This window comes from Athene noctua, chromosome 16, assembly GCF_965140245.1.
Source record: "Athene noctua chromosome 16, bAthNoc1.hap1.1, whole genome shotgun sequence".
NCBI classification, from domain to species: Eukaryota; Metazoa; Chordata; class Aves; order Strigiformes; family Strigidae; genus Athene; species Athene noctua.
This window is the reverse complement of record NC_134052.1, coordinates 9,279,920-9,424,098: the sequence shown is the minus strand read 5'-3', so window position 1 is coordinate 9,424,098 and position 144,179 is coordinate 9,279,920.

Genomic DNA, 144,179 nt, shown 5'->3' with positions numbered 1-144,179 from the left:
TAGCAGCAGAAGGCAGGATACAGAACATGCTGACAGATATCGGTCAAGAGTCAGAACCCAAGGCTAGGACTTGAATAGACTCAGGAGAAGCAGGCAGGAGGCCAGGCAATGAATAAAAATTAGCATGCCCCATACTGCTCTCCATATTGTTGCTTGCCTGACTACTCCCCCTTCCACCCCCTCTCCTGTATTTTCTTTAACGTACCAGTGGTCAAAGCAAATAATGATATTATGTTTGTAAGGGAGGCCCTTGAAAGCTATTCTGAGACTAGAGTCCAGAAAAACGTAATCTCTGTTTGATTCTTTGTTTAGTGGGGATTCAAATCCCAACTTAATTTAATCTTTTGATTTATCCTGCAGGTACTGCCTGATTATATTCCAGTGCCACCAGTAATAGAAATGCAGGGATTTTCTTATTTTTATTTATTTATTTTTGCTTTTAGCACTTTGAGAACAAAAAAAGGCTTAGCAAAAGTCATTACTACTATTATCCTCTACAATGCATCATGAGTGAATAACTGCATCTCTGAGCTTGTACCCCATCGCTTCATATTAATAACATCAGGGTTGCACAAATTTTTTGTTCTGCACTTCGGCTGAAGCAGCACAGCATGAGTAGCTGAACAGGACTGAAAACTTGCTCCGGTTGCTGTGAATGGTCAAACTGCCATCATTGCTGCAAGATGGCCAGGATTTCACTGGGAAGGATCGGGGCTGGCCAGGTGCAAGGAGGAGGGTGGCATGGTGCATAGGGCTTAGACCAGCTCCTTCACAGGGTCCTGGGAGATCATGGACAAATTACTTAAGGCTGCATTTGTGAGGCTTTTTTAAGTGCACTTAAAATGACTCTCAGTATCATTAAAATGCATGAGGACACCAAGGAAAAACAACCATCAGAAGGTACAGATTGGAAAGGCAAACCAGCAGCAAATGTGCTGTGATTTCTATGGTCCCCTTCAGTGAAATATCTGGGCATCTCATATGCATTCATGTGTTGAAATGAATGGGAATTCACTTACACACCTTTAATAGCCTGGCAGCCAGTTTCTCTATGCTTAAGCTTCCTACATATAAGATAGGGAGACAGCATTTCTCTAACCTCGACTCCTTGCAGAATGAGTACAGTAAAATCAGAATATAATCAGACACCAGTTATTGTTGCTGTAAAAGTAACTAGTGGCATACCAAATACCGTGTGTGTTGCCTTGCCTTTTCTGTTCCAAGGCTGCTAGTTTCCATGTGCATTTTCTAATTTGCCTCATGTTCCCTATCTGGACTTTTAAAGTACTAAACACTTTTATTTAATTTTTCCGTTTACTTTCTGAAACAAGATACAGTTCATTCATATCCTTCAAAAAGTAGCTAAAATTAAATTTTAAAAAATCATATTAGATCTTTAATATCCTCCTATGGATGATAATATGCCCAAGCAGACAAGGACAGCATGCAAATCTAGTGGCATGCCTGACAAACATAATGCATTTATATTAAATCTATTGTACAAGTAAGAGTTTCAAGACAGCAGTGATCAGAGGGAACCATGCAATTGGATTAACAGATAATTTAGGCTGTAATCCAACAAAGCAGTTAAGCATATGCTTAATTTTAAGTGTGTATACTATTACTTGATGTCAGTTGAGGCAAAACAAGCTTAAAACTAGGCACAGGCTTAAATGTGTTTAGCTGGCTTGCTGATTTAGTCAATGATCTGAACAAATAAGGTTTTTACAGCTAGAAATACATGAAGAAGCAAAGAGTGTCCATTTTTCCTGTAATCATTAAAACAGTGATCCAGCTTGAGTTTCAAAGCATAACATTTTTATAGGGGGTTAAAAAATAGTGCTCACCAACTGCAGAGGTAAACAGCTTACAAATTATTTATTTTACCTGCATTCCTGGTTAAAATGAGTTCAAAATAATTAGATAACCCTGTAAAATCTGTGACTGGTGCCGTTAATTCCACATAAAGATTTTCTCATGCAATACCTAATAAACGGAGTTATCTTTTAACAAAGGCTTTAAGGGGATTAATATGCTGTACAGAAGATGCATTCTGTAACTCGGTTAAGATGTTTGCTCCAGATCTGAGTTAGATCTAAAAGAAGAAAGAAAACTTAACTTCCTGAATGACCTTAGATTGTCACCCAGACTTCTATGTACCAGCTCTACCAGTTAACTTGCTTCTGACGCTTTACAGTATTTGTGGCCTTAATTGAGGGACATAACCAAACAAATTTATCATTGCAGCCCATAAAAACGACAGATTTCATATGGTAGCATTCTTCATTCTCTCCAATTTGTTTCTCTGAAATCCCTGCAGCAATTTATTTGCTGAATATGCGAGTTTTCCTCCTTATGAAAATTACAAATTGTTGTCAAGGTTAACGAGTTAATATTCTCATTCAATATTTATTTTATATGGGGAGAGGGGGGAAGGAAGAAGCGCGACTGTTCTTACACTTTCTTCCACAGCGAAGTCTGGTTTCTTAATCAATATGACAAGGACACTGTCCTTTGGATAATACCCTGAATCATCGGGACTAAAAAATGAGCTTTATTAATCAACAGCCCCTGATTAATTATTATAAAGTGATGCTCATACATTTCTGTACATTTTAATAATTCCTGCAGAAGGCTAACAATGTCCCCAGTGATTTGAAGGCTTTGGGGTTTGAATTTTTCTAAGCAATGTCACAATAAATAGTCCAAGGGTACTACTGCTCGCTCACTAATCCAGTCTGTTTCAATCCAGCAAATGAGTAAAACCTTCTTTTTCCTATTTCCCATCTATAATTTATCATTTGCATACAAAGTAAGAAGCAAGAATCGGCAGTCTCATCAGTTTTCAAAATATCAAGGGACAACCAGGGTGATTTATAGCAGGCTACATTATCTAGATCATATAACCAGAATATTTCTGTAAAAACAGACCTATGTACTTTCTCGGTAAGAGTGTCTGTCTAGCAGATAAATGTGATGAAGGTCATTGGTCTTGGAGAACTTAGTGTAGACCTGAGTAGCCATTAGGTCTTTCTTTGCAAAGAAATAGCCCATCTCAAAACATCTAACAAGCATCATCTTCAAAAAGTAATTTCAAGTACTAAAGATACCTATATTTAAGGTTCTTTTAGCCATCAAAGACTATAGCCTGCATGTTTGCTTGCTACCAGTGAGGTGAAAAATATGCCACCTGTTTCTTATGCTTTCAATGCACTTTTGAAAACATAACCTTGCTGAAAGGACCAGATGCATTCTCTTGGTTATGAAATGATCCAGCCCCAAAAGATACGTAAGAGGGTAACCACAGCTGGTAAGTGTTTGTATTTTAGTTCTAAAGGGCAATGTGTTTCTGAACTGTGGTGCAAGTGCTCAGATGGATGTATTGCAGATTTGAAGACAGATCAGTGTTAATTTATTGAAATAATAGAAGTATTAGAGGGGACAGGCATAAAGTGTTATTCACCGCCAGTTCTGATCTGTTCATTCTCTGTACCAGGTATCTTACAGTCTGTCTTTCTCTTCCTGTAAAATATTTGCCCTGCTCGCAGACAGCTCACAAGGATGCTCTTAAAGCAGCATGGCTGTGATAAATGATACCAGACTTCCAAAGGCACTAGCCTCTTGTGTTCTAAAATAATGTGTTTGCATTGGAAAAACTCAGTGGCCTTTTCACAACCTTCCTGCAATGAATGTTTTAATTACTCATCCGAGTGCTCATCTATCCGAAGTTGAGTCCCATGAATTTTTCACAGTGAGATGTTACAATCTGCAGGTAACCTATGAGTTATTTGGTTTTAGCTTCTTGATTTCTGTTTTAATTCCAGCATGTCAATAATGAGTTCTCTCTTCATTTTATTAATGTGAACCACTGAAAAAAATGTCATTGCTTTAGGATGCTCTGTGACAAGCAGTACTCCTGCATTTTGCCCTCTAGAAATATGGGTTCTGATCACAGATAACTAAAATGAGATTAGGATGTTAGCTTTCTCAAGAGATAACAGCAGTCTAGGTCATAAAACTACCATATGGCAGATTTGGCAGTCTTTACAGAGGTCCATGGTTTAATTATCACAAAGACAGATTCAGTTCCCCACTTGCAAATGCCTGGGTCCTCCTGTGGCAAGGACTGGCAATGCAATTAAGGGGAAAGCTGTATTGTACTTGGCTGAAATGAGAAATGACCTTACTGTGGCCAGCGCTGTCACTTCCTAACATTTCACTCATGATTAAGTTTATCATTTCAAACAAACAACATAAAATGTCAGGTCTCTGGTCTGTTTAACATGTGGGAGGATGGGTAGGGAGCGTAGAGAAGTGTAAACCATGACTCTGTATTGTACCAAGCCAAACTGGGAAGCTTTTCTTTTGAAAAGGATTTTAGAAAAAGTTGACAACTGCGTGGGAAAAGAGCAGTATCTCTACAGACAGAATTTGCCTTTCTGGTCAACTCTTTCAGTTGCTTGCATCAAGTAGTCTGGTGTTCCCTGTGTTTCCAGTCCCTTGACCTGTCTTCATTCCCAGAATAATGTATTCTCACATCACCACCAACACCCCCCTCAGTTTCATAGGCAGCCCCTGTTGTGTTCTGTTGTCCTGCTGGAGTAACCACATTGTCACTTGTGCTTCCCTGGGAGCACTACCTATTACACAGTAGCCATGCAGAGCAATACCCAGTTCTAAGAAAACCAGCGTTTCATCTTATTTATATGGCTTTGGGTTGATAGAGATTGTTTTGTTTCATACAGTGTTCTGGTCAGCACAGACGAGCAGTGTAAGGTTGATGCAGATGGCTTCCATCGAGAACAAGAACAGATCCAGGCTTCAACGCGCAATTGAACTGTTGGTTTAAAGTGCCATTTCCTAAAGAAGTCCTTTGCTTTGCCTAGAAAGTGCAGTGTTATAGTAGTGAGAGATATGACAATTGTTCTCATCAAATAGAGAACAATTTTTTTTAAAGTGTGTCCTCGTATGTATCAATGCTTTACTAAAAGTTAATTAGTTCATGTTCCTTGTGTTAACCACACTGGCTAGTATTGCAAGACTAAAACCACAAGTTAATTTAACTCACACTAGCAGCTAACAAAATAATTGTAGTAGTTCTTTTGTGTGCGACTGTAACAGTAAGAATGCCTTTTTGAAACATAATCATATTGTAGGCTGAGATCTTTAAGATTTTTGAAAGGCTGATATCACTGGGGTGAATGATGCACATATATCTAAATAGTAAGTGTGCTTCTAGTCGGTAGGATAAAAGTATTTCTGAATCCAACCAATATTTAATAAGATAGAAAGTGATAAATGTTAAATACTTAACTTGTGGGAGTAGGGAAAGAATCTTTGAAAATTGAGTTAAAATGTCATTTTACCAAACCTGCTGTTTGCTGTGTTATGTGATGTTGCATGAGTGTCTTTATGGCTATTGTTATTTTTAACTACTTATAATATCTGATAGTTTCGAGTTGTAGTGACAACTTCATAGTTTCGAGTTGTAGTGACAACTTCATTTTCCCCATGTCTTGGCTAATTTTATGAAAATCCTTGGAGACTAAGTTCAGTTCATAGGCGTGTTCATGTCCAATTAAAAAGTAATAGATCTGAAGTGTATATAACAAATAATCAAAATAATGCAATACTGTCAAAACCCAAAATTAAAAAACCAACCATACAGGCCACCAAGCTTCATGAGACTGTAGAAAATTATTGTTACTATATATCTAATTTCTGTATCTTTAAAATAAACAAAGCATAGTTAAATCCACCCTTGTTCTAGCCAAGGCTATATAAAAATATCAGTTTTCATTATTAGATTTTCAAATATTCAAGGGCTTCTTAAAGCTGGGATTTAAACAAATACAGAAAATTGTATGAGACACATGATTAGATTGAGAGCTAGCATCAAACAATATGATATGCCAGTAAATTGTTTCGCACCTATCCTCTCAATTGGTACTAAGGAGATAGTTTTAGGTACTAGAGAAGTGAGCTCCTGATTGTTCTTGGCTGTTCATTTTCAGGGATAAAATATATAACATCAGATGGCCAGAAACTCTGTGGAATTTTAATTATGAACTCTGCTCTTGGTTATTTTTATTTTTAGTGTACAAAGTTTTAAGAGATGTATTAAGTTTAAGATGTATTAGGTGAGATGTGATGATAAAATAGAAAGATGGTACCTATCAAAACCAAGTGCCTTCTATTTCTCATTTTTGCTTTTTCTTTCATCAAAACACCTGTATGACCAAACTACCAATGCAGATGCAGCTTCTACAGCTGGAAATCTTCTCTTACCCTTATTTATAATAGCCCCAATTCCCTATTTACTTATGAAGTCAACAGAGGCCAAAAAAATAATAAAAAATTTAGTGCATAGAGAGATAGCATTACTGCTTTTAAGTAAAATCTATGAAAAATACGAGCATGATATCAGCATAAAAATAAATCAAGCTAAATGTAAATCTGTGGATACTAAACACTAAAACTATTGGAAAGTAAATATATGGTTTATTGTAGACATGACACGGAGAACTGCATGGAGATATATGTAAACAGCATGCACCCAGCTTCCGAAAGAGCTAAGTGTAGAGGCAGTAGGGAAAAAATGTCCCGTGTCAGGGACGGAATAGAGAACCCACTGAATTCTTCTGTTGATATTTTCTGGGAAACACAAGGGTGTCCTTTTTTTCCATCTCATAACTCATAGATTGTTGAGTGTGGCTCCTAAGTTTATTTCAGTGGTGAGACATGCAAAGCCTTATTGCATAAATAAGATCAAGGAAATAATGAAAACTGTTCTTTCTGGGTAACAACTGTATGAGGGTTGCCAGGTGTGGTCACTATAAAGTACTTGGTTTTTTAAATTCACTCACAGAATTTTCACTGAATGTAAATGTTTGATTACTTGCCCATTAAAATACATGCTTAAATAAACTGTAGCCCTAGTCCCAGCAACTTGATTTGACTCTGAAAGCCTGAAAAGTTCACATTTTAGTCATGCTGCCCTCTGTGCATTCTTGATCGGACACTTTTTCCCCTCATTAGAGTTGCTAATTGGCTACAGTCTCTGTCTCTCACCTTTTAACAATCCAGTTGTTTCAGATGTTGGTGTACGTGGTACTGTACTACTAGCAGATTGGTCAAAAGAATGCAAACTTCCTAGAAGAGCTATTAATTGGGTTGGGGGGGGGTGGGGGAAGAATCACACTTGGCTTGGAAAGGTTTTCAATTCTTATGTGTCAGAATATCCTAATTCAAATCCAAATGGGAATCCACCATTCTAGGGGATTCACACAGCTCCAGGTAAACAACTAATGAGCAGCCTGCCAGTTTCATTTTTATCAAGAGCCCTTAGAGATTCAACTGTGCCATTTCATAAAATATGCAGATGATAGTGGAGGGAGAATAGCAAAGGCTTTGAAAATGATTCACACAACCTAAAAATGATGTTGAAAAGGGAGGAATTAAATATTCACAAAGTGAGAGAAATTAAGGCATATTAACTGTTAGAATGTGGAAATGAAGTGACTAACATGCATAGAGCTGATGAGAACTAGATGATTACAGATCTGTCAAAAGTTTCTAATTCTGACACAGTGTGATGTCGAGGTGCTAGTTGGCTGGTAAGGGCAAAAAATTAGGTATGGGACAAGTAATGCAAACCTGACAGATCAGAGTCAAAGGCGGTAAGACACTGCAGTGATTAACATTAGGCTCAGTCCTGTATCAAGGGTGAACTTTAAGCTTGTAAGATGAATACTAATTATGGTTACAAACAGAACACAAGGGGCTCAATTCATCAGCTCTAGAAGGGATGGTGTAATGAGTTAGTTGGGGGAAAGAAGTCACCTAGGGCCAAATTTGTCTCGCTACTGAGTTCTGGGTTACACCAGGGATAAATTTGACCCTTGGGATATGAGAGTTGGAAGCTTCACTGTTCTGTAATTAATCAGGGGTGTATCTTGTGTTGAAATTTTGATAGAGTAGAGGAAAGGTTGCTGGCAGATGCATTCATGCAGAGCTGGTGAAAAAGAATAAAGAATAATAATTTAAAAAAAAAAAATAAACTGAGTGTCCACACTGAATGAAGCTATTCATGTGGTTCTAGCATGGCAGACACAGTTCAACCTTTCTCAAGGGCAAAGCCAGATACCCACGTCTATAAGCAGTACCAGAGCAATAGGCTCCCAGTAAGTGCACAGAACTGTGGATTGCTTCTGAAAATCCCGCACTGGAAGCACCATTTGTGACCCAAGGGCAGAGCTCTAATGCTGGAAGTCAGCATCCATTCAGCACAGTGCCAGCTGTACCATCTCACATCAACAGCGTGTGGAAAGGGTTTGGACCCGTTTTTGGCTTACTGAGTAATGCTGGCTTGTCATGTCCATGTGGAAACTGATTGGCACCAAGTAAGGAATTGTGCATTGATGGCCTTTGCTAAGGTTGCCTAACAGAGAAGCAACCTGGTATCTCGTTCATTCGGTGCTGTATAGTTTTTATTCCCTCCCTGGGCCTTGCATGCATGAGTGCTCTGTAATGGTGAATAGTGAAACCTATGTTCAGACCTGCACAGTGATCACTTATGGCTAATTAATATTTTTCCTTTTGTCATTGGAAAAAATCCATGCAAATTCTGTCAGTCTAAGCTGTGGACAAAAATGTACATAGAGTTCGTATGTGTATAGTTGCTTGCACACACAATGTTTAAGCAGCTCTTTCAAACTAAGGGATCTGAAAATTCAGTGGAAGTTACACCCTGTAGTCCCCTGTGAATAACCCCATTTTATACTGTAAACTCAGCTTGATACAGAGTGTGAATTAGTGTCATGTACAGCACTGAGTATACTGAGAATACTTAACAAATAAATATTATTTTGATTACAACAGTATCAATAGCATGCTCGATATCTTCCAAAGACAAAAAGAACTTGAGATATTAAAAAAAAAAGTGGTAGTTGTGCATGCCAAATAGATGTGGTACTGTGTCTGTGATTTGCATACCTAATTTCTTGGAGAGCCTGTCCTATGTTCATAATCAAGAGACAAGCATAAACTCAAAGGTCACAAAAAGACTGAGCTTGGTAAGGTGGATGTTCTGAATATATTAGGTATGTAAAGCAATATTGTGGCCCATCCAAACTAGAATTAGTGGTAATTATTATATAATATGTAATGATGGGATTTAAATGGCTAACACATTTTCTCTGCTGAGATCATTTAGACATGATTCATATAAATGATTAAATTAATAGATCTTCCTCTTTTAAGACTGCTAGGCAGCTTAAACTAAATTTCTCAACAGAGACTGATCCCAGTGAAATAATATTAATAGAAAATGGAAGAGAAATTTCTGAGAAGTGGGTAAATACATGCTGAAGTTTGAGGAAATTTCTATAGACATCTTTGCCGACAAAAATACTTTACGGATTTAAATATTCTCTAGAAATAACCCATCAAGGACTTTGGAAGGTGAAAGAATAACAAAACTAACTTTTCCTGAAAGAATAGAATGGTGAAATGTACTGGAAGACAGGGACTTAAGGGATCACTGTCTACTTAGTTTAGGCTTAAACATTAGGCTTTTCATAACACTAAATGGTTTTACAAAACCTAATGTGAATAGAAATGTTTTTCTTTTTCCGTCTTTTGAATCAAATTTCAATAAGATAACTCCCCTCACCCCCCACCCACATATTCAGGAGAATCCTCTGCAGTGTTGTAAAGTCACACACAGGAGCATCGTGCTAATTAGTGAGAACAAGGACAGGAAAATTACTACGGATGGGATTTTTGAAAAAGCCTGAGGGATTTAGTTGCCCAAAACCTAGTAAATTCAATGGGAGTTAAGCACTCAAATCTGATAGACGACTGAAAATTTTAGCTTGAAAGTACAAGTGAAACCATCCAATGTGAAAGCCGGTCCCACGCGTTTGTAAGGAGTTTTGCCGCCTTAGTTGCCTCTTCATTCCCTTCCAGCTCGGGTCTGATTTGCAGCGCTGTCCTTAAGGATGTGAGGCAGCACCTTTGCTCCCCAGTTGTTTTATGGCATTTTTCAAGCTTCAGCTCAGACTCTGGTCTCACCAGAGGTCCCAGTATAGAGGGGATACACAGGAATTACAATTACATGGAGATGGGTTGGTTTACTTTCTGCATAGTGCATCAACATAAATAAGACTGTGGTGAGGACCACCTCTAGCCATCAGATCACCCTCTTGCAGGTAGTCACTGTCCTACCCAGTATATGTACTATAAGGAAGGTAAGATGAGACCTCCCAGTTTCAAAGCTAGCCCCAGGCATTCTCAGCATCTGCTTACTTTATATTAGTCACAACTAATAATCAGGGACAGAGCTGTAGCTGTTTGCTGTATATCAACCATTCTGCTGGGAAAGGCCTGTCATCTTTTAGCTCTCTTTTTGCTCAGATTGAGAAATTGATAGGTCACCAGTGCCTTAGAGTACCACAAGGAAGGTATCATATTTATTTTAGCTACAGCTTTGCATCAGTGCTATTGCACAGTAAAGAATTTCATAAAGCATATTTTATCATCTTTTTATTTTTTATATTGCTTGGAAAAGAACATATGGTAATCTGTACAGTTCTGTCCCAGAGGGTTACCCAAGTGCTGTATACCAAGTGGTCTTTCTATTTTTATTGTTAAATTCATGTTCGTTTCTTATCCTAAATATTCCCTTTTTCTGCTTAGGAGGTTAAAAATACCTGGAGCTGCAAGTCTGGCCTATTTACTACAGAATTCATGAGTCATGCACTATACTGAAGTCTTGAAATATCACAGAGGTATTATTCACAGAGAGCTCAGCAAAAGAATGGTAAAATCTGCCCTTTAAGACATCAGATTCAAAAGCCAAATGCTTTGGGGTAACTGGTCATCAGGCTTACTCTTTCAGAAAAGATGCATAAGGAAATTGCCATAAGCCTCTGATTAGTAAAACAACCTTTATGTTGCTCACAATTGGAGAGCGAGTCCTTCCTACGGAAATGGTATGCGTATGTTAGTATCAGAAAGTCCAGCTTGCTTTCCAATTTTGGTGCTATATTTATATGAAGAAGTGATTGTTTCTCCAGATCCCAGTTTCTCTTGCTTCATTTCTCCAGCCTTGGGTGACATAAAATACTGACGGAATGTCTCAAATATCCTTAATGTCTCTAGTCCTTCAGATGAAATCTCAATGAGGAAAGCAGCAATGGGATATGCAGACTTTGACTTAATGACATAGCTGTTGTTGATGGTTCAGCCCATGAATCTGCACTGGAATATGATCAAATGCAGTTTGCCGTTGCAAGAATAACACAAAGTTCTCTGTAAAGTGGCCTCTCAACTGTGTGTTTGCAGATGAATCAATTTAGAGTCACTTTATCCCGTGGCTGGGACTCTCAGTATGATAGATTAAGCTGCGTCCCGTATTGCATTATCCTTTATTTATCTTTGTAGCTAAAACAACCTATTGAGGTTTTTGAAAATCATTGGTTGTCATTGCATGTCACTATAAAGCAGAGCATGGAGAAACTTTGTGAAGTATTGTAACTGAACCTCAAGTAGTCCGGAAGTACTCCAATATATTCTGTGAAGAACAATGAATAAGTGCTAACTCTTGAAACTGGGTAGTTCAGCAGCTCCTATAAACACCATCCAGACATGCGGATGCTCTGAGATTTAACAACTCCATTGACTCTGACCCCATGTTTCAGAAGACTTTCTAGCCTTTGTCCCTACTTGCTCACCTCCTATTGTCTTTGCCATGGGAGAAAATCAGTTAAAACTGAGAGTATTTGCTTTCAGGTAGGTAAAATCAGGTTTATTTGAATAGTGGTGTACGGTGTGGCTAGTTGAACTGCCTGAAAAATAATTATATGCACCATGTAGTAAAACATAACTTTTTCTGTAGGGGAAAAACTGTGAAACACAATTTTTTTCATAGTATTAGCTGGATAAAATGTTTCTTCATTTCTTAAAAAAGAACAAACTTTGGAATTTCGTACAGCTCTTTTTACTAAGGTTTAGTTTAAGATTGGAGTTCTATGGATGAGATGCTTGCACCTCTATATGTGAAAGGGGTAGCTCTCAGTTTTGTAGAGGATTTTCCATAGCTGTTTGTTAAATGGCCTGGAATTCACAGTTCCTGCTGGATGGGGGATGCAGCAGACGGAGTAAGCAAACTGGTTTCTGTTCCTGGTTTTGCCACCTACTTGCTGACCTGAGGTGATTCATATAAGTTCCCTGTGCCCTTTTATCCTCATCTGTAAAATGAGGATATTGACATTTGCATTTCTTTATAAAGTGCTTTTAGATCTATGGATGAAAAGTGCTAAGTAAACCAAAACTCTCAATTAAATTAATTGGAGAGAAGGAGCTAGGTCAGTGTTATAGCAAGGTTCATTTACACACCTCTTAATTTCTTTCGTCTCGTGTCTCGAACCCTATTTATAGTTGGAATTGCTACTATATCCTTTTACCTGTAAAAGTAGTCTCTCTGGGACAGATACGAAGCATACTTATATGCTAGAAAGGAAAAAGCTGACACTGTTTCCTACACAGATACGGGAGCTGGACTAAGGGCACCCCAGTCCTATGTGTTCATGATACAAAGCTCTCATCCAAGTACGTCACCCTTAAAAATTTTTAAAATCCACAGAAATACCTCTGGCATTTTGTAGCGGGTTGCACACTCAGAAAATAAATTATAAAGCTCATATATTGCTAAGTGAATGTTTGAGCTTTGCTGGTGGGGAAGGAAATTGTGAATTTTAGTCTCTTTGTGATCTTTCAAGGTCATAATTGAATTGGTATGTGCAATCCACTCATACCTCAGTTCAACTGCAGAATGAACAGTGTTGCATCTGCAGAAAAGTCTGTATTTTAAGCTTGTCCCTGATCTGTATGGTTTCTCTTGTAATTCTCAACTGAAAAGGCCACCATTTGGGTGCATGTATTTTTGCAGGGAAATATATATTGAAAAAAAAATCTTGTGATTTTTCATCTTGTGGTTATTTTAATCACCTGAAGGTTGTTGTGTTTTTCTAGGGGATTTTTTTTTTAATGATTCTTGAATGTCTTGCTACATAATAGTAAGAAAATAGATTATGTATAGGAGCTGGTTTTGTTTTGAAAATTTTGGGAACAGATGCAATCCGGGAGCTGTGATCCCTGCACAGCTCAGAGATCAGAAGTAATAAGAAGCCTCTGAATTATCTCTCTTCTGTTCACAAAGCTTGAACTTAATCTGCCAGACTGCCTATAGCTGGAACTCAGTAGAATACAACACCAAATATCAGATATGTGCTTGGCTCACACTGTGTGCAAAGGGGAGTTAGCATTCAGAGAACAAAGAAAGTAGGGCAGACACTCTTAAACCATAGTTGGGCAGGTGTTCTTGAAAGTTTCTCGATACAGTAAAACTTGGGCTATAAATTTCACTGTGTAGAAAGTAGAGAAAAAAGGTCTTTGGAGTTTGGCCAGTATTCTCCTTGTCCTCTACAGTTTTCTATGTGGGTGTGGTAAGTGTAGAGATGTACACCTATCTTAGATGTTTGGCATTTTGGTTAAGAAATGTCCGAATGTAGGGTAATGACCTGGAAAAAATTAACAGTGCTAGACTGACTATTTTTGACTGCTTCGAGTCATCCAGAAATTTTAAAATAAATAGGAAGCAGCCTGAAATATAGCTATTTTACTTGTGCGTAAGTTTTGATTGACAAGAAGTAATTATATTTAATGTTCACACAATTTAAAATAATGTGTTTATATATAATCTCAGGTGTTTTAGCAACACTGACTTCCAGCTGTGCTGGCAGGGGTGGAAGTGGGATGTCAGATAAACAGTGATCAAATATAGGGGCATGAGTGTAAAGCATGGGTCAAAGACTATAGACCTAGTGAGACAACAGTCTTTGTCTTTCTAAAGAGAGTTATACTTGGAGGAAGAAAAAGTGAAGAAAAAGAAGGTTTATAGAAATTAACTTAGAATTACAATGAATTATTTTAATAAGTAATTGAAAATTGACCTGTTGGTCACACAAGTCACTATATGCTTTCCTCTAAATGTCCTCTGTATTGTCTGTCTGCTTTACAAGTGGGTCAGCTGGACAATAGGAAAGCTAAATTAGGGAAGGCTGTCCCAAGAGAAGACTATTTAAGGTTAATAAACTAAGATGGACCAGTAAAAAATGAGGAAAAGGAAATCAGGAAAATTAATATGAAAAACACAACTCCCACATGGCATGTCAGAAACTCTTATGTTACAGTATTGTATTTATAACTCCCTCACCTGGATTCTGAGTTACAGTATAAGTCACTGGCAGCATAAATCTAGTGTAATTCCTCTCACTGCATAGGAGCCAATCTGAATTTAGGCTGAGGGAAGCTGGCTTCATATTATTTGCACAATTTCAGATGTTCCAGCATAGTGGGGATACCTCTAGAAAGGCCCTCAGAAGGTTATTCTCCAAGCAGGGGAAGTCCTACTTATAGGTGACAATGCTGCTCGAGAGGTGAGACAAGCTGAATAAAAGCCAAAACAATTAAACATCTGTCCAGTTTTCCATAAAGCATCATTCAACAACTCCATCTGCTGAATCAAGCTCTAGACAATCCCCTTTCAACTTATGGAAAATGTTTTTCTCTTGGAGAAAAAAACCTTTGTCCTTCTTGAACTTTCCTCCATGACTGCACCACTGCTGCAGCATCTCCTGCTTCAGGGGGGACTCGCTGCAGGTATCTCTTGCCTTCGGAACCACTTGCAAACCTCACCATGTGTCATCTCAGTTGATGTCCAGTTATGCAGACTCTTCTAGCAACTTTGATGCAAGTCGGTTTGAACAAGTAAGTGCTAGAGAGCTGCTTTCAGTCATGTAGCTTAAACTAGTGGTGGAACCAAGCAGTGATTGCATGTTAAACCGGTGAAAGGAAGCAAAGTTGGCTTCCCCAATGAGACAAGAATATGGCATTTACTTTCTCTTTGCACGTCAAGGGGGCTAAGGACAGACATTGGGGGTGTGTGTTTAAAGTAAAAAAACCCAAACAAAACCTTTGTCATGTCCATGTATGCTGTACTGCCAAACACTGCTGTAATTAATATTTTTTTCATCATAGAAATGTTTTGCAGTAAGGCTTTATTTTGCTGCATAAAATTTTCCCAAACTATTCTGAAGAGGGTTTCTTCTAAAGTGTTTTTTTCCTGAGTTGGGTTGCTGTGCTACTAGCCTATCAAATGTGGTCTCTTTCTGTTTCTTAGATATATGAATAACAAACTTAAATGCTAAGGAACTGGGGGACAATGCTAGATTAATAAATGGCTTTTCAAATCTTAAAAGGTCAGTGCCTTTCCCCTTCCATTAAAAAAAAAAATCCCAATTTATTGTTTCTATAAAAGATCCTAGTTTTAATCCATTTTTCACCTGAATTTTCAGAATTGCTGATTTTTTTTGAACCATTTTGCAGAGAGTTAGTTTGAAATACTCTGTCCTACATCTTATAATATTGTGTGGATTAGAAGTTAATTTTAAGGAGAGGAAAGTATCTAGGGGAATTGGGATGAAGAACTGATTTACAGCTGAGGAAATAAACACGGACTTGGATTGTAAGAACAGCTTTTGGGTAGAGAGAAGAAAGAGAAGGTGGCACACACTGGGGTAGCAAGAGCAAGCCATTCACAAAAGCTGTAGTTGCTTAAAACATTGGAAGAACAACTTCTGTGCTGGTGCCTGGAAGCCTGGTCAGATGTAGAGTGAGGCAATGAGAAATGGAAAGGCTTAACTATTGCCAAATAGTAACACATCCCTCATCTCCGCAGGGATGCTGCTATAACACAGCAGTTCAGGTCTTGTGCTGTAGCCAGCTTTTAAAAAATGTTGAACTTTTCTTGACAACCAGTCTGGCATTCAGAAGCCAACTGCTCTTGCTCCAGTTCAGATTTAGTGATCGCAGCTGAATTATTACTGAGTTTTGGTAGCTTTTTCAGGCACCCTGTTCTATTGTAACCAGCTGCGCAGCTCTAGCTTGACCAGTTGAAGGTAAAAAACATCATATAGAATATCACCTAGAGATGCTGCTCTAGAGTCAGAAATCAGATGCACTGGCAGAGGGTGAGTCAGTGCCCACTGTCTGGGGTGCACTGTGCTGTAATCAGTGTTGTGGATCCTTCACTCTCTTATGTACAAAATTCATGCATCTTATTTGGTGGCCGTGATTCTTGCTGGTGTTGGTTGACTCTTGTTTTAATAGAGGCTTCCCAGCTCCAAGCTTGTACTTTCCAGTATGTCAGGTCAGAAACTTCCTCCGCTCCTTTTGCTGTACAAATCACTCTAGAACTGTTGGTACTATCATCACTGAGGATTTATTGTATCCATCTTAACTGGCAGACATAATCCATCTCAAATAAAAAAAATGTTTAATTTTGTCTAGAAAAATTCTCATGTTGTTCTGTCAGTGTAACATATGCTGAGATTTTCTTTTTAAAGAACCACGCTACTCAGATTTTCATTACATTTCTGTAGTAAAACACGTACCAGAATTTCCTTTAAAATTGAGCTGTTACAAGGATTTCTGCTTGGAAAATAGAATATTAATTACCTCTCGACTCTCAGAAGGGGCATGAATCTTTTAAGTACCCTCTACAGAAATTCACACACCTCCTAATGCCCTCAGTAGGATTCTTACCTAATCTGGTTTCCAGCACCATCAAGAGAATAGTTTTGCCTTTCAGCCTGGTGTGCTGAGCTTTAACTGGGTGTCAGAGTCCTCTCATATGTTCATTGGAGTAGATGCAACAATTTGTAACCCAGAGTATTAGCAATAGTGGTAACTAATAATGCAGAAGTATTTCACAGCTGATATAAGCTGTGAGGATAGTAATAAGTGAAGCGATAGGAGATGTGGGGGCTGAGCAAGGAAGACGGAGAAGTGCAGGAAACGTTCCTCACCAGAGTTAGACTCCTAAGGGCCTTCAACCTATTTAAAAAGGATCATCATTCATCAGCACCATCATCATTATCTGCTCGATCGGGAGGAGGAGGGGAGGGATAATCAGCAAGAGATGATCAGCGTCTTATCACTGAGCTCCTTCATTTCGGTGCTTAAACTGCAGGATTCTTTCTGGAGAGATAATTCATATTTTATCATTAAAACTGCTGATCATAACCTCGTTAATATATGGATATTGCTAACACATACAAAAAAGCTAACATGATAAAATGTAATGCTTCTATTAAATTACTTAAACTAGTTTACCTCGCCTCGACATTATTCCCCTCCCCGCCGCTCCTCTGCCATCACAGACACTGCTTGTACATGGCACACAAAATCTATAAACTCTTTCCAGGAATACAAAAGCATTCTCTATGATGTTGATAAGAAACAGGACAGTCACTCTCCCCTGACATATTTGTTCTTTAAAAACAAATCAATGGTGCAGGGATTTGGCACCTGAATGCAGAACAACGGCTTGATGAGGCAAAGATTGTCTTCATTAAGGACATTAATATTCATAGAGAGTAGAAAATCTGACACAAGAGAGGACTCACTAACCTTTTCTCATATTAGATTTTTACTTCTTAACACAATTACAGTCCGGCAATGACTTAATTAATGCTGCTTTTTGTCAGACTGCTTTAAAGAGCTGTCAATTTGGTCCTGTAGAGGCTGTCAGTGAAAGAGAAAGACAGTCATCTAGGCTAAAAAGACACAGGAAGAAATTCAAACACTTAATAACATTCAAAGTGCTATGCAAAGTCACATATCAACCTGTATTAAGGAGAAATTTTGTCTTTCCTCTCTTCCTACTTATGCTAATATTTTTCAGGTAAAATTGGGGCTGCCGCCACCTCTAATTCTGAAGTACACGGTAGAAAATGAAGAAGGGGGTCATCAAATCTAGTGTATTTTAGTCTCAGAATATTAGGGGTATCTCCAACCCTCTATGGAGAACAGAGGAACTAAGAAACACTCCAGCAATCCTTGTTAAATGCCTGCCAGTAAAGGTCAGTCTCTGGTGCAAAAACGCTTGCACGGTTGCATCTCCTGTTTTTCCTTCAGTCTCTAGAAGCCAGGAAAGTATTTAATATTTCTCATTTAAATAAAACACCATGGAAATCATCCTGTAAGGCTCAAGGTTTCTTGAAAGACTAGTGGTTTCTTATGGTTATGAAGTTGGTTCCAGCCACCTTCCCAACTCTGGTGAGCAGCAGCTAGTTTCTGTGGCTCAGCAGGTGAGTGGTAACTCAGTAAGCTACAGTAACTCACCTGCTTGCAATCATTTAGCCTTATTTCATTCACATAGCTGCTATAGAGAAATATTTAATACAGTTTTTTTGACCTGTGTAGGAAATTACCTCGTGGTACCAGAACCAGCACTCTATCCAACCAGGTAATGGTAAGCTCTGCTTAGCCCAGCAGCAGTTCGTGATCTGCTTTTTGCAACTGTTAAAAACATTTAAAAAATAGCATTTGTTTGCTTATGTTGCACACCTGGGTTGCATTATGATGCCCAAATACTATGCTAAATCCAGGTTTACATCATGTGTGCCATTTAATTCTGTGGGTTTTGTTGACTTCTTTGTTTATTTTAGTAAGTGCTTTAAGTGCACAATGTAAATAGAATAAGAATGTTCTTTATGCGAGCACAAACAAAGAAACAAAAAAAAAAAGCAAAGCACATAACAACTTCGTATGTTTTGTATTCTAGAAGAATAATTATATATTTCTAGTAGAAACACCTGATTTAATCAGCACAGTTTGATCTCTATCTGGAGAATTCTAATACTGAGGACCATAGAAGTGACATATTAAAAGACAAAGCAGAAAGTTTGGAGATTTTAAATTAATTTTAAATGCTGAATGATACTTTCTGTGGTGGGTAGTGCTTTTTAAAATATCCTGGATGAGCACTGTTATCTAAACCGCCTTAGTGATGGGCATATTCTCTAGATTGTTTCCAGCATTCCCTTCAGAGGTGAAAATGAAAGTAGTCAACTAAATTTCTACTAAAATTCTTAATCCTTATTATCTTATTTAAAAGACATGTCTATTGTTCTTGATACACATGTTGTAAATTGCATTATAGTTCGAGTGGGAACTGAAACACCTCTCCAAATTAATGCTATATTTAAGGGGCTTGTTGGGTTATGGACTTTCTGCAGGACTTGCCATGCCATAGGCCTCTAAAAATACAGCTAATAATTTCTTCAAGCTCATAGTCTGCCATTAGCATTCAAACAGAAGCAGAGTTCTGAAACTTTTTAAATGTTCATTTTTAAATCTGAATTTCTTTTGTGCAAAACTTTTCTGATTAGTTCAGCTGTTAATTTAATAATGTAATGTAGGAAGTGAGGGACAAGCTTTTGCAAAGACATAAATATAATTAAACTTTTAAACTAAATATAATTAAACTTTTAAACTCTTTACCTCATAAGTCACAATAAAGCACAGACTTTTCTCTGAAAACTGAGTATAAAAAAGTCTGGTATTGTCTTGGAGAACACAGATAATTGCCCTAAAATTATGCTATTTTTAATATCTTTGCGTATGGAGGGGACTAGGTTTTATGTAAATGGAGCCACACCTACAAGAAATCTGTCTTATTTAAAAAAAAAAAAAAATCAAGAAAACATTGAGATAACCTGAGAATTAGATATCATGAGTACACATTTTTCCCCCTGGGGAAATGTTATTTGCTTTGCAGAATGGATTCCTAGAAGATTTGGACTGAACTGAGTTATGCAGTCTTAATATGATTGAAGAATTATCTTGTTGACAAGTGCAGAATTATAGATTTGAATCCATTAGCTAAAAGGGTCCACAAACATTTGAATAATGGCCTTAACATTTTTTCCATTGGTCTATCAAACAAAGAATCCTAAAAAACCCCCCCAATTTCTTAAAATCCTGTAGTTACAGTGTAAAGAGACAATTAAGTTTCTTTGCATAAAAGGTAAGTAAGCTTTATTTATTTCATATTAGAAACAGGAGTTTTGGTCTGTGCTTCTACACTTATGGAGCTGTATATTTTTAGCAGCTGGAAAATTGCAAGTATTTCATAATAAACATAAATGTCTTCTACTTAAATCCAAAAGGAAAGCCATCAAATTAATTTGGTATCAAAGTAAGGGTTTAAATCAACAGGCCTCTTAGTGAACATTACTGATGGGGTGGCAATATGTTGCAAAAGTGGAATAGTTCCGATATAAAGAGCCAGGTACTCATCTGATGTAATTCAGCGTAATGGCACTGCGGCATCTGAATTCATATTCAGACTTGCAATGTTTTACCTACTTGCATCATGCATTTACCATGTTCCAAAGCCAGCTATTCCAAACATATCCTGAATGTGATAAATTTGGTAAGGATGTTTTCGTTGTGATTAGTCTCACACTAACTGGGACCCAGCATACATTAGCGTGGGGAAGAGAGGCTTCAGATACAAATTTCAAGAGAGAGTTAATGAGTATATATCTACAAACTATGCCTTGAAGTAGGGGACTTACTGCTTCACGGACAGATTATGATCTCCTCCTGCAGATGCAATATCAGTATTCCAAAAATTAAAAAAAAAGTTTGAGGATTTTAGGTTAGTTTTAGAAAATTAAAATCCATATGGCTTCACGTAGTATAGATTGCTGTTACAGTGAGACATAGCTGAAGGTGGGGGGGAGGAAATCTTGTTGATTTTTTTTGATTCTCTTTCCTACTCGTTCTTCTCCCCATCTTGCAGATCTTTTGTGGGTGAGCCAAATGTAATCAGGTTTGGCTCACTTGGAGGAATTAGGATGACTGAAAAGTATGCCAGATTTCAAAACAATTTCTAACAGTTTCTGTGATACTGTGTAAGCAACTGAAAATTGACATGTTGTGTTGTGCCCAAGTCAGCCAACTGCTGTCACTGAATAATTAGATTCTCTAGAAAAAGGGAAAGGTTTTTTTTTCTGAACAAAATTATTAGAAAATAATGTAGTAGCTATTTTATTTAGGGGTAGGCTCAAATTCTTCTGCTCTTACAAGCAAATTTTTAAAAATAGATTGAATCTGGGCCCCAAAAGTATCTTTCATGTATTTTTATATATAAAAGTATAAATAAGTTGTTTGGGCATTTTTATGCCAATATGTATGTCACTTGCACATGGAGAAGTCATTGTTGCAGATGGTTAATATTGCTTTTCTAATATGAATTAATTATCCTCTTTAATTATTTTTATTTCATATGGCACATCAATTCTATGAATTGAATTCTAATATCAGACATAGGTCATGATCTAATTATAGCTTGATCTGTCACAGAGTTACGACATTTGTGAGGATAGATAATAGTGCCTGATTCCCCAGGAACTTCTATCTCTGCAAACTGGCTATGAACCAGGGGGAGAACCGTTCTGCTTTGTTAACCTTTATGTCCCTTTCCACTCTTTTAGTAGAAGTATAAGTGATAGCACATTCAATGGTGAAAAATCATGCCTAGGGAAATAATGAGGTAGTGCCATAGTCAAAAGAGACAGGTGAGGATTCTGATCTGGTAGAACCATACGCAGCCAATGTGCTTGCTCCGTGCTGTTGTGAATAATGTGGAAATGCTAATCTTGTCTGGAGGGGAAGATCTGGAAGACTGCATGGGCGAGATCCTCAGGGGATGGTTGCAGCTTGCATCAGCTGAAGATTTGAATGGTGACTAGAGAGACTTAGCTAAATTATGATATCACAACAACTGGAATGAAATTGGAATAATTGAAAAGGGTTCTTTTTTTTCCTTTGCTCATATTTTCTAAGCTGTCTTGTTCCTCGTTTTGGTAATTATATCAAAAAGCAGCCCAACTTAAAAACTACTATTTTTGTCTTATAGCACCTTCTCATGCATCCTAACTGAACGCACTCCTTCCAATTTGTTGTTTGAGTCATCCTTTCATAAGGATGCAGAGTAATTCTTAAATCTGTAGAAGCTCTAGTTGCACCAGTATTCCTAACTGAAAAGTCCAGTGCAAAAACATATGACAGCAATTAATGAAAAATATTACAGCTATTAATAAAAGATAATTTTATTTTGAAAGTGGTTTTTCTGTTGGCCAAACTCTTGCCAGGTACTCTTTAGACTGTAAATATTTCACAAAGGTGGTATTATGGATGTGTTTTTAAAACTTCTTTTTCTCCCGTTAAATTCAGCTGCAAAATTCATTTAATGGTACTAGATGGGGGGGGAGGTAGGACTCTTCTTTCTCCCTTTAAAGTCCCACCCCTTCGTTTTTTTAGAACCAGCTGTAAAATTCCTCATACTTTTCTGGCACTATTACAAATGAGAGATAAATAATAAACAGTTTCTCCCAAGGCATCCAAAGCTACATATATAAATCTATATTAAATCTAGGGTTAATGATTGCTTTTCTGTTTTATTGACTGTGGGGAGCACTTTCTAAAGGAAATCCTGTCTAAGTGGTAAAGTAGCTTTCTTTGGAGCTTCTTAAGCATAATGAAACATTAAGTTTTGACCATTCTATTCTGCAATGAGCGACTAATGCATTGTAAAAGAGAATAAATCTTATCTTCTTATATTTGTCAATTGGAGAAAAAGAATCTTTTTTATTTCTCCCAAATTATTTTATATCTATGATGTCCCTAATTTGACTTGGTCTTGCAGAGAAAAGTGCTATACTTCTCATTAGTTCTTTGCAGTTATCCCTTCCCTGGCTGAGGTGGAAGAAGCTTTAAATCATGTGGGAGAGTGGGGAAGGGAAAAAAGAGAAAACAAGCTTTTTGAACCCTGTAATGTAAATTTGCAGACAATTATTCATTATTAACTGCCTGAAGCATCACACCTCTCTCACCTTTGCTGGAATGTCTGAACATTAGGGTAAACAACACACTGCTGTCTTATCATAATGCGGTCTGCTTCACTGCAGCAAGAACTTGTCAGAAACAGATTGTGATGTTGACTTCTCAATAGGGGAAAAAAAGGGCCTAAATTAGACTTCTATAAAAAGAATATTGCATATTTATTTCCACAATAACACCAAGGAAAAACGTTAGTCAAGAAGCAAGCAATTGGGTGAATAAATAAGCTTGTCTTTGTTCTCATCAATTAAGTTATTACATCAGTTGGAAAACCAGTGAATTATAATACAGATGTTTAATGAAACACTGCTGTGCCTATAAGTCAAACTCCTATTTTGTGGTGTGATTTTGGCTGCATAGTTTTGTGTGTGTTAAACCGTATTTATTAGCTGATACCCATTATTATTTTGAGCAAGGTATAATTCAGTTGTCAGGCTCCAGCTCTGGGAAGGAGATTTAATCAGTGAGAGCCCGCTTTGCTGCTGAGCATAAAACAATGCGGGTTTCATGAAGCAATCACACCAGTGTGAAAAAATGGGATTAATTAGTATTGTACAAGAACAGGCAGCATGCTCATTAAAACCTTGTGAGCTGCCTCTTGATAAACTGCCACTTGATAGGGCCGCATTAATGTGACAAGGCAAAGACTTTATTTCCAAATCCTTTCTGATTATATCTCACTTTTAAGTTACCTGAATTGACTCTCTAAGGCTTTTGGAATACAAAGATCAAAATTGCAGCAAGAGATCCCCAAGACACCTGGACAAAGGAGCCATGCTCAGATAGTAAGGCTTCAAAAGACAACTTTTTTTTTGAACTCCCGTTCAAACATAAATCAATAGCTGTACAATGAGGCAGCTCCAAAGGTGGTAAATTTGCATTTACACTCAGCAGGTTGGGCTGGAACTTACTTGACGATTAGCAGCTATCTAATGAATCCCATATAATTCTGTGTCTATCTGCTTACCAAGTGCTTCGTATGTTTGTCACTATATAAAGTCTTATGAATATTCTTACAGCTTCAAGTATGCTCTGAGGAAAGAGGAGAAAAAGGTAGGCACTCCCAGCTGCACATCTGTTTCTTATAGTTTGGAATGGCCACTGAAGAACTTACGGTCATATTTCTTTTTTATCCTTCCTTTTAGAAACATTCACAAACTAAAAATGTAGATTCCCACTAGTGGATTTGTTTCTACATGACAAAACATAGTAGGAGACATGCCTGAATAACAACAGTAAATGTTGGATAGGATGTATTTTTGATCTCATGTGTTATTTTCCTTTAGGCATAATGTTTTATTCCTTCCTGATTTGTAGTGGTTCTGATGATTTACTTGCACATAATGTTGGCTTTTTTTTTCCCTTTCCTTTTTGTGAATTAATGGCTATCATGAAATTATAGCTGAACTTCTAATAGTTAACCAAATCTATCAGCTGTTTCATGATGCATAGGTGCTCCAAGATGCTGACTTTCCATGTAGCTTTAGCTGACATTGTATGTAAGGCAATTGTAATGCAATATAGTTACCTGTCAGCATATATTTGTAGGTGTGGAAAATGCCACTCAGAGAACAGAGATCTCATATTCCCTGAAGCTTTTCCCAACTATTTTATTTTTAAGCAAAAACATCTTGTTAAATCTCAACACCCTATTAAAGTAATGCTATCCACCATGATGTCTGTGTATTCGGTTACCAATTATAGATTGTTTGCAGCTGTACAGGTGTAATCCCACCCATAGCTACCAGTGAAAGGCATCAGACTGGAGGCAAGGTACCTGAGCTGGCTAGATATGGATGAGTACAACGCTTTACAAAATGATGTGTTGCAATATTATTAATTTAAACCCTTAGATTTCATTGTTGTGATCTGGGCTACATGATGCAATGCAAGATGACAGCCATTGAATTAATAGAAAATGGGATTCATCTCTTGAAATTTCACACAAAATAGAAGCAGGAGACAGACAAAATAAAGGGAGATGGATAGACAGACTGATAATACCACTAATACTTTGAAATTTAAACTGAATGGGTGAGATAATTTTAAAACACTAATGGTATTTATCAACATAGTGATAGCAAGAGGAAAAAAAAAATCACATTCCCTCTCTCTCCCTCTTCTTCTTTCTTCCTTTCGTTGATTGCTTTGTTGAGCAAGTCAGTGAATATTTTACACTTTGTTTCTTTTATTTTAGCAAATGAACTGCCTCGAGCTAATGTAGTGTAAGTGGAAATTTCAAGCACCAATGTCTACTGCGTGATCCAATAATAGGAACTTTCTTTCCCTCCTAGCTCTGTAACGTAGTGCAGCAGCAAGCTCCCCAATGCCTCCAGGTAGTCACATGCCTGATTTATGATTATAAACTATAGCTCTGGAAGAGGTTAGCTAGGTAGTTTAAATCATTGCTTTTTCTCTAATGAACTGGGGTCAGAGAGAAAGTACTATATGCAACAGCCTTGTCTAGTTGTTACTTATGCCCTACATACTACTCCTCCATGTTTTTCGTTGTGATAGTGTTTTTACATCCTTTTAATTGTTAATGCCGTTTTAGTAAATCACATTACTGAAAATTATGTGAAATGAGTTTTCCTGCTGTTATTTATCATTCACCTTGGTGCAAATTAGAGTTGGGTACTTATTTCAAATGCGGTGTGGACAGCATCAAAACAAAAAAAGACAAGGTAAAGATAGGTAGCAACCACAGATAGTATAAGGGGTGGATTCTTTTCCCGGTAACAGTATGCTTTAATGTTGAACTCTGTTCTTGTCTGATACCTGTATCAGACTATTGTGCCAGTATCTAAATAGAATGAGATAGATATGTTAAAGATGCCTGAGATATGCAAATATAGTAACATTCAAGATACTGTCCCAGAAGAGTGTGGAAAGTGATTTCAGACTTACGTTATTCATCTGTCTAAAAATTCATGGAAGGATGGGATTATTGTGTAAACTCAAGGTACCCCTTATGCATATCAGTCTTGCACAAATAGGACTTACTCAGCAGATTGCCATAAGTCTTACTGACCTTGACAACAGTGCTATGGGCATATTTTTGTATAAATAAACTCTTTTCAGGCAATTTTCCCCTGTGGATTAAGTATAGATGGACTCCTTTCTGGCACCCGTTAACCAGTTTTTACTTTGAAGTCCATTATTTATAACCATCTAAAAGACACTACTATTTGACTTCTTTTTCTGTGCCACTCACTAGCTTAATGGAGTATCAGGTACTTAATGCATGCTCACGCAACTCTTGTCATTCAAGTGCATCAGAGCAACTGATCATGTCACCTTCTTCCTAAAGTAACCCATATTTTGGAATTAGTGAGGTAAAATTCTTCCTGTCAGCAACTCTTTGTATCAGCAATTTAAAACCAAGACTTTGGTAGCAGAGGTATCTCTCCAGTAGCCTTGCACCTCTTGCAGAAACATTAAGCTTTGGATGTCTGCATCTAGAAGGATTTTTTAAGCAGAATATGAAAGGTTATTTTAATAACCTAGTAGTATTTGCATGTGATTTTCTTCTTCTAGCTAAAGCTTCAGGCAACGGAAGTACATGGGTCTGGTTCTTGCCTGTTCTTTCACATCTGAGGTCCAACTTTGATAGAAGCTATACATGATCCACCGTAGTCCCTGAATTCTTTTATACAGAATTGTTACTTTGCTAGTTATTCCCTGATCGTGTGCTGTTGAAAGTTGCTGCCTACATGAAATTTGATGCACCTATCCCTTTTGAACAGCATCCTATTTTTCAGACTAGTACTCCGATTTGTCATGATCATTTTGAATTCTAATCCTGTCTTCCAGCATACTCACAATTTGATGCTGTCTGCAGATGTAATAAGCATAATCTATTCCGTCAATGAGGTCACTAATGAAAATATTGAATAGTACCAACCCCAGTCCCCTGTGGAACCTCAGTTCATACAGCCTCCCGTTCTGGCCATGAACCTTTGATAAATTCTCTGAGTACAGTTTTGAAACTGATTTTATATCCACCCTAGAATTGTTTTATCAGAACCACGTTTCCTTAGCTTTTAAGTACAAGGTAACTTACAGCAATCAGAAATTTCTCTAAAAGTTAATAACATCTATTGTTTTCTGTCCACAAAACCTCCTTCCTTGTGGAAGAAAATTGGATTGGTTCAACAGCCAGTCATCAAGAACAAAATGTCAAACTCTCCTGCTTGTTATCTTTGCAGAATATAGATAATTTCTTTCAGAGTTTTCCCAGAAATTTAAAAGAAGAAACTCCTTTATCTAGTTAGTTCTTTTTCCCATTCCCTTGACTTCTGTGTTTTGTCACTTAACATGTTCTTCAATATTTCTCAAGAATAACTATTAATACTTCTTAGCTTTAATCCTTTAAATAATGGACAATGAGGTAGAATGGACTACAAAGCAGGCAAATGATTCAAAAATATCTAAATTGTCCCAATATTTTTTAACCTTTCTTATTGAAGACTACAGCCTTGTGATGAAGACTACAGCCTGTCTTCGTACTGCAACCCACCCCCAGAAAAGTACATAGGCCATCCTGAGGACATCTGCCGATGGTTTCCTCCACCTTTTTGACTTGAAGCAAGTTGAAAAGTTAGGGCAATCCACTTGGACTCCTTTCACTAAATTAGTTAGGAGGTGGTTTCTGATTATGGCTTATGTCATTTGTATATCAGTTTGTACCTTGTTTTTTCTTATGCCTTGCACCTTGCCTAGAGAATTAAAATCTCTCATTAACTTTGGAGTGTAAGTCTTCCATTTTATCACAAAAAGTTTTGTGCACCTGAACTTTCTGTTTGGGTATTTTAGGGAGGCTCATTCCACCAGTGGCACTGATCCATCTATAACTACTGCCTTTAGAAGACCCCAGATCCCTTGCTTCTGGAGGCTGAGTATCCTCATTCACTATCTGCCATTTCTTCCATTTCCCCTGAGTATCTGGTATAAATGTTGGAGACAGGTACTGGGGTTGGATGGACCCGAATTTGATCCAGTAACACTTGTGTCAATCTGCAGGTAAAGGACGAATTCTGAAGAATTGCTCCTTCCCCACTTTAACTCTTGTCAGGTGGTGGGCTGACACATTGCACTCCTTTAGAATTACAGCTGTTCCATCAAAGATTCAATCGGGCACTCTGTGTCGCAGTAAGAAATATTTCTCTACTGTAAATCACTTGGTACAGAGAGAATCCTCAAGTTGTTTTCATGCACAATCATACAGAGACCTAATTTCCTGTGATGGCTGCTTCAGTTATTGCATCACAAGAATTTCTCACTATGGAGCAGCAGGTTGCATTCATTCCATCACCACCTATTATAAATAAGGGTTGTGACTGGAACAGGTCATGAGAGTTACTCCTGGGAAGACCACATATTGTATTATCTGTGAAGAAAATGTGTTTTAAATTGCATTCTTCTAACTACATCTTGGTTGCTGCATAGTTCATTTCTGAGTATACTAAGTGGTATTCTTAACACCAGTGATACAGCACAGAAAATGATGATTCGAAATGCTTGTAGAATTGTAGAATAATTTAGGTTGGAAGGGACTTCTGGAGGTCATCTAGTTCGCTTGGGGAAGGCATCAGTTTACACTTGAGAATTGTAACATGCCACAGAGATTAGATTAGTGGGAATCTTTGAGAGTCTGCTTAAGTGCTAGAACTCTTTTGGTACGGCGTAGCAATCAATAAGTTATGTAGTTTACAGTAAGAAACTTATAGATATTTCAGTTCACTCTATTCTATGTCCCATGAGGAAAAAAAAGGTCTATTTAGATAGACATTCTAGACAGAAATTCCCAAACCCCAATTTATTCATTATTTTTCACGGCCTTGGAAATATGTTTGCTTGTATGCACTAACAAACTATCATGGAAATTTTTCAACTTAGGCTTGATATCAGCTGACTGTCTTTTATCATAATGACTGTGAAGGCAGGCAGTGGGAGATTACTGGCTACAGTGTGTGTGGACAAAGCAAAAGAAAACATTAACTATGTGTGCTTTCTGTCTCTGATTTGTCTTGTGGGTTTGGAGCTTTTACTTTTGAGACTTTACTTCTGAAGCTGCCCAATTATCTCATCTAACTTGGGCATTGCAGTCCACCTGATCACGGAAAAGTGTGATTAATGCTTGGAGGGACCTTTTCCCAACTTTTCTGCACAAGGCAATTCTGTGTGAGCGCAGGACTGGCAGGGACATTATCTTGTATTTGAGCTCTGAGCAGCATGATCCCTTGTTACCACAGGTTCTCCATGCAAGCCAAGCAGAGAAGAGCCAACACTTTAGGGAACTTGGAAAAGGGGAAGAGCACCTCTGTATTCATCCATGGTGCCACAGAAACCACTTTTGTCTGCATGTGCGGCTGGTGATTTTCTAACCCAGCCCTCAGGTAGGACATCTTCTCATGATATGTTCAGGAAATAAGAATTATTAGGAAAAATGTAAAAGGTATACAAAAAGCTAAAATGCAAGTGTGCACGTTTGTGTGTGTTTCCTTGCTACTTGCAGCAGTGCCTTGTCATCGTTCTTTTAATATGTTTGTATGCACAAACTTGTATGATATGCTTGTTACCCTTGACTTCCAGATGCACTACAATTCTGGTTACTATTATTTTAAATTATGTGTCTCTACATAATGGTCTTCCCAGAAGAAAAAAACCCCACATTATCTTATATTAAGCAATCAACATTCACAGAACTTCAGCATCTTAGTTATCCTTTATAGTTATCCTTATGCTTATAATATAAAATACAAATCAGCATTCTCAAGTTACGTCTTTGAGGGCCTGGTTTTTTCTTTTCTGCTAGTCTGAAAAAAATTTCAGCGGTTGTCATGAAATAATCTTGTGTGTTAATCTATTTATTTCTATCTTGAAAAGTGCAGAATTATTCCCTTAAGAAGAAATCCTTATGATACCCATTTGGAAGGAGCTAAAGGAGACCATCAAGAATTTTAACCACTTCTGAGTTTATAAGGTAGAAAATAGAATTGGGTCTCATTGTCATATTTTCCAGCTGATGCTACACCATTAAGTTTAAGTAAATTTAAAAATCGAAGCTGTAATCTGTATCTTAATATTGATAGTCCCTGCCATTTTGACTTTGCCAATCAGCCAGAGTATTTCAGCAGCTATCAGAAGGATAATTCTCACATGGTTTGGTTACAGAATGAAGCATGTTAGAGGGCTATTCACTCATTTCTGGAATATCAGGAATTGGACATGTCAGTAAAGTATGTTGTCTTAAACCAGAACGACTCATCTGATAAAGTATAGTTGATGCTTCTAGATTCTATGGAAAATACGGGGTTTTTTAAAATAATTTTAAAAAATGTCATTCCACAGTTTAGTGTTACCTAGCTAAAGGTTGCTGAGGGAACTCCAAGTTTCAGATACAAGCACTCAAATGTCAGGCTAAGCCTGGGATGATGTTTGTACTAAAGTCAAAATAATCACCAGGTGATTAAGGTCTTCTCTAACAACAAAATTACACCACAGATCTCCTGGACTCTGAAGGGTATTTACTCTGCCGGTGTTTTGAATAATAAGGGGGCTGGTGATGTAATATATATTCTGGAACACTTTGTCCACATGTTATCGGAATGCCCGCAATGCAGGAGTTATGGGAAATATATCATCATCGCTAGGCTGGAGTTTATACAGAATATTACTCTGCCATAGAATCCCTTTATCTGCATTCTAGATGGCCTGACAATGACTCCCCAAATGCCTGAAGCCAATTTAAAAAGGATACTAAGAGCATTCTAATAGCTGAAGTTATTACTACTAAAGTGTAAATCAATGCTGTGTACGTTCCAAGGAGGAAGAGCGGGTCCGAATGAGCTTTGTCTTAATGGAAAGAGTATTTTAGACAAATTTTGCATATGTGGAGGCAGATGCTACATGTATGGCGCCATATTCTGCATTCAGGTCTAATGACCTCCCCTTTTCTGTAGTGAAAGGTGAATTTACTTAGCCTAGAACAAACCTGCGCCGCTGCTCTTCTTTCTTAATGATTGCATTAACCTTGTTAGTTTTGTTAGATAAGCACTGAATGTGATCCTAAACTGGGCTGTATATACAAGGCAAATACATGAGGAGCAAGAGGAGGGACAGAAGGACCTAGTGCTGGACCCCTCGTCTCACCCATCCTCTGGGTGCGGCACCCAGGCTGGTGTAGCACAGGGGTACCCAGCCCCTACCAGTCCTCCCCTTCCTCCCTCTTGCTATCCCTTACCTCCTACCCCTTGGGCTCTGGTGCAGTATTATGCCATTTCTACTAGCAAATATTTCTTCACAATTTTAGCAGTGATGAATAGGTCTGTCAGGCACTTTTGGTGGATTATATGCTAACATGCACCAAAAATATGAGTTGAGGTCATGGGCTGTGCCTAGTTCTGGGGCATAGGTTTTCTCACCCCTGATTTATATACAGCAATCTTATGACAGCCACTTTAGTCAAAGGGGGATGTAAATCTTTTAATTTCTGCTCATCTTGAGAAGATTCTGAATACTGAATACCATGGATTTTTAGGGATTACTAGTGGAGGCCCAGTTCTGGATGTGATCCTCTATCTTCACCCGTCTCCAGTTATCCAGAGATAATCAGATATTAGAGAAGGTTGGAAATTGGTCTCCTATTAATAATTAAAAAAAAAAAAAAGTGATAAAAGACTCTGATCTTGCCAGTGTCATAAGTAATGTCACTTAGTAAAGTGACTGGCACTAGCTGTAGGCTCAGATATGCCAATTATAATTAAAGCCATTATTTTCAAATACAGTTCAGTTTATTCCTGGTGAAAAGTAAAGAGAATTTTAGAGTGACAAATCTCTCTGGAAAATGCAAACTTGACAAAAAGGCTGTGTTTCTAGACTACCTGCAATAATTTGGTTTCAGGACTGAAATTAATACTGTGTTAAAACATACTCTTTCAAATGAGTGTTGACCAGCTTAACATACTGTACAACATTAGAATATGTATGTGCCTGTCAGAATCATCTTGAGAAAGCAAAAGATGGCATACAAGGCAGAAGTGACATTTAGTTCTTAGATCAACAGCCTTCAGACATCTGTGGTATGGTTTTCAGAAAGGTACTGTCCATTGCAAATCTGATGCCCATTCACAGTTTTCTAGAAAGATAACCAAATTGCTACCTATTTTTGAGAATTCCAAAGATAGTGCTCCAAAAAAATAGGCAGTGAAACTATTCTTTTTCAGGCAATTGTGGTCTGCTAACAGAGAATTGTTGATAAAACTCAGGGTTTGGCTATTTACTTACAGCAATGTACAGGTAATGTATAACACCCTGAGACCTGTCATCCTTGGTGGGTTTCTTCCCTGAAGTGAATGGGATTCTTGGGGATGACCATAGGAGAATATAAAACACAGCCACAAAGTAGCTTCCCCAGGCAGCACCTGATTCCTGTGAAAGCAGCTTTAAGCTTGGGACAAAGCCACATGAAGTGGAAGGTGTGCACTACATCAGGCAATCTCCCAAATGCTCTGAACCCTCTACCCAGGGGTATGATCTGGAGGAACAAGGGGTTTGGGACTGCAGCTGCTCTGAAGATGCAGCTCCTATCATTGGCAACCTAGAACTGAAGGTTAACTGGCAGATGATGAAACAGAAATTTTGTCACTGACCTTTGCCTGTTAATGAGTACGCCAGTCCTGCTCAAATCCAGTGGTAGTTAGCGTTTCCCTTATTCTGGCCTTCTTTTAGATCCATTTGCACAAGGTGATGGTGCATTTGTGCTCTCAGGCATTTGTTCAACTGCCTGCCCTACTGCTGGCCACCAGAGATTGCCCTGAAAACCGACTACGGTGCAGTGATCTCAGGTCTGATGTTAACACAAGGTATAGATAAAATTCCTGCTTGCACTGCAGGTGACTGGGATCTAGGCAAGAAAAGTTGCTGTAGCTGAATTTTTTTCATTCTCGTCTACTGCATTGGGCAGCTATTTTGTCATTATTGGCAGTCTTAAAATCTTGGCTTTGTTTTCTGCCCTGTAATCTTGTGTTGATGTCCTTTATGTTCTCAAACCCTCTGTTTAAAAGTGTTTCCATTTGATATGATTAATAGCTCTTGTGAGTGATCTCTATTAAAGACTCAAAGCTCAATTTCAAATATTTTTGTGATGCTTCTGGTGGGCCTTGCTGGGATAAATTAAGCCTATTTTTCCCCTGATTGCTTCGTTGGATTTCTTTGTAACTTCACCTTGTATTCCTTTCTGTTCAATACTTCTCAAAGTACTGAGAGTTTAAAGAGGTACAATAAATCCCAGATCAGTTTTTAATGACCATGGTAAGCCTGCTTGTAATATGTCAGTAAGCTGAGCCTAAAAGCCAATGGGGAATAGGCCATTTCTGCCTTAGTAATTGCCTCCACAGAAAGATTTATAATGTCATTATCTGAATCTACAAGAAATAACTCATAGAGCTGAAATACCCTAAAAAAAATATTACAATTCTCTTAAAATCTAGTCATTCATAAATGCTAAATCATAAAACTTTTTTCAAGATGTTTTATGTTAAAAATAAAACACAGTCAAAATATAAATGTACTTTTCTTAATCAGATTCTTCGTTCTTTATGTATCTGTTTTCCATGCTGTAGTTTGGGCAGAAGAATGGTGCAGTGCTCAGCCCAGATCTAGCACTGCGCTGCTGAAAACACAAATGAGTACTGAAAAACCACAAAGAGGAAGAGCGTTCCCAGTCATTTTTCTTTATTTTTTGTGTGATTCCAGGGGGGAAGAGAATTAGTTAGCACTGCAATAAAATTAATTTTAGCAATAAAAATCACTCCCCCCTTGTCTTTCCACCATTTTCCCATGAAAAGTCACACTAAATGTCCTGATAAATGTACTGCAGTACTGTTTTAAGCTTCTTTTCAGCCAGCTTCCTTTGCCCTTAGCATTCCCCAATCAGAAGATATCATTCATTTCTTTCAAAAAGCAGGAAATGTACTCTTCAATTTGTCTGGTGTTTAATAAAGTGCTAGAATTACCATAGCTACCCTCATCTTCTGATGCTTTAATACACTGCGAGATTTATACTAATTTCAACCAGACTATATTCTTCAGTGTAGAAAGCTTGTACACTTAAAAGGGCGCTGTCAGTGTGTTTTTTCTTTTTTTTTTTAATCATGAGCTCCTATAAGCGAGAACCTGATTTCTATTTCCCTGAAGATTTTGAATTGCTTTACTTTTTTTTTCATAATGTTGTTTGTCCTGTGTCCATGTGAGCTTGATTGTTGCTTCTGAGTGGTTTTGCCATGGCTTCTTTATTGTTATTATTTTCCATTCATTGTTTAAATAAATATTATTTACTGACATCTCTGGACACGTGTTGTAATGCAGTTGCTTCAACTCATTCGAGCGATTCCCAAAATCGTTGAAAGATTTCTAGTCTGATACAGTCTGATTCTTCTCTGAAGTTCAAATTAAACTTTTCCAGCGTCCAATATCTGCTCTTAGACTGTAAATTATAGAGGCTAACACCCTTTTAAAGTGTGGCAGTTCTGTTATTAACTTGAATGGGTCCAGGATTTCATCCCATGTCCCATACACTTCAGAGCACAGACATATCTATAAGTAATAAATTATTACTCATTTCTAGTGAGCATTATAAACTTTCAGGTTCTTTGCTTCAAAGAAATGAGCTTCCTGAAATAGAAATTATTTCCCAGTCAGAGTACTCTGGTGTTCATAATGTCACCTGAATCTAAGAGGTCTGTGAAAACAATACTGACACATTTATTTCCTGAGTTTAAAAATCATTTATAAGCAAACAAATGTGTGCTTCTGCCTCTGGATGTGGATATCCAATTCTTATCAATATTAGTGGCAATATTCTTTTGTACAGAGATCAAAATACATTGTAATACACCTATCATCTCTGAACCTCTACTGTATGCCTTGTAGCTTTACTTTTAAATCTTTCCGTGATTTCTGAGTCAACAGGATGTGTGCTTTTCAGCACGGAGCTCTGTGAAGAAGTCAATGACAACTAAATGAAACTGGAATTTTGGAGTGGTCTGTCTTAAGCTGATGTGTTTGAGAGAGAAAAATTCAGGTCTTCTATGAAAGCTATTTTCCTTAAGAGCTGCTGCACACTGAGTATAGTCAGATTTATAAATTGAAGTAAACTTGGTTCATTGTTGATCATTAGCTTTTAAACCTAATCTGGATTGGGATCAGAGTATAGCAACTAAAATAAAAATCCTCGCACTGAATCTAAAAGCCTGTGAAGAAATTTAAGTTGATGCAAGGTGACAGCCTGGACTGAGCTGTCTTGGGCCACATCCTTAAACTGGAGGAGTACAAGTTTGCTTTCATCATGATTGTTGATAATAGGATTGTAGCAGAGAGAACCTAACCACAATGAAGGATGAAAGAATATCAAAATATCCTTTTGCTCCTTCTCTTCAAAACTCATCCTGTAAGATCCAGGGTGAAATAATGAATTGAGGTTGGTTAGGATTAGTCTCTGGTTATTCACTTGGTGCCATGCTTCTTCACTATTGTACGTAGCAAATGTTTCCTGACAGGCTAACTAGGAATAATAAAAGGATAAAGGACTCCGGTGACATACTGAATGTTACAATTGTTATTCCTGTCCTCTAAATGTGGTTTACCTTTGGCAGTGTCAGAGGTGACTGTTCTCGGAGCCCAGGGAAATAGAGAGATGAGCCTCTCAGGGTAAGTCTGCTCGCAGCTGCTGCACTCGGTGCTCCTGGCCTGCAGTGTGCCCGTGTGAAGTCCCATTAAAGTCTATAAGACTGTGTAAAGTGATGGGGTTGGTCCTTTTGCAGGAGTTATTCTGGTAGGGGGCAGGGGGGTAGGGAAGAGAAGGAATAGTTTTGAATAGTTTTTATGCTTATTCTTTCTCCTGTCATGAAAATCATTAGTTAGCTGTTTCATCCTTACTTTATAGAAGGCACATTTTTCCATGAGATCTTTCAAAAATTATTAGCCCCTGTCAAAGTGATGATGTTTGCAGCTGTATATATGAACTTTCCTGGGATCTGATCCGTTTGCAAGTCTGGCTCCAAAACATCTCCTGAAGTTGGACTGCTGACTCAATACGGAGTGGCAAGTGTGTAGGCATGAATGCTCATTTCTCTCTTGAGATAGATGTGCGTATTGGCTTATGTGCAAGCTTGTTTCTTCTGCAGCCAGTGTGAGAATTTGGACATATGCCTGATGCAGTTGTTAACTTAAATCAAAACTTTTTCTTCTCATAAGATGTACTGTGTAATTTCTGATCAGCAATCAGAGGATAGCGTCTGCCTTGTATTCCAGAGTATAGTGCTACTGATATTTCTCTTCACTGCCATCCTTTCTCCTCCAAGGAAATGAGAATTGCAAGCACAAGTCCCAGATCAGAAGTTTCTGATGTAAAGACTGTATCTTGCTTTAGCAGCGTCTTCACCAAGCATTCTTCACCAAGTAAGAAAAATGCTGTGGCTCCTCTAGGAAGTGCCTTGTTGTTAATCCACATTGCTTCAAAGAGAATGACGAGTTCACAGGGCCTCAGCACTCATGATGCCTGTGCAAGAAGACAGTGATTAATGCTTTTATAGCATTTAAGTGAACACTTTTATTTTTTCCGAAAACAAAAGGTGTTGGATTTAGTAAATTGCATCAGTGTTAGAGTTGCCTTGGTCTGTACAACTGGAATAATTAATTACAAGTGAGAAACCTCACCGTGATACATCCTTGAAAAATGACCCAAATAACTAATAAACATACAATCAATTAATTTCAGGTTCACCTGAAGAGGATAGTTCTAGGAGGGAGGCAACTAAGCAAAATTAAGTTGCTTGTTGGAAGCATTTAAACTAGGAAGGAAAGCTAGAGACACAGACAAACCATTACAGGGAACGTCAAACAATGTTCACAAACTTAAATTCCTTTGCAGTTATGGGTCCTACACAGTTAACAAATAGTATGCTGTTCTGCTTTCTTTTTCACTGTATCATACAAATATAAACATGTGCAAAAATTTTAGGTGAATAGTTTAAGATTAAATAACCTTTGAATTATTTAGAAACCACAACTGTGTTTTGGGTAGTTCAAGGACCTTCTTTCTGTCTGGCTTTTAATTTTGCATGCAACTTTCCGCTCTCAAAAGCTACTGCACCAGCAAAACTTGAGTTTGGATAAATTACTCTGATACTGGCCCATGTGTAATGTATACTAATGAAATATAAGTGTACAGGTCAAAAGAGAAATATTTAATGGGGGTGTTTACCAGTTGGTGATGGGAATGGAGAGCTCAGAATGTACCAAGACAGAGTAGTTAGTGAATCTGTCATACACATAAATCAGTCACACTCCCTCTGCATTTCTAATTGTCTCCCTAAAAAGGTTTTAGTCAACCCCTTAAAATGATGATCACACAAATGCATTTTTATATCGCCTGTTTGCTTTTAGTTATGCAAATTTGTTCAAGAGAAACGATGTACTCAAAATGCTCTAAAATTTTTAAAACCTACAGATGTCTGTGGTGTGAGAGAATGTTAAAAAAAAAAAAAAAAGTGAATGCTTTTCAGCTAGATATGGCCATGTGCTGATCCGGGGTTCAAAGCTGGTTCCAGATATAAGTAAAATAGTGCACTGGTCAGGACAGTAACAGGGGTTGGGGAGAGTGACAGTATTATGGTCTGTCTTCACAGTATTCTTCAGACATCCCATTTCAACAGTAGCTTACTACAGAAGTGAACTATGTTAGACTGACTGAAAGCTGCTTTCATCTCTGCAGTGTTTTTCTATTATCATTCCATTAATTTCTTAAAAATAGTAATTAACTTTCTGGTGTGCCTAGGTCACTACTGAAAAGGTAAATTAACCCTCTAAATAACTTGGGTATAGCAAGGGTCATCAGAGCAGTGATTAAACAGCTTTAGAAAAGGCAGCTCTTCCTTCTGTGAGGAAGCATTGTCTCTCACTGCTTGGGTATTCAGCAATCAGCCACCACCCTGGGGTGGTGATCCTAGTTTTGGCCTCAGACACAATATGAACAATGCTATACTTGAAAAAGAAAAGACTGTTGTGTGGTCTGTCACTGTTTAGGACATATATCTTAGAAGGAAATCTTGTTAGGCTTGGAGACTTTAAGATTAGGTATAAAGCTTTCAGTCAGAATCTTGTGTATTTGACCTTCACACTTGTCTTTCACAGTTGTCACTAGATTCACAAGAATTAAAGGGAGCACAGCTCCCGCTGTATCTGGAGATGCAGGTAGGGCAGACTCCAGGAGACGTCTCTGCCGGCTTTCTCAGGCAGCACGTTCATGTCCACCAATCCAAGAGCGTAGGGAGATGCATCAGTCTGAGCTTGCCTGTGTAGACATACCTCTTGTACTTGAGCGTGATGTTTAGCACTGAAAGCCAAATTTAGCAGCGTTATCTGGAGGCTTACATTACTTTCACTGTGCTGAGCCTGTGCTTTGGCTTGAAAAGGGCCTCAGTATAGCTGGCATCTTCCACAAGCACTAAATTAACACACAAATACTGAAGAAGGATGTAAAAATCAAAACTCTGAATATGATACAGTGATTTTATAGAGTTCTGCATTGCCTTAAATCCACTACAGATCTCCTGATCAGCTCTGATGTCAGTGGGCACTATATGGCCCATCATTTGTCAGACCATTTAAATTCAGTGGCTTAGTACTTAGTCTTTTGGAAAACATCCTGCGTGGTTTGATTTACAGCACTGTAGAGCTGATTAAAAAGTCACTCGTTAAAAAGGTATCTTTTATTATAATTGCTAAATATTTTTTGGTGCGGTTAGTAGGTTTCACCTTTAAAAATGATGTATGTGTGCTGGCTCTTCTCCCAATCTGTCGAGTCAGAGCCACTGGCTCTCAGATTTGTACTGAAGTGGCAGAGGCTTTGCAATGCTTTGCATTTTCACTTGCTTTATTTTCTCAAGTAGAAGAATATCAGCATATTCTTCTGAATAGGGTAGAATTTGTAAACCTGGCTTTCACTCCTGGGTACCAGTTTCCCTTCTGAACTGGGAGAAGCTATTTAACTCCTCCCCTTCTCTTTCACAATAGTTGGAATTGGACCTATCTGTCATAAAATATTTTAGGAGTCCTGTATAAAAAGCATTACACAACTTCCAGCCAGTTGATGATCATAGGATTTAATTTACCAAACACTGTGAAGCTGGTCTTCGAAATAACGAAAGAGAAATGTTGGTGTACTGGCATACACACTCCTTATTTCTGTGCCTTCTGCAGTGATCTTGGAAACTTTTTTCATCCTCCTTGTCTTTATGCCCCAAAACAATGGTGGGTCTATGCTGTATTCTGTTTATGGCTAGATTCATGGAAGGATGGTAACATTTATTCCAGGTTTTCTTCTTGGCTTTACATATGTCCCATGACTTACCAAAGCTCTTAGGATCCAAAATCTTTGTGCAGAGGATCTGCTTAGATGTAAACGATGTCCTGCTCAGCAAGATACTGCAACACTCTCTTTTAGGCCACTGTATCCCAAATATCAAAATCAGCACTTTCTGGTTTTCATTGTCATCAAGTGTGTTCTGTAGCAGGGCAGTAAGCTGCATTATGGAACAGGTTGAACTGAAAAACCCTGACGAGGCGGGGGTGGTTACCAGAGTGTCATCACTGCAGTGACCTGCTGCTTGTGCTGCATGGATGGAGAAGGGAGAGGATAGGCAGGGAGGATGACAAGATGACTAAGCTCACTTGAAACAACAGATCCAGCCAGGACTATGACTGCCTGGAAAACATGGAGAGCAAATGCCTGATCTGTTACAGATGTACTAGAGGGAGCCATATGTTGATGTGCTTTGCAAAGCGTGGATGAGGTCTGAGGGCAATCATGAGGAGGAGGAAACAAGTCTCTTCAACAGGACTGAATCTGGGGGGTTTCTAAGGGGGTTTCATGTCAGGACACATCCCTGAAGAAACAATTTCATAGCTGAGCTGGCATTTTAAACTCATCTCAACTCTTGACTTGAAGACTGCAGTCAGCCCTACAATATCATCTTCAGAGTAAGATACTGCTTTTCTAGCAGAACAAAAGAACCATTAATGACACCAATTAACCAGTGTAATTCTCATTTACACCTCTTTATTACCTTCCACACACAGTATGTGATACATTATACATCCCATTAATTGTTAACATACACGCAAGTCAAGATCTTTTATTATACTGGGTCATCTATCATTGATACAGAGATATAGATATTTTATAGCTGAGCCAACTAACACTACTGTAGAGCAGAATCTATAACCATTTTCACATCAAATCTGATTGTGTTATTAAGCCCTTTAGAAGTGCTTAGTATGTAATTTGGCCTCCTCCCAGAAGGTATTTTAAACAGGGGAACAAAAAAGTGGAATTTGGGGTAAACTGTATTCATTTTGTGGGGTGCTTGGGGTTTTTTTTAATTGAAATTATTTTTACAATTTTAAAGCTGGAGGTGGAGCATTTTTCTGTTGCTCTGTAAATTCCACTTATCTAATAAGTATAATGGTTTTCTTTTAATTAACTGAAAACATAGATTAATTAGTGAAGGAACAGCATTTAAGGGGAATCTAGGTGGGAATTCTTTTTTAAAGTACCAATGATTTTGCATTTTCAAAGGATAGAAAAATCAAAACTATAATGCAATAGCTATAATATGCTTTGCTTATTCCCAGCAGAACTCCAGCTTAATTCCCAGTTATCACTGGGTTACATATTGCCTACAACTATTGACATTATTTATAATTTTGAAGCTTGGTTTAGATACCCAGGTCATATGGCTATTCCTTCATACTCTGATCTTCAATTCCAAATGTATTTTTCTCTCCTCTTGCTTTGTAAGAGACCTGCACAACCAATAGAAAATTTGTTAGAGGAAACATGAAACTACATGCACAGGCTATGTTTCTATTTTTTAGTTCTGACCTAGGATTTGATTCCTGGTTTCTCTTAGCCTGTGTAGTTAACTTGCAAGCCTTGCATGCAGCACTCCTTCTCTTGGATTTTGAAGCCTTCGTGGCCACTGCAGCAACCTGCTATGCAGGGTGGGCTGAGGGGCTTGTCCGTGCTGAGAAGGGGCTCTGCGTGCTGCTCTGTGCCACCTCCACTGCTGGCCATCATCTCCCCACTAAGCCTAGAGTTCAGCTGCCCAAAATGCTCATCCTCCGCGCTATGATTCGGGAGCATTAAACGCACTGTCTCCCAGCCAGGACCAGCACACTGCTGCCAGTCTCCCAGGGAGCTGCAGCAAAGGGGCACCTATGCAGAATGATTTTTGGAAGCAGCTGCTAACAGTATCACTCCTCAGCTGAGCCTGGAGACTAAGTGGGCGAGTGCTTTTCTTCTGCTTTGTTCCTGAGAAGCATCAGTTCACATCACCCTTCCCAGACAGAAGTGGGACCTGCTTCTTAGAAACCAAGCAGAAACAAATTTTTGTATTTGAGCTTGTATCTGCAATGAAAAGCAGTGTTTCCAGTTACCTACTCATGACTAAAAAATTACGAGTGCTGTTCCACCAGTGCTTGCAATAAAAAGTTTAAACGTGATGGAGTTTAGCAAAGCAATGGTGCAGGCAGTAATTAATCTGGCAGGTAACAGGAGCCAGAGCAACTGTCTCTTAGTTGAGATGGGTGCCTGTGCACATGCTTTTCTGGTGGTTAAAAGAATTCAAGGCATCTTTTAAGCCCCAGAGTAAGGAGAAGTTGTTTGGGCAAGTGGGTGTGTGTCCTGACTGAAAATTTCCTTTTGGGTAACTGTCAATGGTTGCTGTCTCTGCCAGCTGGTCTGAATGCAATAGCAGTGGGTTGGTGGCCTGAACCTCCAGACTGAACCTGGAGAAGACAGCCGCAGTTTTGGCAGATACAGTAATTAAACAGAGGAGGAAGGGGAAACTATCACAGGGTTTCAAGACAGGCCTGCCCAGCTGTGCCTGGCAGCACCCATAGGGGAGTGTATTTCTGTAAATAAATGCTTGCTTTAGGCTAGTGGATTCTGTCAGTAATTTGGCACTTACATTTAGCCTTTCCTAAAGAGAATCTCTCCAAGTGGTTTTGAAATTTAATTTTAGTGGTGTCTGTGTGATGGTTCCTCTGTGCCTTGCATCTGAGTAAACAGGTGAACAAAGATACTGAAGTCCATCCATGGCCATGGACTGATGCAGGGACCAACAGGAAAACAGATGTCCATCTCCTCTCTGTGCAGCTCCAGCCACTGAGCAAAGCTCCTTTGCACCCAGTCAGCTACCCAATAGAGTCATAAAAGCTCTCTGCCTGGTACATGTATTTCTTGTTCACTCATATACAAGTTTACTGCATAATAATATATAAAGAAAAGCATCTGTGCATCTGCTATGCTGACTTGTACTTCTAGTACTGTATTTCTGCTTTAGGCATAATTCACAGAATCTGGTGCTTGGGAAGTGTAGGACCTGAGAAATACTGCAGTCCACGTCTGCTGTTGGAAATCTCTCTAATTCCTGGCATAGCGCTTTGTCCCTGGGTCCCGTCCGGCTGAGCAGGGCACTGGCAGCCTCATGCCCACCTTCTGCAGGCAGCACCCACATCTTTGGGTGGATCTGGCACGACCCGAGCATGTCAGGCCCCAGAAAACTGCTTCACACTATTCTAAATCCAGCTTCCATTATCTATATTCCTTAATTAGAGCAAATGAATACTAATTATTCATGGCTAGTATTTTATCAAAATGAATGGCAGCAGCAGTTGGAGACTTTGCCCATTAGACTTATATCTGTTATATACAAAATGTTGATATATTCAGTTCATGTGTGCTATTCTGGTGTACATTTAGAATGGAAGTGATCTGAGGCTAATGCGGTGTCAGTAAACAATTAAATACCATTGACTGAACAGTTGATGACCCTAAATAGGGAGCACAATGTTAGAGGGAGAAGGAGGCTTGCATTAGCATAGCCCCTCCAGTAAATATGCTAAACTATATTTAAGTTCACAGAACCTTAGTATTTGAATATCTCACCAAAACATGGCTAGTTTCCATTGGTTTAATTTCTTATGACTGCATTTCATTGTTAATCAACACTTAAACTTTAATAAATTGACACCATCACCTGACAAAAACAGGTGTGATCCCTGACTCTGCTGGAAATAGGAATTAAAAAATGCTGGTATCGTACACAGAATATAAGAAAATAAGACAAATACACTTATTTGTCCCTAGTTGTCATATCAGTATGTACTGCTCCATTTCACCTTTGTTTATTAATGTTTTCATTTTTAATCTATTATAAAAATATATTCTTGGGTAAAAGTTCTACATCAAATAATTTTTTGTAATGATATGAGCTGTAAGAGATTTTTTCCTCAAATTATTATGTGTTTTCTAATCATATCTTGTACTTTTTAGGTGACTCTTCAGACCAGTATTTGTAAATTCTTTATAATTTTGTAATCTCCAGTTAAAGAAAGAGGGAATTAAGCTGTAGATAAGTTTCTTGAGTTATTCTGTTCTGTACTAAGATATACGAGAGCCTCAAAATGGCTTGTGTGAGCTAATACTGAAGAGCAGAGTTCTGTTGAAATCACAGTTTAATATTCTGTAAGCACAAGGCAGCCTGCCCTGCTTAAAAAACCCTAAAAATCCCTTTAAGATTCTTGTAAGTGTTTAGCATTTTAAGAAAATCTCATTTCCTTTGCTGTGGTGTTGGTTGTGCAGTGTCATTTTTAGAAGGGATATTAAGGTTCTAAGACAAAAGCATATTCATAGGGAGACCTTTATAAATGCCTAAAATGGTAAAATTATTAACCATCAGATTTTTAGCAGGCTATTGATTTTTAAAAACAAACAAACAAACACAAACCAAACCAAAACCAACTAAACAAAAAAGGAACCTCAAAATCTGGTTGCCCATAAGTTTTGATCTTATCGAGTTTGTTCAAGGCTTGTTCAGACTCCCATAGAGTGATTTTCATATGCTAGTCTGTAGAGTCTAACAGTTGCAATATGAAATTCATATAGGGATATGAGGCAAACTATAGAATATTAAAATGGAGAAGGAATATAATTGATAGATGTGTGTGTTCTGTAAGTGTAAATACCTTTCCCCTTAAAAATAGCATGTATAAAGAAAATCTTGGATTTCATTGAAAACAATAATTATGTCAGTTATGCTGAAAGCAGGAATACAATACTAAAAGACTGAGTACTGCATATGAAGAACACGTATTTGATGGTGTTAAGAGTAATATGCATAGCAGAATAAGAAAGGGTTTAGGGGTTTATTTTAGTTTGCCTTTATTTCCCTTTTCCTTTCTTATCGCAAGGACTAAATTTCTCCAGGCTAGACACACTGTTTCTTTAGTGAGGAAGTGGTAAAGATCATCTTAATTTGTGATGTTATTTTTGGGGGCTAGTAGAGTTCACAGCAACACTAATTCCTAGTATTAATCCTGAAGTTTCCATTGTTCCCAGTTATTTCTTTTAAACTGCTCACAATTTTTCCTTTTCTTTTCTTTACATCTTTCTGTAGCAAATACTTGTAAGAGATATCTTACCCTTCCTCTCTTACCTGTCTCTTGACATGCGCTCAAAAATCGTTCTATGTACGTTTGTTTTGTCCTTCTCACCTGTGAAACGTTGGTTGTGCAAATTCTCTCTGCTGGGTCAGCATCCGGCTGGTGCTGAGGTCCTTAAAGCTACGCTGCCCTGTATGGCACAGCTGAGCTGGCAGCGTCTGGTCTTTGTTTATGTAACCCATCTTGGTGTCTTCTGTCCTCTTTACTGAATTATACTGTAAACCTTCATCTAACTTGCTTAACTTTAGCTCCCTTTATTGTTAACCATGTCCTATCTTTTAATTATTTTATATCTTATTTTACTCTCTTTTACTAATTTAAAATTCAGAGCATTTATTGAAATGAATTAAGACACGATACTAAACCATGACTTGCTGATAAATGTAGCATAAATAAAAAAGCTTAAACTTTAGGATTAAATTATTCACTCTGGTTTCTTGCTTGGCTCTAGCCCCTAGAAAGCACAGGCATACCGACAGCTCAGAGATGCTGTTCCCAGAAGGACTGACTGCAGAAGTAACACAGTTCCCAGAAGAACTGGGCACTGAAGTAGCATCCTTTTATTCCCACTTACTTGCTTTTAATCATTTCTGTATTTTAGGAATGGGTGTTATAAAGATCAAGTAGTAGATCCTTGCTGAGCTGAAAATACCAGGACTTGCAGTCTGCATGTCATCTGTTCTTGCCAAACAGCACTTGCTGCAGTTCTGGGAGGAACCGGGATTGACCAGTTGTTCGTCTTCGCATCGTCTCCATCCCCCATGTAGTGGAGATTTCTGACTGCCATAGTGGAAGCTGTGAGAGAGATTGAGTTTCTGGTGTTTGCTAATAGTTCTCTAATAATGCGTTTTAATAACAGAATGTGGGATGGGGAAAGGTGCTGCAGGCTCTGAAGCTCCCCTGAGCCAGGGAGGGTCTGCAGGCAAGCTGGTGGCTGGGTTCACTGAAACAAGACAGGCCAGGCAGCTCAGAAACTCCAAAAACCTGGTGTACTCAAGCTTTTTGAATAAGATCCATTATACTTGCTTTTCCTTTTTTTTTTTTTTCTCTGAGCAATCTTCTACGGATTTCTAATTGGTCATTAAGAGGTGCACCCCTTTAAAGCAAGCAATAAAGCTTGTGTTACTATTACATTAGTATATATTGAGTGTATTAGCAGCCTTTTTTTATTCCCATATACCTGTAATATCAGCCTAAGCCGCATTCAGTAGCATTTTTTTGAAACTTCCTATGCCCAATGATAGTTATATGGGAATCAGGATGAGCTCCTTTTAAAACATGTAATAGCTTTGCAAAGAGGGGAATAGGTTGGGAATGTGTCATTTGAGATTTTGATAAAAACCTAATGGGAAATTGGTCCGTGAGCCAACTTGAACGAGCTGGAAACATAATATGAACAAAGATCAGCAAAGCTCCTCAGGTTGCCCAGAAGTATTAAGTGTTTCATTTGTGAAATCCCCAAAGTCTGCCAATACTTGAAAGCTTGGCATGATGCAGAAGGTGCACTTGCTAAGACAGGGTTAGCACAGATGGGAGCCAAAGAACTGAGAACGTTTTTTGTCCCCATCTGATGAATCTTAAGGCTCCATTTTTGCAGGTGGATTCCAAAATAAGATAGCAGGTGGCATATTTAAGGATTTCAAAGCAAACCTGAAGTTTTACTGAAGAAAGGTGATAAAATTCCAGAAGGGGCCTGCGTTTGCAGCAAGATCTTTAAGCCATGTTTTATATCCTGTTCACCCTACAGAAGATCATTTAGCCAGGGATAGAGAGATACAGACACAGAGACCTCTGGTCCCTGTGGATTTTGTGATTCAAAGTACGTACTCAGTGTAAAGAAACTTTTGTTGTGTGCCTTCTTGAAATATCTCCAGCCCACTGCAAACTATGCATTAGATGAAAACAAAGCAACTGTGAGGAGCCCAGACTGAACTGGTTCTGGATTGGTTAAACCAGAAATATCAGGAAAAAATGTAGGCTGAAAATGAGCATGCAGATTTTTAAAAAAGTAATGTGATGATTATTTGGCGAAGAAAGAAAATACATGGATTCAAAATAAGCATTACTACTGTATGGGAAAGAAATATTTTTTTCTTTTTTCTAATCAACAGATTGTGGTATTTGATAGCTGGAACCCTAGCTTTTCAGACTATTCTGTGTAGGTGATTTTTTTATATGAGAGAACCCCTGAAGTCTAATAGAAACCTTTTAAGTAAATCTTACAAAGCTCTAATAATCTCTCAAAAGTTCCCATGTTCTTCTTCTCTGTTCTTATTTAATTTTTAATAAGAACAATTCCATGCAGCTCTAAAGCATGGCTCAATTAAGAGATATTCCTACCAGGCATCTTTGAAATCTTGGGAGATTTTTCCTTTTTTTTTTCTTTTTTTTTTTCTTTTTTTTCTGTTTTTGTTTTGGTTTTGTTTTGGTTTGTTTTTTGGTTTACTCCTGCAAATCTCAATTTTGTTTGGCTGGAGTTCAGAGAAGGGGTTTCTCTTTAACTGCAAGCTTCACTTTACACTGTTATTTACAAGTAGACCAAATAACTTTCAAAGTCATATGTTTTATGCTTGAAGGAGACCATAGAACACGTTAGTGCTGTATTCAGAAGTTACAAAAAGAATCTTTGATCTAATTCCCTAGAGATTATCTGTCCAAAAAGTATCTCTAGGTCATGAGAAGTAATTAAAAAAAAAAAAAGTCTGAATCAAAATTTCAAGCCCAGGTATTTTATAGTAATCAAACCTTAACTGCTTTATGATTCACTTTTATTTTTATAGTGCGTGGCACTCTTCTTGCTGCTCTGGTTAAGCTTGTATCAGCATTTCCATTATAAAATGCTGCTTTCAGGGGTTTATAACTTAGCTGCAAAAATTTACTCTGAGTTTAAGATGGCATTATGACCTGACTGGAAAATCATGTTTGTATAAAACACGTGTCTGCCAATATGCGTAAAATTTTTGGAATCTTATTTTGAGCTTTTAGAGCAGATTGCAATGGTAGTGTCTCATCAGAATATGCGTTGTTAATGATGAAAGAATAAACTGTGCCTGAAGCTATCTCACACAATGGTTGTGGCAGGCTTCATTTTCTGGTCCGGCGTTTACTGAAGTCACCCTGACTTCTCACAGCTGGAATGGAAAGAGGTCTAAGACAGAGACACTCATCTATTTGTGGACTTCCTTACTTTTTTTCACCAATGTCCACGCAGAATGGACAATATGATAATAGATCTCATTTTGGTTGGTTATTGCCTCCGTGTTCTTTACAACATTTATAGTTGTTTCATTGTAACTGGATTGGCAGAATTCAATACAAATAATTGTGTTCTACCTATTAAAAGGGCTGGTGAACTTTCAATGTGATGCAGAGTCTGTCTTCACTTCCTACGTTTGGATAGAGTTGAGATGGGTTGTTGCTTTCTGTGCAGCTGACGGTTTCGATGGTTACGTGTCAGTGCTGACCTGATGTCTATAAAATGCCTTGATGTGTTATCCAGAGCATGAAAAATATAAAAGAACATATGTATTTACCTGTTGCAGAGCAGTTCTGCTCTATAAAAAGGAAGCAATTTACTTTTTACAGTTTTCTAGAAATATTTTCTTTAAAAAGAAGTGGTTAACAGGCCTTTTTTAGAGGAGGGGAAGTCTGGATAGTGTTTGCTAACCCAAACTCCACAGAATTCAGAGATTAATGACTTGTCAATCTCTGGGTTTTGGTGTGGGGGTGTCTTTTCTGCCTTGATTGTAGAAGAAGGGCTGTGGGCACTGCTCCATGCCCTGAAATGTTTGGCTTCTGTTACTGCCACACTATTTCACTCAGTCTTTTGGTTGTTTCTTCTCTTTATCATTTTCTCATGTTTTTTTTTTTTAAAAAAAACCCAAACTCTAAGGTAAATGGCAAAATGCCACAAACCATGGAGATTTAATTTTCTGCATTCCATTTTATTGCGCACTTGTATCTTAATGAGCAGATAACATGAGTTATCTTCCCAGCCCCCTGAGTTCTTAAATACAGACTTCACGAAGCTTTACTTCAGGGATCAGGTCATTCCATTTGTACAGAAGTTTTGAAGACAATGTCCAGCTGCTATCAGGTGTGGCTCTCTTTTATTCGTTACAAATAACATAAATTCAATGTCTGTCAGATTTAGGCATCTTCAAGGAAAAATGACAAAAGCTAACAAGGCACATAAATATGGGATGCCTTATAGTGCTCTGAGTGGGAGGAATTCATGAGTCACTGATGCTGATAAACTGGGTACCCCATCATCACCCATCAGTATGCCTCAGAAACAACTCGTAGGTTGAAAAAGAAGCTCTGGGGAGCAAAGAGATGGAGGGGGGTAGAACGCCAAAAAGGGAAGAATTAGGAGCACTATCAAGTCAGTGCAAAAAGTTGTGATTCAAAGCAACAAACTGTTAAATTCATAGATACCTACATCCTCTTGTTCCAGTAAGATTTATAACAGAGGAACACTTTTTGCAGGTGGAAGGTTTGCAGTGATTCTTGCTTTTGTGCTGTCCTGCTTTCCCACCCCTTTGGCTACGCACCTGCAGCAAACAGTGCTGTCCCGGGCTTGGGGACCTCTCGGAGGCACCCATCATTTTGTGAATCAACCCACTGGAAAGATCTGATCCCTGGTGACACTGATGGATTTGAAACTGCTCTGCAATAACTATATGATGGCTTGGTTCTTTTTATGGGGGTTTGGATTTTTTTCATCTTTTGTTTTTTACAATCAAATTGATTTAACACAACAGAGGACTGACTGTCTGGGGATACAGAAAAATCTCATGCAGGAGAGGTCTGTGACAGGCCATCTCACTGCAAACCATTTAGTTGTTAAGGACCAATGCCAAAGCATTAGCCTAGCTGAGAATGAGGAAAAACCATCAAACTGACAAAACTACTTTTAACTAGGACAGGAAAAAGAACACAGAAAATGAGATCTACTCTATCAAGTTTGAAAAAGGCCAAGCCCCTCACAAAGGGGAGAGAAACCAGAGGATGACACTTCTCCTGTAAAGTCTAAAGAAAGCAAGCAGACTGTTTTTTCTTCCTCTCCAGGGGATTTAGGTACTATAGGTGTATGTACAGCTTACTGAGTTAAAATGGTTTTTCTCCTAAATCCTCAGTTTCTGCTGTCTAACCAATGTTATTATTCTAAGAATGGCGCCTCAGAATCACACTCCACTTGCCAAAATCTCCTGAAAAGAAGAAACTTAAGTTAGATTTGCCAAGAACAGTTGATTCATAGTATGTTGTATCCCAAGACCAGTCCAGTCATTGAGCAGTTGTGAAATCTCATCCTAGCTGAAGCACCAGTACCCTAAATACTGTACTTGCAGTCTGTGGTGATGATTTCTGTCATCAGAAATTATATACCCCATCTCCTTAGCCTGAATTTGCCAAACTTGTGCCAGGCATCAAACACTAATAGATCCCCCTTTATGATTAAGCTCAAGCTGAATTTTCAGCAGTGATCTTGTAGTTGTATTTGATTTACTATTGGTTTTAAATCTTTGATAAAATTTAACTCTTACCACACCAGTAGTAATAAGTGTCATAAGGACTGAACAGTTCAGGCTAATTTGCAATTAAAAAAAAAAAAAAAACCCAACCCCCGAAACTTCCAGTTCCACAGTACCACAGTACTACCCCTCCAGTTTGCTTTCTCTAAAGAGATATTTATTACACCAGGAAAAGGAGCCAGAAGCCTTTCTGTCATTAGTGAATAATGCCATATGACTCCCTTGTGGTACAAATGCCAGATTATGCAACACAGGATAGTTATTGTCCCTAAATATAGCATTGTTTGGTATAGAAGTGTCTTTGGAATAACAAATTTTCTCTTATGGACGTTAATATTATACTTTAATAAGGCCAAAATAACTGCAACAAATCTCAGATTTAGCTAAAGGGCATGCATTGTAAATTCAAGTTTGTTACTCTCACTTTCATAACTCACTGAAACAGTCCACTTGGTGACCCTGATTTACTTATCCTTGTCTTATTAGAAGTAGTACAAATACATTGTAGTATTTTCCTCTGAAGTGGCAAACCCCCATACTTAACACTGTGTAAAACCTTCCCATTGTTTAATACTTTCTGTCAGACTACCACATTCCTTCTGCATAATGGAAACAGCACCCACAGCTAGTGGGCTGCAAATTACAGAACAGTTCATCACTCAAGACTCTCCAGCATATGATAGTATTGCAAATATTTATATTAGCAGCTTTTGTGCTTGACTCTAAAGATTAGAGATCTTACAGGGAGTATTGAAGGAATTAGAGCTCCGAGGTGTAGGGGGGACACAGAGGATGGATCTTGTAAAAATTCAAGCTTTCTTTTTTTCAAGGAAAGAAAAAGCATCTTCTAAAAGTCTTTCCAGTTATGAAAGTCTCCATGCCTTATTGTGAAAATAGTGAGTGTTGCTCTGCAATTCACAATTGGGTTGGAGTGTGACGGCGTTTGCTTGTCAGTTGAAGTGGTGAAAGGTGTCCTTGATTTGAACTGAGGGAATTTTAGTGAGGAAGTAAAGGTATCTTTCTTTTGTTCTTGGTGTTCTGTGGGGGATTTTTTTTTTATACAGGCAACACAGTACTAACATCATCCACTATTGTCAGCACAAATATGCACTCTTATTTTCATCGGGAGGTAACCTACTTTTAAAAGAGCACCTTGAATGCTGAATTTTATATTACCTAGAGAAAATCAAGGGGGAAGAGAAGCTCATCTGCTATTTCAGTGATATGGAGAGTGGATGTATTTGATACAGAGAAGAAAGGGGACTATGGCCAACTCTGGAGAGGGGACATCCTGTATTTCTGTGACAAAAGGAACTGCGTGTATTTATGACAGTCCTCTTATGGGCTATACGAAATGTATGGATTCCTGCTTCCTTGATAACTGTCCATGTTCTAAGACCCTCCTATCTTGGGCTAAAAGTGCTGTAGTGGGGTCAGTTCAGTAAAGCTGAACATAAAGGTGAGCAGCTGGCTGAACAGAGGAATGTCTTGATGCAGAAGTCATGGCTACTTGGCCACTGACACGCTCCTCAGCAGCGACTGCAACACCAAGGTTCAGGGGAAATTTTGAAAATTTCCTTGTTTGTTTTTCTGCTAAACACAACAGCCACAGAATTATAAAGGCAATATGAACCCTCTTTTAGGAAGAAATTACGCAAATGGCATCTTTGTTACAATAATAAAGGGTGTTACCAAATGAAAACTTGTGTCCCCTTCAAGCAGCCTATCTCTTAAATGATACTGGGAAGCCTGGCAGGTGTGTGCGTATTCAGAGTCACTTACCAGGTTTGCTGGTGTCCACGTGAGACTATCGTGTGGTTGAACAGGACAGTGCTGGGAAAAAAAATGAAGATTTGAAAACAACATCCTTTTCCTTCAGATACTCAAACTTTAATCTTATGAGATCGAGCAGTAATTTGCAAATGTGAAATTTTATGTCTGCAGAATTAATGCTAGATGGAAACTTGGTTCAAATGGCACATTATGACCATTATCTTGTGCTCTGTGAAACTGTGTCTGAAAGGGAAGAATACAGGCAGCTGGCAGAGTCTCTGTAATTATTGGTCTGTACCATCTCCCTGGCTTTATTGTGAAGCAGACTGCATTTGGCCCTTTACTGGGGTCCTCTGAGCTCAGTGGCTGTGTGAGACATGAGAAGTCTTTGTTGCCTGCAGATCTGAAGCTCCCTTTGAATTCTGAATTTTTTACTTTCTGCTCTGGCTTACTTCTGATAGCCATTGGTGAGTCATTCGTTAGTGCATATAACAGTTATCAGATGCCACAGGAGCATGAAAAATTTCCACTCTAATAAACACTATCGTAACTGTCGCCTCTTTATGATGTGCAGAAGGATATGTGCACAGGATTGCCAGCTTTTTGTCTGCACAAAGTCTGACACCCTTCTCCAGGGATCTCAGTATTTCATAAAACTGTCCTCCCCATGAGTTAGCTCAGTAAAGTCAAGAAAGATACAGTGTCCCACAAGAACCTGATGGTCTGCTGATCACTACAGAGGAAAGCCATAGGATCGAGGTTAACATGCTGTTTTTGAGTCCTGCTCTTTAAACTTATCGAACAAAATGATCTGTTAATAGCGTAGGATTTTTGATGTTAGCATTGTTTTTTTCTAATGTTGAAATAGAGAATATACCATCCTTGAGACCAGATGCACCCAAAGTTCACGAAAAATGCAAAGCACTTACGGAATGGGTTTTGAAGTGAGGTTTTTAAGAGCTGGTTCATCAGATGAGAAAAGTTTCCTAAAATTAGGGACTGACCATTATAAAGGAATTCCAGAGGAAATGTGAAAAATGTGGATGCAGCTACACGTGGAAATGCAGCTGTAGTGCAGGCACAAATCTATGGTTAAAGGAGAGAAGTTTGGCCATAGTGACAGGACTGGAAAATCATCTTAAAATATCTTACAACATCTTTACCTCCTGTTAAACCTTTCCTGCTAGAGAAGTGCAAAATAACTATAGTAAACAAGAGTAGCCAAAACAAAGATTTTTTGATTCCGATGTGATTATATGGTCCATAGATTAAATGTAGCTCATGTTCTCCTTTATGTAAAAATATAAAAAAAATCTCTGGAAAAAACTGTCTTCAGCTTTATCAGCACAAAATGCTGCTTAGACATTGCTGGACTCCTATTTAGCTATGAGAGCAAATAACAGGATCTGTAGTCACCTTCATGTAAATTGTAGAACTGGATGTAAACTTGTTAATGTGTATGCATAATTTAATGTAATAGCAGAATTTAGCAGACAACATATGCAAGTATGCAGGTGCACGTGTGCACTCGTGTTAAGGCTGAGTTGAAAAGAACACTGGAATCTAATTTCAATTGATTTTAATTTGTGTGAGACTTGACAACTGATAGATCCTGCTTTTTATATTGTTTTGTTGCATCTGGAAGACATAAAATGGCAGGTGAAAATACTAATGCTCACTGACAACATCTCAAAACTTTGAGCAATTGTCTTTCAAAATAAAACTGTAGCCATTCCCTGTGGATCGTGTCCATACTCATATGCCCATTTCTTCAGCATAGGATTTTGGGGGAGAACTTCACAGGACATCCCAGTAAACAGAGTGATCCAGCTGAAAATACTAGTTAGTTGAAAAAACTCACTTCAAAAATACTTATCAATGGCTTACTGTAGAACTGGAAAGATAGAGCAAGTGGGTTTCTGTAGGTCTAGTGATATTTCATTAAAGATCTGTGTGATGGACCAGAGAGAGTGCTTATTACCATTCCAAATGACACAAACTGAGAAGGGTTGTAATTATGTTGGAAGATGGGATTAGAATTCAAAATGATATGAGTAGGGGAAATAACCTGAAGAAAAGGATGCAGCTTAAGACAGACAAATTCAAGGTCCTGTGTCTCAGCAAGATTAATCAACCGAGCAAAAAGAAGATAGGGAAACAACTGCTTAGAAGCAGGTTCTGCAAGTCAATGGGTTGAGCATAAGGTGAGCATGAGTCACCAATGCTGTTCCGTGGTAAGCAACTGGAATGTATGAAGGTGACCACGACCTTCAGGACATGGGGAACAATCCCTCTGTTCTGTCCAGTGCTGCTCAACTACATCGGTTTTGGGGTATTTCATTTTGTGCAATGTGTAAAGCAGCTTAGAGGTTCCAAAAAAGAGCTTGGGGGAGAAACTGAAGAAATCTATAGGATGGGGAAAGATTAAATTTCCCCAATACTGGACACTTTTAAGACTCAGTGTGGACAGCGTGCTGGGCCATCTTGTCTAGACCATGCTTTTGCCAAGAAAGGTTGGACCAGATGATTCTTGAGATCCCTTCCAACCTGGTATTCTATGATCCTATAAAATAAATTAGGGTGGCTTTGCCAGAGATTCAGCATCTGAATGGTCCTGTTTCACAATGCCTGTTTGCTGCTCCTCTATCCCCCTTTGCCCCCCCCCCCCCCTTTCTTCTCTCTTCCCTTTTCCACAGATAAAGTTGACAGTTTGATGCAGGGGAGGCTGGAGACTGTTCCCAGTGAATAAAAAGTTCACAAAATGAAAGAAGGGAAATGGTAGCCACTCCCAGGAGTGCATTTTTTTGAAATGTAAGACAAACAATTGCTTCTGGCTTGTGTGTATTGTATAGCTTGTTTCCGTTGGCTTCAATGCTTTCCAAGTCCTCTTACCAGCTAAATTTTGGCTCTAGAACTGGATTTTAATATAATAGCTGATAATTTTATGACCTACAATAACATTTGTAATTGCACGCATTAAAAGGAAGGCAACTTCATCTCATGCTTCTAGGTTGTAGAAGGGCATTAGAGAGCAATAATCTTTCTGTTAAAGCCATTACGCTCTCATGTAGAGGTTCACACCCGAGGTCTGGGCAGCGCCCTGTCTGCAGGGCCAGTGGCTGAGCATCACTACAGCAATAGCACCCTAAACACCCTCTGGCCGCAGCTCAGGCTTCTGCAGCTGAACCTGGCATGATGGATTTTCCTTCTGTGAACTTGCTCAGTTGCTTTTGAACCCTTCCAGAGCATTTTGTGCCTATATCTGCTAAACACAACAGATGTCTTCTTGCCAGAATGAGCTCGAAGGACTGATGGTACGGTAAAATAAGTTGTAAGGGTCTGGATGTATAGACGAGCATGCATCGTATTAGATAACAGTATTTCATGACCTGTACACTGGAAAATCAGGGACAGCTACAAGTTATTTTAAGTTCTAATTTAGTGTTTCAAGTGAATATGGAACTATTTTGAAATACCAGTACATTTTTTAATTTAAACAAATCTAATTATGCTAAATTAAACATTTATTTAGCTAACTTGGTAACATTAAATGCTTAAATATTTTAGATGTCCATGATAAACATAATAAAATTGCTCTATTTAATCTACAAATTAATCCAAAAAAATAAATTGCATTTTAATTACATTGATAATGATCAAGCCCAAGTATGATTGGCATATTCCTTACCCAAGACAGCCAAAAGGCAGAGAGAAGCAAACACTGTGGGCCAGATTCAGTTTATTCCTTACACCAGTGGAGGTTTTGAATAATTTGGCTAAATTTTGTACATGCATTTCTGCATTTCTAATTTATACTAATCTAGCTGAGCAGAATATGGCCTTGTACCTGAAACCGGTCCAGCACATTCCTACGCTGGGGATGACTCCAATAATGAAAATCTGTCTTGCAAATGACTCATTGTAAGAAGACTGTGCTGAAGATGTTAAAAATCAGGATGATGCATGTGAAAATGAAATTAATCAATATGAAGATGAGGATCAGCAGTCTATCACAGCAGAGCTGTTTGATAATAATGAAACTGAGGAAACAGGCACTGCTAGGGAAACATATGAAATTGCAAGAAATGTCAGTGATAATAACGAATTAGTAGCTATTTCCAGAAACAGAAGAGACTTGAGTTTGCAGACAAAGAAAGGTGTGCTAGGAAGATTCTTGTAACAGTCCCAAATGTTGGGAAAACTTGATGATGTGAATATGTGCACTAAACTAAGCACAGTTATTTCCTCTCTGTAGTTACTCCAACTGTGGATTCAAGTAATTGTCAGGTTGGGTAATTTCTTATGCAAATGAGTATTTGAGAAAGTTCAGCAGATAAATCAACCCTGGGTACAGTAGTGGAATGCTGCATGTGCAAATTGGCTTGGCCTGTTGTGCCTCGCTTCTTGTCTCAGAACTTTACAAGAAAAATATGTTTTAACAAAGGTAGGTGGTGAATTTGGTGTTATGAAAGGGTAGGAGAGCGTTCACCCTTGCTATTGGGTTAAAGCAACATTAGTGAACATTATCATCAGGCCTGTCCAATGGGTTTTTATATCTTTACAAGGAGATGCAGTGGTTCCTATTTACTACCTGTTACTATCCTTTCTGAACCCACAGCTGCTTTCATAGGCTCTTCTTTCCTCTGTATTTCTCACAGCAGATATCTTTTGTGGCATTTCTCGGAAGTTATATCACATTGGGACTGGTTGATAGCTCTGTCTGGACCCTGGCTTGCAAATTAAACAGCAGTTTTGACCTTATCACCATTTGATAGGTGCATATTTAAGTTGCTACTTCTTTTGGTGAAGTATAACTGACATACTGGTGTCATTGGTAGTCCTCTGCAATGGGACACCCGGCTTTGGAGTTCACACCCTTGCATTTTGATATGTAAAACTTCCAGTTTCCTGATTACTGGGACACTTTAAAATTTAACAACCCGATAACGTTTTTATAAACCACTGTTTCTTTGCTTAATTTGCAAATCCATTACGGATTATAATCTATGAGGTTTGGGGACTACAACTTGAAAATCACTTAGGGGAATGGAGGAGAGAATAGAGACTGGCGCATCCAAGACTGACATCTGTTGTTTTAATACCTCTTTACCAGTTTAGAGAACTTACGCATGTGTTATGTTGTACTGGTGTCATTGCATACTGACTGATACATGGCAAAGGCTCCTTGGAGACCTGGGATAGATGCTTTTTTAATGCATTGTATAAATCTAAATAAATATATATCACAGTGACTGTAGATAAGTGATTGGTGGCAGATCTCAGGTAGCACTGAATTAAATTTGGTTTCAAGTGAAATTAATTTGTAAACCTGAAAGAAGAGGGGAAAAAAGCTCAGAAGAGATTTTGGAGATATAAATTCCAGAAGGGAGTAACCTAAGGCCACCACTCAATGTGCCAGTTCTCCTCCACAACACACACATCATTTACTGTCTTGTCTTTTCTGTCTTTCTGAAATGAAGTAGACAAAATGAGTTTAATTCATGAAAAATCTGAGGTAACAGACATAAAAGAGCAGCTCAGAGCTGATTTAAAGACAGATGCAGCAGGAAACAGGCATTTGCTGGATGGCAAAGAAGGGGGCAACAAAAGTCTCTGTGGTCTGTTCTGTGTCCTAAGCTGCAACTTCAATGACTCCATTACTGCAGCACTCAAACCCCTCCCTGTGCTTAGTATGTGCTTTTGCATTTGATTTCCAAGGGCTGGAAAGCCTTGATGTTTCCATTTTAGAACTGTGGAACAGAGAAGAGCGAAGAAACCAAGGGCTGGATTTTTTGATCATATAAGCATCTGATCTGATCATATAAGCATCTGATGTCACAGATTGCATAGGTAGAAAGAAATCTACATATTGTACCAAAATTTTCAACGTTTTGTGGTGTCCAGATCCCCCTTCTGATAAGTAGTTCCCTTGTATCTGGGAAAATTAAATGCATTAGACTGGAATCCAAAATAGCCTTATGCAGTGGGAAACTAGCAAAAATCTGAGCAGAAGGTAGCTGATAGGAGAAGGCGTTGAGAAGTCCCTCATTTCAAATCTCCTTAAGAATGAAGGAGAGGTCTCCTTCCTCTTGAAAACACAGCCTGCAGGAATTTCCCGAATGTGCCCGTGTCATGCAAGGTGCAATCCTTCACTGTACAGAATCACAGTTATAAGAGATTTTGCTGAGGACAGAAGAGGCTAAAAATCTCTGTTTTCCACAGTACCTGAAAAAAATAACCCACGCAATTTCAGTTGCCTAGAGTGACTTAAAACTACCTTATGTAGCAATGTTCTGCATGTAGAATTTGGGGGTTACTAGGTGAGACTGAGGGCATTGGCTCAGCTTTATTGAAGTTCATGCAGCAGGCTTTCTACAGAATGTGGAGTCAGGTTTTGCTACCACGTAGGGCTAATCCTTAAATCTAACTGGAGGTGAGACCCACAAAAATCCAAAGAAATAGACTAAAATGTCTCAAGGATGTCTGACATAAGATAGTCAGATGCTCACTGAAAGTTTTTACTTACTCCTGTGCATATGGAATATTCAGGTGTCCATGAACCCATACAGTGCTATCCATAGACAGTTACTACCCTGAGAAATGCAGCATTCTTGGGGAACAGCAACAGATGCATCAGTACATAACCGTAAGAATAATTATAATTTACCCATCAACACAGAGATGTTTTTATCAGATACTTACTGGACACACATATGTAAGTATACTACTCCCTGTTCATACTTAGAGTCACCTGATGTGTTCCTCAGGCTGGTGTCTTGGTTTCTGCTGCCTTTTAGAGGGCTTTGAAAGATTTCTGTCATGGTTTCAAAAAGCCCCAAAGTGACTTTGAAGCTCAAGTTTCATTGCCTTTCATTGATGGTTTTGGGAAACTTTTTAGCTGTTACTGAACGTAATTTATGCTCACTTTAAGGTGCATTTGCACCGCCAAAGGCATATAAAGATAGTCATAGCTCAAATGAGACTCATCCCCTAAATTCTGTCAACTTCTACTTAGACTTAATGGTGCCTGTAAAACTGCTGACCATCTCGAGTCCCCTTTCAAAATGCCATGTTAGGAAACCATATATGATGATTATTCTTGCATGTAAGAGCTTCTGTAAGTTTCTGTAGATGGGTTGTGTAATAACTGGCTTGGGCTTGTCTCATCTTTGAATCTCTACATTTGAGAGAGTTCTTAAAATGGAAAATCAAAAGATACTCATGCCTATGTAATTTTAAGAGAGTAAATATCTCTCTGTATTTTGATTTCTTAAATTCCTTTTAAGTGGACTGCAAAGAAACAAAACTGGTTGTTTATCAAATCAGGTCTTGGAAAATGCTTCCCTCCTTGAGGTTAAAAAAAAAAAAAAAAATCTGTTATTGTAAGTTATTTTGACTTTATACTTCTTTAAATCTTCTCCAACTTTTTCTTCCTTTGTTCTTTATCCAATACCACAAAAACGTAATAACAGCAAAAGTAGACAATACAGATTAGACAACCTGGACAATATTTAAGCACGTGCTCAAGGATTTTCTTAGTGGGCTTAAGTACTATGCTGTAGTGTATATGGCATTTTCAGCTTGTTTTCTGAAATTGTAAAGACAGTAGAGACCTTACAGCAAAATAGAATTTTTCACTATGCGACTTTTTGTTCTCCTAGTTAATAAAGCATCTTCTTAAATTGTTTAAAGTAAATAACAGAAAGCAGTAATAGCTACTGTATGCTTGTATTTCTAGGAAAACACCATATGTTTCTTTAAGGAAAAATTAGCCATTTCACTTATGATTTAGTAAAGAAATATTGCTTGACACCATTGTGATGAAAGTATTTTTATACCGTTTTCAGTGGGAAAATACTGAGTCAGTAAAACCCAAATGTTCAATCAAGTGTGTGACCACTTGATCCTATTTATGGGGGACAAAGAACAAAAGCTGTTTCTAAAAGAGCTCTGTTTTCCTGTGTTCTTTTTAAACATAGTTGTCATTTTGAAATTGTCACCGTTTAAAAATTCTTTTTTTTTTTAAATGTTATTTTAAAATTATAACATTTACACATGCACACACAGACCCCCTTCCTCTTTACCTTTTTTTGGGGTTTTTTTGGGGGGGTTTTTTGTACGTGTGAGTATTCTCTTTAAAAAGACTGGAATTTTTTGCTAAACAAGATGCAGAGCGAGAGGGTGAACCTTTCAGAATTTTCCAAATTGTCCAGAAAGTGAAAAATCTGTCTCTGCTCAGCTCTTTTTGAGATCTCTCTTGATCAATTTTCCAAACCTTATTTGTATAAAAATCTATATTTTCAACCACTGTGTAACAGTCTAGCTAGTTCTAATTACTGTATTTTTGTGCAAACTCATATTTGTGTTCCCATAGTGATTACTACTATCAGGATTTGGACATCAAAACCATAAAACCAAAATGTGATATAGGGTACATTAGCCTGGGATAAACTAGGATGAACTGCTACTTGTTTTATTTTAGGATTGTGTAGAAGGCTTGGTTTGAACTATATACCAGGTTTAAAGACGGTTCAAAGAAAAAACCTTCATTGGCAGAACAGTATAAGTCGCTATAATTTTTAATTTTATTGAGCCCTTTCACACCTAAGATGACCATAAAGGAAAAACAGAAAAAAGTATTGTCCATTGTAATAAATAATTTGACTCAAGTTTCAAGCCCATTATTAAATGAAACTTGAGGTAATCTTCTAAGCAGAGCTTCAGGGCACCTGTGACTTTTAAATGGAACTATTCTGTTTCTAGGGAAATACATACCTTTAAAAATTAAGCTTGAGGCTAAAAGCCTCAAACAATAAATCTCCCTCCAGCTCTCTTCTCTGGGGACATATATACTATGCAGCCTTCAAGCAGGGCACTTAGCCTATCTTTGGGTGTCTTTTCTCTGGTGTTAAAGTTCTTTTATATGGAACATCTGGGTATGTCTAGACCTTTATGAGTTTTCAGAATCCAAAATATCTTCTTTAGATATAAACCTGACTGTCAGCTGTTTGAATGCTTTCTAAAGAGCCACCATCACTATTAGGAACTCAAAATGTCAGACCGCTTGTGATATTATGAAAATAACTGTTTAGCCCCAAATGTGTATGCAGTTTTCTCACAAACATATATTTTTAGCAAAGATGTGTAGCCACTATAGAGCATTAGACATCCGTTCAATGTGGCTTGAAACTTGAAATTTCCATTTCTTTTCTTGGGAGGTATTCAGACACCCAGCATAAAGGAGTCACAGAAGATCCTTCCTGAAACAAATGGGTTTCTCTTCTGAGAAATGTTTAAGTACTGGTAATGGTGCTAAACTATTGAACCATGTAGTAGCTGCTGATTAATTTAGCACTGTCCATTCTGAACACTTAATACAGGAATCTTGAGTAAAAATAATAGCTGTGTAATTAATGCATAAGTACAAGGGAATGAAAATAAGGTCTCACAGGTATATGTCTTGGAATACATGATGTAAATTTATATTGTGAGGATAATCTCATCATCCTCTTTGTTATATTGTGTTTCTTACTGTTATATAGCAGACGAGTGGAGTTGCTCTTTCTGCTGCTGAATCATAAATGTTGCAACAGCTGGCTATGCTATAGTCTGCTCCTCAGCCACATCCCCAGGCAAGTGAGTAACATGCTGCCTTCAACTCGCTCTCTATCTATATGTTTATACTATTGACTCTCGTAGAGATAGTCCTATCTAGCTGCTCTAAGTTTACTTTTCAATTTATTATTAATTTGGTATTTTAGTCAATATACTGATCACTTGTATGACAGTCCTGCCTAAACTCTGTAATAAAAAGTGAAGAACAGAAAGGTATGTAGAAAACCAAAATAACTCATTATTGCCAGTTACATGCTCATCAAAATCCTAAGGGGGCTGTGACCTGATTGTAACTTTCCCCTAGAGCCATACAATAATTTTAGCTGTGAAAGGAAATTTTATGGCATGTAAGATTAGCCCACACTAATGCAAGGTCAAAAATAATAGAATCAATAAGCAAACTCAATACTGTTAACATTTTGAGAAAATTACTACTAGAAAACAATGTCAACAACAGATTGAAATGGGTCTCCAAAGTTGTCCTATTGATTTCCTTTCAGATTCATGACAATCTAACTCTTTTTTCTTTGCAATATGGTATCCATTTTTCTTTCTTTTTTTGTTCTTTGCATTTTACAGCCCGTTTTTATTATTTTAGCTATGGACATTCATTAGTTTATTATTTAAAAATATGGCAAAATTAGTATCTTTGAGTTTATATTCTGAAATAGACAAAAACCTCTGATACCATTCAAAAGTGGTTAGAAAGCCTAAGGCTATTTTCAAGTTTTAATTCTGTTAGTAATGCACCAGCACAAAATGTGGGGAGGAGGAGGGAGAAAATTGAAAGCAAGTTTGACATTTGTTTAGAACTGTCAAAATTAAGCATACAAAGAAAGGGAGAGAAGTCAAATGCTTCAGTATTTTTAAATATTGCGTTTTGTATCAGTAATAGTTGGCACTAGCAATGTGATCACAAATTGATTGTGTTATGCCTTTGAAGTGATCAGATTATAATTTAGCTTTAAAATCGAGTGCAGTCTAGCTTCTTTAGCAGGGATGTGGCAATCAGGTGCCTCAGGTCTGTCTTTGATAGGAACACGCTATGACCACGGGCAAGTTGCATAATTTTCCAATGCCATAGCTGAACCTTGTGCAATATATACACTTATATATATGATCAATAATATTTCCACTCTTGTGTGTTTTTTGAAAAACTATTTAATACTGAAACACTTTGATATTTGAGGACAAATGCTCCACATACAGTGAAAAGCAGGATAACAGCAAAGAGAGAGAGATACACCACCCTTGTGTCAAGGAAAGGGCTGATCCGTCTTTTCCCTCATCCTGCCAAATCAGGAGGTCTGGGGCTGTGGCTGGAGAGGATAAAATATTACTCCAATCCACACGAGATTACTAGCAAGGTATAAGAAGGTAAAACAAAATCTCACTATTAGTGTATACTCTTGTGTATACTCTCTTCAAGGAATCCTTTCTTTTCAGAAAAGCACTTTAGCTCCTGCTTTTCTCTACACATACAAGTGTAAATGCTTTCCACAATGAAGGCTTATGTTTGTAAAGCAAAATTATGTATTGTGTTATTTGATGATCTCATGGTCAAAGCAAAGGTGTCTATGCAAACTGCTCTTCCTTCATCATTTTGAAGTCTGGCTTTTACAGGCTCTGGGTACAAAAGAGAGATATCTGCAAGTTTCAGAGCTGGTGTTCTCATCCTTTGAAGTCCTAACATCAAAACTATGAGGACCTGAGATTTTAATTTATCTATATCTTGAAGCAAAAGTTTATTTGTAGTGAATCTAGTTCACCTACTGTTACAGCCAATTTTAAAACAGCAGTTTTGACTATGCTCTGAAAAATACTATTTTTAAAGCTTTCTGTCCTCTAAAAACACTGTGTGAGGCTTGAGAGGGAGGCTTTGGCCATCTTTGACATTTCTGTACCATTTTATTTCATATGGATACACATGAACAGGATTTTGCCATTGTAAGTCAACATGAGCTGCTTGAGAAAAGTGAAATGAACGATAACTTTTTCATGGGTTTTTTTTCATATCTACTGGGGTTTTTACTGAATTATTATATTTTGATGAAAATTATTTTTAAGAAAAATGTCTAATTACAATGTTCCCTGTCCAGAATGGAGATCTGAATAGGGATTTTGTTTTGAACAAATACGGACTCTTGTACTTAAAAATAAAAACAAAATCCCTTTTGATTTCTTTCTAATAGAGGCCTTTGCTGTGATCTGTGTTTAGATTTCTAATCCATCTGCATATTATGTTCAACACGTTGTTTACTTTTTACCACTGCCATTTTGTGTTAGTTCTTTTTTAATTTTCCCATTTTTTCTACTATGTGATTCCTTCTTACTGCCTTATGCTAATCAGCACCCTGATTCAGACCAAACTGGCGATTTTTTGGTAATGGTAATTGTGTGCAAAGGACAGAGCTTGTCACAGGGGATTAATAATCTGACCATGCAGTTATAGCTGTACACCTTGCTCCAAACCGAACTGATTTCTAAGTCAAAGAATGAGGAGATATGTAAATAAAGCCTAAGGACCTTATGATCCCACATCAGCCTGGATTTCTCAGAGTATTTATAAAAAGTTCAGACCGTACTTAGCTCAGGTCAAAGCAGCAGCTGAGATGGTCTATGCCTTATACACTTTGCTGTGCTGTGTATAGTCCTGTGATTAGGGAGACCTTTCAAGAAAGTGCACAATCTAATTATAGGTCCTTCTTCTTCTTGTGCTCTGCAGACCAGAAGAGTGCACAAACTACCAAGTCATAGTCAAAGTTGGGTGACATCTCATGATTGCACATCACTGCTGAAACTGTTGTTACTCTCTGCACGTGTGGCCATAGGAACTTGATGTATTGGCCCAGATGAAGACACCATATTGCAAGATGGCTTGTCTCAAATTCTGGTCCTTTCTTCAAGAATAGCTTATGCTTGCTTTTTTTTTTTTTTTTTTTTTTTTTTTTGCTAAAGAGTTACTACGTAAATCATGTGAATGACACTGGGATCAAGTTTTAAAAATCAGACTCACCTCTCTGAAAAGTGTAGATCTGAACCCCCTTGACTAACTGGACTAGAAACAATTTCTCCCACTTTTAGGATGAATGCTCCACTACACGCTTATGCTAAATACTATAATCTCTTCTCCCTTTGGAAAGTACTTGGCTTTCTGAATTAACATTGTGAAATCCACTTTGCCGTTTTGAATCAGTACACGTACTGATATTATATACTTGATATAATCACTCTGCCAGTATTTCCTTTAGTAAATTTAGGTGGTTTCCTTCTGGGATTGTGCCAAATGACTCTACAAAGATTAGCTGATTTTTGTTTACAAACACACTGAAGCTGTCATCAGATGTACCTGTCTGTCTCCATTGACTATGGAGGAAGTCTAGCTTATGAACTCTGTGGGGGTTAGTTTTGTAGATATTGTTGTGCCTCAATTAGTTATCTTAAATGACTGAATCCAAGGCTGTGTGGTGTTGTATGTAATGGACTTTGACTTTGTGCTTCTCTCAAGTTCAACAGTTTTGCTTATTTCTCTGGTATCTCAGAGTTTCTCTTCTTCCTCAAACATAATCTTTTCTGGCTTTCATTTTTAATAACTATACTAATTATTTTCAGGGGCAGATGTATTGTGCAGTCCTGATGTAGCCATTGCTGTAGGAACGTCTGTGTTTGCAACAAAAGCAAGTGCTGCATTCCTTACAAATACGGCTTAGCTTGTCATAAGGGCAGGCTATCAAAGGTTCATTTGAACAAGATGATTTTCTGCTAGCTTTATGCTACTGGCTGTTTGGACAAAGGATTGGCAACAGCTCTGTAGACTGGTCTTAGCCAACAAATGATGGTGGAGTTTGTGAATCTGATCAAACTTTGACAACAACCCAGAACTTATTTGAAATGCATTTCTTGTCATTGCTGGAAAGAAAGAAAAAAAAAAAAAAAAAAAAAAAGAAAGAAAAAAACAGCACTGAAGGGAGTTGTCACACAAAAGTGTGTGGTATGAACTCGGGGACCTAAAAAATCAATCATGGCAATTATTTTACTAAATTATTTTAAACTGTAGTGTGTCCAGAAGTCTTTCTGTTAAATGTCTGCTGTCACAGCAACAAGCTGTGCTGTTTCCATCTCTGACCTTTTTCATGTTAAAATGCGTGTCAGTATGTAAAACAGAAGCACTCCACACAGAAGATGACTGTAGCAGTGCTTTGCTTTGCTGCACTGAAGGTCCTGGAGATACATATTTTGCAGGAAATGAGTATAATGGGACAATTCGCCATTTAGTTAGAGGGAAAAAAAACCACCAACAACAAGCAAAGGTTGCTTTTTTCAACATTTGTTTTGTCATGTTCATTTTTGCTATGATATATTTGAGAGAACAGAATGGAAGACTTAAGTGGCACATGCAGAGAATGGATGACTTGATGATGAAGTGTGAAATGACCATTAAAGCACTGACCGTTTATCCCTAATACTCTATTTGGAGTTGAGATCTAAGTGAAATGAGTTTAGTGGTTGCAGCTGAGTACCTAGTGGACAGGAGTCCATATGTCATAGAAATCTAAATCAGCTGGCGCAGTTTAACATCAATAACAGCACTGATTCTGAAGAGGCGTGGGTCAGACTAATGGATAATAACATTAAGGATGTGAAGAGCCTGAAGGAAGATTTGGAGAAACAATTGGGATGTTTTAAAAGTAGGTCCTAGTATTTTGTTTTCAAAACCTGCTCACACATAAATGTGAAGTGCCCTAGCAGGTACCCTTGGATTCTTTGGATTTGTGTTCTCTGCTTTCAGATGGCGATGAAAAAACGTTTGAATGCAGTTCCCTGAATGGAGAAACCATGAATATCAGGTCTTCACTCTTGCAATTTCCCTTTGTATTGCAGAAACTCCAGGGTGGGACTTGCTGTATAGGCTAGACTAAAAGTTGTAGGGCTACATCTTAGTCTGGAGAAGAGGAGGCTGAGGGGAGACCTTATCACCCTCTACAACTACCTCAAAGGAAGCTGCAGAGAGCTGGGGATGAGCCTCTTTAACCTAGTAGTGAGTGACAGGACAAGAGGGAATGGCCTCAAGTTGCACCAGGGAAAGTTTAGTCTACGTGTCAGGAAGTATTTCTTTCCAGAAGGGGTTGTTGGGTGTTGGAATGGGCTGCTCAGGGAGGTGGTGGAGTCCCCATCCCTGGAGGTGTTTAAGAGTAGGGTCGACTTAGCGCTGAGGGATATGGTGTAGTTTGGGAACTGTCATTGCTAGGTGAATGGTTTGACTAGATCATCTTCAAGGTCCTTTCCAAGCTAGGTGATTCTGTGATACATCCTTAGCTTGTTCAAGTCAATGCAGATGTGTTGTTTGCAGTTTACATCAGACGCCAATTTGTACAATTTGTTTTGTGTTTCACTGTTTTGGTGTGAATCTTGCTGTACACACAGTCAAAAGTTTTTTAAGGCTACTACACTGATGAATGTTTTTAAGAAACTTTACAGTGCCTGAGTTAAGATGCTATCTGATTGGGAATTTTTTTTCATTATTATTATTATATGTGCTCTGAGAAACCTACAGACCTTCATCAGTACAGGCGCTTAGTCAGCCTACACTCTGTAAAGAGTAAAGAATAATCCTTTCTGAAAGGCTTATGACCTCTGTTATAAAAGAGCCTTGTCTATTGTTCATCCCAAAGGTACTGAGAATGAATTTGGAAAGTTACACATTGCAGGTGGGGAAGAGAAAATCCTGCCTATCTGGTACCCAAGAACAGTCATTTGCTGTGAGACCCCAGTCTGAGAAGAGATTTCCACTCCTAAGGTCATCTTTCCAAGGTCCTTGTGACTGGTGAAAGAAGACTTTTTGAATTGGACCAGGCTGCCCTGCCAGGGCTGTCGAACTATCACCACTGAAAAGGTTAAACTTAATAGCAACTGCATTGAATATTAGAGGGACCTTTGTCACAGAAACCTTTACAACTAAGAGCTAACATCTACCCCAGGAGAGAATTTCTGGCCAGGAGCAGTCAGGATACTCAAATGAAGAATGTAGGCATTGTCACAAAGTGAGACAGACATGCTCAAACTATCAGCGCTCAACCTTAAGGACCAGGTCTGAGAGTTGGCAAATGCCAACAACTTAATGGTATGATGGCAATTACAGGCTCCTATTTGAAGTGGGACTGTTGAATTCCTACAAGACGAAGGCGGAGGGGTCTAGGTGTGTGGGGTTCTAGCCGCACGTGCGGGTGGTCTAGGTACGTGTAGGGGGGTTTAGGGGTGTGGGAGATTCTGGTTGTCTGGGGGTTCAAGGTGTGTGGGACCATGTTGATGTGACCTCCTCAGCCTTGACCCAAAATAGTTTTGAGATAATATAAATCACACAGAAATGTTGTAGTAGGGAACTATATCGTGAAGATAGAAATTACATTGAAATTGAAAAGCATGAAATCAAAACCTGAGGGATTCTGTTTCAGAGCTGTTTTCAGAACCCATATCCGATGGCCCCACACAGTAGGAACGACATGTATAGAACAAATTACATTAAATAGTACAGAAATCATAAGAGAGCTCTATTTGCAGGTTCATTCCATTCCTCCTCCCCCACCTTTTAAATCAGGCTGATTATAACTGCGGGAGAGTCCCAGACCAGATGTGAACTGTTAGCTCTTCATGCACAGTACACAGTTCCTTATATCTGACCAGCCAAAATAAAGTTGTTTCAACATAAATCTGCTTCGTGGTTTGAAATCAGAAAATTATATCCTTTGAGAGAGACTTTAATTCAAGGAAGTGAGGGTCGGTGTTATAGTTTATTTCTTTTGAGATTTAGATTGATGATTAATGAAGAACAGTATATAGTAGTAAGTCACAGGGAAATTATATCCATTCTGGGAAAGAATGGATGGAGATATATATATCCCCTTTCTCAGGAGTTTAGACTAGAAATTTCCAGAAAAAACAGCCAAATAATATGTAATTATGCAGTTTCATACAGATGATGGCACGCACAGTAGTAAATGCTTGCCATCCACTTTCAGGTACTAATCAGAGAGTGGGGAAATTTCAGTGTTCCATGTTTGTACAGTATGTGATGTACAATGTCAGCTGTAGGTTGAACTTAAGGGAAGTAGGTGCAGAGGTGATACCCATTTGGGATGTAAACTCACTGTAGCACATTTCATGTTCTCTGAGAAAGGAGCGGAGGAAGGAGGGCAAGTAGCTTTGGTGGAATCAGTGGGAAGAAGAAAATATTTTGTGCCTGTCCTTTAGTCATGCAGAAGTAGTCATTTAGGCTGATTAATGTTTTTGAAGTAAAAACAAAAAGGTCTGTACAGACTTGTGGAGTGGTTTATGTATGCAAACACATATTAGCTGTCAGTGTGGCCATGCCAGCACAAATGTGTCTGAGCAGGTATGAAGTAAACTGATTCAGATTTACAGTTTGTTTTTTTTCTTGTTTAGCATTATATTGGTTTTACACTATCATAACTTGTGTATGAAACTGCAGCCAGAAAACCTGGTGTCTGATCAGGTTGTGATCATTTTTCTAGCTAGAAATACTATCCCTGTGGGGAAAAAAGTGTGAGATCAGTAGCTGCGTAAGATCATGGAAGGAGATGCTTTTAGGATTTGGCTGGAGGAGATGGAAGTGTTACTACCCAGGGTAGCTTGTCAGCCCTTTCCCCCGGAATCCCACCATCGGAGGGAGCCCCATCAGTGGTGCCTGACATGCTGCAGAGCGAAGTCAGCCGGATCTGCCCAAACTCTCCTCCCAAACCGTTGAAGCCTGGGTGGATAATTCTGCACTAAAATAGATAAAGAGTTCTTATATGATCCATCCTGTCAGTGCTGCTATGGGGGCTGCACCTGCAGCAGTGGGGGCTGTAACACTGGTGACTGGCAAATTGAATGCTTGTTCAGGTCCTAAATAGAGAGAGGTGTGTGTGTGTGAGATAGTGTAGGGGGGTGTGTAATATCATAATGAATATATTGCCATGTGTGCCGTAAAATTTAAACTTAGCAATACATAATGCAAGAGCATGCTTTCTCACTTTATTTCGGTATCTGGAAAGTTTCAGCACTGGCATCATATCAATATTTATTAATGCATTGTGAACTAGAACCTGTGATTATTACTCATGCTATCTCATACTTTACAAGCTTCAACTCTGAAGAATAAAATCACATCTGCTTTTGCTCTTCCCATATTTTATTCCATGTTTTAACAGCTTTGCCGTAAATATCTCATCCATTACAATTCAGTTGTGACTGTATCAACTTCACATCTCCCGTTTTATTGCTGTCATTATAGTTAAACAACGCACTGTTAATTCTGTTAACTAACAAGTTCATTGTTCTCAGTAGTCAGCAATCTCTGTTTGTTGAGTCCACAGTGTTACTGGTTGTAAATCAAACCCAGGGACTGAGTGAAGCATTTTCCTTAATTATGAAAATGAAGGTATGTTCTTTATTAAGGCTGATTAATAAAAGGTTAATTGCCATCCCAGGTATAAAGCTTGCAGGGTAATTCTGACTTACTGAGAACAAAACCAGTGATAGCTGTTCTCTTCAACTTCTGTTACAGCCCCCAGATAACAGCAATTTTCTTAGACACTAAGCTGAGTTTTAAAAGCTGTAAACTTAATGCGGGGGGGGGGGGGGAATTACTGAAATTATGACTAGAAAGACTGTTAAAGAATAATGGCAAGTGGAATAACCAACATGTTCATGAGTGGAATTGGGTAAGAACCTAGTGTTGCTGGGGAACAAGAAATAGTTAAAGGAAATGTCATTAGATATAAAGAAGAAGCAGAGATAGTGGATTTATGAGACCTGGATTTGTGGTTTAGGGAAGAACAAAATAAAGAGGGGTAGAAAAGTAGGTGGAGCTGCTGATGGGAGCAGTAGAAAGTGAAGTCGGCCAGCAAGGGAAGAAAACTATGAAATTTTGAAAGAGGAGAACCACAAGGGAGATGGCATGGAGGAGCAGAGATAATTAAAAAGTAATGTGTTGAACAAAGGTAAATGGACAAAAAATATTATTTTAAAAATCTGAAGGGTTCTATGTTTTAAGAACCATTTACAGCCTTGGCAGCAAGTGCTGCAGCTGGTGTGCAGGAGCAGGCTTAGGTCCTCCTCTTCCTTATTCCTTCCCACTATTTGTGTAAAGATGATGGGCAGCAGCTCTGTGGGGTCTGCACCATCCTTGCAAGGAACGTAACAGGATGGCACACTGGTATGAGGGAGAAAATGAAGGAGAGAGCATGTTAAATATTTCAGAGGGTGGGTCTGAGGCATGCCAATAAAATACATGCCTCTAGTCCTGCTAGGCTTAAAGCTACTGAAATTTGTTGAACTGCTGTAGTTTGGCCTATTTGAGACTGAATTTCTGCAAAGAACAGTACCTGCCCTTTTAAGGATATGTGAGTCAATTGATTTCACAACATGAGTAAGCCTGTCTTCTTTTGAGAAATATGTAGTCATTAGATCTAATTTTTTTTATGTACAATTCCTAAAGGAAAATATACCTCACTTGCGGTTTGAAAGCTGTCTCTTGAGAAATCTTGCATGCCTGGTGATCATTTGAATTCCTTGCAGTCCTTAACTTGCTGCCTGTGTGTTAGAAATCATTTTAAATGAATTGAATAAAATTCACAAATGTTATGTGCCAGGGTATGATAAACTCAAAGGAAATATGACTCAAATGTTTTTTTTTTTTCCCTTTTCTTTTTTATTATAATAAATAGGAATGGACAAATACAGCTTTAATGACACATTTCTGAATAAAATTTTATTGGTCTGTTACCAGCAGGCAACATGTAATGCCTTGTTTAAATAAGCTGGTTTATGTTTGTTAAATTTCTGTGTAATTATAAATGCATAATAGGAATAACTACAGAAAGATCAAGGACTGCACCTAGAATTACATACATGGATAGAGATGTATACAATTTTACAATTAAGGCCTTATTTAGGAAGTGAAAGCTTTATTTTTTTAAACTATGAGTTTTCTTGTGTGGTCTTTTTAATGTGGGGGCGATGGTGTCTTGTCTTTGCTTTGGTTTGTGGATAGAGGTTGGAAAAGTTACCGACCCCAGGTTACCTGCTGCCCATAAGTTAGGTGCATAAGAAGAGGAATTCCAGTACGTGGTTTGAAATGGACATTTAGGTGATGTCTTTCTCATTTTAAGCACCTACATCTCTTTAGTCTCTCCAACGGGCACGGAACATGGACACATTTTTTAGACATTAGGAGGAAAGTGAGAAGGGTGCTTTGACCCAGTGAATTCTGTGCTTGCTCTGCCTGTGCCCACCACACCGTGTGGGGAGCTCACCACGGAGTTCTCGGGGACCATGGAGCAGCCACTGTACTGCAGCTTGGATGGAGCCTCTTGATGCAGCATCTCAAGGGCACCTGAGCACAACTTTGGTGTATTATTTCAGGATCTTCTGCTCTGGGCACAGCTGAGTGGCATGTCTGTGCAATGGGACATTGGTTTCATTATTTTTATACAAATTGCACTACAAGTTATGTCAGTGTGAACCACACATTAGTATTTATGTTGTGTGGTTAACTTCAAAAAAGAAAAACAGTTTTTATGTCTGTTGATAAAGGAAATAAAGAACCTGAGAGTGCAGTGAAAAGTGAGCATGCAGAAGGCCACTTTTTACATTCATATTCTCTCAACTGTTAAGTTTGTTTGTCTATGACAAGCTTGGGACTATGTCCCTTTGCTGAGCTCTGTGTGTTTCTACAGAATTAATAATTGGTGAGGGAGTCCACTAATTCCCATCTCCCCATTTTAAACTTAGTATGAGGTAATGTATCAAACTAAACACATGATGTATCTTGGCTCAGCAGCAATCATTTTACTTGTTAGTACTACTTTTTAAATTGAGTTTAAACACAGAACAAGAACTGTATGAAACTGTTTGGCGTTTGATTCACAAGAGTGTGTTGGGATCTGCTTTGTTGATGCTGAATCTGCATCAGCTCTGAAGTTCCCAATAAAACTCAGAAAAACCCACACACCCAAGGCAACTTCCACAAGCCTGGTACCATCTTGAGATTCAAACCAGGTTGGCTCAAGGTTTGATCTATTCACTTGAAAAAGGCTTAAAACTCTTTGACTAGGTTTAGAGCGATCTTGTAGCCAAAGGATAGATCTGGGAGCTCTAGCTTTGGTTTCTCACTCAGTCATAGATCTGTGTGTAACGAGAGTACGTCATTCAGCTGCCGTACTCTGGGTTCCCGTTTACAAGGCAGTGATGATAATAATAATAATGCGTCTCTACTTTATATGAGTATTGGGAGACCTTAATTTCTTAATATTCATCATCTGTAAAGGACTGTATTTCATAGATGGATGAAGCTAAAGAAGAAAGGGGAGAAGGAAGAGATTCATACAGTTCTGAAGGGAAGATTACCTTAAGTTTTGATTTCAGCGTTTTAATACTCTGCAGGATTTTAGCTGATTTCACAAGAGCCCTTGTTCCCTTTATTATAAAATTATCTTCCATGGAATTCTGGGTGGTCTGATACTCATCTTGGGGAATGCAGTTCTGAAAAAAAAATGCACACGAGGTGAGAGGGATTGCATATCACATAGCATTTAGACTGCACTTTGCAACGTCAAAGTTGTCTGCTGTATAAATATTAAGGGCTGTAACCCTGAACTTGAGAAGTATTCAGTTTTTATCTTTTATTAACTGACTGAACTAATCATACTGTTTCACTTGATAACACAGGAATGGATTCTGCAAACATCAGCAGGAATAAGGTAGCACTTGCTCTCCTTCAGTATTTCCACAGGCTGGAGTGGGACAGATCTACTATTTGCCCAAAGGAGAGGATAATGCTCCCCACATTTGCCTAAGGAGTACACTCAGTAGCACCTGTGATAAGTTGTAGACTTCTACTTTGCTCCATTGATGTAGCTGAAAGGCATTGACCAACTAAAATGTTATTTTGAAGCTGGCTGCAGAACTGGAAAAATACTGTATCGATTATCATTTAAATCCACTTCCCCGTCTCCTGATTGGCAACTACATGTATAACATATTAAACTTTATAAGCCTTTGATGGCTGGTGGGAAGCAAGTGGGTATTAATCTTGAAGTGAAGGTTTAGAAGAGAAAGGATCGCTGTCTCAGAGTATTTGTAGCTAGGTCACAGCTCAGAACAGGTAGTTGCCTGGAGGTGACCTCTAGAACGGGCAACGCATTGTGTTTTTGGGAAGGTTATTAATCTATGCCAAATACACGATCACATGTGAGGGTTGTACTTTGTATTATTTAATTTCTTTCCAATTATTCCAGAAAAAACAATTAAGAAAATGAATAATTATAAAAGTAAGGTCAACTCAATTTTCTCTACTAATGTTTTTAGTTACTGGACTCATTATTGCTAATTTCTTTCATAATCTTTGCCATCTAACCTCATTTGTTTCATTGCTAAGTGGCAAGAAGGGAGCATCATAAAACTTTAGTGAAAACAAAGCAGAAAAATCATATCATTTTAGTGATTTCCTGAGAAAGTAATTATCTGTTGTTAACCTTTATAGAAAGAACTCTTCTGATCATCTTCAATGTAGCTGTTAAATTTCCATCTTTCCATTTCTGATTGCAATTTTTCAAATTAAAAACATATAGTTAGGTAGATATATTAATATCACATCATCTTTTTCTTCTAATAATTATATTATTAAATTATAAATCGCTTCAAACAGGTTTTAGAACCTAAGAGAAAACTGCTCCCTATTTACTATATAATTTCATAACACTGAAATTTAAACTTTTTTTTGACTGAATGATTCATTTCGGGTTCATAAAACTACCTTGCATTTTTCCTGTAATATTTGAGATCTGAACCAATATACACTGGAGTCAATGGGAGACTTTCTATTGATTTCAGAGGGTGACAAATCAGATTGTTTCCTCTAATCCTGTAAATTAGTATGCAGGGGCAAATGCCCACCCCTTTTGGAAGCCTTATTGAATTCAGTGACGTCCTGTGAGGAGACCACCTCTATGCAGGAAGTTGTTAGGCTAAATTCTTTGTCTTGTTTCCATCCAGAAAACAAAGAAGCTGGAGGAGGTAACCTTTGAAATAAGATGTGGGTGGCAGAGAGGAAGAGTCAGGTTCTAGTTTTTTATTTGCACTGTATCTATTAAAATGAATACAGCTAACATTTGCTTAGCAGGAATGCATATTATTATGCAATAATCCTCTAATGAAACTTTAAAATAGCAACAATAATATTTTTTTTTCCTGTAGGTGGGCTTCAGTTTGGTTTTTTTGTGTTTCCTTGGGTTTTGGGGTTTGTGTTTTTTAAGAAATTATCTGTAAGTAGTATTTAAGTGTCTATACTAGCTACACATAAACAGTCATATATTTAGAATGAAACAGGCTAAATCTTTTGAGTGGTGTTGATATATATGGACAATAAATTTAACAATAACATATTCATGTGGGCCTTCATAATTCCTTAATTGTACAGAAACCATTGTATAAGATTGTTAAGGTGAAGAGGAAGCTCTTGTAGATGTTTAAAGGAGCATATCCACATCAAGATGCCTAAATTAAAAAGGGTGAGTGGAGGTCATGAACAGTCTTTCATTGCTGATGGATTTACTGAGATGGAGTCGACTAGAAAAATAGCCTCCTTATAAATTTCTTTGACTATCAGGATTCCAAGCAAAAGGGATTTTCTTTATTTTTTCCCTCTTACTTTATTTTTTCAGTTCTAAATGTAATTAAAAGAAGATTTCATCTCCACCTCTCTCTCTGGTTCAGCTGAGCTGCTGCTGATGTTTTTGTAGCAGCAGGGTATTTTATTGTCTCTTCTCCAGTAGCTCCGTGCTGTGTGCGGAGGGGACGGATGCTGTGTCTGTAACTGGGACACGATTAGAGGAAGTGAACAGAGAGAAGGTCAGTCACGACCTCGATGGTTAATAACATTTATGTGTTTGTTTTGATTTTTTTCACGGAGCAGGGTGGGTCTAGGAAAAGGAATCCTCTACAGATCCAGGCAGACCAGGCCTTTAAAAACCATGGGAGAGGGGTAAGGATTGAGAATGAACCTATGTAAAGTATCAGTATCACCACCAAAGTCCAGCTAAGCACTCCCCATGAGCCTTTTGCTCGCTGTGTCACCACACAGTAGCTCTGTTAGAAAGAATTTCATCCCTTTCTCTCTGCTATTTTACGCTCTCCTCTGTTGCTGCATTTCCCCATCCTTCAGTGGTCCATGATGGCTCCCAGCAGTCTTTTCTCTGGCCCTGTTGGGGAAGACAAGGAGGTCAGGCTGGGGGGACCCACTCCCTGTGGGCTGTCCCTGTCCCCCCAGGCTCATCCCATGTGCAGCAGGGAGATAAGCTTGGAAGCTGTAGAGGCAAGTTGTTTTGTGCACAGCTTTAGGGTTACACCGCTACCTCATTCCTGGCTGCAGACCTGGCATGGCCTTTCCCACACCGTTTTCCACTGTGTAATGTAGGTGTGCTGAACTTCAGTCACGTGGTCTGGAATTACATGGTCAGAGAAGTGGGAAGACTGTACAAATGAAGAAAAAGAAGAAAAGCACAGCCATTTTGTCTCTTTAAATTCAAAGTGTTGTGACACCTACACATAGGTTTCCATATTCAGTCCTTTGACTAAAACTAAGCTCTGGATCAACTTAATATCTGAAATACTTCCTGCCAGGGATTATATCTTGCTATGGAAGGGAGCTAGGCTTAGTGAACTAATAGGTCTTTTCTATCTCTAACTACTGCCAGTATGATTATGTTTTTTTAATCAGAAAAATGTGTTGCTGAAAAGTACAGAGATTAAGCACCACAATTGCCTGTAACAAAAGCAAGTTTTGTTGGATGAGCAGAGATCTGATGAATGACATGATTTGAAATGTTTTCATCCTAATGGCTTCCTTTTCTGAAGTTAATTTTTTTTGTCAGTTGCCAAAACATTTATGAGCAGATTTGTAGATAATGACACTCTTAGATGGGGGTTTAAATAAAAATCTGTTCCATTTGCAACCTAAAAGACCTACTATTAAAGCAGACAAATGGATTTGGAGTCTGATTCTTCTTATGGCAGTGTAATAGATGGGCTGGGATCACTGGTGGTGTACAGTGAGCAAGCCACAAACTTTTAGACCAGTTGTTTCTACCTCAGAGGAGTTTAACACAGAAAAGTGATAAATACAGTCAAAATACTATTTTGTAAGGAATGCTTGCTGTGAAGTGCATGGGTCTGCAATCTAGGGAAGCTCCCACTCCCTATGTAGACCGAAAAAGAGACAGTAAAGAGAAAAGAGATGGGCTGTATGTGCCCAACAAACAGCTAACTTTAGAATTGGTCTCTTTGTCCAACATTCAAGCTCTTAAAAGGAACAACAGTCTTTTACCAGCCCTTTTGAAGAGGAAGTTTGGCCTGTGAATGGGTGGTTGAGCAATAGACTGAATAAATTAATCTAGTTTTATATAATAAGCTAGGAAAGGTTATTAGGGAATTGTTTGATCACAGTGCTCTTATGCAAACAAGCCATCAGAAAGAAATACAGGCTAGCCAGTGCTGCACCTGCTTAAATTACTTGTGTTAAAAAGCAAGCACTCAAATACATTCAAATAGTCTCTTAAAAAAAATAAAAATAAAAAAAAAAAAAAGAGTAGAACTCTTCGTTAGATCTTAACGGTGGGTAGAGATTTTACGGCACCCTTTGCTGGTGTCAGTCTGTACCAGCACATCAGGGCTGGTGGAGGTTAGGCCATAACACATCCTGTGACAGTCTCTCCATTTTGCAGTTTTCTTTTCTTACTTAATTCTAATTGGTATTATCTGTACCAACTATATTGCCAGTGCAATAAAGAGTCCCTGTAGTTTAAGTACTGAGAATTAAAATCTTATTCTGCATTCTAATTTAAAAATATCAAACTGATAACCCTGCATAGGGCTAATTTTAAACTCCTTTTGTTGCACCAGTGAAGATACATCTATAACACATCCGAAATAGCGGCATTTACAAAAGTTTTCTTTACATATACAAAACTTTTTTTTTTTTTTAATGGGGTGTAAATGCTGTTTTCTTCTTCCACATTTTACCTGCATATATATCCTTCATCTAGAATGAGAATGTAGCCCATTATCTGCTAAGAAACAAAGAGAGGCAGTGTATGGTAATTTTGCTTGAAATGTTGTTTTCTTACACAAGTAATAAGGTCACTTTTCCCTACCTGGAAAGCCTAAACTTTTACCCTACTGCAGGTTGGCATTAACATTATTTCCTAGTGACAATGTGAATTTTATGATAATGAATGCTGAGGTGAATCTATGTTGTGCTTTGCAGGATTCTTAAAAAGATCTTTTGCTCTATTGTCCTGGCTTCCACCTTTTCAAAGGACATTTTGTTATGCTTGATCCAGTCTTTCTTTTCCTCCAACTCCAGAGTCTAGATCATACGGAACTTAGATAATTTCAGTCATTAGAAGGGCTGAATAGCATTTTCTTTCAGTTCATGTATGAATTGACAAAAAAGGTAGAAAGCTTGGAAGGCAAATTACAGGAAGTTCAGCTTCTTTCTGGACATCTGTGGCGGCTGATAGACATTGCAAATACTTTCAAAATGTTCCTCTAAAATACTTATTTAGTCAAAATTAGTTATAATTTTGTAAGAACACATTTCTTCTTTGAAGTCGGCTGGGTTACCAAGTTCTTTCACTAGGACAACCCTAAATTATAGAATTAAATCCTGGCCTTGATTAAATAAATGGTAAACCACCAATTCATTTTAATGAGGCCAAGATTTCAGGTATGTACTGTTTAGGAAAAAGACATTTCATTTTTTACCTATGTATCTACTAAGCTAGGGTTGTTTCTTACCATATATTTTCAAGAGTTTATTTTCCAGGCTACTTTTAAACAGTGGGGTTTCCTTTACTGTCCACAGTACATTATACCACAACCCCATAGATCTTGTTCATGCAGGACTTTAAATCAACTGTCCGATACCCACTAGTATCTTCAAAGGCTTCTGAAAAAGAATGGTTTACAAGAGTGTTTTTTGCTTTGCCAGTATTATGATTTGTTATTCATCTTGTGGTTTTTTTTAAGCAGACCCCTGTACTTAGTATTCATATTAATGGTCTTACTGTATTTAGCTGGATAAAAAATATTCAGTAAAATGTATGTAATAGTTACGTTTCTATGATATACATACTTGGTAAAAGCTTTCTCATTTTCATCATTTAGACAGGTAGGATCTGGTAAATCATGTGCAGCACTCAGAACAGGATGACAGTATGTTGGGGGGTAGAAGAAAATAGCAGGCAACTGCTGAAGGAGATTTTTTTCTGAAAACCTTGACCAAATGTTTAAATCCAGAAGAGGCTGATTTTTTTTTTTTCTTTTCTCATTGCAAGTACCTTATTAGACATACCAGTAAAAGGCTGTGCTTGCCTTGCTCATTTCATACTCAGGTTAAAATCCATATTATTACAAATCTGTTTTGCTTTTAATCACTTTGGCTTCGGCACCTGGTTTTCCAAAGCTCTGGATTTTCCACAGCCTCAGCCCGCGTGGTCCCTGTTGTTTGCATGTGCTTGGCAATACCCACAGTAGGTCCAGTGCTACAAACTCTGAGACTGAAGCACCCAACTGGTCAAGTCTATTAGATACTGTTTGAAATTAACTTCTTATCTCTGTTTACCAACCTATAAAATGAAGACGGGATAGTCTGTATTCAGATCCCTGTGTATTGGTTTTAAAACCTACCCTTCCAGCTGGCAATGCAGCCATTCAGCTCTAGTAACTAAGGACACAGGGTACCTCCATGATATATGGGGCAAAGCAGAAATAATACCTAAGGGCCAAATTCTGTTTGGGTAAGGATACAGGATAACTTGATTTCACTGACTTAAATTAATTCAGATTCACACCATTTTACATGAGACAAAGTTTGGCCCTCAGGAAGAATTTCTTCGCTTGAGTATCTTCGTTCTCTGAAGCATATCATATACTTATGCGTCTGTTCTAGCTTTAGCTATAGTAGCTTAGGTGACAGAATCAGCTCAGAGTAAGAGCTTTACTGTTCATGATCTTTATCTGGAGGGGAAAAAGAAAAATCAGTTCACTATGTGCATAAACAGACCAAGGTTTCCTGTTAGATGAAGGCAACAGGAATTTAGTGAACAGAATAAACAGAGCAGCACACATCTTCCATCTCATCTGTCTCCCCTAAGCTTTTACATCATTTTGTGCTAACATATATTTTCATTACTTTTTTTTTAACACAAGCTTTTCTCAAGTTTAGAGCATATAATCAGTGAGAATAACATGTATTTATCTTTTTTTTTAATTTACATTCTTTACTTGCCAATCCTCTTCCCTAAACAGAGTAGCTTCTACTGTTTCACCTGCTCATGTGTATGCACATGCTTGTGCTCTATTTATTGTTGTCTTGTACTGTCCCACATACACTCATCTTCCTTAGTAGCGAGAGACAAAGAGAAAGAAAGAGAAAGAACCTTTAGCTTACCTTGGAGCCTCAGCCAACAGGAGTTTAAATGTGTGTCAAGAGAGAAAATTAAAATAATCAATAAATTTACTTTACAATCTGGTCAATGACATTGGCATTAATTTTCTTTTTCTCTCAATTTATCAGAATCATTTCATGTTATCACGTACTGGTTGCTTCCCATTAAAATACAAACATAATACCACTCCATGTTGGGGCTATGAAAAAATGACTTTCTATGTTACTTTCCATCTACCTTCTAAAAAAGCCCTTGGAATATTACACATTACCTTATTTGTGCCAACCACGTATTATGAAAAAGAATATCAGTGTTTTCCTCTAATAACTTAAAAATTCAAAGACATAAACAGTGTTTCTATTGCTAATCATTCTCACCTCATATTAATTGCTGATCTTTCTGCTGCTATAATGATGCTGTTTCCCAACAGCCTTGAATGTGTCTGTCCTTTCGCTGAGGTCATAATGACTGTTAAATGTGCCACATTTCCTCTGTCAATTTGGGAAAAATGTCAGATTATATATCAAGGGTTTACTTTGATCCATAACTTTCTGTGAAACACACGTCATCAAAATAAACTCTGGTAGCTGTCCCCCTGGGAATGGGAACTCATAAATACGGAGTCAAAAGTAATTGGCCCCCACAAGCCTACAAATATCACTATTCATTGCGTTACCTGGAGGTTTCTGACTAAAGTTGTTGTTTTAATGGAAAGCCTTTCAAATTGGTCTTTAAAAAGATATGCTTCACCACTTTTATTAGTTGTTAATTCCATTTTTAACTACCTATTGTTGGTAATATCCTCTTAGCTTGAAAATACAATCACTTTTCCTAGCAACTCTATCCATTTTTAGTTCATTGATTCACTGAGGTTTTTTTTCTTCACTGGGTTTCTAAAGCAGAAGAAGTTAAAAGAAATTCTTAATTGTTTATTTCATTGTTTGTGCAATGGTAATCAGCATTGACATCTGCAGGAATATAAACAGATTTGGGAAGATTTTTTTCTTGTTCATTTACTGAAAGGAGGTGTGCTATATTAAATTAATATAAGTTTCCAAATATGGGCCAGATAAACTGAAATAATCTTTCTTGAGTTAATGTTCTTTCTAGCTACTTATACATTGTTTTTGTTTTGGTATTAAGTCATGTCTCGAGGCTTCAAACAGTATCAGATTTTCATATCACAAGAATCAATGGTTAACCCTACAACATGGGTTTGGCTTTTACTCCATCGTGTGTTAAATCTTGGGTCTTGGAATTGGTGTTGTGTTTTCCTCCCATCAGGACTTCTTGTCTTCTGTAGCTGAATTTTGTTTTGAGTTTTGGATGTACTCAAACTGTTGAAAATTTTGTGGAACGTTTTCAAAGACGTGTGTGGCAGACAGAGTACTGCGACCTCAAATATACACAAGTACATGACAGAGCTGCCGTAAGGAAGCAGGGGCGAGATATATTTTGTAGGTCTTACATATCTGATGGCTGTTTCATGTATAAATGTTATAGATGCTTGAAATCTGCCATGTATTCTCTGCCAATATAGAAGTGAATAATTAATTAGTTTATCTGACATTGAGAACCTTCTCTAAATTCCTGTCTGAAGTCTTATCTCCAATTTGGATACTCATGACTGCACTTTTCTAATGTAAGCAAGCAGCAAAGCTTTGTTGTATGCAGAGTATCTGCTGAGGTTTCAGACTAGTATATATGAAGCAATGCACTTAAACTAGTGTGAACATCATTAATACAGGACATACTTACTCATTATTTTACTGCTTAGCTTTCTGGGGCTTGGAAATTTAGAGTTCAGCCAAACCCTGACACTAGCACTTCTTCCTAAAGGTACAGTGCCTTATGGTTTTCTTCTCTGCATTTCGTTTGGCAATCCATATGAACATTTCATTTATTTTCTATAATGTCTAAATCATTAAAAGAAAAGCTTTGGGGTGCAATATGAGACTGCCAAAGATAATTACAGTTTTAAAGCCTTAAGAGGTTTCATGCATCATATAAAATTTTACATTCCACCACCAATTTAAATCAATTACAATCTTTAAATCTATAATTGTGCTATTTAAAGCATTTTAAAGGGCACAATGCATGTGGTATTTCACTGTGTGTTCCAAAGTATTTTCACAACAGATCTATTTATTGTGTGAAAGCATCTAGAGGCTATTAAAAGATGATCAGAAGCATTATTAACTCTTTAGTCTGTCTCTTTAATGCAAGAAGCAGATATGCTTAAGCATTATTTATCACTTAGTCTCAGTTGTGCTAAATTTCTCAGCCTTTAGTCACAATAATTGTAACGAAGCTTGGAATAGATCATGCAGAGTGCCCTCATAATGCTAAACCAATGACTTCTTTGTGCTTGGGTGAGCATGCATTCTCTTTCATATTACAACAAGGCAAAGAAACAGAAGACTTTTCTAATTTATTCTTTTCATGCTAGATCTAGATCACTGCACAGGTAAAGATGGTGCTCTTTATTTTTCATGCAAAGCCCTTTTTCTCGCTCTGCATTTAGTTTATATCAAGGGATTTCAGCACCCTTTTTAAGCTACTTTATTACTTCTTAGTTGATTTACTAGGAAGAAATTGTGGTCTTTCAAAATCCTAAATCAGAAGTTTCAGATGAATATGGTTTTGGTGAGTCTTACTATTTTTATTCTAATGGAAAATCTAACATTCAATGTTTCCAAATTTGTACATAAATTGAATGTTTTCCATAAAATTGAATTTCTGAATAACATCTTTTCCCTAAACTTTGTTCCACTGAGACTTTTAACTTTACAAAAATAAGAAAGCAGAAGTGAAGGACTGTAAATCAGTTGAACTAATAGCTCAGTAATTTTTCTTCAAAAATATTGAGAGTGTGTTCAAGGAATTCCATATTTCCAGTAATTCTAACAACAAATATTGACTGCCCAACTGTTCATCTTACATCATCAGTATTAAACCCACCCACCCCATCCCCCCACCCCCAAAAAAACCCACACTAAAAAAAGAAAACAATAACCACTGCCTTTCATTAGCAATTACGGCTGGTGAAAATTGTAGATGTTCCCACATACACATCAAGACAGCTCAGATGGTGCTTAGTGGAAGATGATTGTAAGGAAGTATACTTCAAATAATCAACTTTAGGGAAGGGTTGAGGGGAGGGAAGATACATGTTGGTTTTCAAACGTTATTTTAAGTGGGAGTTTTTTTGCTTCTTGACAGAGAATATCCATTATTACAGAAACAGTTTTTGTAATTGTCGTATGAGTGGACACAACCTGGGTACCTGTCTTATCAAAATAGAGCTACATGTAAAGAGCCTTTGTTGTACAGGGAGTGCTGCTTTGGAAAGATCCTTTTTTAACATTAATTCAAACCCCAAATAGCCCACAGTACTAACAGTAAAAACTGTTTTTCTTCTTAAGCAACTCCAGATACTTGTTCATACGTTCCCCTGAGAATCAGCAGTGATGAATGTATTTGTTTCTTAAAGAATAGGCAATATTTTCAGTGTTTCTCAAAAAAAATCAAAAGGGGGCCCTACACCAAAGCCACCCCTGCATTCTGCCTGCTCCAAAGAAAGGATTGTCTTGTCTCCAGGTAGTGGCCTCGAATTGTAAATTCTGATCATTTGCCTTAGAGGTCTTGTGTAATTTGGAGATCATCTGATACAAGTTGATTATATGCAATGCTGAAACAGTAATTCCTGGACTCATAGAGGCCCAAATTACATTGATTATCTCACAGACATTACCAGGTATTCATATGTTGAGTCAGTGCCAGAAACATACCTATACAAATACATTTCCTCTGCAGTTTTGCTGGTGGTGATATTTTACTTCAGGTTTCTGTTATAAGCAGAACAATAACCTCCGTAGCGTGGCTCAGCACGGAGGAGCTAACGGAGCTCCAGTGCTGAGAGAAGCAGTTCTGAAGTATTAAGGACAGGTAGCCTGATCCTGTCATCCTTGAAGGTAGCGGGAATGTTGTCCTTGCATTCAGAGGGAACAGGACACAAACCCTGTTTCATAAGCATTAGTGTCAACGAAATTAATTGTTCCAAGAACTGAGATAACTGTGCAAGATATCTCTCCACCCAGCAGAGGTGAAATTGGATACAGCACCTTTTTTCAGAGAATTTCCTATGGGAGCATTAGCTGTAGGAAATAGTTTGAAACCATCCCCTTGGCTGCTGTTTTCTTCTGAGGGGATGACTTTTTTCATGTTTCAACATCTCCAGCACCGATGAGCATGGAAGTCACATAGTGGGGCAGGGGGGGTGTGTGGAAGAAAAAAATGCCTCAAAAAGCAGCATGCAATCTCAAGTGCCCATGTCATTTGGTTGGTGGGTTAAATATTATTTTCTAACTCTGTTCTCATTTATCAATCTTTAGGATTGCAGTGGGATACTTCCACTAAGATCTACCTTTTCTTACCTGTTAGAAATAGAGCAGATTGATCTCTCACTCCTGCAAGTCACTAGCTGTATGGCTGCTGAAGACACTTTGTTTTCCTTTTCACTTTCCCTCAACCCTCAGTGTAAATTTTTCTGCCTTTCTGAAGTGCAACACCGGAAGGTATTAGTTCCCCTCCCACCTGTACAAATTAGGAATATCTCCAAATGGAGATATTCGGGCAGGTGGAGGGAATTTGGCAGAGACTCTACACCACCTGGCATTGCCAGAATTTACTCTCCATTATTTCTCTCCACATCTAGAGCATTCTTGGCCACAGTCAGTTCAGCACAGCATCAGGCACTGTTGTTCGGTGGTGGGTTAGCACGGGTGCTGTGCAGCACTGCAGAGCCTCTACAGCACTATGGGCTTCTATTTCCAGAGGGGTTTTTTAGCCAGTCACATTGACTTGCTTACCTGGGCAGCACAATGGGATTGAAATGAAGCAGTGAATGTGTTTGTAAAAGGCCAAGACCATTAAGACTGGAATAAAATAGATTGGTGGAGTGTGGAATCAGATCCCTGGGTATCAAGGATATTGAGTGGTTCTATCTAAGTTACTGCATTAAAAAGCAGCAAAGAAACTACTACAGACCTCCAAAATGGGAGAAGTCTGGTATTAAACACAATCAAGGCTGGCACATTTGGGGAAAATCTAGGTTTTATTTTTAATATTTTCCTTTGTGGGTGAACTCAATAAAGCTCTTGGTGCTGGGGGATAGATACAACAATATACATAATGAAAATGTTGTGCAAATGCAGTCTCACAGAAAGAAAAAAAAATTCCTGCATTAAAAATAATTTTTCCCCCCAAAGTATCCAGAGAACTAGTCCAATAAATAATGGAATGTCACTATAGACTAAATAGATTTTGAGATGATAGGTCTTTTATTTTTGCAGTAATAGTAGAAAATAAAAAAAGCCATTTAAAAATCTGAACAAAGTTTTTACGTTCAAATAACAAATATAAATTTCCAAACTGTTATCTCCATATTTCTTAATGGTAATGCATTCCCGGTTTTAAATCCAGCAAATACCCATTTTCATTCTAGAATTAAGTTATCCTATAAAGTAACAACAACTGATAGTAGGAATTTATAGTGGAAACTGCGATTATTGATTCTTAATGCATAAAGGATTCATAATACAAACATCAGTGGCAAAAGATTCTTGTATTTTATTTTCATATTTATTTGGAAAGTATATAACTGAAATGGTTTATTTTTTCTAAACTGAGAAAAAGTATAAAATGCTTTGGAATAGTCTTAGCTAAAAAGGTAATAAGAATAATAAGTGCTTAGATTATTGGATAAAATGTGTTTTTCTCTAAGTAGAATACATCAAAATAATCAGTTTAGGATTTCTGAGCATGCCTACCATAGCTTAAGGATGTATACCTTCTAGCAACTGCAGGAAAAATCAAAGCATCGCACAAAACTCAGTGCTAATAATCAGAGATTAACAAAGACGGACAAGCAAGCAAGAATGATCATCCTACAAAAGTAATCTGATTTCTACATGCAGGTTATTAGCAGTCCTGGCTAACTCCTAAATAGCCTTTTTTAGGTATATATGAAATGCAATGAGAAATTTTACAGGGGAACAGATCATTTTCCATTTCCCAAGCATTTTATTGTAAAAGAAATCACTGTAGGAATATAAGACTTTTAAACTTATAAAAATAACTCAGTGTTGCCCTTTTAAATTGTTTCCACTGACAACCGAAGTCATAGTGGCATTTGTTCATCCAGATCCCAGTACACACATGTATTCATAATGATACATCCCTCGAATGGCACAGTTCTTCTGTGGTTGCTACCTGTCAGCGCTTGTACTCAAGAACCTTGAATATCAGTGACTCACTAATGTTTTATGATATTTTACCTCACTTTATGGTAGTCATTTATGACAAGACCAGAATGACATAAACTGCCATAAAGCAAAGCAATGCAATCACACAAATGACCATAAATCAAGGTAGCAACAGAAAAAGGTCATAAAAGGAAAGAAAATTGGAGAAAACAACATTTGAGTTCAGATTCAGAAGTCTGGAGTTAGCAGCACCAAACTTCAGGACAGATGGATGTGAGCAGCAAGCAAATTCAGTGTTCCACTGATACTAATCATTTCGTGTGTGCGTGGATGCACTGACAGATTGATACGTAGATGGGCTCTCATTACTTATAAACCCATTATCATGTACAAAGAGTTTATTACAACTGTGTGCATGGGCTTTTTTTCCTCCTATAAACTTATCTTAGCTTTGTCCTATACCTTAAGCAATTCCCAATTCAGATGACCTTTTGAACAAGTTTTCTATAATCTATACTTATTTCTGTGTGATTATATATATTTATTTTTTTTAAATGAAAAATGTGTTCCTGTTAGTTAGGTTGACCACCTCTAAAAGAATAGGATTGTGATGTGCTTTTGTTGGAAGTCTCTCTTTCTTTTTCTTGGTCTGGAAGAGAAACTCCTAACCAGGAGGGGAGATTGTATGTCGAAAGGTGGTCAGATGGGGATTAGACAGAAACTTCACAGAACTGGAGGGTTGTGGGTGCACTGAGTTGGAAGCAGTAGTTTATCGTGGGGTGGTCGTGCGCACGGGGCTGTTTTATTACAAAGTGGACAGGGACAAGAGGAAGACTGAATGATGTCAGGGAGGACAAGGAGCCCTGTACCCCACACCACCCCCCCAAGAATGAGAGCCTAATGGGGCAGCAGAAGCTGTATGCAATGAGGTATAACGGTACGTATACCACACCTTAAAGTTATAATACCATAAAAATGAGAAACTGCTAGCGGTGGAGATAACAGCATTTATGAGGAGAATTTATGGGCTGCTCATGTGGTATAAATATATACAGTACACAAACACCAGTGGGGATAAATTCCACTGGACAACCCTGTTATTTTAACAGTAACCTTGAAAATATTATGTTATTTAACCAAAGAAAGTGTTAAAGGAACAATACATAATTTAATCTCCTTCTCTACCCTGTACAATTCGTCTCTGTATTAGCAGCAGTAATGTTTAAGAAGTATGTGCATTAAGATAAACACTGATAGTTAATTGCATTTATTTTAACATCCTTGTGCTTTCTTATCCACACCCTTGTGCTTTCATCTTGTGTGCAAGCCTGTTTCTAATGGAGCTGATGTGCTTTAAAAAACTATGAAGACTTACTTTTATCGCTATCTTTTATCTAAGACCTCTAATTCTTCCCCTGTTCTGCTTCTCTGTTTCCTAAGTCAGTCACTCTCCTCTTTTGTAGTATCACTTGCATTCGCAACTGCCATAACCATTCTAGCCTTTTTTTAAAATTTTTCCTTGTCAAAGGACACCAATGTAGTAAATGGATATGACAGAAATGTAGCAGATAAGCAAAAAAAACCCAAAACGCAGAGGGCTTGAGCTGAAAGATACTGAGCCAAGTGCATTTGCAGTGAGCTGAGTTGGGATGCCAAGCCATCAAATTCAGAGAGGCAGCAAAGCGATGAGTTCTTCTGGTCCTGCCCTTTGTCATTGCAGGACTCTGTGATGAGTTTGTTTTCCTTCTTGTCCCTCAGCAGGAGAAAATCTGGAATATTTGGGATCACTCCAATTCACTTTTGAAAGATCCTTTTCATAGCCAGAAGTAGCATCACCTGGGAGTCACGCACTGACAGTGAAGGAGGAGGTATCAGCAGGTCAGAAACTCTACAGCGAAAGGAAAAAGTGGTTTGGTGGTTAACTAAAGAGGCAGTACTGCAGTGCCTAGGTACGCCATTTAATCCCTTCATGTCTTGATTTCCCTGTTACTTCCCTATCTATAGCAGAAGATAGCATTTGGGAAACTAAAATGCCATGCCCTACACTACAGATGAAAAGTTGTTAGCCTTTCAGAATGTTTTCAGATCAAATTTTAGGAGTTATTCACTAAGGTGTAAATTCACCTTCTCTGACTGTACTCTTGCTGCCAAGAAAGTAAACTAGGACAAGTTAACAGAATGATCCAAGAGTAAAGAAAAAGCTGGTATCTTAATTTTTGATGCAGTCTATGTGTTCTCATTATTACATTGTCTGTTTGTATTACTTTTGATTTATAATGTAATTGGGGAACTATAGAAATGTTAATGGGAAAGATACTGTTCTGAATATGACAAAGTTGTTTACTAATTGTTGTCTTTAACTTAAGCTAATTTTGTAGTATTGAAATATTTAAAAATGGTTTATTTCTTTATTTTTAGGTTGTCATGAAAGTGTTGTTTAGTCTAAACTCCATTCTCAGATGAGCTGAGCTTTCTCCCCCTTTAAAATTTACGAAAATAGTGCAAATTAAAAATTTGTTACACTAGGGTTCAATCTCAAACCTTTAGGCAAGCCCATTCATTTTACTAAATATTTAGATGAGAAATTGTTACTTGTAAAAATAAATAAATAAACATACAACATCCACCGTGCTGCTCATTATCTTAGGGGAGATGGAAAATATTGCAATGATTATTAGTAAGCTCGGTAATGAGATTACTGAACCATTTGCAGTTGACTTTTTTGTGATGCATAATTACAGGGGTTTATTTACAGTGCCTTTAGAGGTTTTGGTTTTGGTTCTTGCCTTTTAATGATTCACATTTATATCCTTTGTTCTTCATGTAAGGGATAAGATTCTATCTCTGGATGTTTTGCATTTCTCCCTTCCCAAACCCAATGAGATGAATGTGTGTTATCCTTTAGATATAAGTAAGAAGCTATTATCCACGGAGTGATCCTCATTCTGCAAGATCTTATATTCTTGAGTAACCCAACTGATATTAATTGGGAATACTCAGGTAAATAGGATTATTTATGCCTTTGTCCTAGATGACTCTTCCAATCTATGTTCAAGTCAGTGGAGTCTCATCGACTCTTTTTGGCCTTGTCTGTCTCATAAATATGATATATTAATAGAAAATAGTAGAAAGGAAGAGCTGCTTTGCAGGTCTTAAATATCTCACAGCTGGGGGTTGGTAAGGTTGATTACCATATTGTCACATTTATTATTCACATTCTCCATTATTACCCACTTTTCCTCCCAAATAGCTGTGATTTCAGCAATTTCTGAAGCTTTTGGTGGCTGATATGGAGGAAGAAAAAAAAATATCTAAGGGAAGTGGGACAGTTATTGGGATCAGATACAGGAAAGCCCTTGAGAAATGGAGAACTATGGAATAGTTATCCTGGTTCTACACCTATTTATTCTGAATAACAGCCATCTTTTATTTAGAGATCCCATGGGTTATGCATACGAAAATACAGTATCTTTGTTTTCCTGCTGTCTCAAAGTTTTTAGCATTAAGTGAAAGGTCTCCATTGGCGCAGTAGGCTCTGTTTTATTGTAAGATGGTGAAACCTTGAAAAGCTCTTTTTGTCTGTTTGTTTTGCCAGAAATATTTGCAATAGGTTAGATTTTAAATTCGGGTAGAAAGATGTGAAAATTTTATACATCCAACTTTAATCACCTAAATAGGGCAGAGGCAAAGATGGAAATGGGAGTTAATATGTGACGTTAAAGCTATGGCACTAATCCTAGCTATTATTCAGAAATCAGTGGGACATTTCATTTGTAAAAATTGCAAGTTCTGAGCTTCTTTACACGTTCAAAATCAGATCTGCGTTGAACACTTAAATTTATATAAATCCATAGTTAACTTTAAAAATGCCTTAAAGGCAAATTTTTTTTTTCCCTTCAGCATCAACCAAGTCACTTCTTATACAAATCAAAAACTACACAGCACATTTCAGTTTACTTGCAAAAAATTAGAATTTAGGGAAATAAAAGGACAAGAAGATCCAGAATAATTGCATTTCCTTATGGAAAAAGTAACAAAGCTAAAAATGTGTTTATTTTATCTCAGGAAGTGTGTATTGACTGCTTCATTATACCAAGAATAAAATTGTACCACGAAGGGATACCTAACTTACTCAAGGTAATTTAAAGCCATATCTTGAACACAACAGAAATACTTTCTGCAACTTACATGGATCAAGTCTATGGAGAGTCAGTGGAAGAGAAGGAAAATGATCACTCCTACAATTTAGCTTGCATTCCAGCCATGAGCCGTAATGCTGAATTCACATAACACAGGATTAAGAAAACAACACACCCTGTTATTTTTAATGTGCAACGTGTTCTTGTTTCCTTTGAGCTGAGGTTCATGTGAGCTAGCTCACAGGAATTGCTGCGTTCTGTTCCTTTTTCTCTAAAAGCATATTAATACTCTTGTATGAAGGGCACACAAGGCAGTGACAGCCACCATTGTATCCATTTGATTTCTGAATTACTGCATCATGAAGTGAGAGAAAACCACATAAGAACATACCCTTTCCTGGAAAGAAAGTGGTCCAAATACTATATTGAACATCCAGGGTTAATTTTACTCTTTGAAATTACAGATTCAGCTAAACTGCCATCACCTCATTGTGATAACTTGTCACACTGCTGGAATTTAAGCACCAGCGATCTACTGGGAGTAAACGTCCTTATGTACACTATCTAAAGGATGGCTACCCTGGGGTTTCTACCAAGCCTACATGATCATATATTGATGCTAGGCTTATTTATTTCAGTGGTTCTGAAGTACACTTAATCATTTTACTAAGGTGCCCTATGTGGTACATAATTAATATTATACATTGACTTTGGAAGAAAGCTTGGGGGGGAGGATTTGGATGATTCAAAAGAAATATGGTAACTTCTTTATATTCAACAGAGTGTCTGCATGGTAAAGATTGAGCTCCTCCATTTAGAAAGATGAGGAATGATGAGAATGTTGCTTTTTCACCCCTTGCCCCTAACGCTTGTAGTATTCTCTCAGTTGAAACACCAGTCCAGTGCTAATTTTTGCCAAAAGTGAAAGAGAGAGTGAAAAATCATTAATTCAATTTCTCACTGTTTTGCCTCTGGTGATTGCTGTCACTTCAGGTAATAGCTTGTCTGTGGTTCTGACCCAATTCTTAAACCAGTCTTTCCGTACTCAACCAATTAATCTAATGGTTCATTAATTGCAAACATCTGAAATCATTAGAACCTGATTGAGCACAAAAGCATCAAATCCTGTGAAGCTGTGACTGCTTAGCCAGCAAATGGTCTCATTGCAAAGGAATGTCAATGTTTATAGTAGATGTAACCTAAACTAGGGTGTTCATTGACATATCCCTCCATTTGTATACAACAGCTCTGACATCTATCAGTTCAAGAGTGCATGATTTATCCACTGCTATATCCTGGAACTGACAAGCCAAAGATTACAGCTTAACCTACATGAAAGCAGAGGCTGTATGTATTCCTAAAATAAATATTTAGTAACTGACAAGCTCTGGTTAATATTAATTCCTGATAGAAAGCAGTCAATTTAAGCTTACTTCATGCCAAAATCTATTTGTATTTTGTAAATCATTTTTCATGAATATAGTCTAGGGAATCTCAAGAAAATATGTAAGTGGGGGGAGGGTTGCCGTATCAGTTGCATTTTACATATTGCACATCTGCATTAAAGAGAACCTTCCGTGGGCCCATAAAGTGGGGCAGACCTGGATAAGGACACGCACAAAGTGCTCTGATGGTAACTGTGAAATAGAAACTTTTAATTAAGTGCATGTGAAAGATGCTAAATTCTGGAATGTGAAGACTTCTGCTTATCCACAGGGGACACAGCGCAGGTAGTACTAAACTTCCCTGCCAAACTGCATCATGGATTCCTCTGTCTCCTTGATGTGGGCTGTCTTTGATTTTTCTCTTTTTCTTCTTTTGTTTGTTTTTAGAGGCTACTAATTGTTCTACTGATAGATAAATAGGGAAAGAGATGAAAATTTCCGTTAAAGCATTTCTGAGCATTGGCATTCTCCTAAATGTTTTTGTCTTGCTGCTCTGATGGTGGCTGCCTTCCTACAGAGTCTAGTCTGGGGCCAACAGCACTCTCCTCAGCATGGATAATGTAAGAGGAAAATGATATTTTCCTCTTGAACACATGCTTTGATAAATGTTTTCACAGAAAAACTTAGTGGACTGCTTAGTTTATGGTTACAAGTAAGAAGACTGTGTGCATAATGATGATCCGGGAAATTACAGGCCTATCAGCTTGACTTCAGTGCCCAGGAAGCTGATGGAGCAGCTCATCCTAAACACCATCGTGCAACACATGAGGGACAACCAGATGCTCAGGCCCAGTCAGCATGGGTTTATGAAAGGCAGGTCCTGCTTGACAAACCTGATCTCCTTCTATGACAGAGCGACCTGCTTATTGGATGAGGGAAAGGCTGTGGATGTAATTTACTTTGACTTTAGCAAGGCTTTTGACACCGTTTCCCACAGCATTCTTCTGGCAAAAATGGCTGCTCGAGGTTTGGACAATTGTACACTTCGCTGGGTAAAAAACTGGCTGGATGACCGGGCCCAGATCGTTGAGGTAAATGGAGTTAAGTCCAGCTGGCAGCTGGTCATGAGTGGTGTCCCCCAGGGCTCGGTTTTGGGGCCACTCCTGTTTAACATCTTTATTGATGACCTAGACGAGGGGATCGAGTGCACCCTCAGTCAGTTTGCAGACGACACCAAGCTGGGTGGGAGTGTTGATCTGCTCAAGCGTGGGGAGGCTCTGCAGAGAGACCTGGACAGGCTGGAGCGAGGGGCTGAGGCCAACTGCAGGAGCTTCAATGAGGCCAAATGCCGGGGGCTGCCCTTGGACCACAACAACCCCCAGCAGCGCTACAGGCCTGGGGAGGAGTGGCTGGAGAGCTGCCAGTCAGAGAGGGACCTGGGGGTGTTGATTGACAGCCGGCTGAACAGGAGCCAGCAGTGTGCCCAGGTGGCCAAGAAGGCCAGTGGCATCCTGGCTTGTGTCAGCAATAGCGTGGCCAGCAGGGGCGGGGAAGGGATCTGACCCCTGTACTCGGCGCTGGTGAGGCCGCCCCTCGATTCCTGTGTTCAGTTTTGGGCCCCTCACTACAAAAAGGACATAGAGTTACTCGAACATGTCCAGAGAAGGGCTACAAAGCCGGTCAAGGGTCTGGAACACGTGTCCTGTGAGTTGCGGCTGAGGGAACTGGGATTGTTTAGTCTGGAGAAGAGGAGGCTGAGGGGAGACCTCATCACCCTCTACAACTACCTGAAAGGAAGATGCAGAGAGCTGGGTTTGAGCATCTTTAGCCTAGTAGAAAGTGACAGGACAAAGGGAATGGCCTCAAGTTGCACCAGGGAAAGTTCAGACTGGATATTAGGAAGCATTTCTTTCCAGAAGGGGTTGTTGGGTGTTGGAATGGGCTGCCCAGGGAGGTGGTGGGGTCCCCATCCCTGGAGGGGTTCAAGAGTCGGGTCAATTTAGAGCTTAAGGATATGCTGTAGGTGGGAACTCTGCTAGGCAAACGGTTGGACTAGATGATCTCCAGGGTCATTTCCAACCTAGATGATTCTATGATTCTATAATGTAGACATGGGCTCATCCTACCTGTGTGCAGCACAAATACCAACCCTGCCTGAGTCAATTGTATATAGTAAATACTGATGGAAAACAGCTTCTCGCTGGGCAAGTATGGCTATTTGGCTTCAAACAGGAACAAATCTCCTATCTGTATAACATTTGCTACCTTTTTCTCTTTTACACACAGTGCATGTTCATACGCACAGCTTCATGCCCCAGTATTCAGCACTCTCACCTCTCTGTGTGTGCATTCAAAATGCCTCTTCTCAGGTTCATTTTTGTTGGTGAGCCTTCATCTGGCCTGTAATTTTGAGAGATAGCTTCTGTTCTTTCAGTTAATTCTGTACTTGATTTCTTCTTGCATACGTCCTTAAACAAAGATTAACTGCAATTCTGCTCAGTTCACCATGTAGCCAAGGTGAGCACTGTGTGTTCATCAGACAGACAGGATAACATTGCGAATATACATGCCTAGGTCTGGTCTTCTGATCCTCAAACTATCTCTAACATAAATATGCATGCATATTCATCACTATATGAACCCTCAGTGAGCAGAAGGGAAAAGGGCTGGTTCTGTTCTTCCCAAACTGTGGTCCTTGCAGCCATAGTAAGCAGCTCACACAGTCCTATTCACCACTGGTTTTTGAAATATTCCTATTTAAAACATTGATAATAAGGGTGCATAGTGATATTCAAAGGGCTTAAATAGCCATCCATTTGAGCAGGAAAGTCTACCCCTGCAGATAATGGGAGTGAAGGCCTGGAGAGGCTACCAAGCAGAGCAGGGAGAGACCCAGGACTGAAAGATAATCAGGAAAGGAGCTAGCTGTGTGCTTCTGGCAATAGATGAGCAGTATCAGTAGCCCTAATGATCCAGGGCAGTGGCCTGAGGAAGTCCTTGGAGTGTGGTTTCCTTTATCACTTTTACTGGACTGCCCTTTGGGAATGAGTTATGATCTGATGGTTTGATCTTTTGTATTGTGTATGGGGTTATTGCACCTTTTAGTTCCTGACAACCGTAGTAAAGCTGCCAAGTATTACTTAAAGTGTGGGAATGTTTATAAGAATTCAGCAAAGGAGAGTGCCTAGTATTCAGAGTGCTAACAGTACAAGAAACATTATCAAACATCAAGCAAAATGGTGTGCTGTGGTGCTTGCTGCAATACCTTGCTTTGAAATTACCTTTTCCAGCTGGTGAAATAAGCCTTTATCGGAATGCAAGGGTCAGTAGCAATGTAAATACTGAAGATCACAATTCCAGGGTATCTCTATGCTTATATTTGAAGGGAGCAGCGTGTGTTTTTAAAATATACATGTATGTTCACATTTGCTGTTTAATTATTTCAGACAAAATCCCAGAACGTGTTTGTTCTGAACATTAAATGGAGTGACATTATTAGTTTTTTGACAATGTTCTAATGTAATCATAGTTCAAAATATTCAGTGAAAACATTACACTCCCCCATCATTAAGGTGAATTTTGTTTGCATGCTCTTTTCCCAGAATACTGATGTTAATTTTTGCTTAACTTTAGTCTTACAAGGTATGAAGCAATTTAACAGACTTGGTAACCTTTCATTAAAGTTCAGTGCAGTACTTAAGCATGTTGGGTGCATTAATTGTTAGCTGACAGCTATTATTTCTGTGAAACCCTTTTGTAGTAAAATTTCTGCTTGATGGATTGGATTTTACAAAATTTGCATTTCACTGAGCCAGAGTCAATTGGTACTTAGAGCTATACTGGATATTTAAATAAGAAAACAATAATTCTTTAAAGTATTGTTAAATATCTGTTAAAACTATGGAACTTATTTAGGATAAGCTCTTTATTATGGACTTCATATTGCTGCAGTATTGGTTTTGACTTATCACTATAACAAATTTGGCTCCTAATTTAGATAGGACTGAGTGTCTACACTCAGTCCTGAGTGCTGGTGCAAAGCTGGCATGAAGAATGTTGAGCTCTATACTTTAAAATGCAAGGGAAAACCCAAGAAAATCAGCAGATGGGAAGGTTTATGTCTTTTCCTAAACCTCTGCTTCAGAGATGGAGCGAGATACATATATTTCCTACTCAGGATGCTATTAGATGGTGTAATGCATGGTGAGCAGTTCTCTGAGATGCTGGAGAGCGTGGAATTTCTCAGGTAGTAAACTCTGAAGACTTTAATGGATTAACATAGTTTTCCTGGCTACTGACTTTGCAATGACCCTTGCACCTAGCAGACTAAACTACCATCAGCACTAGAACAGTGAGAAGTGTAAGAGAGCAGCAGTGTTTACTAGGTAGAGTTCAGCACTGCAGTGGTACCAGTATGGAGGAGACTGTGAGAAAAGAGTAGAAAAAGATGTCAGATCTCTGAAGCTGAGAAGGAGGAATTGTTGACAGTGATAAAAGAGGGGTAAATCACCTTGGAAGGAACATTAAAGTTTTGTGGTTTAGCTAGTTTGGTTGCAAGCTGCTCCAGAAGAAATAGCAGAACAGCTGTCAGAGTCTGTATTTAAAAATAAAAATAAAATTTAAAAAAAGATACAAAGCTTGGACACACACAGCATATGAGAACATTAGGTTTATCAGCTTGAAGGTATCTGGCCGAACATGTTGGCCTAGAGTGAAGATGCAGGGAGGGACGGATGAAGAAGAAAGAGGACCCCTTAAGGAAACCAAATTGTCCAACAAAGATGATGTGCTTATGGAATAATTATAATAAGATGTGACAGAGAGGAGCAAGACAGTAGAAAGTTTTTCCCAAACAGAGCACTAAAAATTTCTAAATTGAGAAGACAATCAATTGACACAGAGATGAAAGGCTCTAAAAAAGTAAGGGTGGAGCACTAGCCTATGATCTGTGATCTTCTATATACACTGGTTTTATCAATGATACACCATTATTAGGGTCAGTTGAATTTTTTTTTTAATGCACATGTCTGCATCCTACCTGATCACAGCTCCATCTGGGCCATCACCCACCCTGGTTGCTGATACATTCCTTATACTTACTCAGTGAAACCTTGTGAAATAGAAATCTAGGAATACATTTCTGAAAAGGGACGTGAGTATAAATATACAAGTAGCAGCACAGATGTTGCATTAATTTTTATTATTGAGTAGTTGAAAAGTAACACTTTTTGTTTGGTAATGACAGAATAAATTCATAATTCTCTGATTATGTTAAAGACATGAATAAAAGTTGAGTCATGCCTACCTGTCACTAAATCAATTGTATGCTATAATTTGGTAAAATTAGCTGACTTTAGCCACTGATCTTAGATGCCTTATTAAATACATAAGAGTAGCAAGAAATTACTTAGATCATCAGTATTATCTCATCAACAGTGGAAAGAGAATGTTACTTCCTTCCATATACTAGAAATCTGATGAGGAAAGGAGAAAAACAGAGAGAAAAGTGAGTTAATTATTCAAAAGGGAATTTCCTCTTCAGCAGATTCCTCTCTGAGCTCAGCCAAATGCTGTCATTACATGCCTTCTAATTTTAGATAGGATTTGTATAGCAGGTCAGAATTTTTAACAATAAAATTACAGAGTCCATGTCACAGATAATGGTCAAGTATTTTTGCTTCTTTATTAATTCAGGGCTCTGCCATAAGTGTTATATGGTAAGACCCCATACACCCAAAATATTTGCAAGTTCTCTTTACAGTTTCACTTTTATGCTCAAGAAGAGATAAAGGAGAAATAACTCAATAATGCTGCAGTTTTAGCAGTATTCTTTGAAGACCCACCCCACTGTCCTTTTCATAGGTTAGTCCCATGAGTCCATTATCCCACAGGTACCTTACATCTATCACTGGATGGGAATGAGCCCCTTGGGCTGAATTAAATCAATATCTTGACCTTCAGGAAGATTCTTTGTTTGTATCAAGTAGGCAATGAAAAAAAAAATGAAAAAATAGCATATTCATCATATGTAAGATACAGAAGAAATGTATGCTAAATTAAGGCACTGCTTAGTAAATGGAGACAGCGTGGTGCAGAAAACACAGAAATCTGAGTAATTGTCATTAGGATTGCTTATGACCTCTTGGACATTTATGAGATAGAGGATGAAATCTGTCACATTTGCACTTTGCACTGAGGTTATCCATATGAGGAGAGGGATTTTTCCAAGATGTAGTATCTGTTAGCAAAAATGAAAAGAAAAAGAAAGCAGACCTCATTTAGGGAAGCTTCATTACTGGGCGTGGTAGAAGAGAAAAAGGTGGAAGACCTACAAAGAGGTCATGTGAAACAGAGTAATACAGCTTGAGAGATCAGTTTTACATTTGTTTAAAGCAGAAAATTAGCCGTACTTCCATAAGGGAATTGTCATGATTGTGTCCTAATGCTTTCAAATTTAGGAATTCCCCAGGGCAATGATGAGTGGGGTAAATATCTCAGTGGCAGTGCTATGCTTAAAAATTAGAAAATGGCCAGCCATACATTCGAAAGATCTGAAAAAAGTTGTCTGGTCATTAGTATGCTGTTATGTGGGTCAAAGTAAGCACACTTGCCACAAGAAGAGTGTTCTCGGCATGTGCAACACACCTCGCATGGTCATGTTACTCTGGCACTGCACCGGAGGTATTACAATGGACTGGTTGGGAAACATGAAAAAATGTGAGCAGAAATGTTAGCGTGCAATTTGTTTGGGGTTTTTGCAAAAATTAATTTTGTTGTAGAAGTTTTGAGGAATTCGATAAATGAAAAACAGTAAGTCTTAAAAATTTCTGTTGAAAAAGAAATTAAATTTCTTCTGGGAATGTAATAAGAATGGATTACTGGGATGCTTATGACAACATGGTAACTCAGCCAACTGCTTTGAAAATAATGTAGTTAAGGGAAAACATACTCAGTTTACAGTCAGCTATCTTGATAGAGATATATTTCATTTCTTAATATAACACAGATTTCCAAATAAGCTAGCTTCTCTCTCACATGGCATTTCTATATCAGAAAATCTGTATTTTACCCAACCTCATTTGTAAATTACATAGGTAGATGCAAAATCCATGATCCAAGCTTTCTGGCCATTTTTCCTGCAAAAAGATGCTTGAGTAAAATTTACATTTTGAAAAGTATATCTTAGTTACCTTTCCTTTTTGAGTTCTTTAAAAAATCTGGATTATACTTTTTGCATGTCATTTCAGTTCTTTTATTCCAGTCTTTTCACTTGAAACACTATTCTTCTCTTTTTAAATTTGAAAGTGATATTTGCATTTAAGCTTCTTATTGTAACAGTGAATCTTAAGCGTGTCAACAGCAGATGTAGTGAGCAACATCTCCAGTACAGCCAAAAAGAAGTTTTGGTGGAAAGGCTTATTTGGCACAGGGTGATACCTTCAGGTTCAGTAATGAACCTGATTGTTGCTTACTTTAGAGCAACTAGGCCGCAGCATTCTTGATGGTTAGCACCATTCATCTTTCTTCTGCTCAAGAAGAAAAGCCAAAGCAAGAAATAAAACCTGTGCTTGGTTATGGTGTCCCAAGGGGAAACTCTTAGTCTCATAAGGAGCATACCCAGGCTTTTTAAAATTCTTGTGTAACTTATATCTGCAGATTTTGCACCTTTAAGTTTTGGACCAGCAAAATTATTTTAAATACAAATCAGTGCTTCTTAGACTTTCAACCATATAAATAGGACTAGCAATCTGAAGGTGTAGAGATTTGTTAGGAAAAGAAAAGTAATTTTGACTTTACTATTGTTAAGTTGCAGATGTAGATGTCTGGATGTTAGGGAGACCACTGAGGAAAGCTGTCTTCCTGGAAAGGGTGCCACATGCTGAATGGTGGAGCTGCACTTTTAAGATGTGACTTTAGTGCTGTATAATTTGAGCTGGGTTATAAGTGATGGTCCTTGCTCTAAACAGTCTTGCGTATGTTTATTTTACCTTTGACATAAGTGAATTGCTTGTGTGCACTTTTGTCCCTTTTGAGTAGAGTTTCTCTCCTAATCACATGTAGACAATAAGGGGAACCAAGCTGAGCACCATCGTCAGGTAGTTATTGTACAGCTTCCTAATGCCTCAGTGTGGAGAAGCTAATGGGAATCTAATCAGAGTTTTATTGAGAAGTGGTTTTGGTATAGCATGACTATAGAGTCTGTTCTACTGTGACAGGATGGAACTAAATTCTCTTTCCTTAATCTTAACTAGAGATGATCAAAATGTTCCATCCTTAACTTGTTTTAATTGAAAATTTTCTGAGAAAGGGCAGAGAAAGAGTAAGAAGAATTTATTAAATGTGAGAAGTTTCTTAAAAGCAAAAAAGTAAACATCTCAATTTTTCCCTGCTTATTTTTAATCAGACTCAAATTCAAAAGACAGCTTGCATTCTTCATTGACAAACAGTACGCCACTCCAAGAGTGTAATCATACTGAAATTCACAGCTAGGATAATGTACAACTGGAACTCTATCAAGCTTCTATCTTGAGGAACTGAGGTATGCCTTGGAGGAATGCATTAGATGCTATGGTTAATTAACTAATTTACTCAATCAAGTTTAACAGTGGTTTTAACTTTAATGGCACCATTACATTTTAATATGAAAATAACAGGCTGTATTCCTAGCATTCCCTGCAGTCCGCCTCCTTTCTACCATCCACTTTACAATTTGATTTTGATTTGTGAAGTCTTAAACCTGCTTATAATGTCAAGCGCATGTAATACAATATGTCTAGTGAACATTATACATGCCCACCTTACAAATACAGTTGCTTGAAGTTATAGCTCCTGACAGATAGTGTGCATTCTTCAAGAATCATTGAGTTTGCATATGTCCTTCAGGAAGAAAATGGTGTACATGTGTAAATATAAGTTAGCTAATTTTAAGTGTGTTTGAGCAGTTTTTTCAAACTAGATCTGCAGTTCCTGCTGCCTAGCAGTAGTCTCTGTCTCATGCCCCTACTTTCTCTGAGGCAATGCATTGGCACAGCTGGGTCCAAGTTGTGCAAGTGGAAAATGAAGCAAAGAGAAAGGTGTTCAATCTGTACTCCTTGGTTTCCTGAAGGAAGACACTTCTCTCTGCTTAAAAATGACAGTGGTGAACCCTTTGGGTGTTCCTGTCTCTGTGCTAGAGTCCATTCTGGCTGCAGTCTCCCCCAAATATTTTTGTGAAGTTTTCTACTTTGTGCAATATAAATATTTTATGGAATGCCTGAATTTCACGTCTTAATATTTGTAGACAAACAAATTCTCCTTTACTCGCTGTGTCTTATTTTTGTCTGATCTAATTAATATTAAACACTAAATAGAACATGACAGAAAATTCTCCTCCGCAGTATGCCACTGCAATGGTTTCCAGTCGCAGCCCACCAGCGAGTAAGCTGTTTATACTCATGTGGGAAAACTTGTGCCCAAAGCTGGAAACAGGAGACAACTGTTGTCTTATTGCTAGAATAATTTATTGAGATATTGAAAATGTACCTTCAAGTTGTGTCAGGCAAAGAATCTATACCTCTCCTTGTCAATGGGTTGCTGTGAGTAAAATAGAAAAAGTCTCCTGTTGGTTTTTTTGATGGTAAAACCCCTCAGAGTATGGTTCTTGTGTACAGAGGTGAACCAGAATGTGGTCTATGAGGCACGAACACCATGTGGCTTAAACAAGGTCCAGACATCCAGCTTCTTGACTGTCAATGTTGAGAAGACTCTGTTCCTGATTGGCAGCAAATGTTTAGGTGCGAAGACAACATGTAGTCTCCCCTGTAAACTCTTGTGCCCAGGCTATACTTCAGGAGCAGAGGCAGATCCACCTGCACCGCTGCACCCCAGCTCATGCCCCCATGGCTGGTTGTCCCCACATGGTGACTGGGATGTTGATTGGAAGAAGCAGCCACAAAAGGCAAAGATTTCAGGTGTCAGAGCGAAAACTTGCTGCTGGATACCCACATCCAATTTATAATAGATTTAATCGGATTCTGGAGAGGGACAGTAAATCATTGCTAAACAGTTATATGTGATTTTATTGAGAATTTTTACTATCATAGATACAAAGGCCGTACTTTAGAGATTAACTACGAAAAGTTTTACAAGACAGTGGAGGTAATGAATCACAAATTCTGTAAGGGTGAACCTCCCATGCTGAATCAAAGTACAGCTGTCTCATATTTGCTCTGTGTGCATTTTGCTACCAGTAATTTTGTCATCAATTTTCATATTTTGTTTAAACATATTTGTCTTTTGGACAAGATAGGTCATATTTCACACATTTGATGAATTTTCTCCTTGGTCCAGTTTTACAGGATTTGCACTTAATTAATTGCACAACCTTTAATTCGACAGACTGTTTTTAATGGCTGTGTAGTTTCAAATGCATATACACAGAGGAATTTCAAAAAGTAATTGTTTTTATGTCACTACCATTGAAAGTTGCAATTATTAACATATACAGCTAATGGCACAGAATTTCTTAGCCACTTATAGTAAATAATGCACGTGCTTATTTATGCATATTCTCAGTGTTTTCTATGGAATTTGGGGTATCACCTCTGTACAGCAACCCCTGAAACTTTGTGCAAATTTACAGCTTCAACTTGTAAAAGCATTGACAAATGGCCTTTTTTTTTTTTTTTTTTTTTTTTTTTTCAGGAATTATACTGCAATTTCATTAGTAGTTGTTGATGGAACTATTTGACTGGGCAGTGGCTGGAAGTGCTGTGCTTTAAAGTGCTAAACAAATTTCATACTTCCAAAGCTTACAAAAGCTTAGCAAAGGGAAGACCACCTTTTACTAGAAGAGCTAAACACTGACAGTTGTGGCGCTCTTAAAAGCTTCTTTAGTTCTTAGCAGACTCTCAGAAGAGGACTACCTCACCCATCCAGACAGCACACTGTCTGGAAACGTGCCCATCAAATCTGTTTGTCAAGCCACCAGGCTTTTCCATGCCTGGTAAAAGGCAGACAGGAAGGAGTAGGCAAAGGTCAATCCTTGTCAGTTCTTTGTAGATGTAATTGTACTGGCAGTTTGCAAGGCGCTTGCTCGTTCCCTAGCAACTTTGTGTATGTGGGGAAGAGTTAAATACATATTTCTCAGTGTGTTACTTTTCCACTAATTTTGGCAATACGGGTTTTTTTAATTATTATTTTATTTATTGGCCTTTGTGTATATTTGGAGGTTTGTGTGCATAAGCTGCAAACTCCCATAAGCCTTTGAAAAGAAATCTGTTACTGAGGACTGACTGACTTCTTAGTTGGAGTATAATCATTATAATTAATCTAGAATCTGGCTTCTTTTGTTATCTGGCTCTGAACAAATGTAATTTGTGAAACAAATTCTTTACAGACTCTGTTTTTCATATTGGTAGTGGTAAGCTGTAATCAGAATCTGACCCAATAGCACTGAGTGCTTTGAGTGATCTTTTATGGTGCTGACTGAGAAGGGGAATTTTTAAAGTATATATGTCACAAATGAATCCTTCTAATGACAGACCTAAGAACAGTGATTTTAAGATGGATTTTTGTTTAGAGGAATTAATTCAGGGATTAAGCTGAAGCATACAACTCCAGTCTAATTTCTAGGAGTTGTCCCTACTTACACAAAGAATGAATTAAACTCATTTATCTTATTGAAGCCTGAGACAAAACAGTGGGGCTCACGTGTGCTGCTGATGTGGACTGGCACAGCTCCACTGGCCGCAGAAAGTTGGCCCAGGGTTTGTGCAAGGTGCTGAGAGAGATGTTTGTACAAAGGACCAATTCATATCTGTAAAACCAGTGCACACAGTCCCAGTCCAGTGAACAGGAATGGCTGGTAGATAACCGCCCAGTCCAGCTGCACTTGCAGTGAGAGCAGACTCTTGGGTGCAAGTTTTATGATTGGATAGGACTCGTTAAGAAGGTCTGTCACTTGAAAAACCTGTCCCCGTGAAAAAGAGTCACCTAGGCGATGTGGAGACAGGTGTGAAGAGTGGTCGTGATTAACCACACATGCAGCACCCTAAACACACATGCTGAGAAGAGTATAGTGAGGTTCTGCTTAATTTTCTAGATATTTCTGTTGCATTAACCTGGCTATAGAGCAGCTAAACACAGTGCAGTTTTTAAGTGTAATTATTTGATCTGCCAAGCCATAGGTTGTTTCATTTTCAGTAGCTAATATTCCCTTTCACTTCATTTGCTGATGGAGTCACAACACTTCCACAACACTTAATGGTAATATTGATGCAGACAGAAATGCATCCAGAATGCTGTGTTAATCCATATTGTTTTAATTTAACAGACTAAATTTCCTAACACTGTTCCTTTGACTTCAGTAGAGTTACACCAGCAGAGAATTTGTTCCAGTGAGTTTTACAGTGTTACTGACTCTCAGTAATTTATCACTATACATGTCTGCTCACTTAACTGATAGAACCTACAAAGACGGGCACGGTGGTTTAAATTGCTCAGTCTCTCAGTGCAGGTAGCAATAACTCTTTGTTCGCCATTATGTACAGTTTTCTGCTCATCTGTAGATCTTGAAAGGGTTTATAAATTTAGGGTGAAACTGTGCCTATTAAGGTAATTGGACAGTTTAGGACTCCCACACAGGTCCTCTGAAGTAACCTGCTGCGTGAGGCGAATGGGTTGTTCCCTTGCTCCGAACGGTTTTGCAGCCGTTGCCTCCCTGCATTGGGCTGTGCCTCACGGGACGGGGAGCGGGTGCTCACCCTGCCTGGCCACCGCTGCCTGGTCCCGCCAACACCCAGGGCTGGCCCTGCAGATGCTCTGCGCAAGCACAGCACTCTGGAAACTTGCCCAGGCCCCCAGAAAGTTTCGGGCAATCTTACATCTATAAGGCTTTTTTTCATTCTCCTTTTTTTTCTGAACCCTGGGAATTAAAAGAAAAATGGAAGTCGCTGAGGTGGGAGGGGAGAATTTTACAGGCCTGCTTTTCTTGCTTTCATGTCTTCAAGAACTCAGAATAGTCTGTTCCAGAAAGAAAACAAGGAACCGAGATGCTTGAGGATGGATTTTCAAATAGCTTCATCCTCCTTTCTAGGAGCACAATTGCACATTTTGATTCCATACGCAGGCAGATAACAGGCATGTGTCTGAAGGTGGGATCTCAGAGTACCAGAACTGGACAGCATGATTTTTGAGTAAGAATGTTATGCAGTCTGATGCCTTCAGCTGACTTGCAGCATTAAATACACCTTTCAAATTGCCAGCAGTTTCCACAGCCATTTAAAATGTGATCACAAGAGGTCTGACTACAGGAGTTCATGGAACCTGGAGCAGCTCCTGGCTCCAAACTTCACAACCTCTGACAGCAGGGCGCATCCCTGTAACCGTCCAGGATCGGCAACACAGACCGAGGGGTCTGCTCCTAGCAGAGGGCACTGGCCTCAGTTAGAGGCGGTTTGCTCTTTTTTGTTCCTTGTAACAATTTACAACTTCATGCTAGTGCAGTAGAGAGAGTTACAAAAGAGGAGTTAGAATTCAGGCTTTGTCCTGGTGAGTTTCTCATCTTTGTTCATTGCAGATGTTAAGTCATTTTGAGATGCAAGTCATTTCTTTGAAAAAGCTTTCTTTGGGACTGAAATATAATGGCAGGAAATTAGCTGTTAATCCTGTCTTTTCTTGGACAGACTAGACATGCATAATAAACTCCCCCTTTCCTCCTCCTTGCTTGCCCAGTGATTCAGTTTGACCTGAAAGAAAACATTTTTTTCCAAGAAAGACAATGTTTATGAGGTGCAACCCTAGTTTGGCTCTGATGATTAGAGACACATGTATCAACCTGTGCAAAATCTGTGATGGCTGTTTAAAATGAACCCTGCTCAGGAAGGCTGAGATCACAAACCCTATAATAATCAAAACACCAGTATTAGCTTAGCATGATATTCCAGAGTTGCATTCAAACAGCCTGCTTTATAACCCTTTCTCCGGCTGAGCACAACAGAGACTGTAAAGCTCTGTAATTTGCCTGGGAAGGAGCCACACCGCAACCCTCTCCCTCCTTCCTCCTGCTCAGGGGCATCTGGGAGAGGCATGTCCCAGAACTGGGAATAGAGTTGCATTACCTTTGTCTTCCAGAAGATTTTGGCTACTCACATAACCCCTGGAGCCTCCCAGCTGCTTGGCAACGCTGCCAACACCTGTTTGAAATGGGCAAAAACTGGGGATATGTAAAGGTTAGAGTTGTCATTGCACCCAGAGATGGAGACCTCTATGTTTAAGAGGTGGCTATATATTTGTCAATATGCCTGTTTTCTATTAAATTTTCTAACAGATTTAAAATAAATAATTATTTTTCCAGAATTAATCGGAAAAACCAGCAGGTATGATTATATGGTCTGGTGAACAGATATCAGATACAACTTTCACATTTTCTCACGTGTGTACTGGACCATGTGTCTCACTGTGGTAGAAAAGCTTAGACTTTTGTTTCCCCGTTTTAACTCTCATAACTACTTCAGCTCATGTTGTAACAGCTTCTTGGGCACAGGTAAAAGGGTGTCAGTGTGAAGAGACAGTTATGTTATTTTCTGCTTACGTGGCTGAGAATATTTTGTTATTTCAGGGTATTTCAGCAAATTAAAGAGACACCTTTGGGAAATTGGGAGAAGTTCTTCCGCTGAGCAGGAACATATATTCAATCTTTAGTTCGCTTCTTCTGGTGGGCAAGCATTAAATCAGGCACTGTGATTAGATCCCTGGCAATTCCTTCAGCTTTTGTTAGCACGCCTTGTTCCTGCATCGGTCAGAAATCCTGAGAAAATGAAAAGTGATAGGAAACCAAAACATTGATACATACCCTTCTAATTGTGCAGTGAGGACACTGTAATGTGAGAGTGGAAAATATTGTGGTGGAAACTGGAAGTTGCTGGAAAATGCAGGAGACTTATATGGAAGAATGTGTTGGATCAGACAGCTGCCTGGGAGCAAAGGCAATGTTTGGCATTGCCCCTTTTGGTGTGACCATGAGTTAGATATTTAAGGTTTTATTCATTAAAGAATAACATACACCTCTGCCCCAGACTTTTCAGGTTTTCCATGCCTGACCTAAGGAGACACCAACACTGAAGTCAGTGGAAACCTTTGTTTCTCCAGTGATCCAATCCCTTGTTGAATTTAGTACCCACAAACCACCATGAGGTGCTCCTGGGCACTATATAAACGGTGGGGCATGGGAGTTGGCATGCCAGGTAGACTGAACTATATGGCTCTGCGTTAGTGCTGTCACATCACATCAGAAGTGCTCCCTTTCAGTTTTAAAGCATTGTGGTTTATTACTGTTCTGACTTATCCCTAAATACAGTGATGCTGGAACATCTGCTGTTTAAGTAGTTCCATTTGGTCCTAAATCCATCAGGTTCTTGTAAAAAGGACTTTAATAGGTCCTTTTCTAGTGAATAGCCGGGAGTTGCTAAAACTCCTTGGGCTGGGAAACAATATTACGTACTTTAAAACTTCTCCATTGCATTGATTAATTATTTTTAAATAAATAAGCTGCTTTGAAATTTATTTTTAGTCAAACCAATAGGACTTGAACTGAAATTCATATGCCAGGCAGCAGCCTTGTGAAATGTAAACTGAGTTATAAACCTATAGAAAATGGATTTTATTATGGAAATGTAAACTGTCCCCTAAGCATAGCATGGGGAGGTGATGCTATAACATACTAGTAAGTAATAAACAACAGCCAGTATTATATCAGATGACTGGGTACAGCTAGAAATGTATCTGTTTGGGTGTTGAATTATCCCCAAATTTGAATTATGGGCATATAATTCAAATTATCCCCTTCCAGCAATATAAAGTCTGACAGACATATTTTTTTAATATACTTCTTGTGCTGTTTTGCATTATGTCACATCCTCCAGCGTTAAAACCACAGCTTTCCTAACATGATTCATCAGAAATCAGGGGGGAAAAATAGTTGAGATCTGATATACTGAGTACTCTTAAATTACATAGCAGCTTCAAGTATAGTGTATGAGGAGACAGAAGCAGAGTGAATAAGTATGTCTCAGGCTGTCATGTCCACGAACTGGGAAACTCACTGGCTCATTGAATCATTTCCTGGTACTTCTGCTCATCCATCGATACAGAGAGCAACCAGACTGGGTTTACAGAGATGAAAGCCAGAGTAATTCAGAGCCAGCTGTAATTCTTTATAAAACATACACTAAGTATTTTTGTTGACTTCTGCATGACATTTCCAAGGTGGCTGGGAAACCAGGCCATTTGTTACACAGAATCTAGATCAATAGAAAGCACAGAGGAAAACAAGTAAAGTTAACATCCAGTGGAAAGGACGGAACAACTCCCAAGTTTGCACATCTCAGACGTGCACAGTGTACATTTCAGGGGAACATCCTGTTCTTCAGAACATCATATCCAATTACTGAAAAATATTAAGCATGAGGAAAAGCTACTGCCTTATGTATATGTAGTTGTCAGATTTTACCAGAGTAACAAACAGAAGCATTTGCACATGATTTTTCTTCTAGCTTTTCTGTGCAATCAGATGGCTATCTATGTCTTTGTAATGCACAAATATTTTCTGAGTGCTCTGGCACACCTGAATTCTCACATTCGTTAATGCTATCTGTTTTATCACCACAATATTACTACATTTTAGCATATAGGAGAACATAAAATATACTAGAAACCAAAATACGTGTCTTTCATCAGACATGATCTATCAAGGATAAAAATAATTTGCTATATCAGTTCTCAAATAATCCTGGTCAAATTTCATAGTAAAGGGTCTTGCTGACTTCAGTGGTTTGGTGGCTCAAAGTTTACAGGGAGTCTGGGCTCACCTTTCAAGACCAGGAGAGCAAACTTTTCAAACATACCTTGTACAGATTCAGGACTTTCTTCATCTTGTTATAAGGATCAGGTCTATTTCCAGGTGTATTTTGTGTGCTGTCCTTATTCAGAAAAGTTTTTATCCAAGCTTTCAGTGTATTCTGTGTTAAAAGATGGAGGAAAAAAATATTAAACTCCATAGATTTGCCTGCTTAAGATTACTATTTGCTAAGATTTAAAAGAATTAACACATCATCTGGACTTTGCATGTAAAGATTTAACTTTTTGATAAACAGCAAACTCATCTACTGCTGTGCTAGCTATTTTTAACCCACCTTGTGAGTATGCTTTTTTTATTGCTTTATACAGCATATCTGATTCTCTCTAAAGCACAAACTAAAAAATCTATCCGGCTGTCATTTGCTGCATAGTGCCATCTATCATCATGCAGCTTGGCAGCTGTAGTGCATGAGGGGGGGGAGAGCTAAAGCAGGAGGCACAGTCAAGGACTTTCACATGTAACACACAAAAAAAAATCCTTGTCACAATTATTTATGGCTCTTGCTGGGGCACATAATAGGACACATAAAACCTCTGTTTCAGTTTCAAGCACCCTCACATCCACGCTCCCTTGTCGAAGTTGGTCGCAGGCAGTTTTGCTTTACACATACAATTTCCTGAACAATGCCGAGCACTTGTGAAGTGACAGTGACAAATACTAGAGATGCTGGCTGCAGCTCTGCAGGCTGTTACAGGAGCAGTGGTGTCAATAATCAAGGAAGGCTGCCAATGATACCAAAATGCCAGTGTGATGTTCCACTTGTTCAACCAGCTATCTGCAATGCTTTTATTTTGAAGTTGCAGGAAACTTCTTATGTCCCTGTAGTTCCAGGCTGTAAGGAAATAAAGTGTCAGAGGAATCTGTGCCAAGAAATAATTTTTCATTATTTGATCTTCTGTGGAGTTTGATTTTGCGATAGCTAAAATATTGCTGTTTCAGAGCAGCTTAATGAATATTTAGCAGTTTCCTATTAGTGTTAGCCTGGTGTGAAGTCTTTTTGTTAGGGTCTATCATATCAGCCCTCTGCATGGTGTTCTTGACTTTGTTGTTCATAGTGTAACCTTTGGTTCAGGTCCCAGCTGATGGATTTCATAGCGACTCTGCTGCCTTTCTAGATGGCAGGCAATGGAGAGCTGTGCTGCTAAGGAAACCATGCTTTAGATAATTAAACATAAAACTCGGGTCCAATCCAATAAATTGTCTTGCTTGCAGTTTCTCAAGAAAGAGCGTAGACAGATATTAACCTTGATGTTCCCATTAAAGTCCTCTGATACACTTTTTATTTCCCATATCTCATAGTATTTCTGATCTCCAGTGTTAAGTAGCAGACTGTTAAATGAAGAGAAAAGAGGCCAGGATATATTTGCTCCTGGGGAACAAATCAGTTTAGAAGGTACAATTCACAAAAACACCAAGAATACAAATTAAACGTAAGCACTTGAAAAACACACCACCTTTAAGCACAGTACATTTTCACTGTTCTTAATGCAGCCACAAACTCAAATATGCAAAGTGACTGCCATTAAACCCACCAGTTAATAAATCAGGATTACATTTAACTATGTGCTATGCACCTGACCTCTTCCTGAGGATGCAGGAAAAGGTGGTGGCTTCTAGGACAGCTTCAGTAATTTCAAATGTTAAAACACACCTAGAAAAAAAAGAAAGACCAAGTTAGCAAGAGATGAACGTTTTTCCTGTGTTTCAGTTCTGTTGAACAGAGTACGCTGTCAATTATATGCAGAAGTTCATCCAAACTTGTTTCTTATGACCACGTTCCCAGAACAGTTCCTATAGGTCAAAAGTGCTTCTGCATGAAGAAGGGTTGTTTTAGGAAACATTGATCCTGCTAGCTCAGTTACGTCTCACATCCATAGCCCTGCCCCTGCGCCAGAAGTGTTATGAGAAACTGTTCACATATGGCACAGCACATCTCTGCCTGTGACTTTACATTCCACCACCAAACCTCACTCTAATTCAATACAGAGTTCCTGTTGAACAGAGGTGGTCTGGATAACTGTAAGTTGAAACAGCTGTGTGCTCTTTACCTCATCTGCACCAAGAATCACAGCCAGTTTCTGCTCACTGCTTCCTCCTTCACAGTCTAATTAAACATGTACACATGGGTTTTTTTCTCCTCCATAGTTTCTTTTTAAATTTCCTGTCCTACTTGGATTTCTCTTCTCACTTTAGTGAAAATAGGAATGGGATCAAATGTTGATCAGACCATATTTACATCCATTACTGTTGTTGTTTTCTTAACCCCACTGAAAACTGAGAGGAGAACTATATTACTTATTGTTGTTTCTACCAGGAACAGCTACATAAGATAAATCTCCTAGATCCAAGTGATATGCAGCATCAGTGCACAATGTTGTCTTGATCCCTAGGCAAAGGTACAGAAGTTAACATCATTACGTATTTACAATAGTCTGATTAATTGAGTGAATGTGCTCGCTTATGGAAAGTCCAAGATTATGGAGCTTAAGTAGGGTTTTCTCTGCAGTTCTTCATGAAACCCACAACATGCCCACTGAAACTCTCATAAACTAGCAAAAGCCAGCCAGGTTGATTGAGGAGAGCTGACTTTATATAGCTTCGCCAGTGTTTGCAAAATAGGTTTTACTTTTTCCAAGAAAAGTAGTAAAGAGTGCATGAATTCTTCTGCTGCGTCAGATTTGGTAACTGCAGTACACTGTGAAATAGGACTGCTGTCAATCAAACTAATTTCTCATGGATTGCTTTTTGTCTTTAATTTCTGTTCCTTTGCTTCTATTTCCTACATGCTTGTAACATCTTATGCTTATGGCACTTTCTGAAGAGGAAGAATATTTTTCCTGGAGTTTATAGATTCAATGTAGAAGAGGCTTAAATACTGTGAAAAAAATGCTTTTAAAAAACAAAATTATATTGGTAGTTAAATGATCCATATAGTAGAAATGTCCGTGTAGTTTCTGTTTATTTTTGATGCAGTAATTTTCTCTTGAGCTTTTTGCTCCAGTGCACCTTTAGAATTCTGAATTTGGGGATATACAAATAATTATGTCAGCATTAATGCTTATCTAAGGAGCAGAATAATGGAAGGCTTTGGTCATGGTATATTGCATAGGATTTTCCTTGCACTGGTTCCCTTTCAGCATCTCACTTTTGGAGAAGTTTCTGTTTTATGGTGCTTTTCTTTTGATATCTACTTATTCCAGGTTTCAGTTATTGTGTGTAAAAAAAAAAAAAAAAAAAAGAAAAGAAAAGTGTTCACTGTCCCTCCTTTTCTTATGAATTATAAGGTGGTAAAAAGATTGCAAAAAAAGTTATTTGCCATAGTCTGGGTATGTTGACTCTGAACAAAACAGTCTGAGTGGGACAAAATAATGACTCATTGGGTCATACAGGGAAAAGCACAAATAATGAAACTGAGGTTTTTTGTTTCCAGATTTTATAGAACTGGATTAAGGTTGTGAGTAGCTATAGAAACGATGGTATTCCTCAGTGCAGTTCATCTCATAAAATTGATCATATTCTTCAGCCAGTTTCAGTGAATTTATTTTATAATCATATAGATATCATTTGGTTGGCTCATAGTCTGTCATGGAGATAGATACCATAGTTAACAGTATATATTGAATACCATGGCCTTTAAACGGGCATATTTGGAACCTCCCACTTCAAAAAAAATCTGCCCAAGAGAATTCTTGGCAATGCTAATACATGCGTATTTGAAAAGCGGAGGGGAAGGGAGGTACAATGGGATATAAAAATTGGTGCACTTGATCATTTGCTTACAACCTGTTCTTGATATTGTGCTCAAAAAGTGTGCAGTGTGTTTTTATACTTCTGGGTTTCTACAAATGCACTTAGAATCTGCTTTACCCACTCTGAGGTTGTAAATTACCATATAATGTAATATTAGATAGTAAAAATATTTAATATTTACATCGTTAGTAAGAAAAAAATAATGCCATAGTACCCCATCCATTGCTATGCACAAAACCAGCTGCCATATGAGATTTTCAACAGCTAAAAGTACATTCTTGTGAAAGGGTGCATTTCAGATTTTTAGAAGACAGATGATTTTTATTTACTGTACACTTTTAACTGTATGGCCAGCTATAGACCCTTACACAATCAGAGTTTTTCCATGGGTTATCATGCAGAGTCTTCAGTTTGTTTTTTAAATGAGTATTTAATAAACTTTAAGCCTATTTGGGTTTTTAGTTCTTGTGATGCCACAACACATTGTTCTTTGCTAGAGATTGACACCAATTTAGTAAGATGTGGCAAACATGCAGCTACCAAGGAAATAGTTTCCTTAGCAACAAGGAACCTATTGACAATGCTCAGTGCAGAACCCACTTTAACCCCAATTTGTGGAGTTTCTGTTTCTCTGTTTTCTGGCTGTTCTTTACAGCTGTACAAATCACATGTTAGAGGACCAAATTTTACTCTCTCGTAAAAACAAGCAAAGTCATCTTCAGTGTGCATGAAAGTAGGAGTTGGTGAACAACCACTTGCGCCATTAAAACTTTTGAATTTAACAATGCACATTAACATTTAAAATGTGCGGTGTACAAATCTGAACTTAAGTAAGGTTACACTAGCTGTAAGCTGAGACTAACTGACATATCCAGGTTTTAATGGAGCTTAATATAAAATCACAGAAGGAAAAAAAGTCTTGATTTGTATTGCTGACACACGTTTTTGGTCACAGGATATTTATATGCCATTGATGTAAGAAGCCTATGTAAATGCAACATTAAGCTTAGGACTGTTAAAAATAGTGGGAGAAACAAAATAAACATTCCACAATCTAATGTGGAAATTGCTCCATCTAACTCATCTATCATGTAAAATAGCAATAACAATGTATGATTTCTCTGGGAGAGAAAAGAGGTGCACCTGTTACAATGGAATTTTGGTTTTAAAAAAAGTCCAATGCAAGTTTAAAAAAAAATCATCATAACATTCCTTGTTGGTTATAGTTATACTAATTGTCTTAGTGTTTCTCTTACATTCTCTGCTTTTCTGATTTAGGGACCAGTATTATATAGGAGGGCCCAGTATTAACAATGGTAGCCTAAACCCAGAGGATATTTGAAAGCAAATCCCTGTTCTGCTACATGTTTTCTGTGCAAGTCCCCATGGACTCAAATTTCCAAAGGGATTAGCCATTGTGAATGTTCCTAATTTGTAACAATCACCTAGAGACCCATTATGAGGATATGATTTTCTGGAAAATGCTAAATACTGTTCTTCTCAAAATCAGATCTCTTTAAACTGTTCCCAGTTAAGCACCCAAATTTGAAGCACTGCATATGTTAAAAATCCCGTGAATCTTGGCACTAACATCTCTAGCAGTGGAGTAAAGCGCAGAGACAGCTGAGGCAGAAATAACCCAGTTAGCCCAAAAACTGTGTATTGCAAACCTGCTTAACCCTGTGCCCAAGGTGGTAACCTCTGCTGAGACACAGTGCAGTTAAGCTTGGATAGAACCAGGCTGAGATAGTTTTCCAGGCCGGAGGCAGCATTTCTGCGAAGTCAGGGTATCAGTAACTCCCACATCTGCTCACGAGCCTGCCCAGAGTTCATCTGGTGATGTAGGCACTGCCACACATTGCATCATGCAAGCTTGGTCTCTGTGTTCCCATAGTCCTTCCATGCACACAGGCTTTTGCACTAATGTGTGTTTTAATGATGCTTGGGATAACGTAACACTGAAGCCATAAATCCTAGTATTTAATTTACACGTAGACTACCTGATTTCTCAGAGGGCTCTGGTCCATACAGAATTGACAGTTAACAAGGGAAATAGCAGTACAGTTGTTTAACAGGTATGATGTTTGAGAGTTAAATGTTTCTTTTTAAAAGAAAAAATAATACAGTAATTAAATAAGTGTTTTTCCATGCTTTCCATAACAAAAAACAGCACTTAAGTGCTAAATATTGGCATCAATATAACTTCCGAATAGCTTCTAGGTAGAAGTCAGTGGTTCGTCTTTGCCAGCTTTTAAGATTTGAGGCCAAATTTTCAGTCTCTTATGAAATTTGCAGCAGCACATATGTAGTCTTAAAAGAATAGGTATTAGATTAATTTTCACCATAATTGGTTACACTGTTTTAACACTGTACAACAAAAGGAGAAACTTATAAAGGTGAAAAAAAACCCTGTTCTATTTCAAACATGAGAATCAGCAAAAACTCTTTTGAATCAATAAGAACCTTACGAGGGCTTTCGTCATAAAGATCTAATTTTGACAATAAAGCCCATTTTTATTTGTACATAAATGAATGTAGAAGCTACTGCAGAAACATCTCTAGAAATATATGATATGAATTAATTCAAGATAAATGCTTGCTTTGTGCTGGGCACTTGGAAATTAATTTTTTCCGAGAAAATATTACATAATTGTATTCAAAAATGGTGCATCCTGAAGACCTGACAAGTATTCATCTACTTTTGTGGTTGGGTTTTTTTTAATGTGTGTATCTCGTTCTGTACCAAAAATTTTAAACCTGTGGCATCTGTTAAAGAACTTTACTCTTTTGCTGCTAAACTGTTGTAATCATATTGCTGCACCAGCAGTTCCACATTGAGCATCTCTCTCTTTCTGAATGGTTGTGATTTGATTATCTTTTCCATGAACCCTTGAAATTCTGTGGATATGCTTTTGTATAATTAGATGAAGTATGGTCTGAAAACCAACAATATTTCCTAGCCACTGGTTTTAGAAATCTTTGCTAGAAGGAACACTAGTGATAAACTGATTTTTTTTCTTTTTATGCAAATTACAAGTATTATAATCTACCATATACTTTAACATCAGTTGTTATTCCATTTGAGAAAATGCTGATTTAAAGCATAGCTTAATACAAATTATTCAGTGAAGCATAATAGTAAAAAAAAAAAAGAAACTTTCTTCCTTAAAACTATTACATTCATTTGGTCAAAGACAGATATAGTTTCATTTAAAAAAAAAAAACAAAACAAAACAAAAAAAACCCCACCTTTCAGCTAGGATAGTCTTTAAAAATATATGGAAAAAGACTTCTTTACCACCAAAAGCACATTAATATTACTTCAATAATGTATTTGTAAATACATACATGGCGTATAATATAGAGTCAAATTTTGGGCTTTCCTTACACATTTGTAATTTCACTTTTAGTAAAGACAAGCTAGTTATACTGGAATAACAAAAGATACTCAAAGCACAATTTATTCCATACGCTATTTTTTCTAAGACTATTCACTAAAGTATTTCTACAAACTTATATTGTGGAATATTGGCTGCATACTGAGGCTAAAACTTTGCTGACATGCACAGAATACATCCTGGTGGGGCAGCAGCACATAGATTTCTTCCAAATGTCCAGTGAGCTTGTTTGTCATATGGATCAACACATTTTCTTCCCTGTTCTATGCATGAAAGATTGGGTTATCCTGAATGTCTCTGTGATCCATGCTGCCCCTGAATCTCTTCCTTTGTGCTTTAAGCTGAGAGCAGCGGCCTCTCTATTTTTTCATGTCCTATCGTACAGGGCACAGTGTCAACACTCGACATAATAAAATACTAATGCAGTCAAGCCAACAACTAATTTCACTGGTAACTCATCCCAAAAGGCAACTAAAAAGCCTATTTCGAAACATATGCCTTTGTGGATGTCAAATAGTGATAATTTCCAATTGACCCCTGCTGGATTCGAGCAAGTGAGTTGAAAGGGATTTAACCTAATCCTAATGCAGGTTTCTAGAGCCATTCATTCCCTCACACTCAACCCAGGTGAGATTTCTTTTTTTCTGGAAACAGACATTTCAATTTCATTCTTTCATCTCTAGTGGATAACGATGCCAAAAAGTAACATTAGGGATACGTTAGTACTTCAGGTTTTCTGACACTTATTAAAAATCCATATGACTACACCACTGCCTGTCGAGGTTGCTCAAGCAGAAACTCTGTGGCACACAGCCATTGAAAACTGTGGATTAGGCACTAATGAACTTGTGTGATCAGCCCTGTTATCTTTTAAACTGCAGATGCTCCGAAGTTCTCCAACATTTCAAAAAGCAGGGGGTGACAAAGGGTGTGCATCTCTTCTAAAGTATTTTCCAAATAATGGACTGGAGGAGGCATCGAATTTTGCAAGGAGACCATGGGATCCCCAAAGACAGATTCTGCCAGGACAGAAAATACCATTTAGAAAAGCTTAGATCTGCTGGGGACAAGCACAGGTTGAGCCAGAGCATTCTTTTCCCCACGGCACAAAGCAGGGAATTTATAAGAATTAATAGTCATAATAAGAGTGGCTACAGCTTTCTTCATCAACCTGAGTGAACTTTGCCAGGCTGTGATTTTTAAATTATAATAATGACGACATTGTTGCTGTGGCCACCTGAATAGAGAGTTCAGAAGTAGAACTGTTGCTTTTCAGGGACCGGAGCAGTTTGTACACCATCTCGGGAGTTTTGCAGAGGGCTGTGCTATTTCTTGGTAAAGAAGCTGGAAAGTATCAAACATTGCATCTCCTTTTGCAGTGTGAAATCCTGGGTCTGTGAGCTGGTGGGGAATGGAGACTGGGACTTGCTGAACTGGGAAAGAACTCTGATGTGAGCCTTACATTCACCCCCATGAGCATTGCTTCACGGGCTACCACTGGTCACTGTAAGAAAATCTGCTGCTCTTTGCCATACCACGTTTGTGCTGTGATGGATCACACTAATCTGTGGTAGGAATCACTGAATCTCACAGTTATCATCACTAAATCCTACAGGAGATGAGACTGGGGCTCTTTTATTCTCTGATCTTGAGATTTCAATCCACATTCATCACTTCACAGGAGGGTCCTGCACCCACAGAAGTTCTTACAAGTGCTCGCTGCTCCTCCCTGGGGCCCCAGGACTAGAACAAAATCAAGTGCTCCAATCCTAATCCTCAAACCCAATAATTAAGGCATTCCTTTTTGAACTGAACATAGAAGTAATCCAACAACATAAACTGAACCACAGTCCCTGGCCTTCTCCCAGCTTGATCCAGGGTGCATTGAGCAAGAGTCATTCCTTTCTCCTCTTTCTCCAGCTCTTCTCCTTGCCCTCACTTGACTCTGTCTCACTCCAGTGAATAAACAAAATCCAAAAATGTCTGAAAAATTTAAGCAACTGTGTTTTGGTAGCAAATAAGAAGAGAAGAGTCTTTGGGCAAATTGGAAACGTTGATTCCTACTATTGCATTATTAAGAAGAATATTCAGTGTATACTGGGAGAATTTCATCTTATCCATATGCATATCTCTGTCGCTTTCTGTTTTCTTGATAAAAATGCCAACCTGATTCAAGCGTTCTGCCTTGAGCAAACTACGCAAAAATATTAACATTTCATTAATAGAACATGCCCTAATATGTAAATGATGATACAATGACAAGCTCCTCGTTATAGCAGTAATTGCTGAATGCAAGAGGGTCACGAAACCTGAAATTTTGGTGAGCAACAGACTTGGGACACATGATTGTACTGTAAACTGCTACTTTTGCTAACAACTTGAAAAGCAAAGAAAATCCAGTGACTTCTGGTCTGAGTTGGCTAGAAATTACTACATGTTTCAGAGGTTAATGAGAGAGGAATTAAGCACATTCACACATGTTGTATCTCTGAGCTGTTTCTGTGAGAGCTGTTAATGTAGGACAGAAGTAATAAACCAATAAATTAGAGGTTCTTAATTATCATTAGAAAATATTGCTATCTTTAAATGCAGATGCAAACTGGGGAAAAAAAAGTAAAGAACTTTGTTTTTAAATTAGCATGAATTAAGAAAAAACACAGCTCAGATTTTCTTTCTGTCTAGTTTTAACTGGGGAAATGCTGAATTTGCAGTGATTTTTTTTTTTTTTTTACATTAATAATAATAGGAAATGGTAGATAGTGGCATCTCAGCACAATTCTAATTTAATGAGAAACAATAAAATAGTTTTCCAAAGGGGCCTATTTAGGTCCAAGAAAAGGGGGATATTAAACTTTCAAGATTTATTTTACTTTCGTTAAGGTATGCTGATGTGCGTTTTCTATGGCTATATTCTATCTGCTGATTAGATCTTTTATAATTTCCTTAGTTGGAAGAGAGCTGATATTCTTCGGTCTGGATAATTTTGAAAAGGCATCAAGCAGGCCCCTTTTTTTAATTGTGGTTGCGTTGTTCTACATTGCAAAACATTTCCTTTGTCTTTGTGCAAGATGATGTCATGAAAGGAAAGAAAAGCCAACTTGTACAAGTCTAGCTCTTGTGGAATTTAGAAAAGGAGGAGAATCATAACCCAAGAAAACCCAGGGAAATATCATAGAAGCTTCTTCACACCTCTGCCAGAAAAATTCAAACACGAAGTGTGACACACCTTGCAGAGGGTCAGATAAGGGCAATGGCATCACTGTGAGGTGGCTGAATGTTTGCAGGGCAGATCTGAGACATTACCTTCTGCAAGGGAATCTTGCATGAGCTTGCCAAGACATAGTTCGTCTTCTACTGTAGTAAACAATGTATATTTTGAGGAAAATTTCTTACAGAAGAAGCACTTGCATTGCCTTACAGGAGCAGTAGTTAGGCTTCTGTTCTCCTTGTTGGGTTGGACCTCCCGATGTTTTTTGTTTATATGTGTGCATGTATATTTATTCATCTAATTGAATTACTTTAAATTCTGAAGCTTAAATGTAAAGTGTCAAATGTCCACCTGGAAAGCAACCTTACCCATGAAAGTGCTACCACAACAGTTCTGAACTATGATGAGGCCATAGTGACCTATCAAAGTGGAAATATTTTCAGGGATAAGTTTTCTTTTTTTTATTTCTTTGCAATTAGAATTTGTGTTTCTGTCAGCAGCAGACATTTTTCCATTAAGAAATCATACAGTTATATAGTGGGTTTTTTTCTGGTTTGTTTTGTTGTTGGGTTTTTTGTGAAAAAAAAATTTAAAAAATTATGGAGACATTGTAGCCAGCCCTGAACCAAAGACAGTAGAAATTCTGGATCTTATCAATAATTCAGTGAGAACGCATGTGCACCTGGAAGAGAGCAATGCTTGGGCACGAAAATAGGAAGCCAGATACCTAAATTAAAGTATATTTACTGCATAATATAGGTCTTAGAAACTTTCTTGCACAGTAACTGGAAGCTTAGCTTTTTCTCTATAGTGCACATAATAAGCATGAAGGAATCCGTTTCTAACCTCTGATGTTAGACATGCAGAAATGACAGCGTACTTGACTAAGCCATAGGTGCACAAATCTGCATCACGTAGCTAGTTAATTGAGGCATGACTGCATGGTTTCCTCATGGGTTTTTCTGATTTTAAGAATAGAATATATAATAGTACTGTTGACTGAAGGCGTAGGTTACTTAGTCTTCAATTAGTGAGGGAATCTGAGGAGAGCATTTCCTTCAGTGATTCAGTAGGTGATCACAGATTGTATCTTACATCTTTTGTTAGTCTCCTTTGTACATTTTTTTAGGCTAAAAAGCTTTAAAACTTCCTTAGGAAGCATACAGAAATTCCCCTAAACTATTGCAAACGTAACTATTATTACAATTATGTCAGTATAGACCAATATATAACTTCATATCCAAACATCACTATTATTTAGTATTTTAACACATAACCAGTACTGTGCTAGTTTCTGTAGTGTTCTGTGTTTGTTTCCAGCCTTTTCCTTATCCTGGAAATCTGCAATGTAACGTCCTCTTGTGATGTGGTTAGATCCATATATTTAGAAGAAAATCATACGGCCCTAGAGATGGCAGAAGGCTCCAAAGTTTAAGACCTGTGTTCTAATACCAGGAATGGCACAGGCTTTGGAATTTCACTATTACTATGTGCTTTTCACATGATATTAATACTAAGTGGTTTTTTTTCAAGTAATGTGATTTTATTATTTAGCTGAGCTTTTTTTTTTTTTTTTTTACTCTTATTTACCTATTACTTTACTTTTACTCTTATTTACCTATTTTACCTGATTGCATAAATTTGTTGTATGTTCCCCATACTTAACAGTCTATCTCATATATGGGAGAGAGCTTTAGTACTAATCATACGATCCCAAGCATTAGTCACTGCAGTGCTCTGGGAAGGGTTTCAGGGCGCACTGTTCAGTGCTGTACAGTCACTGCTCTCTAATTAGGTTTCAGAGTATGTATTTCCCATAAGTGCAGCAGACTAGGAGAGCAGTGTTTGGCCAGCTTTAGGTTAGTGAATGAAATAATTTTTTTCAGCAACAGCAAGAATGATGATTTTCGATCATTGCTTGCTGACTGTTTTCAGCGACTCTGTTTGACGTTGATCTCTTGAGACCTTTTTGGGTAAATTTCAGTAGACATAATTATGATCAAAAAATAACATGTATTTGTATTTAAAGAACATAATTAACTATTGGAATTCATATTTAAAGCATCATTTGCTAGTTTCCGTTTTCTGTAATGTCGCTTTAGTTCACATAATCTTTTTTTGTTCAAAGGTCTATGTTAAAAAATGCTCTTTCTTCCGAAGGACACTTGCTGTGTAATCCTTTGTTAGGATAACAGGACCATCTGGTCCCATCCATCTCTCTACAATTTGATGCTGGGTTAATTGCACCCTGTCAGCATGCATGATTGACACTATGTTTTCTCTCTTCACTAAGAGTAGTCTATTAACAATGCCGTTTGTCTGAATTCTAGGAGATCTTTTCACAGCTGCTTGTGTGGGACCATATATTCTTCCTAAGTTTTGCTATCAGCCATTACAATAAAAATACATTAAAAGTAACTTAATAATAGATATTCTCAAATTTGGTGGATAGGTGCAACCCAGTGCATTCTTCTCTAAAATGAAATAAGCTGATTTTGAATCAGTAAATTAGAGGATCCATTATTTCTTTAGCAGAACAAGAATGGGCATCTTTCTTCATCCTGTTGTTAGTGTATTGTCACTGCAGCATGCCGTGAATGAACAGGTTACATTAATTTATCTTAACTTTAATTTGTTGTAAAATACTTAATACACGATATTCGAGTTTCTCTGTAAATATAACCAACTGCATGACAGTCTGGGCAACTGTTTAGTTTACCACATGTGACCTCATTTTAGCAAATACCATGACAGCTAGGTCTATCCTGACCAGATATTTACTCCATTTTAACATTTGGATCCATATTTGCCTTGCTTGGGTTAATAGAAAAGGATCTGGGCTGTTTGCATGTAGCTTCATGTGAGGTCTAACAGTAATGCCCAAGGTCTACCGCAGGAGCTTTCTGTTCTGCAGTAACCATTCGCCTGCTCTCATGGTACCTGATTTGACCACTCAGGGACAACCAAAATTCATTGTTTTCCATTAAAAGACATAGACCAAACAATTAATAATTTTCAGGAAAGCCAGTTTAACTCCATTAGTTTTACAATTCAGACTTCTGCAGGCTTCAATTTGTTGTTTAAATCAGTTGACTGAGAGAACTTCATGTTCCGTAGTCCTGATCTTTTATGGCTTTGCACTTTGTGTTGCCAATACACCCATGCCATGTGGGTTTAACATTACAAGATAGCATTTTGTATCCACTTCTTATTTTAAATGAGTTGACATTAAGCTAAGGAAACTTGTGCGTCATTTTCTGAGGCATAGTTTCTACCTAGAAAATACACTTGCTCTAGGACTTCACTGCTTAAAACTTCTGCAGGGATGCAACAAATAAAGTAAAACAATATGCAACAGTGAGCAAGATGTTAGGAAATTTAGAAGGGGTCAGTTCTCTACTTGGTTGGGAACTTTACACTGCGGTTTTTTTCATGTTTAGTATCATCTGGCCAAAGTAAGATAGAAGCTAACTCCAGAACATCTGAAACCTTATTAAGAGCAGACATACCCCTCCTCAAATCCAGGATGAATGCTGAGATCACCAGTCCATCACCTATGCTGGGGTGAGTATCTCTAACCATGGAGCTGAGGGGATGCTCTGCAGCCCTGTGGTTATATATCCAGCTGAAACGTTGTCCACACTGGTTAAGTTCTTCCATTTGCACAGAATGATTCCAAAAGAAGAAACTGAATGATGTCATACATAACGTCTTTGTAAAACCACAATGCAGAGAATCTTGAACTATGGTACCTCACATCCAAGCAGGTGACAAAACACTTAGCTAACATCCGATTTGGGGAAAGTGCTTTCTTTAACAGAAGAGTGGCAGGAGAAAAAGCTTCAGTTTTATTCTGATTCAGAACAGAAAATTTTCTTACCAACTCTACTTTTGATAATTTTTAATTTGTGGGGTTGGGTTTTTTTTTTTTTTGTGCTATGATTCTCTTCTTCCATAACTTCAGGAAACTATTTATAGATCTCCAAATCCCAATTCTCTGGTACACGCAGTTGAAAAATACTTCCTTATCTTCAGTGAATATTAGGCCTTTACATAACATATGTGCATATCACTTACTTGCTCTAAATTTGGTTTCATATAATTACACTAAGAAAATGCTAATCTGTCAACCACTTCATAAAAATTCTTTCTAGTATTATTGGTGGTTATTATTTGTATTGTGAGAGAACAAGAGATAGGTCAGTGTCTTTTTGTACTAGATGTTATAGCTATTTTTTTAAAAAACATCCCCTTCTCCAAAGATTGTTCAGTCAGGAGCTCTAGTTTTGATTGTCACATCCTAACTGACAAGCCAAGTGCTGTTCCCAATTGTACTGGAACTGGGGCTGGAATGGGGCTCTTTGTTTTTCCCTTAGATGTTGGATAACTGGCACATCTCCATGTGTGAGGAGATGTGAAGACTCTGCGATATTATCAAACATCATTTCTAAAGGAAATGACAATTCTTTTTGTTACTTTCATCGGTACTTTTACCTGGCAGTTGCTATAATTTAATGCAATTATATCTTTCACTGTTTTATATTCTTCTATTGTATATATATTCATGCTTCCTCTGATGATAGTTTTCATTGCAGCTTCTGGTGTTCTTATAGAGAAATTAACTGATTACCTTGCCGCACCTCAAGAGATATGATCCCTAATATCCTTGCTGGATATTTTTCCATCTCAGGCTTCTCACTGATGAAGCAGTAGGATGCCCTAAACATTTCTATTCATACTAACTCTGTCCCCTACCATATTTTGCAATTGTCATGAGAATAGAAGTTCATTGAATTAATCTTGTTCCTAGTCATCAAATTATTATAACTTAGTTTCAGCAAATACAGTAGCTACTCAAAAAACACATTACTTTGTAGAGCTGGTTGAAATATTGTGCACATACAGCAAATGCAACAAAATTTGCCACTTCACTGGGTTTGTGAAAAGGGAGAAAAGGAGAAAGAAATCCCCCCCTTTTTTTTTCTGCTGTAATATCACTAATTACCTCATTAGCAAAAGGCTATTCCATCAACAAAAATGTGCTTTTTGTACATTTTATGTAAGTGACCTTGGAAGTTATATATGAAACAGAGGTTTTGTTGCACTTTTTTTTTGGACCAAAACCAGAAAATACCTGATGATGCAAAAGACAGCAAAGAAGAAATAATTCTAGCTTCAGACTCGAGACAGTAGGACTGGCCTCTGGGCAGCAGCACTACTGGCTATGCCCCTACACCTCAGCTAAAACCTCTTGTCCTTGGGCAAGTCTGTTCAGGATCCCATAACCCTGATTCCTACTCCCATTTTCTGCCTACCATGTCAAGTTACATTAGGACATCTTAGGGGCACAAAATTGACTTATTATTTTTTGTATCTTGCCTTGTAAAATTTATTTGAAGTGTCTGGTGGAGGCTATGTAGGTATAACTCTGTGAAGTAGCATAATATTGCGTAAGTCAATTAAAGGATGTTGATTCGTACTAGCTGAAGAACTGTCCACCACCACGAATTTCTGTCTATAGGAAATACTCCCTTTCCCGGTTTCTGTGTTATGATTATGGAATAGAGTGTTGGAAGCAGTGACAGCCAACTGAGTAAGACACAGTTTATTGCAATGTAACATGCACAGAATTCTCCCAGTTCCACAGACATTTCCAGGTCCTCTGCCTCATGTTTTGATTCAAGGTCATTTTCACTCGTGTCCACCACCACACAGTTGTGAGGAACATAGCCATAAATGATGTAATCATAATGTAATTCATACCAACCTGGGAGAAAATAAATGAATATTTCATTTTATTTTGTCACATATTGTAATACTAGATACTGCGAAAAGAAGCAAATGAGTTAAAGACAAAGATTGTGGCTGTGCATGTTTCTGCAGTACAACTGAGAATGTAGTTATCTGCCACTGTGGATACATCACGAATACCTGGTAGATTACAAAATTAATAATCTGCTAATTTAGTTCTCTTCATTTTGTGCCTCAGAAGTTTGAACAGGTTCCATTCTTGAAAACATAAGCCACATACTGACTGAATCCTATTGATATACCTATATTACATCCTCAGAAGGTGATACATTTAATCCTGTCTATGGCAAACAACCACATATAGCACTGGGCTACTCTGTTGTGTTCCTCCCATTCCCACGTACAGAAAACACTCTTTCTAGGAGTTGCAATTGGGATGGTTTTTATTCAGGTGAGACAGGTAAAGAAAATCCCTACACCTTTATGAACCAATATAGGCTTATTGGCTAAGAATCTGAAATAAAAGCTCAGAAACCAGTACCTCCAACCAGAAGAGAAAATATTAAATACTCTTGGATAATTTACTATTAAGTCTAAAGTTACCCACAGAAATTTGGAGGGGTGTCTTACTTAATTGTACTATGGGCAAAATCATGACTGCATTGAAAACGTTGGTAAGACATGTTTTTGATGGAATCAAATCCAGAATTCCACTGTTGCTTCTGATATTGATGAAAATAGTGCTTCAGAAACAAGCACCAAGAGAAAATAAATGGTCTCTCCATCTGCTTTTCTGGAGAACTGATCACCAGGACATTGAAGCTTCATAGAAAAGGGTGTTTGTAGCCACATTCAAATCAGTACTCTCAGGAAAGCTAACAATGACTAGATAAAATTGCAAATTTAAATCTATTTGTAAAATAATTTACCTTTCTGAAGTTTTCTATGCAGGTAAAATCCAGGTGGTAATCTTTTTTCCTTGTAATTTCATACAAAATTCATGGGATCAAACTTTGCTCTTGCAAAGTCTAGGCTTTCAGCTCAGACAGGGGTTCATGCTTCCTACTGTTTCCTGGCTCACAAGCCGGCTTTTCTTGGGAGGTAAACTGAAGGGAGAAAACATCCAAGGAAGGAATGACCAGCTTATGCCCAAGTTTGGTCTCTACAGACCTGGGACAGGTTGACCCAGCTGGCTTGTGAGTCTGAATTAAATCAGAGCTAACAAAACCAGAGGAGAGGTAGCCAGTTACTAGCAGGGAAATTCAGAATAGTTCTGTCAGTGCTAATGAAGATACTCGGAGCACGCAGCAGTGGAAAGCCCAGCATTCAATTTGTTGTTGCTTCTGCATATGAACGTTTAAAAAACAGTCAAGTAGCACGAATTCTTACTGGCTTGTCTCTCCTCTCTAAACAAGTATGAGGGGCCCCTACCTGAGCTTCCTTTCCTACACAAAGCCAACATGTGCTTTTATTCATGGAAATCGAAGGAAGCAATATAGTGGTGAGGAAAGGAGTATAGGCAGTAAAACACAGCTTATGGGATTGTGCATTAAAATTTTCTGTGTAAGAGCATTTAGCAATAGATGCAGCTTATAAGAACATGGGGGTTTTTTGTTCCCAAGTCCAGAGACTGTGAGGTTTCACTTTTCAAGACACAGTCATTTTTACAGTGCACTTTCATACTGTCAGAGTTGCTGGGGAAGAAATTCAGTCAGCCATTAAAAGGTGGGAAAGCTTCCTGCTGTTATGTATATGAGAGCAGGGCTTTGTCTTGTCACATGTCAAATACGCAGCAGTAGAGGGAGAGAAAATCATATTGGTATATGATGGAGTTTGCAAGATGTCCTCCAAACCTTAATTATTGGAATGTGTCCTGGGATAAGTGATGCTGTCATTGAACCCTGATTAGTTCAGAGGCAGGGTGGATGCAAGAGGGAGGAAACATAATGTCAGACTGGTTAATTAGCAAGCAAGAGCAACCCAAATTGTACAATCTGATGAGCAATTTGTCACCCACTCATTGTAAATGAGAAATGTGGTATCACTTTGCATTTCCTTTATATTTTTCATTTTTGGATCTCTTTATATGTGAACTAACTTTGTGACTCCTCTGTGGGGTAAACAAGTGTTACTGTGCTTACTACTAGGTGAGATAAACTCAGGGCTGAGAAGAGTAAGTGATTTGTCCAGAGGTTACACATAGGGATCACTGGTGAAAAACCTATGAGTCTGAACTGGCAGCCTGGTTTAGAAATAAGAAAATATGGTGCAGAAAAATTAGAGAGAGATGGAGAAGAATGTAAAATTCAAGGTCAGAATATTTTCTCTGTTGATTAGACTGTCCTCAGAATGTTCAAGGTTTCAGTTCATTTAGCATTCCTAGTGGGCATATAAATTTTTAGGACATGAACTTGGGGTAAATATATTTTGTGCTATTTTGGTGATACAAAAGCTACTGAAAGCTGATTTAAACTAGCAAGTGGGAGTTTCTATCTGCACATGGATATTCTTCAGTGACACAGTGCTGTCAAATGGCTTCTCCACCACCCCTTCTCTAAGCGTTGAGTCTGCATGGGGAAAACCAGCTCTAATGCACTGCTGCACTGTGCCGTCTGTAGGGTCAAGAACAACCACACAGAATGGAGAGAAATTTTATTACTTTAGGGACTAGGCTTGGTCAAAATGAGAGAAATGCTAAGCATTCTTCCCTCCACCTTTAAATTCCTGGGCTGCATCTCAGACATTGCTTAGGACCATTTGTGAACATTGAACTCCTAACATACTTGTGAGCCATTCTTCGTGACACTAATTACTTCAACAATTCTTGATACTAGTTATTTGAACATTTCATGAAAGCCAACCTAGCTCTCAGCAGACTCCTCTTTCTCTGTAAATGCTCAGTAAACATTACGCTTTAAAACGGAGAAGGGTAATCATCCAAACATGTAACTTAGAAGGTGTTCAGCCAAAAAAAGCAGCAAAATCATTTCCTATTGTTCTTTCACAACAGGAAGATATTTTTTTAGCCTTTGAAAAGTACAGAATACTTTAGAATTTCCTGGATCACTTTTGAAGACTTGCAGCTTCTGGAGTCATCTTACGAATGAGCAGTGATTTAGAGCATCATATCAAGCTTCTATAATAGTGTCTTCAAGATGTCTATTACATTTAAAGTCTGAAGAAGGGCTTATCTTTCTGAAGGTTTGTCTGTCTTTTTCCAGTCTGATCAGTTGATCTAGTAAAGGTATTACCTCCACCTACAAACTGTGTATTTCTCATTTCTTTGGAGCATCCCAACCACCATGTTATTACCATTACCTCCATTATAGCTACATATGGGCATGAACAATTGTTTCCAGAAAGTGATTAAAATTAAAAGGATTTCTCTCTTTAAAGAAGAGGAGGGGGAAAAAAAAAAAAAAAAAAAAAAAAAAAGAAAGGCTTTTAATTCTAAAACAATATATGTCATAAGGGTAAAGATTTCCTATAATAAGTCCCCTGCTGTTATAGGATTCAAGAATTGTGAACTGCCCTGAACTCCCCTACTTTGTCCTTGTGGTACCTAATAGTTTGCTGCTCTTTGTCATTTATTGATGCTTGTTATTGATAAGTATTTTGCAGCCTAGAGTTTATAATGGGTGTGGAGCAGATGCTTTGTGGGTCCTCTGGATTAAAGATCTATCAGGGATGCCTGTGGGTCTTGACCCTTCAGTAGTCCCTTCATTTCTGTATAAGTCAGGATGTGGTAGTGACACCTGGGCAGGGAGGGACATTTAGGAAGACCCTCTTTGTATTTACAGAGCTTTGGAGACTTGTGTATTCAGAACCACTGTGTGAATTCAGCTGAACCGACAAAACAACATTCAGTGTTGTAGGGATCTTGGCAAATAGGTTTCTGTGACATTCCCTGAATGTGTTCCAGTGGGGACAATAGCACCCCACAACTGCTTGTTTTCCAGCATAGTAATGAAATGCAAAGTATCTTGTGAGTGATTTATAACAGTCAAAGGGTAAATTTTGCTTTTCTTTCAATAACTTTAACCTGGTGCCATGTACATAATAATTACACATCTGATATGCTGCTAGGCCAAGCTCTGCACACAGATGGCATGTAAACCTACAGAAGTAATCTGGAATACGAGAGATGGCTAAAATCAAAATTTATCTATATAGCAAGATGCAGGAGAGGGAAAGGAGATTCTTACTCTAAATCATCCTAAGTTTCTTTGTTTTATCCTAAATTCTTCAACAGACTTGCCTCCAATGCACAATTAATTTGATATTAGAACAAATTACATTTATTTTGTAGAATTTTGGGTCAGAATTCAGGTACTGAAAGCAAGATGTTGCAAGTAAAATCAAGGTGAACTTAACCATCTCCTAGATGGTGGAAGGTTAAGTCATAAACATTAGGATCTCAACTAGTAAAACTGAGTTTTGAGGGGATTTAATATTTCTCTCCATTCTAAATGTAAATGCTGGATCTCTAGGTTGTCTATCCCCAGACAGCCCCACTGGAGCTTTCCCTCACTTGGTCCATGATGTTACTGGAGGCTGTGGAAGCCTGGCAGGTGGTTAAACATGTCTCGCCTCAGATACTAGTCCTGCAGCAATTCCGCTATGTTGAACATGGACTATTTAGCATGCCACCCAATTGGCTTTATTTTTTAAGAGATAAAATATGGCACAGTCAGATTTAACCTGATACAATGCTGCACAATTGCTTCTGATTGTTTTAAGTTATTTCAAGTCAGTTACTTATTATCATTTTGGCTAACAAATATTGACACATCAGTATTCCACCCATGGCTGAACTGACATGAGCATATAAATACGATGCTAAGCAAGCTGGCAAGTACCTTTTGTTCACAGCTACTCAAATTAAAGACAGGTACTTTGGTGTGTCTTCAACCAGAAACAAACTGTGAAAATTCATTTCCCAGTGCTATTTGGGTATTTTTGTAACTCACTATGATCACACTGCATATGCAGATAAAAGTTAAAAATAAGCTTTTCAACTCTTGCTTGTTTACACAATATTAGAAGCACTTTATAAAAGTGGATGTTAATTAGTACTGTATTTTAATGGCATTCCTATGAATTTGTAAGTACATTCTGAAGAGATTTTCAAATATAATTTACTTTCAAAACAATTGGGATTATCATGATCAAAATAATTCAATTTTTTTTTTTTAATTTTCACTACCTTTACTATGAAATTGGAAATGCTCAGATGTCTCACACATGGAAAAGGAAAACAAAGAATTTTTTTCTCAATTTTTTTTTCAAAAGTGATTTTTAAATGGACTTTCCCTCTTCATTTCAGTTTACTCATTTTCAAAGAGAGATAGGTATGCATTAAGTTTTCAAAGAGGTTAGCTATACATTTGTGCACATGAGAAAGGTAGTTTTATATTTAATTTTCTATTTAAGATATCTTGCATGCACCGGGCTATCAGTCATCTAAACTTATGCAGTCATAGGAATTGTACAAACATGTTAAGCACGGCAGCACTTACGAAGATGTTCTCCACAGAGATGCACTTTTTGATAACTCTATCTAAAACATTTAGAAGGAGGTTTAAATGTTTTCAGAGGAATTCCTTGAAGTTGTGGAAATTATTTGTTATGCAAACTATGGTGTGAACTTTCCTGATTTAGCATGTTATTTTGTAGGATTGAGTGGAGAGCTCTCCAGTGTGAAGTGTTAAATTATGATCTGCAGAATAACGGGACCATACGCTGCTCAGAATAGTAAACATGTAGGGCTACACCATATGCTGTGTCTAAGGAAAGGGTGGTAGTGTGGCTCTGTGCTCTCCAATTGCCAAATTCCCCCAAATGCTGAATTCCTTTGACCGATGTCTTCACACTCTCATTTCCACTGTGAACCAAGAGCAGGTGTAATGGGGTAATTTGCTCGGGCTTTTAGAGAAAGTCCTGTAGTTGGTCAGGGGCGTGAGTCAGTTAAATTTTTTCTTGCTGATAATAGAAACAACTTGGTTACAATAAATAATGACCTTAAACTCACCTGAGTTTGTCATTTGTGTTACCTACATTTTTGTATTTTTCTATACTCATGATTTCTGGATTGGGCTGAAGCCAAAAATACCAAAATACTTGAATTTATCTGTATTTGTGGTCATCTTCATGCCAGAGCACATTAGAAATGTTAGCAGTAATGTCTTTTCTCACAAGATTTTTGTCTCTTACACAAAGAAAATGTTCAGATAAGTGGCCATGCTCTTGGGACCACATCTGAACGGGCTGCACCAGACGTAAGCTGTGATCTAAACAATTGCTTAACTATGTAAAGTTTAGATCTTGAGCTGAGCTCACAGTTTCCATCTCTACTAGCAACACGAGACTGTAACCAAAATCCTTTACTCAAATGTCTTTGAACTTCTGGAAGATTACAGGCAGATGAGATTACAGGCTTCTTGGCTTGGACCCACCTCCCTTTTTTTCTATTATTTTTAGGGGCCATTTTCAATGTGTTTAGTCAATACCAAAGAGATGGTCCCACTGTATAACAACTTCTGTTAATTCTCTCTAGGTTTAAAGGACATGTGCCCAATATTTATTTGGCTTAGGGAAAAGGAATATCTAAACTGTGCATCAAGGGCAGGGAATAGTAAACATTTCTGCTTCCACATCTATCTGAAACATAAAGATAATATCTTGTCCAGACAAGTAAATTATTAAACTTTCTTTTGGAAGAAAGCATAGGAAATGCTTCCTTTATCATCTATCTATTAATTAGATGAGGAGGTATGGCTTTCAAGTCTCCCTTTGACTGCTTAAGTGGAACAAAAGTCTGGTTAACACAACTTTTTGTCCAGTCCATGTAGTTGTCAAAACACAAGGAGGGGAAGGGGACATGTCAGATGAAGTAAATACAAAGGATAAAGCAGCATAGTCAAAAGTTATTATGAAATTGTGTGCTCTGTGCAAAAATGATTGCAAATGCAGAGACAATAAAACTGGAAACATGTTAAAATCCAGCACAGTTACACATCTGAGTTTCCACTTATTATGGTTCACTATTTTAAAATGGATCCTGAGTCATAAACATGGCTGCCAGGAGGTCCACCTGGGTCCCATGAAAAAGATAATAAATACCCCTCCCCCGACTTTCTTCTGTCATATTACAGATATTGCAGTGATTGCTTTGGGGCTTTCAACCAGGGCCCTAGGAACCATGTCCCCTGTGCTTTCCTCTCTCCATAAGTCGTGGTTATAAAACATTTTCATCTGTGCTCCGTATCAGAAAGCATCTGCATTTTATTATATTTCATCTTTTTGCCAAGAAAGGAATATGTTTTGGAACTTCCGAGCACCATCATATAATTTTCATTAATAAAAGGAGGAGGGAAGTACCATCATCCAGCACTTGAAATGACCTTAAAAGGGGACCCATGCAAAACTGCACAAAAACAAAAGATCTGGACTAGCAGGGCTCAGGTTATCTGTGGTGGAAGTTCCTTGACGTTACACCAAAAATGAAAAATCAGTGCCAACATTCTGATATTAAAAAATGGGGGGAAAAAAAAAAAATAAAAAAGAAAAATGATACTGATTACTCATGGAATGTAAAATACTGATATCCTGTAGCAGCCATATATCAGCTCAGCTTAAATATGTTCAGCAGTATAACTAAAATGAGCCATGGCTGTCTGTTTTTAAAACCTTGCAGGAAAAAGCAAAGCCTTTACAGCATTTCTTATTATCATTTATTTCTAGAATAATCTGTGCCAGAATTTTCCACTATCAGAAAAGAGAAGGCTGAACCAACCTTTTTTTTTTTTTTTTTGGCAGAAAGAAGCTGTAATGGTACAGCCACAAAACCAAGGAATTCCCTAGGCTTTCACGGATGTTGGCAGGGTACTACCAACACCTTTACTCTCTCCTCATCTAATCCTTCCATTTGTTTTTTTAGTAGAATAAAGTATATCAACATATGCTGGCAAGTACCCGGTGGCCTGTATGAAGTAGATGTTCTCTCGAGTTACAGAGCTCAGTGTCAATGGAAAGGCCGTTTGCAATGCAGAAGAATGAGCTCAGCCCAACTAGTCCCTCCCCTGTCCTGTTTTCCAGTGACATTTTCTCCATGAATTTGGGAGATCAGTTAATCTACCTCAGTTTCCGAATGTGTAAAATGAAAAACATTATTGGTCTCTACAAGACCATAATGAGGGCAAAAAGGACAATAAGAGCACTAAGCTGAAAGGTGCTTTGCAAGTGAAAATTATTTTTCTGACACAGACTTTTCTACGAAGTTATGTAGCTAATATTTTAGCTTTTATTTTTTTGCCCAGTTTTAAATTGTTATCTTGAAAATGCACAATAGCAAATTTTTACAAACTTTAGCCAACCAGGATCAGCCCTCCCAGATATTGTAAATACAATTAGTTGATTTAAAGCACATTTCATGTTATGCTTATCTGCTAAGTGTTTCGGTTATGGCGTTCATACAGAATGAGTCACTCATACATATTCCTCAAGGAAGAGCCAAAATATGGAAGGAAAATACAGCCTGAGGAAAAAGTCTATAAAGATTTCTCGCTTTTCTAATCCCTTCTCTCTAATGTTTCTTTGTAAATTTGTCAGATGGGAATGAAATTGCCTCATAACTCTCCAGACGTGAAGAGCATCACTGCACAAAATTACGTACTTGTCAAAGCAAGGGGGAATTTATGTTGGTGTTCCTGAGATGTGATTTTATTCAGTCTATTTCCTTTGTGCACATCATAGCAACTAGAAAGACAAAAACAACTAGTTTATGTATATCTTCTTTTTTTCCCCCCTTTTTTTCACCTCTGGTGAATTTTTTAGCTTCTATTTTTCCCTTTTGTTTTCTTATCCCCCCCCTCCCTCCTTTTATCTACTGCTTATTGCTAGTGACAGTAAACTTCCATCCAACAACGCTGTGATGAGAGCAGCTATGATTCCACCAGCATCAGGCAGTTCAGACAAGTGCTACGGTAATTTCCCTATGGAGCACAGAGAAAGGTGTGGTTAGGAAAGACGTTGGTTGAGAAACCTGCAACATTTCTTACAAGCAAACAAATTATTGTTTAAATTAATACTTTGCATTACATTTTAGTATTTTAATTTAAACTTTGTGCATTTTCACTCCAAAGCTGCTGCAGTTAATCATTAAGGTTAAACTTACTGAAAACTTCTTCCAGTAATACCTAAGTCCAGGTTCTTTGTGCTATTCTGAGTAATACAGTTCTCTGTCTTTGCGCAGTATTTCTTCCTTTAGTTTAAGGCTCTGTTATTAAATGAAGTCTAAAGCATTAGGTACATAAACTCCTCTGAATTTCAGCTACTCGTGGCCATGACCTTCTCAAGACATTTAAAAAATTTCAGCTTTTTAATCCTTCTATTTGTGTTTCTCCAAAACACATAAAGTGGTTTTAAAACCAGTATTAATGGGTGGGGGTGGGTGAGGAAGCACCAACAAACCCAAAATCTTCAAAGCATTATTTGTGACATATCTATTAACCCTTCTAAGCAACCGGGATGACTCCTCTCACCTAACAGGGCCTTTTAGGTAACTTCTCAAGGCATAGGACAGGAAAAGTTGCAGATCTTTCTAGACTTCATCTTACATTTCCTAAGTACAGTCCAAGGCTTCCCCCCTCTTGCATGCACCTATCTATTTCCATCAAGTATTAAGGGGTGTCTAGAAGACTAACTTAGCATGGACACCTTTCAGGTGAGATGAATCTGGATGCAGGTGCCCAGTCAGCTTGGTTTATTTTACTCCATGTCACTCCCCTGGGCTTGTGTTAGATCAGAACCCCCTCTAGCTATATTTTAGGAATAGTCAAGCTCTGGTTTCATCTTACTTAAATAAGAAATACGGTTTGACTCTTACAATCTGGCCATATATGAAGCTTTGTATGGATGACTGAAGATGGGTCTGAGTCATAAAATTCAAATGCCTCCTCTTCTCTTCCCCCCCCCCCCCATCCCCCATTTGGAAATTGGTGTTCACTTCCCTACATATATTTAAAATCATCCATATTCTGAGAGTGATAAAAGGGTAAACTTTGGTTTGCTTGCACACTAAGACAAGCCATGTATTTACAAGAAAAAGAAATATTCTCAAAATGATGTATGTGGTGATACAAAGTAGGTGATATGCTGAGGATGTCATGGTTTTGCAAGGCAATGTTAGAAAAAAATGATTTAACCGGATGTTAAGTTTTCTGGGAGATGGACTGTAAGGTTATTCATTATCTAGCAAAATGGACTCCTAATGTATGCTTCTAAGCGGTGTTACAATATAAAGAAATCATAGGTACTAAAGCCCAACTTGGCTCTGTCCCTGCTAGGAAAGTATATGTAAAAATATATCTGAACTAGTTCTCACACTGGTTTTAAGCTGCAAAACCTCCTTATACAGTCCGTCACTAATTCCTGTATGAAAAACACCTAGGAGGCTGTGGATAAGGCAAAGTCTGTGCAGATCCTCATAATCAAACATGCTGTCTCTTTTTATATTACTAGGCTCTACGGCTTTTTGCGGGACCTTCCAAATATTATCCTTATGCAGTCAAAACCAATCTCTCACTGTATATGTTCTCCAAAAATAAATACATGTTGTACTATACAGAGTGATAAAAGGAAAAGTAGTGTCTGCCCCCTTCGTTACCACCACTAAGAAACACACTGAGGCTAGTACCAGCAGCTAAATAATTCACGGCTAGAACAGTCGATCACAGACTGTATACCAGGACAGAGATGCTTTACGCTACCTGTTGGACCAAAAGATGAGTGTATTTCCTTTGCCTTCATCATGGTCTGGTCCTATAAGTGTCTGTGTGTGAAACGGTCCTTGAAGTCAATGAGCCCTTAATGCGTTCGTTAATATTAGATATCTATCAGCATTGTATCTTAGTGAGGGGGTAAAATACTGGCTTAAAACAACGAAGAAGAGTTCCTGGAGTCATCCCAATGATGTCTTAGAGCAGTTCTCCTAGCAGTATATGGGGTATAAAATTATCACGGTGTTGATGGAGCTGGGAGGCTGCTGTTAGAAGCCACCTCAATCAGGGGCCTAGAAATCTCTGCAAAAAGCAGCAAAGCAAATGCCAAGCCACATATTGTAAAGTAACAAGAAGAATTTTTATTATTGCTTTTTTTCCCTTTTGTATTTTCCTTACCATTTTGATCAGATGTACATTGTTTATAACCCCTAGTTTACTGGCCCCAAATATCATTACAACGTCTGCACTATGATATATGTTTGGTTGTTACCCTTTTAATGGATAAAAAAAGATTTAAGTACTTCATTCTGTTGCATTTTGACAGCTGTTAGCCATCATTTTTCCATTCACCTGCATTTAGCAATCCCATAAAGGGAGGCAATCTTAGAACTAACAAGAGCTGGGCACTGCAAGGTGATAATTCTGTATCACTTTGGCCTATAAATACCTGACAGGCTTTGCGCTGAGTCAGCAGTCTGTAACAAAGTGGCAGCCATGCCCTTTTATCTGTGTGAGTGTTTCACAGCAATTGGACTATCAGCCCCTGCAGTGAAAATCCATAGTATCGATCAGGCTATTTCTCCACTGTAATTCTTTTGTAGGAAATCCCTGATGACAAATTTTATCTGCACCACTTTTTGATCGCTGGTTTGATGTAAGCGATCTCCAAGGGCAGAGTTAAGCTCCTGGCCGTTCCACATTATCAAGCACTAGCTTTATTTACTGAAACTACAGTTGTGGTCACCAACGAAAATAAAAAAGTGAGAGAGAGAAAGGACGAGGTGGAGGAGGCTGAAAATTAAGAGCAAAATAATATTTCAAAATGCAGGAGCGAGTGGAAAAAAACAGTTGCATCAGCTACTTGACTCTTAAGTGTAAGTTATAAAAACATGTACCGCATTTATAAACACATAAATAGTAGAAATATGTTTTGATAAAAATGTCTACATGATATAGAGCTGTATCTCAAAAATAAAGTGGTTTTGGACCTGATCCTACAAGCTCTTGATCATGCAAATGATCCCACAGGTCCCCCCCAGGACTGCCCTGCTGGGAGAGCACTATGCACGTCAGAAAGCAGAAAGAATTTTATTTCATTCTATTTTCAAACTGATAAAATATTCCTTCTGAGCTGCTTCACTTGTACTTATTGCAGCATGTCTCAGGCCACACAAGGGCTTGTGCTGTTGTGATAAGAATTCAGGTTCTTTCTGTAGTCTCAAGGAATGCGGAGCTGGGGTCTGTTCAGACGCGCATTCAGAAGACCAAATGTTCATGAAAGGCTTCTATGTACAAACCTCTGGTATAAATGTATTTGTAGTAGAAACTTGTATTAGTGATATCACCCCGTGTATTAGTGTAGGCTTCTTAGTCTACAAATTTAACTTGAAAATCCCACAAAAGGAAGTTCATGAATTTCCAGTCTACCTGAGCTGAGTAAGACTGAGGAGCATCAGATATTACAGGATGCAGAAATGCTGTTAATGTGAATTCAAAATCTATTCCACTTCTGATTGAAATGTAGGTTATTGTCTCAACAGAGTTATTACATATTATCCCTTAGACACCCTAAGTTTCTAATTTTTCAGTTCCTGATGAATGAACCCTTTACTCCTGTACCCTTAGGGAAGTTTTCTCACCGGCAGTTGTTGCTGTAGTAGGTTGGTGTTACTTAGGATGACTTTGCAAAGATGTTTTCATTTTACCTAAGTAATACAGCATGGAACAGTGCAACGGTGCCTTATGTTTTTATTTGAAGCCCTGAGACATATCCCAAACGTGGCACATACAGTACAGAATTACTTGCGAAAATAGCCTACATCCGGTTTGGTTTTTCACCCAAAACATGTTAAGCACAAAACTAAAAGTAGCTTGCATAGCAATGAGTTCTCTATCAAGAAAATATCTGTTGGTATAGCTGGACTCCTGCATACAACTATGTCACTCTGTTAAAATTCAGTTGCCCAGTAAACATATATCTTTGGATATGGATATATGTTTTGGATATATGTTTACTGAGCAACATATATTGGATTAGGCGTGGAGCCAGTCCAATTTCATGACTACACCTATGAAAAATCGTCTGATTAATACTTGAAAGGAATAATTGTATGTGAAGGGAATAGTAAACGTTGCCCACTAGAATGGATTTTCAGCAGATAATGTGAAATACTTTGTCCATTTGGAACCCTGTCCTGAAGAAAGCACTTTAATAATTTTCTTCAGTAATAGCTCAGATTAAATAAATTAATACCAATTAAGTATTGAGAGTAATAGGGATTTTTGGGGAGAAACTATTTTGGCTTTTCATATGGTTGAGCATATTCAAAGTCAGAATAAATTCAAAGTTTGAGTAAGTTCGATTCATAAAAGTAGAATCATAAAACCCACAGAGAGACAATAAGATTTTCAGGGGGAGTTGAATGAATTTCAAAATCAATTAAATCCTTTATTTAAGTTTTATGGACTACATATCTCTAGCCAAGATTTTTGACATAATACAGTGAACAAAATTCAAAGCATGCAGTTTAGCCCGAAGTCTGTTATTATTACTGAATTATCATAAATCCCAAACACATTGCACAACACCTTTCCTCTAAATTGTCATAGGATAATCATTCATCCTTTTCTATACCCATGAATGAAATTTTGCCCTGTGCTTGAAAGGTTAGTATATCTGTGTCTGGACTGACCAATGTAAGATCTAATTCATTAATTACTGTTTTATGTTCCAACATTGTTTTATAATAAGGCATTTCAAGTGCAGTTTCCTCTGGTATCAAAGAGAAGAGAAAGCCTCTTGGGTAGTGCTTAACCCATGTTAGGGCCTTACAGGCTAATGCCAACCTTGAGGTACTGATGACATATTGAAAAAGTATGTGACATGGATTGTTTATATATTATTTGGACTTATTTTATTCCATGTTTCATCTTTAAATTTATTCCTGATGTAAAGTACTAAATTGACATCAATAGAGACTCCTTTTTTGTGTGTGGTATAGACAGGTGTTCACTCGATGCTACATTAAGACCACCAACCCATGTCACTTAAACTACTGAACAGCCATCAAGTAATAATGACTTCCAATTACTACTAACCTGAGCTAGAGTTGAACCAGTGACCTTGAAATACTCTGTATCCCATTAACAGTTCCCTAAGCCATCCAGTCCCGTGGTGTTTGATTGTTCTGAATACAGCAAAAGAGCTTTCCTTCATTTTTCTTTATTTCATTTTTTAAAACTGCTTTAAATTAGGGGTGGATAGGTATTGAAATACTCAATTTACAGTTTCTCTGTATTTCTAATACCACATCTAGAAGAACAGCTTTCATTTTCACTGAGAATACCTCCTGCTGAAATGAAATTCTCTTTTCTCAGTCCTTGATGCCTTGTCTGTCACTGACGTATTTTGCACACCTAGATCTCAAGAATCAGTAAAAGCTGCCACGTTTCTGCCTTGCATTACATTACAGAATGGTCTCAGACTCTCATGATGAATCCTGGTATATCCCCTCTGTTACGGGAGCATGTTAAAAGCTGAGCAGATAATAAGAAATTACCCATTACGTGCTAATTTATGTTTGTGGAATACCTCTTATTTGGTTTTCTATATTGATTAGATTAAATTTTTTTTCCATTTTTAAAATCTGTGCTCAGAAATGGGTAGTCAAATATTTGATATTTTCACCAGGTCGGGTACCATGCTGGTCTGTTACATACCAGCACTGACGCATCTTGTACCACAGCAAGTTCTTGCAGGGAGGGAGAGGGCAGTGGGCCACCATGGTCAGGGCTGCAGGATCATCTGGTGGGGTGGCTTAGCCTCAGCTTGTGTGTTCGAATAGGTGACTTGCTAATGGTAGAAGCAAGAGCAACAATATCTCTGTACTTGCATATTAAAAAATAAACACCTTCTGTAGCATCCACCCAGCTGTAAGGATTTGCCAGTTCATTTGCACTTTAACAATCTAAAATAAGTTCAGCTGCAGCACTTTGGTGTGCCTTTGTGACACCTTATGAGAAGAAAAAGTGTCAGTTCATTATGGTTTGTAACCCAGCACCTGCCTGTCTCGTATCCACATTAAGAGATCCAGTGATGTTGCTGGAAAATTTCATCCCACTTTCTTCTCCAAATTTCTGGTGCTTTGGGGCAAATTCAGTGTTTTCATTAACATTTAAGATAAATCTGGAAAGAGCACAGACATTAATGCAGATTACAGGCCAGAAATGCCAAGCAGTAACAACTTCCTTTGATCTACTGAGATATGTCAGTTGTAAATATTTTTGCACTCCTGAAAATAAGCGCTGTATAGCCCTTGTCCAGATAAACAGGGAATTTAGCCATAAAAATTCTGGTAACTCCTGCTCTGCCAAGCACATATATGCTACGGATCCTTCCCAAACCCCGTGGTTTGGGTCTGATTCTGGGCTGATAGAGAAGAAACCCCACTTTGACAGGGAAGAGCAGACCCATACCTCACCTCTAAGTGTGACGGTTGTCTCTGGCAAGCAGGGGGGACTCATTTCAGGAGATGTTTGCATCTCAAACTACCATGCTCTCCTTTAGAAAATACACCAGCAGCAAAGCCTTCTTTTAAAATATAGGAGGCAGGAAGATCTCATCTCCTCCTTAAGAGTACTTGCCTAGCAAGCAGCAGACCTGAGCTGAGCAGCTTTGACACAGGGAATTGAAATGGACCAGGCCTCCCCTGTAGAAGTATGTCCTTCCCCCTCAAACTTTAGATTATTTTGCACAGAATAAGGACAATGTCTAGTTTTCCTGCTGAAATTGTGCCACTGTGCAGAAAAAAAAACCCTTGAGATTATGATGCCAGATAGAGACCTACCAGGAGCTTCACAAGCAGGGTACCCACCCTCCAAGGACAGTGTTTTATCCAGTGGCTCTCCACTGTGAAATCTTAAACCATTCTTTGGCAATAATCATCAGGATAAAAAGGAAGGCACATGCCTTCTTTCTCCACAACTTTCCATCCCCATCTCCCCCTTTTTTAGTCGAGTGAAACCTAAGATGAAAATTGCCTTTTCTTTCTAAGTCAGTTACTGTATCTGGCCATAATGGCACTTTCCAGCAGAAGAGAATTAAACCTGTATCCCCCACCTCCACCTGACTGTTCCCACTCTGTAATCTGAGTGTGCATCAACACTGTTACCCAGCTTTAAAAGGAAGAACTTAAGCCCTTTTCTCATCTACCAAAAGAGGTCAGGAGATGGTTTTGCACAGTGGATCCTGAGCAGACAGAGAGCAGGAAAAGACAGGAATATCGTTCTTAGGGGCAGCAGGATTTAAGGGTCACCCATGTCCTTATTATTTTCTCAATGGCTAGATTTAGGCTTCTGCTATTCCACTGTGGTACTGGTTTTGGCCCCATTCTCTGGGGTCTTGTTCACCCCATAAACTATATAGTATGTGTTTATCTCAATTTAGGTTTCAAAATTGAATCCTTTCTTTACAAGGACTTTAAGATCAGCAATGTAAAATACTAGGCTCAATACATGGGAAATTATTCATGCTGGAATTTACAGCTGAGACATGCTGCTCACATGCAGGTCTCTGATTTACCCCTGAAGAAAGAAACAACTCTATTGTGAACAGCATTTGGAAAGTAAGATGTTTCCTTCCCAGCTCCAAACTTGTCATCTCGATGGTGTTCCTGGCTACACATAACCTTTGACTACAGTTTTAATATGTGACAGCAAGGTAGATCCAGTTTGGCCAGGTCTAAATAAATATATTCTCAAGGGTAGGCAACATTTAGTCAGGTTGTTTTACCTTGGTAGTTTGCACCAGAGAAAACTGTTCCTTTAAGCACAAGGGTACTTAGCTGGGGCAAGCCAAAACTATAGTAAAAGTATCTTCCATTGATGAGTTAGTGAGGTTTTTCTCTTTAGCACACTGATGATATTAATTATAATTGTAAACCGTATGTCAGGTTTCATCAGACCTGTCTACCACCATCAAACAAATATAGTCTAATGTCAAATTACTGAAGTCTCACAGCTGCCAGAAATTCCACTTCCCATCTCCAAGTGTTTTTCTTTACCACAAAATAACAAGCAAGTCCCATGTGTTTGTATCAGTCCTGAAAGTGCTGTCTGTAAAAGTCATGTCATAACCTCAATCAATCACTCAACATTGGCCAACACTTTGGTAGATGATCCAGAAATACTACTTACTGGGATTATACTTCAGGAAATAACATATTGCTGGCTGACAGCAGTAGCAAAATACTTTATAAGGAGGTCAGATAACCCAGAGTGACCCAAGTAGTTTCTTTCTGTAGCTCCTGGGGCTGCATCTATTTACACACCCCTAAGTATATGCCACAAAGAGCCACATGGAAACTGGGTGGCAGGAAGAGCACTTAGAGCCATTTAGTGCCATGAATATACACAACCACTGACAGTGATTAGTTTTCAGTATTTGTCTTCATTCCCAAATGAGCACTGGACCTCAGAGCAGAGCTTTAAAGGTAGCAAAAAGGATGCTGTAGTATAGAGGGTGGCAGATGCAGGGTGCATTGATGCAGCATGAGAGTGGGGTGCTGCTGAGAATACAGCAGCTTTCCACAGAGGGGGCTGAATTCTTTGTGTGGCCAAGCTGAGTGCTGAAGTGGTCCTTGGTCAGGCTTCTGCCCCCCCGTGAGCCTACAGGCAGTCAGCAATGTTAGTGGATGGAGAGTACTCAAGAGCAGGAAATCTGCTCATTGGAACAACTTTTCTGGAAACATTTTCCCAGAAAATCTATTTTAGAGAGGACTCCAATGTGGAACTCAAGCCTGGGAATCAAATAACTTGCATGGTAATTATTAACCATTAGATAGTACTAATTATTTTTCTAAAACAATATTTCTAAATGTTGGTAAATATTTATTGATTTCTTCCACTTTCTCATGAATATACATATTAAATTTTCTGGATATGGACATAGTTAACTAATTAATCAATCTGTTATGGAATAACAAAATGCTACTGACCATTTAGATCCAAGGAGAACAAGCCTGTCCTTTCTTAGACTGGATATTCAAAATTTATGGATCTGCCAGTCAAGATATAATAAAATGCAGAAACATGCTTGTAAAAAGAAATGTGATATTTACTGTTCAGCCATGTAATATCTTCTACTTATACATCTCCCCTGAGGATAACTTGATATTATTGGAAGTGTAGTTTTCTTAGACACGCTTCATTTTCCTCTTTTCAAGTTCTCGTCTTCCTTTTTGTCATTTTCTCTTTCTTTTTTTAAATTCTTAGATCTCCTTTGGAAAATGCCAGCCCTTGAAAAGAGTAGCACTGCAATAGTAGAGTAGCCTTTGAGAGTGAAATGAGTAGCTTTTGAGACATAATAGTAGGCTTATTTTAAATAATTTGCAATATATAGCTGAAGAGCAGTTTAGAATGAGTATGTTTAAGATCACTGAGGATTTAGACTTCAGTTATTTGTGCCAGAGCCAGCCTGAATGCAGACTTCATGGATACCCACTAAATCAACATTAGTAAAGTCAGAATTGGGGCCGGCCTTTCAGTGGAGTTCTCCTGGTGATTTAAGCCAATCAGTAGGCTTCTGACTCTGTTTCCTAACAAACTTTAAGAATTACACATCTATTGCTAACAGGTAAGTGGCTTAAATAAGAGGTCAAGTAGTTATATCCAAACTAGAATACAGTTCTGTATTTAAATTCTTCGTAAGTTGTCTCTGTTCTCTAGCGTGCTCTATGTACAGGAGCCGTGAGGTCTCTGGTGTTACATCTGTCTGTATACAGAAGTCTGTCTGTTTATGCACATTGTATTCCAAATACCACAGTGCTGAAAGGATGCCAGCTTAAGGTCTTAGAGGAAGCAACAATGTGTGTTTTGTAATAATCAGTAAAACTAAATGTCATTTGATGATGCCTGTTGGTGAAAGAATAGAGAATACGCCCTGCTACATGCTGTAATTTCAGGTCTCCTTGCTTTTATCACTTTACTTGCTTTTATGATGTGTGCAGTGAAAAAAAATCTCTTGTGAATGAAAGTCCAGCTTTCACTGCAAGGGTTATTAAATGTGGAGAAGCAATATAGGCCCCTCTGCTGCACATAAAAGGTGTTGCCTATGTGGTCAGCCAGCTGGGGAACAGAAAGGGACAGCCTTCTCACCATGAACGATTTATATAATAGTTTGGGGAAATCCCTGTGATGGGCCAAGGAAGATGCAATGGATCCACTCTCTCTTGAAGCTCTACTACTCAATGTAATAAATCTGGAGGAGATGTAATTGCTCCTCCAGCATCCACAGAGGCCTACACCGTATGCCAGATTTGTTTCATGAATTTCTCTCTTCTCATTGCCTTAAGCACAATTACAAATACATTATGCAGTGTGAATTTTCACCCTTTTTTAGCATTCAGCGGTGCTATGAAACACCATCCTTTCCCCTTAGTGTATTGGGTTGAAATTAGTGCATTCCCCAAATATCCTGCTGCCTGTGCCATCCCACTGTGACCCAGAGAGGAGATGCTACAACCAAATGCTTCCCCTGATGGGATTTAGTCAATCACATCCACAATATCTT